Below are 103,228 nucleotides of genomic sequence, written 5' to 3'. Positions count from 1 at the left end.
CCACATAGGCGGAGCTATCGCCACATCAAGGTTAGTAAGTCCTTCCCAGTTTTCCTAATTTGGGACATTGGGCAGGAGGTTTTGACCTGGACAGCCCTTGTGAATACTGGACAGGTGGCAACCCTATTTTACTTGCAGCTGGCTAAACATGGAAATCACTGATTGTTGCCATGAGTTACTGCCCAGGTGCATATTTGCCTAAAGAGTTGAAGGTGGTTGGATGAGAGAATTTCTCACATATTCTTATGGCAATCAGAGAGTGGCACTTGCTCATATAGGAAGAGTGTTGATATAAAGAGAGACATTTTGCAGCCCTGCCCCAGCCTGAAACAAAAGGGCTCAGGTCAGTTAACTCCTGCATTCCAATAAGATGGAGCAAACACACTAAACGCTGAACAGAGCCAACCTACGGAACCCAGGATAAAAAGTCTGTTTGTAAAAAGCCTGGCTCTTTCACTAGCATGTTACAGACTGTGGCTGCAGCAAGCTGCAAGGGCAGGCAGGGATTTAAGCTGTGTTAAAAGGGGTATACCTACATTAAAATAGAGTCCAAAAAAGCGCAACCAAGTTTAGTAGTACATGACGCAGTAAGAATCAGCAGTGAAGGAAATAGCAGGGGCAGACAGATACTGCTTTTAATATGCTGAATGTTCTTCCCAATTTCATATGTTGACTGATGCTAAAATGCTGGATACTGTGATGTGCACTAACCACAGCATATTTGGCCAGAGCCTCAAACATATGAATATAAAATATGTAAGAAGCCCCCAAATGACAAAAGTATTCCTCCATTCTTTTGAGAAGGCGTGTTGTGCAAAGATCTAGCTTCCCAGAAGGGAATAAAGTAGGAAAATAAGCAGCCGATAACACAAGTCTTGCATCATGGAGGTGTAAAAAAGGTAGTGGAGTGTTGCTTCCAGATCAGTGCAGGTTCATTTAAGGTTCCAGCAGCACCTGACAAAGATTTGTACACAACCTATAGGTAATCCTCTATTAATGCTGCTGTTAAACATTATCAAAAAAAATTCAGTAAGTCAAGCTACATTTGAGCAGAAAGTTGTGAAAGCAGCATTAATTCCACAAAAATGCAGTTGATACCATTTCACTTTTTAATCAATCAGCAGGTAGAATTTACTGGTCACCTGTTTTAAAGGAAACATCTTATTGGTTTTTATGGGTTACAGCTCCTGGGTAAACTTAATTCCTTTTATTACATAAAGGGGTTAGTCTACCTACTAGAGAGGAAAACAGAATCTTCCTAGTTTTGGGAATGCTCCGCTGGTTACTACTGCAAGGAGATGGCACAGGTGCAGTGGCTGAGAATTCCCTACCCTACATATTCTGGCTTGTCCATTGGGGTAAGGAAGACTTTTTGTGCAGGAATTATCCTAGTGGTGACCACTGCCTACCATTGCGATTGCCTGCCCCCCTCACCCTCTACAAGCACCTTAGGATTGTGAAGAGAAGTCAGGGAAATACATGTAATTATGCAAAAAGGGTACCAGAGCAAGTAGCATTCAAATAAAATGCAAGGACAGCACAGGACATGTCAGTCTCCTTTCAAGAAAAAGGGTAAGGTATTCATATAGGGACAGCCAATCAAAATCTCATCAAAGGAAGTAATTCCCCCACAGTCACATCTTCCAATACCTAAACAGTGTCTACAAATTAAGCATTGTAAAATATAAACATATGCAAGACACAGCTTTAGATTTTTTGGTCATATGCATTTCTGCTCATCATAACAACATCATAAACCAGTTTTACTGGATTTCTTATATCGTGACGAGTCTCTCCACTGAATAGCAGCACAATTTAAGAGTTACTGTTTACCATGCAACAGTTGTCTAATGGTGGATAAAGGGGTCTTGCCAGATGCTTTCATCTGAAAAAAGCTATAGATTAGAAGCCTTTATATGTGTAATAAGGCAGTGTACACAGCAACATTTTGCCACGTAATTATTATAACATTTGTATGACATTTGTATGCCTTTTCCAATTAAACATGAAACCCAAATTCTTTTTTTATTAACAGATCCATACACATTATAAAGGCATTTAAAATCCTAGCTGTCAGTCATATATTGCCTGCCCTGCCTTTGCCTAAGACATAGAGGTGGGGCAGACGATTACTTTCGGTTTCCATTCAGCATTTTCACTGCATTTCTCACTTTCCCCCTCCCTCCTCACCATCTAGTTGTATATCCTGTGCATGAGCATCAGGTCCCCCGTTCCCCAGTTCTGGCAAATAAACAAAATTTTGAGTGAAGCAAAGCTTGCCTTAATAACAGTGCCACAAAATGGCTCCTGCCTGCTTGCTGTGATTGTGATTTCAAAGACTGAAGGAAACAAGATATAAATAATGTAAGTGAAGTTTATTACACATACACAGTAGAAATACATTTTGAATTATTTCTTAGGGTGACAGGTCCCCTTTAAACACATACTGTATAAACAGAAAAGTGTTCCTGAGGCAATAAACTGACCATGTTACATACACTGTGCTTACAGTAGCAGTGCTTCTCTTATTGGGTGGTGTATCTGGAACTGTGGTCACGGTATACATAATAGGTATAATATATCATCTACTCTACAGTACAGGTACAGACCAGGATTCAAAATACAGAGGCCCAAACAGTCCACTAAACAGTGACTGTCTATGGCAACTAACTACTAGTAGCAGCCCCTCTGGCATTTGCCAGAATCTACAGATTTCTAGTCCCAGCAGTTGCAGTATAATAAAGACATCATGGGGCAATCAGCATCCCATAGATTTTTCCTCTTTCCTCTATAGGGCGTCTCTCATAATGGCTCCGAAATTCCTCATACACATGATGCTCCTAGATGTTTGTACTCACATACACAGGCACTTATACGTGAAGCAAGTAGACACTCAGAAAATTACATATTTGCACTTAAAGGCACATAATGGGAGATATTTATTAAAGGGTGAAAACAGTGCACCATATTCCCCTCTGAACATGACATTCAGCTGCTCTCTCTTAATTTTTAAAAGCATATTTTCTTAAAAGGGTGAACTTTCACTTGATAAATATGTCCCTAAAATTCCATAAAATGAATAGAGAGAAGTGGAATTTAACCATTATGGGACTTTGGCAAGTTTGATTGATAAATATATCCCTTTGTTTTGTAGAACACAAGTATTTTTGGCAGTAAGTACCAATGTACAGGTTTGTATCCTATTAGGTGATCAATAGACAGTTGTACAGTTCAAACTGTATTATAATCAGCAAGTGTCCCTCCATACTAGCAACTCATGTATTGAAACTCACTGAATCTGGTCAAAGAATCAAAACAGAAAACACACTTTTATTAGTAGCAGTTCTACAGTCTCTAACAGATAGCATTTTGAGATTTCCAGGTCCCTTTCTTGACACAGCCTGATTCAGCTACATTATTTTACCTTGTAAATTGCATGGTGGGCAGTTGATTAAGTTTTTATGTAAGGAGTGTCTGCCCCTATGCGCCTGTCAGCTTGCCATAGAGCTGTATGAAAAATGCCCTGCCTAAGGTAGACTTGGCAGTGGCATGCTGTCCACAGCTCAGAAACTGTGTGTTATAGGCAATATCTAATCTCCAGTTTAGGCATAAAAGCCCAGCAGGTATGAGTCAGTTCCACTTGACCTCTGTAGAAACAAATGTATCACCAATAACTGACAAAATGTAAATTTTGAAACGTGTTAATTTATTTTTAAAAACATATACATCATTGTTTTGTACAATAATATTCTAAATTAAAAAATATATATATTGTTATCCGTTGGACAAGATGGGATGTCTCATCTTTGTCAGTGAGCACTGGTTTTATTGGCTAGTGGCTAGTAACAGAAGTACAATAACATCACTTTTGCTTTAGTAACAGTCCCCATCTATTGATTTTCTGTACCATCAAACAGAGATGCTGGAAGTGTTTTATTGTTAAAAGAAGCATAATATATTATGGCACATCCCATACTGAAACCATTTTGTTAAGGGGATTCTCTTCAACAAATGCTTCTCAATGTAATGCTGGGTTAAAGAGCTCTTGCTTTCATTTTCACTTATTCCAGTTTTTCAAGATTACCTCTGCAGCATCCAATGTGCTATCTTGCTGTAAATGTAAAAATGGTAACAGTTAGGAGCACAATCAGAGCTTATGAAAAAAAAGCTAATTTTTAATTGAATTGCCATAGATGAGAGAAAACAAGCAGAAAACAAACCTGCTGTAGGTAGGGCTGATTACAGGAGAGATACACATAGGATAGCAGAGAGGCAGTGCCACCCACTATACAAATGGGATGGCATCGGGCAGTATTTGCTTTTTCTCTGCCAGTGGAAAAATGTCTATTGACTTTATCTTAAGGTAATAGGGTTACTTTACTGGAAAAATGTCTATTGACTTTATCTTAAGGTAATAGGGTTACTTTACTGGGTATTAAAACCTGCTGCGACTTCTAAAGTCCCCTTTAGCAGGGTTTTTATGTTGTACCACTTTTTCTTGAATATAGTGCAGGGTATCTCACTAAGGCTCTAATTGTTGGGAAGTAGGGACGAAACATCCAGTTTGCAAACTGGCACTTCAGCCAGACTGTACAGATGAAGTTTTCAGGGGGGAAAACAACAATGATTTTGCTCCAGTTAACATAATGTATACGTGCTAGGAAGAAAATGACTATGCTTTGGATGGGCTCTCCCCTAAAATCACTTATGAGCTTGCTTGCACTATTTAACTTTGTTCTCACTCACTCATCCGCTTAGAGTAAGGAACATAAGTATTTGAACACCCTGCAATTTTGCAAGTTCTCCCACTTAGAAATCATGGAGGGGTCTGAAATTCACATTGTAGGTGCAGTCCCACTGTGAGAGACAGCATTTAAAAAAAAATTCAGGTAATCACATTGTATAATTTTTAAAGAATTTATTTCTATTGCACTGCTGCACATAAGTATTTGAACACCTGGCAATCAGCAAGAATTCTGGCTCTCAAAGACCAATGTTACTCTGCCTTTAAAAAGTCCACCTCTACTCCACTCATTAATCTAAATTAGTAGCACCTGTCTGAGCTCTTTAAAGACACCTGTCCATCCCACAGTCAGTCAGACTCCAACTACTACTAAGAGCTGTCAAAAGACACCAGAGACAAAATTGGGCTGGAAAGGGCTAAGGGGCAATTGCCAAGCAGCTTGGTGAAAATAGATCAACTGTTGGAGCAATTGTTGGAAAATGGAAGAGGCTAAAGACGACTGTCAGTCTCCCTAGGACTGCGGCTCCATGCAAGATCTCACCTCGTGGGGTATCACTGATGATAAGAAAGGTGAGGAACTACAAGGGAGGAGCTGGTCAATGACATGAAGAGAGCTGGGACCACAATTTCAAAGGTCACTGTCAGTAGAACACAACGTCGTCATGGTTCCAAATCATGCATTGCACGGAAGGTTCCCCTGCTCTAGTCATCACGTGTCCAGGCCCGTCTGAAGTTTGCCAATGACTATCTGGATGATCCAGAGGAGGCATGGGAGAAATTCATGTGGTCAGATGAGACCAAAGTAGAACTTTTTGGTCTAAACTTCACTCGCCTTGTTTGGAGGAAAAATAAGGATGAGTTGCATCCCAAGAACACCATCCCTACTGTGAAGCATGGGGGTGGTAACATCATGCTCTGGGGGTGCTTTTCTGCGAAGGGGACAGGACGACTGCACTGTATTAAGGAGAGGATGAATGGGGCCATATATTTTGAGATTTTGAGCAACAACCTCCTTCCCTCAGTCAGAGCATTGAAGATGGGTCGTGGCTGGGTCTTCCAACATGACAATGACCCGAAGCACACAGCCAGGATAACCAAGGAGTGGCTCCGTAAGAGGCATATCAAGGTTCTGGAGTGGCCTAGCCAGTCTCCAGACCTAAATCCAATAGAAAATCTTTGGAGGGAGCTGAAACTCCATGTTGCTCAGCAATAGCCCCAAAACCTGACCGATCTAGAGGAGATCTGTGTGGAGGAGTGGGCCAAAATCCCTGTTGCAGTGTGTCAAGAATAACAGGAAACGTTTGACCACTGACATCGCCAAGCGAGCAGATCTGAAAGTGTATGGGCACCTTTACTCATAAGAAGTCCATCATACATTTTGAGGGAGATACTGTTCTTACCTTGATAAAACAAAACCGTATGTACTTCTCAAAAAGCTTTGTAGTTTCTGGTCCACAAAATGCTGTTATTGGAATAGCTGCTAGTTTCTATAATAAACAAAGAATAAAGGAGATTAAATTAATTACAGGTGGTGGAAATGGCAATGCAAGTCTACAACATATACAGTGTTACATTAGATTAACTAGTGTCAGAGCAATACTGTACATTAGCCATATTCTTAGGACATTACCAAACCCAAATACATCACCTAAGCCCTGCAGCAGCCCTTCAGCACTAGCATCACTGCTCTATAAGGCCCTGCCATGTGCTGCCCTCATCAGAGAAATAAACACCAAACCTGGATAAAGAGAAGACAAGGAAATGTATAATGCCTATTGCTACTTAAAGGAGAAGGAAAGGTTATATCACTGGGGATGTTCACTCTCATACACCCCTGGCCGGAGCAGTTTTCTCTTAAGGGCTCTGGCGGGCGACTAATCTCCCCGAAATGCCATCACACCGGCGAAAATGTAAATCCCTGAAATCGCGGAAGTTGCCTTGAGAGGACTAATCTCCCCGTGAGCCAGAGCCCTAACAGGAGCACCAGCCAGGGATATCAGGTAAGTGATTACAATCTCCAGTGATTTAGCCTTTCCTTCTCCTTTAATCTCAAACAGGGACTGCCTCAAAAAGTCTGCATCGACTCCAGTTAAATTTGTGCAGACTGGGAAAAGATAGCCTATGAAATGTGATAGATGCCTACAACCAGATGCTCCTTTTTCACTTAGGGGCTTTTTTAATCAAAATGTGACATCAGGACTCCCAACAGAAAAATTCACCCACTTTTTATTCATTCCTATGGGATATATCAAATGGCAAACTCTAACTTTCACCCATTTATAAACATGCTTCTAAAAACCACATAGAAATGAATAGAAAGTGGTTGTATTTTTCTGCTGGGAGTGCTGATGTCACATTTTAATAAATCTGCCTCTTAGTATTGAAGTGTCCATGAATTGCTAGACTTACGGAGGGATTGATAGCACCTCTGGCTACAAAGCTGTACTACCCTGCTGAAATCACTAACGAATTATGCTTGTTGGGAATAATGGAGGGACTACGGTCAACCTAACATGAGATGTATGGGTTCTGTTCTAGAACCAATCCTCTGATAAGACTTCCTTTCAGACAGACAGAATACAAAGGGTTTTGTAGGCTGTAGTGGTGGCTTGGGATGGATAATGGAAAGGTTAAAGTTGGCCATACACTACAAGATCTGCTCATTTGGCAAAGTCGCTAAATGAATGTCTCTTTCCTCTGACATGCCTACCTAAGGTGGGCAATATTCAACTAATCTGATCATTTGGCCATAGGGCGAAACAATCTGATTACAACGATGGGAATGCTAGCTGTCAGAGCGGGAACCACATCAATAAGCTGATGCAGTCATAGATCCTACAAAAAAAATCAAACCTGCCTGATCGACATCTTGCCAGATTTTCTGGCTGGAAAAGCTAATCATGTGTTACAGCAAATTTGCACGGTGTTGATAAATGAACCTGACTAAACCCCCCCCCCCCCCCCCCCGAAAAACTCTCAATGAAATAAAACTAAATTAACAAATATTTTTCAATTTGCAAAGGACAGTTCTCATTGACTTCTACATGACCAGCACACCAGCTTTTTGCTGGTGTGATTTTGTATTAGAGTTTTTCCTGGATTTTCACTTATTCAGTTCTGAAAATGTGGTCTTATTAAAATACACGATTTTTTGCGCTACAAAGTTTCATTTGAGGAAACGAACAAAATACAAGTGTTAATAAATCTGCCCCTTAAAATGTGGTTGTCAGGCCTGAAAACTGTTTCTGTACCTTATCTGACTTATTTTTCAAGTGACTGTAGTCTGCTATTGACCAGGTTATGGATGAAATCATTAAAAAATTAAATATACAAATACATATCAGTAAAGCTACCCCACAAAAAATACCTTCATTTTAATCATCCATTTCACAAACTTGTAATCGTAAGGTTCATCTTCCTTCATATCAAAAAGATCCACATCTAATAAACACAAAAAGTTCCCAGTCAGAGTACAAGCAAAACAGTGAAGTACCGAGAAGAGGGGGAGCAGGACAGCTGAATATTGTGCACTTTATGAATTATTTACATGGTTATACCTGAATCAATGAAACAATGCTATGTTAGGATTAACCATACACATGCTGATTTGTGGCTCATGTATCTTTTCTAATACTGCCAATAGCACTGTTACAGTAGAACTATAAAAGTCTAATGTTATGAGAATGTCTATGTTAATGTTATGTGTTTCTCATTTCCAACAGATCATGAAATATTACTCAATCAAAGACCACCAAACCTGTGCAGTTAGTGTGGCACATTTCTTAGCTTTCTGCTGTGGTTACGGCTGCCCTGAATGTATTACTAAACCACTTGGTTACCTAAAACTGAAATATCAGCAACCATAAAATAGCCTCCTTCTGGAATGATTGGCTTTATTCCGGCTTCCTGGAGCAAGCGAGCCATCCGATCTCTCTTAGCTTCCAGCTCCCGGGGAAGTGAGTTGAAATAACAGTCTGGTTCATCCATCCTTTTAAAATCCTTGAAAAGAGCATGAGCCAGGGCTTCCTGTAAAGAACATCAAAATAATAATTATGTATATAGTGTATAATGACTGGGGGAAATTCTGTACATTTCAACCAACTTCTAAGGTTCAGTGTATAAAGTTAATCCCCGTACTGGGACAAGATTTTACATGCTTGTACAAGCAGGATACTATTGAAGAAATTATAGGAAGTAATTGCCAAGTTTTTTTTCTTGTACTTTTAACTTGCTTTTTGTATTTTAGCAGAAACTTTAAACCATCAGCTGAATATTTTATAAACACAATACTGGGCAAACATAATCTTATTTATGAATAAACCATCAGAAACTTTTAAAAAATAGCTGTGTATTATTTATTGGCATTAAAAGGTCAATATGCTTGTGCTTTTTCAGGAACACAATCTGCAGGAAACTATTTACTAACAAACTGACATATATGATGCTGGTTACATAAAGTAATAGCTGCAGATGCAAATACTGTTGATACTTGGACAAATAACTTTTACAGGATTGTTTTGCCACCGATATGGAATCATGCAGCTTATTTACCATCAAGTACAAGGTACTATTTTATTATTATTGAGAAATTGTTTTTAAAAATTAGATTTGCTTAAAACGGAGTCTGTGGGAGATGGCCTTCCCGTATTTCTCAGCTTTCTGAATAATTAGTTTTTAGATGAGGAATCCCATACCTTTAGCATTAATTCATGTTTTAACTGTTGTTTCAGGCATTGGTCCGAATGTTATTTTGGACTGGATCTGGATTTTAACCTCTGAGGCATACTTCAATCCACACTCTAAATAGGATTAATGTATGAAAGCAGAGGTTTGAAAAGGATGTGTATTTTAGTTTACCAAAAAAAAGGTGCTGAAATGCACCAGTGCAGTTGTCTATCACAGCCAATCTTTGCTTTTATTTTTCAAACTGTAGTTGACCAATCAAAACTTACTGCTAAAGAGTAGCTATAGGCAACTGAAATTGTGCAATTTAGTACCTTTTTAAGTAAATGAGCTTTAATGCACTATATCTAGTTCAGAGCATTGGCACACAGTACTTTCTGTTGAACATATTTAATCTCTTCCACTGTAAGGGCGACAAAAAAATCAGAAAGTACAACTGCAGTAGTGTCATTGTTAATCAGCAGTGGTAAAATATTTGAATTGTGTACAGTATATGCTGTAAAATGCAGAAGGCAATTGTTAATTTATTTTGCCATTGCACCAAAAAAAGTAAGCGCAGGGTGACAAAACATACCATGTGACATGCCCCCCCCCCCCCACAGTCTCAATAAATAGTTTAGTTGGCATCTAACATCTGCCTCTCTGCCATTTGCCTGAACCTACAGATTGCCAGTACAGGCCTGTATGAAGGGCCCTTCACATGAAAAGTCCACTTTCGGGGTTATGCACCAGTACAGGAAAATTTCACCCTAGCCCTCTGGGTTAACTGGGTCATGACAATACTGTCCAACTTTTTTTCCATAAAATGTATTATAATCACCATACCACAGTTTATTATTTGTATTATAATACTTTATAAAATGATGATGCTTAAAGTAATCAATTTTTATGCAGGTCAATAAAAATCAACTAGGTCCACTTCTGGCATGTGGGCTTTCAGGTGGACAGTCCTGGCCTTTACAAACTGATAAGATGCTTGCATACATTAGCATCATTAGAATCACCTGACTGCTGTTTCTGCCCCACACAACAATAAGGAAATGATACAAAGCTTTTAGATTTTTTCTTTTAACCTACTTGCAATGGAGTTGGACAGGTGTATATACAATTCTGTTGGACTGTCTGCAAATGTCTAATAAGATGTGCCGGACCAATGGACCAACCAAGCTGAAAGCAAAAGGAAGGGTATGAAACATTAAGTACACCACAATTTTAATTCTATTCTTTATGAGAAAATATAATTGTTGTTATTTCCTTTTCTCCCTGTGTTTAAAATTTCAGCTCAGTGACACCACAGCTAAAGAGGAAATCTCCCTTTATGTAGACATCATATTATACTTTGGGGATCAGGGCCCCTTGCTGTGGAAAGTGATTACCATAAAAGACAAATTTGTACTGTGATTTGAAAATAAACTAGAAAAAGTGCTTGCTCTTCTTCTTGACCCTTTGTTCGAAACTCTGGTCAATATTTCTAAATACCAGGAAATTAAAATTTACCCTCATATGTTTCAAGCTCGCAGACTCTAAATAACTAGAGAAGCCTATGACTGATATTATGGAAAAAAACATTCTTTAAAATAAAATCACTTCACAGATTCCTATATGCCTTCCTTCCTGTGAAATGACAACTCCTAGGGGTTTCTTTACCAAATGGCCAAGGCACTTTCCCCCTCCTTGTAGCAAAACTAAACCCCCAAATATTGCTTTCATGAGCCTTAATATGGCCATAAACTTTAAGATGTCTGCATGATCTGGCCAAATTGGGCTGACCCAATCGTTGGCCACGATCATACTGTTGGCCTACAGAGAACCATTATAGAGGCCATATCTGCACTAGCAGTGATGCATAACCACAGAAAACCAAAAGAGCTGTTTGCTTTTCCCTCTGAATGCCCACCCAGACCATAGAGAAGGTTGTGATGTGGTGCTCCTTCAGTAGTTACACCAACTCATATATGTCTTTTGGCAAAAGTTCAGCTCCCTGCCTCTTGTGGAGCAACTCAGCAACATGAAGGATTTTTTTTTTTTTACTGACTAGCTAGCAACATATACAACAGATAATTTACCTCCAAATTCTACTCAAAGTGCCCACAAGAAATGGCAAATCTGTGTTGGGACTGTCCTACAATTATGAACTACTGGTAATAAATGACCAACCACTCAATAAATCTTTCTGGGACTTTTAATCAAGCAGGTCCGTGTACTATGAAATGAATACAATATGAATGAAAAACAGATTTGATACAACTTTTTTTTTCCAGAAAGATATTCAGACTTTAGAACACATAGGGTTATGTTAGATGTGCGAGCTAGCAGTGGTTCTTACCTTCCATCCTGTTACACTAAACGCCTTCCCTGCACTGCCAATTGTGATGGTCCTCTCCCACATACCAGGCAGCGTAGCTACATTATACATAAGGCACAATTTAGTGTGGGGTACATTATATGGTTTTACAGCTTTGATAGCTACTGTTCTTTAAATAACATTATGTGACATGAAAAACACACACTGTTAGGAAGCAAGGCCATGTCAGCCCCAAACAGGTAAAGGGGCAAGGGCATTTACAATAGTGGGTGCAGAAACATAAACTGCCTCATTAACTGACTTACAATAAAGCGGGAACTATGCTATAAATATAGCAACTGTGGGAAGAAATTTCTGACACTTGTGAATATCTAGTGAATGTGCTGGAAGACATTACTTGCAGCATACACAGTTTATGGGTTACTGTGGGTGCAGATTGCCTTATTTCCTGTCCAGCAATGTTAAGAGAATCAAAGATGGCATTTGTATGTAATTCTTAAGGTGCAAATCAGTTGTATATGAAGGTGCAAGGCACAAAAGTATCACAAAACAACACATGCACAAGGCAGGGATTAATTCCAGACCTCCCTTGCATTCAGTGACACTGTGCTTTCCACCTTGTAAAGCCAATGCAAAGGTCATTTTGTCAATTTGGTGCAAGTATGGACAAATGTATATTGTTAAATGTACCTTTCTGAGTAGCATTTATATGGATGTAAATCTGCACTTTGCACTGGGTTAGTAAATGAGCCCTATTAGGTACCAGCAACAATATCAGCAATCATTTAAACACATATGATATATCCATGGGCTCCAATCAGTTTTTCAAGAGCCCAATACATTGATTTTAAATGGAATCTTGATTATAAACTATTTTCTCCATTATATGTAGAGGAAAGGGATACTAGTACCTATCTTTACATGCTTATTTCCATTGTATAGAAGCCATTCATAAACCTCATCACTGATGCACAGTGCGTCATGTTTTATACAGAGATCAGCAATTACTTGCAGTTCTTCTTTAGTATATACCTAGTAGAGACAGAAATTAAATGTTTACAACTAATCACACAAATCCCATCACTCCCCAGGTGCAAATGGTATGTATATTTTGACGTGGCCCTCATTGTCATATACAGATTACTAAGTGTTCTCAGCCTACCAAAGGCATTTTCTTTCAATGTCAGCATCTGTCCTATTCAAGGATTTAAAAACGCTTGCTTACCATCACCGTTTAAAAAAATAGACACAGGAAATTATTTCCTTCGTCCCTTGTGTTTTATTTAAATCTGATCATTATTTGTTTTTCCTTACTGTGCCACCTTGTGGACAATTTAGAATTTCTGTGCAAAAATTACCCTGGGCGACATGCTCTATGTTTTCACCTTATACGTGTGCTGAGAGCCGTCTTTATCACTGGCTAAGCAATAAAACCACTTAATACTTAATCAGGTATCTGCCAAGCAAAGTGTGACCTATAATCTTACAGAACCTTGTATGTAAGTTTCTGCTGCTGCAGTGTAGCCTATTTATATAAATTATATTTGAGTACAGGATGACAGTATTAATTTCCCTTTTTACCATTACTGGTCTGTTAGGCTGAGGCCACATGGAAACAAAGTCAGGCAGGGTGAACCTACCTGATGTAATTAGCTCTAGTAAGGTGCTAGACATCATAGCTATCAGCTGCTGCACTAGGTAGATAGTGAATAAGCCTTAGCAACTATTTAACATGTTTTGTTATATGTATTTATTTCTTTTTGGGATGACTAGTGCCTTATTGTACAAAAGTCAGATGCTACTACAGTGGCATAGAAACTGCCAAAATAATTGACAATAATCAAGATGGCATCCAATATATATAGTGAAAAGTGAAAGTAATGTATAGGAAGAATAATGAAATAGGTGTGGGAAGCATGCATTAATTACCATCCTCAGTTTTGTGCCAAGGTAGAACAGGTTAATAGTGTGAATAAAAAAAAAAGTTTGCAAAGATTTGAAATAAAACCTCACTTTGGTGGATGCACAACCGGTGCAATTTTGTTCGACAGGTTCACAGACTTAAACTGACAGGCATAGTCTGACCTTATTGCAACAGATCATATAATAAAGGAAGAGAAGCACTCAGACAGCAGTTAATTTTCAAATTCTTTATTCATCCAACAAGTTTTTAGCCACATAGGGACTTTTATCAAATATGAGACCTGTGTGGCTCAAAACATGTCACAAGTATAAAGAACAATTTGCAGTTTAACTTAAATCTGAGTGCTCCTTTCTGATCCTTTATTATATTTTATGCATTTGGTGGTGTTGGCAGAGCCACTAGGAGAGTAGTAGCACTGGCATACTAAGGAAATGCTCTGTTTGCAATGCCTGACTAAGTTTAGGACTGCAAAAAAAAATCACTCAGCCATTTTGTCAGGTCATACTTCCTGTCAGGAGAGCTCCCGAAGCAGATCCACTAAGTACAATCTTTAGCACATTTCAGAGCAGGTCGGAGCTGTTCAGCGCCTGAGTGGGCGCAATTTGTCTTAGACACGTGTCAACATTGGCACTGACTTGCGTCCAAACTGCCACTTTACACATATGCAATGTGATTAAAAGAGTTCTCCGGCCTACTCACTTTGTGAAGCGTGCCAAGAAGCATGTATGTCTATGGGCAGTACTCAGGACATGCTGCCTGCCGTGCACCCCAATAAACTCTGCTAATCACTGGTAACTACATCATTGCAACCAATGAGGAATGCAGCAAATCTTTGCATGCATGCAAAAGTCTTTTGTCTGACTCTGGTCTTTAAAAAAAAAGATACTGTACATGTAACAGATACATAGAAAAAACAGGTAGGAACAAAATAACTGAGAAAAGTCCTCACCTTGCCCATAGGGTTATTTGGAGTATTTAATATAATTGCCTTAGTCCTGGGACTAAATTTACTAGCCAGTTCTTCTGGATCCAAAGTCCAGTCAGCACTAGACATAACGCCATTGCCTCTGGATTTCTGTGAATTTCAAAATGATGCAGACAAAATGTTATGAAAAAAAGTGTTCCAACTTAAAAATGTAAAAGTCGACAATTTTTTTTTAAATTATTTGTGGCATCTGGACCACAAATCACAGAGCACTCAAAGTAACTGCTGTACCTTGATAATAAGCTGTGCCGGTAACTTAAAGTGGGATACACGGGTGCAAAGTAAAATGGTACCATCACAGTATACATGCAGTATGCCATGATTGGGCTCCCACACCACAACCAAGGTCAAGTAATAACATGACTAATGGTATTTCAGTATCAGTTATTATGACCCAAGTGTGGCTCACCTTCACTAATTTAGTTATACTACAACACATTTACATGTAATGATGTTGTTTTGGGCTTGCCTTAGGGCGAAGGACCTGGAAATCTGGTCGAGGACAGGAGACAGTAGAAATATGAATACAAACCCTATGTGTGCAATAAGTTTCAAAGCTTATGATGTCTAAGGGGCACATTCATCAAAGTACGAGTTCGAATCCCGAAATAGGAAAAATTCAGATTAGATACGATCATTTCTGATGATTGCAAATATCATGAAAATGCTTACGAAAAAATCAGAATAGTCATGCTAATATCGTATTGGTGATCCTTAAGTCACAAAATTTTCATATTGAAAGATTGTAAACAGCGGGAAAACCTTTCCAAATTTGATCCTTCTGTGCATGATTTTGGAAGCCTCCCATAGGACTCAATAGCACTCTGCAGCTCCAACCCGGCCCAAGGAAAGTCTCCCATAGGGCTCAATGGCACTCTGCAGCTCCAACCCGGCCCAAGGAAAGTCTCCCATAGGGCTCAATGGCACTCTGCAGCTCCAACCTGGCCCAAGGAAAGTCTCCCATAGGGCTCAATGGCACTCTGCAGCTCCAACCCGGCCCAAGGAAAGTCTCCCATAGGGCTCAATGGCACTCTGCAGCTCCAACCTGGCCCAAGGAAAGTCTCCCATAGGGCTCAATGGCACTCTGCAGCTCCAACCCGGCCCAAGGAAAGTCTCCCATAGGGCTCAATGGCACTCTGCAGCTCCAACCCGGCCCAAGGAAAGTCTCCCATAGGAATTAATAGCACTCTGCAGCTCCAACCTGGCCCAAGGAAAGTCTCGGATAGGAATCAATAGCACTCTGCAGCTCCAACCTAGCCCAAGGAAAGTCACGATACCGAAGCTTGAATGAATCCGAAACTTTCGTACTCGGAGCGACAATACGATTTTGTCGCAAAATACGACAAAGTTGCGCAAATGTATGAAAAAGTTGCGCAAACTACAAAAAAGTCGCAGAAAATACGCACAGTATGACCAAATACAAAATTTTTGTATTTCGGGCATGTCATACTTTAATAAATGTGCCCCTAAGAGATAACTATGGTAAACATGAGGTCTCGGTGAAAAATTAACAAGCCACTATATAATGAACATAAGCTAATTATATTAAGTAAAAAATGAATTCTTAGTAAGATGTACCCAATTGCTACCATGTACTTACATATCTCAGTGGGATGCTGACAGGTGTGGCTCCAGCCATTTTAACCATGGGGTCATAGCAGTCATAAAATGGCTCAATTATAATCACCTAGTAAATAAATGGCAATAATTAAAAATAACATTACTATAAAAGCATTTTGCTCATACAGTACATTGAATATTAAGTCTGAGTACAGGAAGTCACTATGTTTCATTATTTGGTCTGGCCTGTAATCATCTAAAACCTACAGCAATGTTACCATTGCATATTTTCTCTTTTTAATAAAAAAAAGCCAATAAATCAGATAGCTTAAACAAAAAGCTCATGTAAGAATGAACTATAGAGCATAGATATTGATGATTTTTTTGAGCTGTGGTTTTTCATTTCCATTAGCAAAGGGGATCCTGCTTTAATTACCATGGTTTTAAAGTTATTTGTTATTATCTTGTGCTATTTTCTGAACTACTGATTCTGACTCTTAAAACAAATAAGCAGAAGAAGGCTGATTGAAAAACCAGTAAAGTAGCATGCAAGCAGTGTTAGGCTGGGCCACTAGGGCACACCAGAGGACCTGACATCTGGGGCCTACTGTCACAAAAGTAACCCATGCTAAGCGCTGTGGCTCTCTGGTGTACGTAATGAAAAACTGAGTAGGGCCCCTGGGAGGCCAGTCCAAACCTGCATGCCATTTTGGAAAATGTACTCTTTGCCAGAGGACAGCAACACTGTTTCAGAACCGTTTCTTGTGGGAGGGGGAAATATTACTTTCAACAAATAACTCATTCGATGTGTTTCATCATTGTATATGGTCAAGAGGGTTAGAATGAAATTTTCTTTCATAATGCAGACATTATTTGGCTGCTGTACTCCTTTAAGCACTACCAGGTAATATGAATACTCACCTCATCTCCTTCTTCGATAAGTCCTTGGACTGCACTAAAGAGGGATCCATAAGCACCCACTGTCACAAGGATTTCACTGTTAGGGTTTATCTTCCTTCCACACACTTTCCCATAAACCAGAGACAAAGCTTCGACAAGCAGGGGATGACCCTACAGTTATAAGTCAACCAAGATTCTATGTTTGATTTATAGATCTGGAATGTATGACAGCCATACACAGGAAAATTGCAATAAGTAGCATTTATTAAATAATTCAAGCCATGTGGGGCCACACACAGACCTTTCATGCAATCTAGTCAGTACAGAAGCCAGCTGAATGATCATCTGTGCATGTGTGGTCTCTTATGTCAACTTATTTGGGACAGTTATCTCTAATGTAATCACACCAAGGTTTGAACAAAACAGAAGACTAATCTACTGAAATGAAAAAAACACTATCACTAACTCTTGTTCAAGCTTTATTTTATTTGTTAAAAAATGTTCTAATATCCTGATCATCTGAAAAAGAACTCTATGCAGATTTGTGTATAGCTTTACCATTAAGTCAATCTTTGCTAATTAGCCTCTCTCCCATCCCATCTGCTTGATGGCTCAACAAAGTTAAAAAATGTTCACGCTTGTATGTGTGCATACAGGATAAAATATCCTAAGGGCCATACCACAGCAAGCATTTGCATGAAGAGATGCATGTCACTGCTCAGGCTGCCTGCCTCTGAAATAAATTGCACTCACCTCATGTTTTGCCCATAAAACACCCATTTGAGCTACTTAGCTGCTACTTTAGTCTATGGCAGGCAGCCCATGAAGTAGCAGGCATTTCCTTACAGATAGGAACACACCGGAAGAGAAAACCTCTGGTGTGCCACAGGTCTGACATGGATCTAAAGAGGGCACAAATATTAAAAATAGATCAAGGGGGTTATTTTTCCCCTGTCAGCAGATATCTCCCATTGTCTATGGTCCTGCCCTGCGATCAAACAATTTTGGGAAACGGTCATCCTCTATTGTAGATCTACATGACATATTCAGATAGATCTTACTCCTTTGTGGGCAATTTTTGGAGATACAGCGAAAATCCCAAAGGCAGATAAAAAATCAGCAGTTAGTAGAAAGGCCATACTGCATTGCTGGGTCTCACCTCAACCCCCACCATTTGGAATGATGCTTATCAAACTCGATTTTGCCTATCGTATGGATTGGTTGGAAGCTAGTCTTAATAGAGAACGTCAAGTTGAAAACTTTTTTTGTTACCTGGGTAAAATATGTCCAAACATTAACTCCTATACGACAACCAGAAATACTTTATACATTGAGGTTCACCACTTGGTATATGTCTGAGGAGCTAGCAGGGAGAAACCCTTTAATAAATGTAACTTAAACACATGAAGATACTGACCAAAGCTCTGTAATCATTGAGGAGGGTCAAAGAAAAGTGTGCAGACCCTACTCATTTTATCTATATACCCTATTTATCAGTGCAATGGAATGTTATATTTTATGTACAGTATATTTTATCGGAGTTGCAAATAAAAAATAAATAAATAAAATAGATCAAGAATCTATATTTCTGCTTACAGTGTTTTGAAATATTGCTAATCTTTACTTACAAAGCCCCGAGTGTACTGATTCAACTTGTCAATGGCTGCAGCTTGAGCTAGGCCTTCTTTTACATAGGAAGGAGGAGATATATCTGGGAAACCTTGACCAAGATTTACAACAGTGGGGTCTGCTGCTAGAGCTGTAAATTGAACCCTGAAAGAAATGAACATAAACATTACCATTTAGAGATTCTTTTAGAATCCCTGAAATGCTGCTATTTTACATTTATTGTACCCTTTCCTGACTGTGCCATTATTAGTTCATTGGCAAAATCTTAGTATGTTTATTTTAATCCTACTGTTTAGGAATTATAGCCGCTGGTGCATTTTGTTTGCATCACCCAGTCCCAGCTCCTATGCAGCAGAAACAAAAGGGGTCACAGGTTGTGCAGTTTGCATAGAGCAGTGGAGGCAATTCAGAAGCAAGTATACATGGTGCATAAGTATTACACTTTTCATCCCCTTGAATGAGAGTGTAAGCACCTTTTTCAAGTCCCGCATGCTACCAATAGAGGGCACAAAGCTGGTTTATATCTGAATGAATGCAGTCTTTCCTGTTATGCTAAAGATTTAGGGGGCCATTTACTAATGGACGGATGGGTTTTTTTTCTGATTCGGATCTTTTTATCACTAAAAGTCGCAAACAGCTAAAAATCATAATCTGACAATTCACCAGCTACAACTTATCGACATCATGTAGAAGTCAATGACAGGTGCCCCTTCCCTGAAGTATGTTTCTTTGCTTCAAAACTTTAAAGGTTTTTGGATTTTTTACACTGTTTTTTTGTGAGACAATTATAAAAAGTAGAGGTTTTGGAGAGACAATGTGAAAAAGTTGCAGTTTTTAGTAAATGTCACACATTCGTGGAAACGAGTTTATTTGAATTTTAAAATTAAAAAAAGTTTTTTTTTTAAATCTGCCCTTTAATTTTAGAAGTGAGGTCAACACCCAGCTTTGATCCAATATACAGGATTACAATCTTGACATGTCTATTAACCTGAATTAAAGCCCAGTAACATGCCTGCTGAAAATCAATTTATTCCCAATTTATGTCTGCTATTACTTACCAGACATTGCCATCAAGTCCCTGGATTCGTTTAGCATTTTTGTGCTTTGAAGACATTGCCTAAAGATAAATTGAGATCAATTAGGCATTTATTACAAACTCTGTATTTATGGAAATAAACACTGACACACATATATGCTAAAAGTATTAGTTAATTGGCAAAATAATAAAGTCATGCTGCAGCTTAGAATAGCATAAGGTCAGCATGAGAAGCACTTCTGGTAAATAGGTTGAATAGTAGGAGTATATGGGGGGGGGTCATATAGGTGCCCCCCACACACCTTAATAGGGCCCTGTCCTAACTGCCTACTCTATGGCAGGTAGTAACTTATATGTTGTTTACATGCAAAAGAGTGTCCTTTTGTGCTCATTTAGACAAACTGCTTCCCCAGGTCTGGCATCCCCTTGTTGCTTATTTTTTTCATGTGGTATGCGGTGCAGAGCCAGACCAGGGAAGCAGTTTGCCAAAATGAGCGCTAAGGGACACGCTTCTGCATGTAAATGACCCCTTAGTTAGCAGGGTTTTGCCTTATGGGGCTGTTTCAGTTGCTTTAAGCTTTTTAAACTGGCTCACAATGTTAAAGCATCTAAAAATGCCCCCTATAAACGAAATTGCTTGACATATGCTTCTAACAACACTTATATAATCTGTATGTTTTATAGGAAATAATGTACTCCATACTTTAAAATCTATTAATAGTCACACATTGGAAGTTCCATTACCTGCACATAAGCACTATGTCTGGCGACTTCTAATATCCTTATGTTTATAATAGTAGGTACATTATTCCATGTATAACTTAAACTAGATGTATATGCATGCATGATATGGAATGCCACAGCGGATACAGACTGCACTAACAAGAAAAATGAATGTATTGTCTAAAGACAGGCTATTTTAAAATGGATCTTGAGCTAAGCTGGATATAAGGTTGTTTCACTAGTGTTGCCACTGGTGTGGAAAATTAACCCTAGGTTCTCTTAAATATAAATTATTACATTTCTAGCAGCAAGTCTCTCTTCTCTCTATCATGTTAGCAGCAGGTCTTGTCAGGTCTGCTCTGATAGGCAAGTTATTTCTGCCAGTCATAACTCTGCCCCACCCACGGTCAGTACTGAAAAGAAGCCAGCCATTCACACAGTCCAATTCTAAAGGTGGCCATACACGGCCGATAGAAGCAACCGATGGTTTGAGACAGCAGCTTACCAGCCCATGTATGGGGCCCTCAGACGGGTCTGCCTGACCAATATCTGCCCGAAAATTGGCCAGATATCGATCGGGCAGGTTTAAAAATTCCTTTGGGGCAAGGAGCGCATTGGCGCTTTGGTGTGGTCCTCGTCCTAATGGCCTGCATCCTGTCAATGTGATCCAAGGTGAGAATATTGGTAAAAGATCCACTCATTTGGTGAACTCAACAAAAGAACAAATCTTAAAGTGTATAACCACCTTAAGTCCAATTAATAACATGGTCACATCAATTGCCAATCTTTAAGGTACTTTAATAATGCACAGATGATTATGTTTGAGTAGTGACTTGAACAGGCTGTAGTTAAAATAAATCAAAACTGCCCTTGTGTGGCCAGCATGAGGCTCTGAATGCAACATCAATCATTATCTGATCATCATGCATTTACCACAAAAAAAGGGGGGGTGCTTACTTCACAGGCTTGCATTAAGCAACAGTACATACAAATAACAATACATTAATTCCTGTAGGAAACCACATTCAGTATAAACCACCTGCACTATATTTATATATTAGAATCCGATGCATAAACATGCACATCTGTTTTTATGGTTTCAATTATGGTCTTTAAAAAGGCAACAGTCTTTTTTAGTCCAATATGAAAATAAATACAATGCATATTTGAATTAGACCGCATTTTCATGTTTCCAAAGAGCCAAAAATAGATCCATGGAACACATTTTTTCACCAAAATTTTCAAAATGCATTAAAAGTCTATGGTTGCTTTTTTTGCAGCGGAAACTGAAAAAACTTTAGCTTATCACTAGTGATAATTATCTAATCTGATGAACAGAACACCCGGAATCACTTTTTTTTTTTAAACCATTGCATCATTATAAATTGCGGCCTGCACAATATAATAATGCTTACAACTGCCCCACTGCTGACCCTTTTAAAAATTATATAATGTATATAACTTCAGAATTTAAGAAGTTAATAGGAAAGAAGAGGAAAACATTAACAAAAAACCCTACAAGTCATAGGGGACAATAGTAGTTGGAAGGAAACTGGTTGGATATCTCTCCCTGAATCAGTTGTACTGGCAGATACATTAGATTGCTTCAAGAAGGGGTTGGATGGATTATAACAAGGGAGAAAATAACAATATCAAGTTGATCCCTAGACTGGTCTGATCAGCAATTTTTTTTTTGCCCTTTGAGGCAAATTTGAGAGGCTTCAGAAGGGTTTTTTTTTCCCCCTAGATCAACTAACAGTTAGGCAGGATTTATATAGACAGGAAATGCTCAACTCAATGGATGGACGTGTGTCTTTTTTTTACCTAAGTTCCAGTGTTACTATGTATTGCTCTGCTTTTTAGTATGTTCTTGTAAATATATGTATGCATGAATTACTTGTTACAGCTTACCGTTAAGGGTTTGGATGCGAAGATGGGGCAAGTTTTTAAGCAGAACCCATGTAGGAGTGTGGGATTATCTCCATGAAAGACAACAGAACTGATTTTCTGCTATACTTAGGTGTTATGTACATAGCCGAGGTTGGTGGCCTAGCACTTGTGAATTCTGACAGCCATTTGCAAGTATGCATAGATAAAACAAATTTTTGTGGTAATTGTCATATCAGCAGTTTTATTTTCCTTAATACCAAATATTATCAAAATCCTCATGCTAACAAAAGTAGAACAAATCAATGTATTCCAGCAATCATTTTGAAGCAAGGACTTGTTTTCATTGCGGATCTAAGATTCCAACAATAAATTGCCACTGTTATTTAGGAATACTGTGCCAAAATCAATTCTGTAACACATATAGGGATACATACTGCTGAGGATGAAAACCTGAAGCAAGAAGCAGCATTTACAGACTTCAGCGTGTGCGTGCGACTCCCAAGGCAGCATATACTACGAAACGCACCCAACAAACCTGCAGAACAGGTGTTAAAAAAGACAGACAAATCAAATGTATGCTCTCTCTACATCAGTGATTAACACCAAACAACCAATGTACATAAGCAGGGTTGGACTGGGCCACCAGGAAAAACCCTGGTGGGCTCCAGTGGTTCAGACCCAATGCCTGTTGCTGCTCCCCCGGGGTCCTCTGCTGACGAGTTTCACTTATGCGTGTTCAGGGGAGGATGTCGGGGGGGGGTTATAGGGGTGCGGTGGGGGCACCTTGTGGGGTGTGGGGCCCCTGGGGTGGCAGCCCTGGTGGGCCCTGCACCCCCCAACCCTGTACAGTTGAGACACAAACAATGACAGACAATGGTTTGTGTGGTTGCATCCGGGCCTCTTACATATGGGAGCTTTACTGTGCATTTGAGACACAGCTATGGTGCACATAAGCTGAATTAATTTTCTTTTGCCTGGTTGTTAACAGCCATGAGCGTTCAAATCCTGCATTTTATTTATGCTTCATTGAGTTGTTGTAAATGTAACATGCTGCATTTCTATGCATCTGTGAGTTCAAAATTTGTGAAATATATAAAAAGTAATGCATGCTGAACTTACAGAAAACAGCATTCCATAGATATAAAGTCAAATATCCATGTGTAAGAGGCCCTATGGCAGGGGTGCCCAGACTTTGTCACCCTGTGATCTACTCTTGCCCCCTGGCCTCTGTCATAAGATCTACCTTAATAAAAATAGTGCAGCATCTATCACTTGGCACAAGCCAAGAAGGATCACTCATTTAATGCCCACATAACATTATACAAATGCAGTGCCAACTTCAAGATTTATATGAAAATGATTGTAGTACTTCCTACTAACCTTCTTCACAGCCCACAGAAACATATATAAAGTGGGAACAAATGTATACAGAGGCCAGGCTGGGACAATCTTCTATTCTGGGGTGGAAGTACAAGGATGGATGGCAAGAGCGGCCACACTCAAAAGCTCCGGTATGTTGGGGGGGGAATGGTGGGATGGCATCCCGCCTCACAATCTACCAGAAACTTTAAAGTGATCTACTGGAGATTGTGATCTACCTCTTGGGCACCCAGCCTTATGGTAATGGGAGTGAACAGTGAACAGGAGTGCGACTCATGAGTCCCAACAATTAGTGATGAGCAAATTTTTTTGCCAGGCATGGATTTACAGTGAATTTCCACATTTTGCCATTGGAGAATTGTTTTGAAATTTGCGTGACAATTTTTTTCCCTCCGTTTTGAGAAACGAAAAGGGACAGATTGGCTCATCACTACCAACAATTTATCATGTCCTCAGTCAGTTTTACTCTTACTCCGTCTAAACACCTATATGACTAAAGCTGGCCATACATGTACTACAGGTATGGGATCCCTTATCCAGAAACCTGCTATCCAGAAAGTTCCGAATTACAGAAAAGGCCATCTCCCATAGACTCCATTATAAGCAAAAAAATCCTAATTTTTAAAAATGATTTCCTTTTTCTCTGTAATAATAAAACAGTACCTTGTACCCAGAACTAAGATATAATTAATCCTTATTGGAAGCAAAACAAGCCGATTGGGTTTATTCAATATTTAAATGATTTTTAGCAGACTTAAGTTATGGAGATCCAAATTACAGAAAGATCCCTTATCCGGAAAACCCCAGGTCCCGAGCATTCTGGATAATAGGTCCCATACCTGTACTATCATACATGTATTGGTACAGTGTAGGGGATGCAGCGAATCCAGAATTTGGCCATTTTCAACAGGATCCGGGCAAATCCACGTGCCTGGCCAAACCAAACCTGAATCCTTAGTGACTTTTTATCAAATAAACAAGGAAGTTAAAAAATTTTGCCTTCCGTGCCCTAATTTGCACATTCAAATTATAATTCAGATTTGTTTTTTTCTGAATCCCAAATGGTGGATTCAGTGTAGCCCTAGGCAGTGGCCCCCAAATCCCAACCAATATCCATGCACTATGAATAATGTTTAGCTTGCGAATCAGGCAGGTTTGAAAATGTAATCTGCCACTACACCATGCACTGGCCAATTTGGTGCATCGGCAGATCCTTACAGTTCCTTATAACTTCCTGCTGTTCTCATCATCTGTGCTCTTTGCACGAACAACTGGAACAGCAGAAATTCATGTGTGTGGCCCCTGTGAATGGCCAATGTATATTTGCTTTTCATTAAGAAAACACTCACTAGATTGTTCTCCAGTTGGAACAAAAAAATATTATTGTTCATTTGGGTTGAAAGATTAGTGACTTCGGGAAAAATGAACCTCAGCTTAAGGTGACCTCACTCGTAATATCAATAATATGGTTTCCGTACATTTTACTCAGTTACACTCCCTGGCATGTGAGATTTTATCCTGTGAAACATCTCTGAAATATAACGCAAGACCAATCAAACCACAATTGTATGTTTCAAGGCAAAATCACGTATGATAAGAGGAAATTTCCCTAAAGTTTCCCTAAATTGTATAGGATGAGGTAAAGAATGCCTCTGGCCAACGATATCATTGGGCTATCCATGTGGTTTAGGCCAACAGAATTTTATTGGTTGCAAATGATCCTATTATTTGTATGAGGACTACAACTATAGACAGACCAATATTTATAGGTATTAAACTATAGACAGAATGGATACCTGACAAGACAAATCATATACAACATGGCCACCTTTCATGGTTCTGTTCTGAACCTTTGGAATTTTTCAAGTGACAACTGATCCACATCCTTTCTTTCCAATATTTTCAGGCTAACACAGAACCAGACCATCACAATAAATATGATCCAGTTAAATAAAGGTTTATTTAACGAATAATCACTTTAAAAACAGTCATATTAATGCATTTTAAATGCAATAGCCATTCCCAGTAAATAATGTAAGCATAGATATGAAGAACGCTATTTTTAACGTCAGAAAGTAACATTAAAAGAGAAGTTATTTGACACTAATTTTCCTGAAACTGCGGTCTCTCCCAGTTATGACAGCAAATTTTTCTTGGATTATTCCATCCCTTCCACCAGTGTAGTGCAGCCAACATACTTCTGGACAGTTATCATACCTCCCAACTGTCCCGATTTCGTGGGACAGTCCCAGATTCTTACTGAAAAATCCCTCATTTCCCTTTGATCTCCTGCACTGCAGCTAAAAAACATGCAAATTTAATTAAGAGTAGCTTTTGGCAGAGAGCCCAGAAGTCTTAACGAGTGTCGCCTGCACTTAGAATCATTGTTTCTCACATTTAATTAGCTGAAAACTGCTTGCTGAAAATACCGCATATGCCTCCTACTTGTGCCTGCAACCGTACGAATGGAATATGCTCGGGTGCAGGCACACAAAGCTGATTTCTGCATAAAAACGCGAGAGAATGCAAAGTCTCGCGTTTTTATGCATATTTCAGCTTGCCAAAAATATATGGCATACACCTGATCTGACATTAGTCAAAAATAAGTGGGCTTTTGGCAGAGAGGCCAGAATGGTAAAAAGCCCCCCTTACAATTGTAACTAATAAGCTAAACTGGTCTCTTATGTGAACTGAGGGTCAGGGGAAATGGGAGTGGTCAGGAGAAATGGGCGTGGCCAGACATTTTGCGCGGCATTTATTTTTGTCCCTCTTTCCTTTTTCAAAATGTTGGGAGGTATGACTTATTATTATAACTTATTTTATTGCTGTTCACTTTCACATGTGAACTTCCTGGTTTCCCTCCATCCCCTCCTTTCTTGGTTCTCTCTCTCCCGCTGCCTTTACCATGGAGGTTTCTCCATTACTCTAAGACAACGTTGCGTCATTGCCCCCTCACGCACACGCACGGGTTTCAGTTCTCCCACGGCGACGCGCGTCTGTCAAACACGTGGCAGATTCCGAGAAACTGATTGGTGGATAAGGGGGAGGGGCTGCAGGGTTTAGGTACCGAGGGGAAAGTAAAATCTAACTAGAAGGGCGAATAAAGTTTACACGGTTGCTAATAAAGACAAATTGACCGCATATACTACCTCACCGTTTCTATTTAAGAAGCTATTCTCTTTACTGCAGCACAAAACTCACGCTAGTGCGGCTCATACATGTGCCCTACAAGCCTGCCCACTGTGATTCTCCGCAGACACCTAAATATTACCTTTAACTTTGCCATTAGCCATTGAGTAACCTTTGTAGCCGACTGGGATACACTACCTGCTGTGTATGTGGTATCGGAGGCGTAAGGCGCTCCTGTAATTACACGGAGTTCACTGCATGCACCGAAGGGGGAGGTTATAACCTTGTTACTTACTCATTACGTTTCTTACAGGGCTCGGAGCAGGTTACGGTACCTTCAGACTCACAGTGCTTTCTGTTAAGAGGGATGAGTGGAAACGCGCCCCTGCTGGTACTACAGCAAAAATAATGCACATCAACCTTTACTACTAGTCAGGCTCTTAAAGAACTACAACTCCCAGAATCCCAAGAGCAGTGGTTATATTACTTTTGAAGCTCACAAGTTTAGCCGGCTAGGTAATAAAGAGGCTGCTGGATTGGTGACAAAGGGACAAGCCAACCCCTTGTTCAATTTGTAACTGGGAGCCCTGACAGCATTGGCCGTGTATTTCACTATAGGCGCTCCCGGCTAACAGACAGAACTGCCGACCAATGAGAAGAGACAATGAGGCTAGCGACTGCAGGTATTGGTTGTAGCATTGCTGGGCTTCTGGGCTTCTGTAGCGCTCTCTGACAAGGAACCAGCTGCTGTCTGAAGCAAACAACGAACAAATAGAATATCTGTAAGCAGGGTCAGGTAAGCACAATACCCCGGGGCGAAGAAGGGCAATTATTATCTTACGATAATAATAACAATAATAATAATAATAAGCTGCCTGTTTAGCAAGTATATATTTCTAAGCTACCTGTGCTTTTTCTGATGCCAGAGTACAGTTACAACCAACCTTATTGGATCTGAGAGTTGCAGTGTATAGGAGATTCCATTGTTAGACAATCAGAATGCCTGTCTTCAATAATATGTTGTTTCTTCTTCCTGATTGTACTATTGAACTATTCCCTATCATCTATCTATCTATCTATCTATCTATCTATCATCATCTATCTATTTAATCTTATTTGTAGGTAAGTGCCCCCACCTATTGTTCTTAAGAGGTTAATCTGGATATAATGTCTTTGTGTGGCTTTTGAATATTGTTTGACTGCTCATCTGATGATTACAAGGTTCTGTATTGCACTGTATAACTGAGTGCAGTTAGTGGGGCTGCACTGATTGCATTGCATTGTTAGTTTTTATTGCGTGCCTCCTGTTGGAAGTGTTGGTTGGTAGTGCCATAGCTGGTATAAAAAAATATGGTGACTTTTAATTTGAAACATCAATTGTGTTTTCATTTTCTCTGTTATAAAGGTTTAATGCTTTTGGTTATATTATCAGCCTTGTTACCTCTACCTATAATGAGCAGTGTTAGTAAACAGAGAAGGAATATGCGAGTGTAATGGCATTTTCTCTGCCAGCAAATTTCATCCTGTAAAGAACACAGCCTCTACCACCTTATGCCTCCCTTTGACTTCATTGGGAACCGCCTAACAATGTTGGTACAGATTGAAGTCAATGGGAGCTGGCGCAGTATATGGCACTTATTCACCCCTTTGTGCCATTGCCTTATTCCTGTGACAGAATTTTTTGTGCGATTAAGAGATTTAGTTGTTGTCATTGCTGGAAGGAAGAGTCAAGCCAGTGTGAGTTTTAACTACAGCTAATGCCATGTTTCATCCTCACTCCTTCGCAGAGTATTAATCCTATTGGGGAATTTATACAATTAATACTATGTAAATGAGTAAGGAATTGACTAGGCATGAGCAGCTTTTAAAGATCATATTAAAGTCAGACTGCTGGCTTGGGGTTGTCATATATCCGGGGTTGTCATATATCCCGGGATTCTGTTCTATCTGCCTAGTTGTGTCCATTTTGGAAAGACTTCACAAGACATTCTGACATCTCCTGCAGAGAGCAAGTAAGAGGGGTGATTGCAGTTGACTCGCACTGTCCCACTTTGCCCTCTTCCTAGTTTTATGTACTAAGGTTGTTTACACCCAGAAGTTAGGCCATCACTGAATATCTATACACACTGTTCTCTGTGAATTATGGGGCATCTTCCTCAAGATGTATCCTGTGTGTACCTAAACATAAGAGAACATAATAGGTGTAGTGAGTCATGCAGACACTGTTTGCTTCCCACCACCCAATGAATACATTAGCATACATTGGGGCATAGGTAGCACCCACAGACACTCCTTGTATTTGCAATTATAATTTGGTATTTAAAAGAAAGAATTTTGGGAGGCAGAAATGTAATTCCTTTATTGCTCTTCCCAGTCATTTTCTATATCAATAAGATTGTGTGGCAGAAAGTCCAATCCTGTGCGAGACTTATAAAAAAGCATTGATGTTACAAGTCAACAAGTAAGTCCCTTTGGGGGTATGAATACCATAAACTTCAAAATTTCCCTGCCAAAAAGCAACGTCAAGAGCATTTATAATTAAATTATGGTATCCCCATCTATAGATCACGCAAAACCTCTGGATAACACTATTTCTTTCTTTTTAATTTAGCTTTGTATGATTGTACTTTGTTTATGGTGTCTGGATAAGGGTTCATTGCTCAACTCTGTCCCACAAGAGCTGGAAACCAATCTAAAGGAATCATTTAGATAGCTCTAAAGGTGACCATACACTATTTGGCGAGGTTGCCAATGAGCAGATCTTTCCACAGATATACCCACCTAAAGTGCCTGATTGACTGATATTCAGGCAGATATCGGTTGGGGAGGCCCGTCTGGGGTCACCATACACGGCAGATAAACTGCCAAATCGGTCAGAAGGACCCAAATCAGCAAATTAAATCTGCCTGTATATGGCCATAAGACTCTTCTTCCTCATTTGCTGATTTCTTCTGTTTCATAATCAGTACATTCTATTCAAAGTGAATTGTTATGCTCATGGTAGATGCGGCACATCCTGTTGATGTTGCTACAGATATGTGGCTCCTTGGTTACAGGTGACCAGATTTATTTATTGCTGACCTGGAAATACTGCTGTAAAATCATAAATTGCAGTCTAGTGTGTGCTGTAACCCAGCTCTCAGATCTGTACTTTATATCAACCTGTTGCTGCAGCTCAGTTTGCCCTTCTTGTTGCTTTATTGGGTTGCTAATAGGCTTTATGTAGAATTGGCAGAACGAGGAGAACCAGAATCGGCAGTGTTCTGTCAGTACCATGGTGTGTGCCCATTATGTCCATTGTTTAGCTGCCATTGTTAACCCATCTGAATGTTATACTGGGCTGGAATTATGGCTGACTTTATTTCCTGGTGTTAGTGAAAAATACCAGTATCGCTGGATTTTACATTCACATTTTACCAGAAAACTAAGAGTAACATATGAAAATGTTAACATTTGGTCTTTAGGGTAATTTTCTACCAAAGCCACCACTAGTGAGTTCTAATAAAAAGAAAAACACCTTTAAATTTCAGCTTTTGATTGCTTGATAATATGACTGCAAACCATTTGATGTTTTAAATTCATAAAACCAAAATGTTATTGCAAAGTCACTTAAAGGACATGTTTACAATATAACAAAGGTCAGTCTCCTCCAGCAAGGCAGGTCTGTCAGTCTGCTGGCATTTGTTACATTGTTTCAAAAGCCATAGCCACCAGGGCAGAGAATAGAAAAGGACAGACAAACACTTCTTTTAATAGTAGTTATATATATATAAATATAACTCAAAAACCATTACAAATATGTAATGAATGTATATTGCAAAGTTGCTTAGAATTATGTTTCCTTTTATCAGGCAAAATATTTTTGGGGTTGAAGAACTTAAATGCTATAAATGAAAGCAAGTAACTGCCTGTTTCTGTTCCCACTCAAATGCTGTATATGGAACAGGTAATATAAAGAGGTGTTTTCCCTGGAAAATGCCCTTATTGGCCAGTCATCCGCACCGCACACCATTTTAAGTTTTATTTTAACTTAAGTCATATGTAGAGACCGGAGAAGTTGAGTAATCATATAGACCTGTCAAACTTCCAACATTCCCAGACAGCAACTCCCAGATTCCCACCAATAGGCAAAGGGTAATGAAGTTGTGGTTTCACAATATCTAGAGGGCTGCTGAAAATATAAGGATGATTAATATTAGTAAAGCAGTATCAATACAGCACCCCGAATGCCTTACAAGTGAAATTTTTGACTATTCATTATATAGTTAATATGTGACTAAATTAGTTGCCATCAATGTTTATGGGAGTATCACCATGGTCCTAAGGTATAATTTATTATCTAATAATAACAACTTATTTTGGTTATCATTCATTATATAACAAAGGAATTTGGTTTTTCTTTTGTTGAAATAGTTTATTCAGAAAAATTATTTTTACACAGCTTGATGCATAAGTGGATCACATAATATTATTGTAGTGTTTGTACATTTACTATAAGGTTTCTGTACCTTTTGCTCACTTTTTACATATTCATTAACTGTACTTTTGTTCTTAGGCTTTCTTAAGATAAAACCAATGATAATCTGTCAAAAATTATCAGAAGCAAAGAAATGACATCCCATGCTAATGGGAGTTAAAGCCTTTAGGGTTCATTTACGTCTGCAGACACAGTGGGCCACGTGTGCTTTTCCCCACTGTGAGTGGCACCTAAAACCACTTTTCCTAAAGGTACTTGCTCCAAATGTGCTCTGTGCACTTCGAAATAGTTACGCTAAGCGGCAAACATTCTTTCCTGCCTTCTGCTTTGAATTCAGTGCTGCTGTGTCTATTGATGCACAGTGCTGTCTAAACCCTGGAGCTACTGTCACCTTCTGACGAGGCAGTCAGGGTTCCCTCAGTGTCATGCATCAATAGACACAGCAAATTTGTGGCTAAGAATTGTGTATAGGCATCATTCCCACACATGAGAACTGACATGAGTGAAAACCAATACTGACACCAGACAGATCTGATTTACGCTGCAAGCTCAATTGCGCCCATATTTAAGAATCGGACGGAGTTGCCTGTACTGCGCGCAAAAGTCAGCTGCAGCACAGTTGCGTCCAATTTAGTGCCCATATTGCACCATGTTCTGGGGTCCAACTTAGGTACACTTGCAGTAAATGCCACATATAGGGGCTGATTTACTAAGACACGAATTCCGACCGAATTGGAAAAATTCCGATTGGAAAACGAACTTTTTGCAATTTTTTCGGCGCCTTTACGACTTTTCAGAAATTATCGCGACTTTTTCGTTACCAATACGATTTGCGCGAAAAAAGCGAGTTTTTCGTAGCCATTCCGAAAGTTGCGATTTTTTCGTAGCGTTAAAACTTGCGCGAAAAGTTGCGCTTCCAAAATCATGCACAGAAGGATCAAAGTCAGAAAGGTTTTCCTGCATTTTACGATCGTTCGGATACAAAAAATTTGTGTCTTTCGGACCGCCAATACGATATTATCGATGACTAATACGATTTTTTCGTAAGCATATTCATGATCATCAGAAATTATCGTATCCAATCCGAATTTTTCCCATTCGGGATTCGAACTCGCGTTTTGATAAATCTGCCCCTATGTATTAGTATCGAAGCAAAGTAGCACCATTACAGGGAGACACAGGATACCTGGGAGAAGACTAAACATGGCAATGCAACACTTTGCACTAGCCAGGCTGGTGGGGTTTTTTTCTTCAGAAAGAAGTGTGCTGGTATGGGGGCTAGAAGAGGTCAGCAATTTAGTCACTTTAGACACACATGTGTACTTGTACTTGATGGCCATAATAAATGATGTAATTTGTAGTATTTTAGTGGTATAGTGGTGGAGTTTTTTACTTAAATTTAGTTTCACGTGGGAGTAGGGTTGCTGCTTTCTCTGAAAAGGCAGGTCTGTCAGTCTGCTGCCTTGTGTTGCATTGTTTCAAATGTCAGAGCCACCAGGGCAGAGAATAGAAGAGGACAGGCAAAACCATTACAAATTTGTATATTGCAAAGTTGCATAGAACTATGTTTTATTTTATAAGGAAAAACATTTTTTGGGTTGACATGTCTATTAAAATCATTTAAACATTTAATAAGCCCAATAAGATTGTTTTGCCTCCAATAAGGATTAATTTTATCTTTTTGTGACCAAGGCTAAGGTACTGTTTTATGATTACAGAAGAAAATTTAAAAAAATGTGATTTATTTAATTAAAATGGAGTATGTGGGAGATGGCCTTCCCATAATTTGGAGCTTTCTGGATAATGGTCCCATACCTGTACCAACGCTTGTATATATGTATGTTTTTCCTATTATTAACATTGCCATCAACGAAGTAGTCTTTCCTTTACAAAATGTACTATCTCCCTCCCTGTTAATGGGAATATTTTGTACCTTTCACTAATTGCTGCTTTTTGCTGTAAAAGGGCCCATCCGATTATAATGAACTCATTATCGTTGTTTATACCACAGCCAGTGAAAGCAGCTTTTTAGCTCATCAAACAATTTTTATATAATTATTCTCTTGTGAATGTGCTCATGCCCGGAACTCAAACATTTGCTAACAATGGCAAAGCCTTGCATTTCTAAGATCTGCTGCCACGAGTGTATTAATTCATGTTGCACCAAATATATCCATTTTCATGGAAATGCCTTATGTTAATGCCAAGCCCTAAAGGCCTGTGAAACAGGCAGAGAATGTGCTGTTCAGCGCCCCTTGCAGTTGGGTTTCTACTTCCACTTTATTCATGCATTTTGGATGTTGTTAGTACATATGATATTTGCTCACCATAAGCAATCCATTTGGTTCTCGAGGGCCTAACATGCAGAAATATAAAGCATATTCACCCAAGGTCCAGTTGTTTCTTTTGCTCAGTTCCAGATACAAATTGTGTCTTTCCCACATTCAGCTTTTCTGCAACTTTGAATTTTTTTTCATGCTACTTACTAAAGCTTTTTGCAAATGGTACCATTGGCTTTCTTATAAAACGTTATATTAATAGTGGAAAGTAGAGGTAATGGCTTGTCATTTTGTTTTATTTTGTCAGATTATTTTAGTTTATTTCACATTTTGATTATGGACAAATTCAAATGTTCTTATTGGCTTTTTATTTTTGGGTGCTTTACTGCTCGTCTGTGGTTTATTGCTGTGAAAATATAAAAGCATCATTTGAAATTGTATTGTTATGGAAATAAATTTCCTTTGTCATTTATTTATGAGTTTCAGTTTGCAATTAGCACTTAAGTGTTTCTGATTTGATACAAGGTTTATATGCACAGGGTCTGGTTGTTATTTTCTAGCTTACATTAGTCAAAATGCTATCATTTCCTATTTTTACCCTATATCACTCTTTTCTTATACATCTCAGATGCCTACATGCAACACAATTTTCCGCATTTTCTGAAGGGTTTACAAGCCCTCAACTATGATTCTGCATAACCAAACATTTTAAATTCAAAGACCACCTAAGAGCCTCCAGAAGGGCCTAACTTTAAGTCTACAAGTAGTAGATGGGATGCCAAGCAATTTCATAGTGGTCCCACTAAAGCCTTTTTTGTGACCTGATTACTGCTGTAAAGCTCCCACTGGACACTAGTGTGAATGTGATAGAGCTGCATCAATATGTCAATGCTATATTACAGGTGTAGAATCTGTTATCCAAAAAGCTTTTATCCGGAAAACTCAGAATTATGGGAAGGCCATCTCCTACATACTCCATTTGAATAAAACAATTCACATATTTAAAAATTTTATTTTTCTCTGTATTAATAAAACAGTGCATTGTACATGATCCCAACTAAGATATAATTAATCCTTATGTCATTTTGGGTTTGATTAATTTTTAAATGATTTTTAAGTAGACTTATAGCATGATTTACAGAAAGATCCCTTATTCTGGAAACTTAGGTCCCTAGCATTCTGGATAACAGGCTGCATACCTGTATAATAATAGATATTGAGGGATTTCCCTTTTATCGTCTAGAGCAGTCACAGTATTATTAGTTCTCTCTCTGTGTCAAAAAATTGAGAAAGTCCGATCTATATGTATTGTGGCTATATTCCAGTCCAGAGTTGTGTCAAGGCATATTCTGTTGCTATTTGGAAAAAATCTTAATTCCAAAGTGGTGTAGAAAAACAGAATGGATATGGGACATCCACAGTCAAACAAACTGATGCTATTCTATGCTATCTGTTAAGCCTTTAGACATGAAAGTTACACACAGGGAGAATGCACAAAGTCCATCCAAATAGTGTGTTGATCAAAATCAAACTTAGTACCGGTATGGGACCTATTAACCTGAATGCTCGGGACCTGGGGTTTTCCGGATAAGGGAGCTTTCCATAATTAAGATCTCCATAACTTATGTCTGCTAAAAAGTCATTTAAATATTGAATAAACCCAATAGGATTGTTTTGCCTCCAATAAGGATTGATTATATCTTAGTGGGGATCAAGTACAATCAAGCACTGTTTTATAATTACAGAGAAAAAGGAAATCATTTAAAAAAAATTAGAATTATTTGCTTATAATGAAGTCTATGGGAGATGGCGTTTCCGCAATTCAGAACTTTCTGGATAATGGGTTTACCTATACCTTAACATTCCAGATGTGTATCATCTCTAAACATGTATCAACCTTCTGACAACCCCACACATTTTCAGTTTTACGATTATGTCATTTATGGTACTCACTGTCAAAATGACATATGCTCAGGATACTTTAGGTGCAGGTTTGTTGCATCTATTTACACAGGCCCTGGAACTACCTTTAAAGCAGTAGCTTGAGGAGGGTCTGCATCTATAGGCACACTGAAAACAGTTAACAAAAGTGGACTTAATGGGTCAATTGGCGTGAAGCACAACTTTGCCGAAGTGCAATGACTGTTGTTTGAGGCAAGTACCATTTAATGAATGGGATTTTTAGCACAACTGACTACAACAAACTTGTATAACCACAACTGCACTTAGCGTCTTGTTCAGTGCTTTAAATGGTTGATTCTGCGTAGTTATTTTACAGTTGCACCTAGTTATGAGACTGACGCAGCAGACATGAGAAAAAACAGAGGACAGAAAGCCCTCGATCTGTACCTAGAGTACAGCGCAGCACATCCTGTTATTATTGGGTTACAGCACTATTATTGCTTTATGCACATTTGTTTTTCACAGACAAATAGTTCTGTCGTCTTTCCCGTGGGATCATTCCAATTGTTTTCTCCCAGAGGAGAAGAATAGACATAAATCTGGGTTGAATCAGTTATATTATCCAGGAAGACACAGTGCCAGTATTGTTTCTCTAAGTTGTTTAATACTTTAGTTGCCAGCCAGTAGCTTCTCATGGAAGAAAAATGTTTGTTTAAATAGGTGCCACATATACTATCCATTATGTGGAATTTCAGTTTGTTCCAAACATTCCTTTTGCAGAAAGTGCAGTAATACAACTAGATACATTCAAATAATATAGTAATAGGGGACCAGTTTCCAGGAAAAACTGTGAGCTCTTTGAAGCATTTTGTAGGTTCAACCAAACTGATTAATTGTAACAGCTATGTAGAGGGAACCTGGGCAAGGGACAACCAAAATGAGCATAGCAACAGGGCACAAGGTTTTTCTCACCAAAATGTTTGCGGCTAATTGTTCCAGATGTACTGGTCAATGTCTTTCTCAGAAGAACTAAACAACTGGCAACATTGAGGACAGAAATACAGTGGTTGGCCATAGAAACTGAGTATAACTAACTTAGTCTTATCTAACTGAGATAAGAATTAACAAGCTTACTTCCCTTCCAAATTGGAAAATATCCACCATTGTTATCAGCTCAGACCTGGCAGAAACCACTGGGTTCCTGGTTGGCCCAACTACAGTGTGGATAAATCAGGAATGGTCTTTATGGACAAATTGTGACCAAGAATCCATTCCTCCAAGGTGGAAACCAAGCCAAAAGACTGAGCTACACATGAAAACAAAAGAACGTTCATTTACAACCAGGCGTCCAGATGGAGACCCCTGCTCCTGGGATGGATTGACTGAGTGATTGATAGATATGGATTATGTTAATGTGAATGACGTCTGTATACAAAATAATCTTTCAGGCGTCCTCAGGTCCGGAGGATACAGTTAGCAAGCTCTTTGTTACAGTCATGCATGAGCTAACTGAATGAATGGCACTGCAAGTTGTTTCCTGTTTGTAATGATTGCTGGAGGCTGTTTTTTTTTAATTTAATTTTTAACCAAAATACAGTTTTTTTTTTTAATCCTAGAATTTAAAATAACATGAGGATGATGCCTAAACAATGCCACGTTTTACTTAACAACCCAGTTGTGCATGTATAATACAGTTTTCTTACACACTGTACATGCTAGAGATGTGTCCCTCCAGGTGATTCCTTGCATAACTGTTAGTATTTTCTTGTTTATTCTTTCCAAAGCTATATTAACTATGTTTACATTTCCATTCAGTTTTTTTAAGAGTGAATATCTTCTAAAATTATGTTTATAGCTCATTTGAAAACAATTTCCTGGGACCCTTGATTAGCTTACTAAAATAGTACATTGCTTTTTGTCCAGTTCTGTGTAGCTGTTTAATTTTAAAACCTGAGATGTTTTCTTGGACTAGAACTTCCTGGGACAGAGATTTATGGTTGGCACTGATCTCATGCCTGTCACAGCTGAGGGACGAGCTCCAGCTATTTTGTGCAAAGAATCCCAGATTGTTCCTGCAGGCTGCTGTGCCATGTTCACAAATATGTTTGTTGACATTGCAGAAGATACAACTGTAGGGGGAGAAGGCATCATCTCCTTACTTAAATATGCTCTGTAAATTCTGTCAAAACTCATTGATATGTACAGTATATAGGCTACAGTTTTTAAAATTTATAAAAAAATACGGGCTAAAAGTTCCTTGTGAGCATCCACTGTTCTGACAATTGTGCATGAAGGGTCAATTAAAGGGGGCATATATTGTATTGAAGAGTGGTATTTTAGCCAAGGGAACTGTAATTACAGGGGCAATTTAAAGCCAGCTGACTTAGTAATACACTGCAGGGAAGGCCACCAGCAAGAATTAAAGGACCCAGGGGGTCCTCCACCCCCAGGGTGGGTCCAGTTATTAACCCATTGGGCACCTTAGCTATCAAGTATAATGGGGCCCAATGGCTCATGACAACTCCCATAATCCACCGCAAGCACCCCCAGTCATGCTGAAAGCCCTCCCACAATCCACCCTCTCACATCTCTTGGCCCCCCGTGCTACATGGCCCTATGTTTCAGCAGTACCCTCTGTATCCCCTGCAGAGACATATCCCTGTTAGAGATGATTTTTATTCACGGAATCTCTTGCAGCTGTAACAATCTAAGATGTCTTTGAAAATCTAGGGGGTGCGGTCTTCCCAATTTTTGACATGGACCATGTTTCTTTAAAGCAAAGAGTACTTCTATTCCAGATTAGTCATTATTGCCCAAGGTACTTCATGACGCTGTCCCTTTCATTTTGTGTTTCTTTGTTCTGCCGATTCTAAAAACTGCTTAGTTTAGATTTCTTTGTGTTTTCCTCATGAGTTCCTCTTTTATGTTAACTGTAGGAGAACCAACTTAACTTTTTCTTCTGCAACGGAATGAAAGTCAATGTAGATATGAAGCGATCTATGCATATTAAAAGGACGAGACCTCCTGACTGATCAGAGTTTTCCATACTGTCATTGCTGAAGCTGTGGGGTAAGTCCATCAAATTTAGGATATCTAACAGGATCAAAATAGGTGTTGCATTTTAGATAAGCATTGCACTAAAGTTTTGGGCTAGTCAAACTTGAACTAAGTTTGAATCCTAATTTGTTTATATAAATTTGAAAAATATCCCCAAATCAAAGTATTCACCTTCTGTTGTTCATTATAAGCAATATTAAAACATTTTAGGTTGTTCTTTCTCGTCTAAAGGTGCAGATTCGGGTCCCTCAGATCGGTTTGGCAGCTTATCTGCCCATGTATGCGGACCCCCAACAGGCCCACCCAACTGATGTCTGTCCTAAAATTGGCCAGATATTGATTTTCCCATCGGATTGGGAACCACATTGGCTCATTGATGCAGTCCTCACTCCAACGGCTTCTATTCTTAACTTACATTTCCCACTATGGAGAACTTTATGGGAAAACTCGCCTTTTGACACATTTCTTGGTACATTTACCACAATATATATATATATATATATATACACATACACTATGTAAGGTATCAGATTCCAGCTTATCTAATGATGTGTATACATGCACCGAGGAGCAGTTTGAATCAAGTTAAAAGCCAATTACAAAAATACAATGAATGATGGTAGAGGGAAGGGTATGCAGAAGCCATTATGGTGGAGACAAAGACTTATGTGAATATTTGGGTTATTTTTGCTCTAGGATATGGCTTGCTAGTATTTTAGTATCAGTGTCCTTTTAAGGGAACCGTCGTTAATGTTCCATCTGCTTAGCTTTAAACAGACTGTATTCTTGACAGAAGCTGTTTTTGCATTCAGTGTTTTCTTTCTTAAGTTTGCAGTCTTGCAAAATACATTCATCCATTTTTTAGTCCATCTGTCTGTGCTCACAATACAGTGGTTACATTTCCAGACAGACTTCCTTGCTGATCAGTTATATAAAGAGATTGTGATATTCTACAAGATTTGAATGTATTGCCACAAAAATGTACATATTACCCCTTTCCTACATATTTTGCATACACCATCAAGACATAATTAAAGGGGTAGTTCACCTTTAAGTTAACTTTAGTATATTATAGAATGGTTAATTTTAAGCAAATTTTTAATCTCACAGTCCAAATTTTTTAACACCAGGGCAAATTTCTTTAGTCATAATTGCATTCCCCTGCAAAGCTATAGCTTGTACTTGTACTGTTATTTATTGATGGCATGGCATGTTTGTAGAAATTATATTAAGCAAACATTGGCTATCAATGGCTTAGGATATAGACTATACATATTTACGTATTTCTATTGGTTACATTTTGTATATTGTACAATTTGGATAAAATACATTTATCTTATCATGTGCTATTGATTTCCAAGTAACAAGTTCTTATTTCTTTCACACAGTCAGCAACCACCGAAGCCATGATCACTGTGACCGAGCTCAGATTTCTGGCAGACGCTCAAACATCTTATCACATTTTAAAGCCATGGTGGGATGTATTTTGGTATTACATTACTATGGTTATGTTAATGATTGCAGTGTTAGCAGGCGCACTGCAACTCACCCAAAGCAGAATGCTGTGCCTTCCCTGTAAAGCTGAAGTGGACAATCAGTGTGTACATCCTTTGGAACCAGTGCTTAGACATATTAACTTATCATCTGCTTCTGCAGTTCAGGCAATTCCATCGTTAGGCATTCAGAATGACCTTCACCGCCAACAGTATGCTTACATTGATGCAGTATGTTATGAGAAACAGCTTCACTGGTTCGCCAAATTCTTCCCCTACCTTGTGTTTCTGCACTCAATAGTCTTTGCAGTTTGCAGCAACTTCTGGCTTCACTATCCAAGTACAAGTTCTAGACTGGAGCATTTTGTAGCAATTCTTTATAAATGTTTTGATTCCCCATGGACAACACGGGCTTTGTCAGAGGCAGTTGCTCAACAATCAATAAAACCACAGCATCGGAGAAGATCCCAGCTTATGACTTCTACTGGTACTGAAGACGCAGAGACTCGCAGGCAATCACTGCAGCCTGGAATTGAGTCTTCAGCAGTAGATGATGATGCCTCAGGTGTCCTAGACAAAAAAGAAGGTGAACAAGCCAAGGCTTTGTTTGAGAGAGTTCGTAGGTTCAGGTTCCATGTTGAACAAAAGGATATTATATACAGATTGTATATGAAGCAAATTGTAGTTAAAGTAGTTGCACTCATTGTGATAATTGCATACGTGTCTTATTACTTGATGAATATAACATTTGAAATTGACTGCATTATTGATATTCAAGCATTTACAGGGTACAGGAGATACCAATGTGTTTACTCTCTTGCAGTAATTTTCAAAGTGCTGGCTACATTTTATGTTTTTCTTGTGCTTCTGTACGGTTATGCCTGCTTTCATAGTCTGTGGTGGATGCTTAGAAGTTCTCTCAAGCGATATTCATTTGAAGCAGTGAGAGAAAAAAGCAATTACAGTGACATTCCAGATGTACAAAATGACTTTGCCTTCATCCTTCACTTAGCAGATCAATACGATCCCTTGTACGCCAAGCGGTTTTCGATATTTTTGTCAGAGGTGAGTGAGAACAAATTGAAACAAATTAATCTCAACAATGAATGGACAGTGGAAATGCTGAGAAATAAGTTACGGCGCAGTTCTAAAGACAAAGTGGAGCTTCATATGTTCATGTTGAGTGGGTTGCCAGACAATGTCTTTGAACTTAACGAGATTGATGTACTGATCTTGGAACTTATACCAGATGCCAAACTGACGCCTATGATAACCCAACTTGTAAATCTTAAGGAACTTCATATTTACCATTCCACACTTACTGTAGACTTGCAGGCACTTAGCTTCCTTGCAGAGAACCTGGAAACGCTGCATTTAAAATTCACTACAATGGAGAAGATTCCATCCTGGCTTTTTCTTTTGAAAAATTTGAAGGAATTGTACTTAGCAGGATCACTTGACAATTACAGTTATTTTTACATTGAAGGCCTTCAGGACTTGAAGAACCTGAAATCTCTTTATTTGAAGAGCAGCCTTCCCAGGATCCCTCCTGTAGTCACAGAATCATTGCCATCACTGGAGAAACTGTCTATTAATAATGAAGGGAACAGACTGATGGTCTTAATCAGTTTGAAAAAAATGACCAACCTCGCTTGCCTGGAACTGATCAACTGTGACTTAGAACGAATTCCACACTCCATTTTCAGTCTCCGAGAACTGCAGGAGATTGATTTTAGAGGAAATAATTTTAAGACGATTGAGGAAATAATTAGCTTTCAGCATCTGCAGAAATTGACCTGTTTGAAGCTGTGGCACAATTCTATTGCTTACATTCCAATTCAGATCGGAGTTCTAGCAAACCTAGAACAGCTCTACCTAAATCACAATAACATTGAAATGGTGCCTCTTCAACTGTTCTTATGTAACAAGCTCCGGGTTCTGGACTTAAGCTATAACAATTTATCCTTTATCCCAGAGGAAATACAGCTATTAAAGAACCTTCAGTATTTTGCTGTGACCAAAAACAGTGTAAGTACTTTGATGTATGTACGTATGTATATCTTTATTTATAAAGCGCTACTTACGTACGCAGCGCTGTACAGTAGAATACATTAATATAAACAGGGGGTATTATAATAGATAAATACAAAGTATTACAATAAGCACAAATAAATAAAAGATACAATTGTAATAAGATAAGAGTCAAAGACACAAGAGGATGGAGGTCCCTGCCCCGTAGAGCTTACAATCTATATGATACTTTGATAGAACCAGCACATATTTTTTTTTGTTCATGACTCTGCTGTAAATAAATGGTAGTCAACCACGTTTTGCATTCATACCAAACATTATAAATTCACTTTAAGTATGATGTAGACGGTGATATTCTGAGACAATTTGCTAATGGTCTTCATCTTTTATTTAGCTTTCTGTTTAGCAGCTCTCAGTTTGGCATTTCTTCAGCAATCTGGTTGCTAGATTAATATTTACCCTAGCAACCAGGCAGTGGTTTGAAAGAGAAACTGGAATATGAATAGGAGAGTCCTGAACAGAAAGATAACAATAACAATTAAATTGTAACCTCACAGACCAGTAGTTATTGGCTGCCAGGCTGCCAGGGTCAGTGACTCCATTGGAAAGCTGGCAAGGAAAGAAGGAAGTTCAACAATTTAAAAACTATAAAAATATATAGATATATAATGAAGACCAATTGTAAAGTTGATAGGAATAGGGCATTCTATAACAAACTAATGTTAACTTGAACCTTCTCTTTAAGTATTAAAGATCATTGAAAACTTTACAGTGGTTGTTACATATGGTTGAAAAAAGACCATCAAGTTCAACCCTTCTATCCTATCTATATATTCACATACATAAACCATATATACTTACATCAATACCAACTGTAGATTTTAGTATCACAATAGCCTTGGATACTATACTTGTTCAACAACTCATCCAAGCCCCTTTTAATGGCATTAACAGAATCTGCCATTACAACATCACTAGGAAGGGCATTCCCCAACCTCACTGCCCTCACCGTGAAAAACCACCTACGCTGCTTCAGATGAAAATTCCGGTCCTCTGATCTAAAAGGGTGGCCTCTGGTGTGCTGATCGCTTTAATGGGAAAAAAGAACATCCCCCATCTGCCTATAATCCCCCCTAATGTACTTGTAAAGAGTAATCATGTCCCCTCACAAGCACCTTTTTTCCAGAGAAAACAACCCCAACCTCGACAGTCTAACCTCATAGTTTAAATCTTCCATCCCCTTTACCAGTTTAGTTGCAGTCTCTGCACTTTCTCCAGCTCATTAATATCCTTCTTAAGGATTGGAGCCCAAAACTGCACCGCATACTCAAGGTGAGGCCTTACCAGAGACCTATAACGAGGCAAAATTATGTTTTCATCCCTTGAGTCAATGTCCTTTTTAATGCAAGACAGCACTTTATTTGCTTTAGTAGCCACTGAATGACACTGCCTGGAAGTATATAACTTGTTATCTACAAAAATCCCCAGATCCTTCTCAATTAGGGAAGGGGTACACGGGGAGACAAATCTCCGTTGTCGCGGGCGACTAATCTCCCTGCAATGCCATCCCACTGGCTAGAATGTAAATCGACGGTGGGAAGGCATACGAGGCGCAGCACCGCCGCGACTAATCTCCCTGTGTGTCACTGCCCTTATGGATCCCCCCAACACACTACCATTTAGTGTATAACTCACATTTATATTATTTCTACCAAAGTGCTTAACTTTGCATTTGTCTACATCAGGGGTCTCAAACTCGTGGCCCGCGGGCCATTTACGGCCCTCGGTACAGTATTTTGTGGCCCGCACCAACGCCTTCTCAAAAGCAATGAATGGATCGCGATTTTTATTGCGATTCAAGGGATAATGCAAGGCACAGCGGGCGGGAGCTGCTGATTGCGGAAATGACGTTATGCCATCATAACAGTTATTATGGGAAGACGCTCTGTGTGCACAATTAGCTGCTAAGGAGCTAATTGTGCACATAGAACTTCTTCCCATAATAACTGTTATGATGGCATAACGTCATTTCCGCAATCAGCAGCGCCCGCCGTGCCTTGCATTATCCCTTGAAAGACAATTTTTTGTGAAATCCCTTATGCGGCCCAGCCTCATCCTGACTTTGCCTCCTGCGGCCCCCAGGTAAATTGAGTTTGAGCCCCCTGCTCTACATTGAACCTCATTTTCCATTTTGCTGCCAGGTTTTGAATAATACCATATTATTAAGCCAGCTAATAGTTTGGAAAGAATAATGGTAGCAGTTTAAATAATTGTCCTGTGTTTGTTCTCCCCTTCTCAGCATAAATGTAGTATTAAATATGTACTGCTTATGTTGAAGGTTGCGTAGCTACAGCACATCCTCTGCTGATGGAGAAATTGCATATTTTTCATGCCATTTTGGGTTAGGTCATTTAAATGAATAATCTTTTGTTTGCCAGGGTTTCCTAGACAAGACTTTTTTGGAATAATTACCCATGCCTGCCTGATCGTTACTGATGAAATGCAGATCTTTCCAAGTGTGCCTATGTTTATCTGTGCCTATGTAGCATAGAGCTTTATAACATGCTAATGTTTCTTTGCATATTTAGTGCTGGTGCTATAAAAGGGACACTTATACTCCCGTATTCACTGTGCTGCAGCCCTGTGTGTGATTTTGTGCATACAGATTCTGCTCTCTGAATAAAGCCCCGCACCTTAGTAAAGGCCATATGCATTTTACATTTTTAGAATTTCAAGTTTTACGTGACTCTAGTCAATTCCAGTTCAGCTAGCTTATATGAGTATAGCTTTTAGTAATATTCTATGACATTTGGACCAAGGTTGCAGTGTACTGTGTCCTTTTAGAACTAACTTCAATATGTAAAACTTGTAGAGATATATTAGGCTTTATAGAGCTGAAACACATACCCAGACTTATCTGGATTTGAAAGTGTAAAAAAGTACCAGAACTGTTGCACATATCTTTATCCTCTGGATTTCTTTCAAAGACTCCAGTTATAATAAATAAATGTGTGTCTCCAGGAAAATTAGGCCACCTGGAACCACTGAAACCCTTCCATCCTTCAACTGGCCACCTATTCACTGAATATGTAGTATATTTAATTAGGCCTTGTCCTATCCGTGTAGTAGGCATTTTACCCATCTAATGATAGTTTAGGTGAATATACGCATATATTAATGCTTCTATGCATACTTAAAGGGGTGGATCACCTTTTAGTATGTTGTTGCCTTTTCTTAGCAAGGTTTCAATTGGTCCTTATTTTTTTATAGATTTTGAGATTCAAGCTCTCAAATGGGGATCACTGACCCCAGCAGCCAAAAAACTATTGCTCTGTGAGGCCACACTTTTATTGTTACTTTTTATTATTTATCTTTCTTTTTGGGCCCTTTAAAAGTACATATGGTCAGCAGACTCCTCCTGAATATTTTACAATAAGGGGGTCCAACAAAATAGCAGCAGGCACAGGAAAGTTTCTTTTTGACTCTTTCACCACCTACTGTACCTACAGTACACAAATTCTTGATACTTTTTTGGAAAGGGGAGAAAGCAGCATCCAAGCATTCCTAATTATGTCTTTGGCTTTCATTTTTTACAGATTGAAACGCTGCCTGATGGACTATTTAAATGCAGCAAACTTCAGTATTTATTACTTGGAAAAAACAGCTTGATGAGCATCTCCCCACAAGTTGGCGACCTTATGAACCTCATTAAGATTGAGCTTATTGGTAACCAAGTTGAATCTCTTCCTCCTGAAATAGAATCTTGCCAGTCTCTAAAACCAAATTGCATTATTGTGGAAACACATGTGTTACGTACCCTTCCATCACTTGCAAAGGAAAATCTCAAACCGTTACAGAGAGAGAAGATGTCATGAAGAATATTGTTGTTAAATTGTATTGCTCTTGTTATTTAACGGTACAAAGTGGTGGTAGTTCTTTCTTCTTGGATTTGGAGATACAACCCTTGTAGATATATCCATATATAATGGATCAACGCAGCAAATGTGCATATTTCCAACATATTGGAGCACTGTTCTCAGGACTTCCTGCCCTGGAGTGTGTATATTTGTTTGTTTGAAGAAAAAAAATAATTGGGTACAGTTGTAGGAAATTTTTTGCTTTGGCAGGTTCAATTGATATGTCATGATTACATATTAACCAAGCCCATTATGTTTTAAGTATTTCTTTTTGCAAATGTTTCTACCTGATGTGCTACAACAATAAGCCTGATTGCCTCATAATAAGAACAGGGTCTTAGGTGCGAATCTGTTTACAGCTATCCCAAAACAAATTTTAATAATGATGGCTAACAGTATATGAAGAAGAAAACCTGTACAGACGTATTTAATTTATAACAACAAAAGCGTTGAAAATGTATGTAACATATACTGTATTTATTATATATCTATAAATACATACTAACCTCACTTAGTTACTAAGTGTTCACACTGCAGTATAGACATGCAAAGAGTGTACAGGGAGTTGCAACAGCACCAATGCTAAGATGGAAAATAGAGTAGAATACGACCAATTTAGATAAGGGGCTGTCTAACTGGTGGCCTGCAGGCCGGATGTGGGCCTCCGATGGATTTTTATGGCACCCAGGCTGCTGACGTGCTTTTACAGACTACTTTCTGTGACATCATCATTTAAAAATAAAATAAAAATGTGCACAGCTCTGGTTTAGAAACAAGAAATTTGTTGAAGTCATTGAATGCATTGCACATGTCTTTGCCTTGGTAGATGAGGTGTGGAATTTAAAACTTTACTTTGTAGACAAAGTATTGCAGTTCTTTGGACTTTCGGCTGTTACTGAACTTGTGGATCCAGCAGCTATAGAGCCACATACTGGAGATGACTATGTAGTAAGCAGTCTAATGCCTTGCACAGTGTGAAGTAACAAGAGGAATTCTCTAGCCACTGAAACTTAGCTTGGATTGCTGCAGAATGAGAGTTTTTACTAAGTCTCTGCTGATTTGAAAGGCACTGGGTGATTTATCATCTACATTATGGCTATATGGGATATGATTGTCTCGCTAAGCCACTAGCCTCAGTTAGTACAAAATTAACAAATGACCCTCCACCTAGTGACTTCATTTGCTATATTCCAGACTCCTGCTTCCTGATATCATGATCAGTGATGCGAGGAAACCAGTTAGATCCGGTATAAAATGAATGTGTTTAGTACTGCCCAGAAACTGATGGCTAATATGTTGCTACTGACTGGGAATGACAAACCATACTAAATTAATGATTTGCACTGCAAGTTTTTAGGATCACTGCCTCTGCCAGTTCCACTGCCCTTGGCCACAGAAGAATCTTTTTAGATGCAGGACATGAATGCCTTTAAGCAGCTGGAGGTAGTCAAATGATGTTGATGGTTATAATTAAACACTTACTGAATGACAGAAATTGGGTGTTTCTGGTTTAGGGAATCTTATTCATATAACTTTTATTTGTTTAGCCATACAGACACTGTGTAAACCTGATATAGGTATCAATCATTGCTCTATGCACCATAGTCCAGCTAGAGTGTATAAAGTGGCAATTTGGGGTTATTCCTAAAGAAGTGTTAGTAATCCAGTGCCCAGCTTCTTGCTTTTATATGCTCACTTTCTTTATTATTTGGGGGTTTTGTATCTTACCTTAACATAGTGATGTGTGTGTTTGTATTACTACTGAGTTTTATATTATGATTGCTCTTACAATAATATTTTATATATATATATATATATATATATATATATATATATATATATACACATACTAATGTAGTACAGAATCTTGATGTACCTTTCCCAGTGAAAACAATAAACTAAAAATTAATGTATGATTTTATACCAGCCTGTTAAACTAAATTTCATTCATTTATGATATAGTTATATTGCTGCATATGCAACTGTCTTCAAATATGCAGTCTAATATACTATACTTCCTATCTGGACTTTAAAGGGAGCATACATGCCTTTAATTTGGTTAATTTATATGAAATCCTCAGCAACATATTTTAGTGCACTGTTCTGTTACTTTTTTCAGAAGAGGTAAGCTTGAAAGTACTTAGCAGAACTACAGCTCTAGCACCCTCCAATGGTTAAGCTATAAAGGCAACCATACAGTAAGATCTCTGTTATTATGACTGTGCATGCGCTCTCATTTACTTTGCAGTCTGTGAAGTTACAGGGTGCATGCTAAAGGTGGCAGTGTGGATAACCAAAATGGAACAGCCAGTAGTTGTGGGGATAATTTTATCTCCATTTGAGGTTTCCTGTAGCTGATTATTGGCACTGGTTGTGGTAATTGTTTTTTAGCTCTTGTGTTTTAAGTGGGATGCCTTATTCTGCGTCCAGTAAGGATTGTGGGGCCCTTTTAACCTTTATTGTATCTGTATCACTTGCATTATGTAAACATTTGTAGCCTTAAAAAACAAAGCTGACATCCTGCCTTCTTCCTGGGCTTCCCTTTTGCCTCATTCACCAACGATATTGTAGGATAGAGTTGACGTGACATTGCATAAGGTACATGGGTCTGCAATTTGTTGTTTCATTTTTGTTTATTTGTTTTTTTTCTATTACCTTTCAACAGAAGATAAAGTAGCATGACCACATCACTTGAAAATTCAGAGACACGTCTAAAAATCCAGCTAGCAGAGCTTAACTGATTGCATTTTATTTTCAATGCAATCAGTGCTGCCCTGTAGCATGTATTTATTAGCCATGTCCCTGAATTTTCAAGTGATCTGGTCACCCTAAGATAAAGCCACAGCTCTAAAAAGTGCATTTCTGGTGCTTTACTGAGCTGTCCAATACTCTTCTTAGCTTCAGCAACTGCTCTGCAAGACCCAGAATGGTCACCTCAGAGACCATGCACAGAGCACTAAATCACAACAGAAAAACACAATGCACATTGCTGTCAGGCGCAAGGGAGCCTTGTATTAATGCCATTTGGCACACAGTAAGTACAGGGCTCCTTACTACTTTGTGACCCCTGGTGCTTTAGTCTAATGTCCCAAAGGGAGATTTAGTTGCTGCAATTTTTAAAAAGCGAGTCACTCCTCTTTTCCTAACAAGCGATTACTAGAGATTTCAACAAGGGAATGATTCTATTTCCCACAAATCCAGGGGTCATATTCCCCACCCACAATTAGAAATTACATTCAGTGCAATGGGGAAATCACAGCAACTTCCTTCTCGGTGGGTTTCACTTTCAGCGATTCCAATAGTTTTGAGTGACAATGCTTTCTTTGTAAAATCACTCTAAAAAGGGTCTCGTCGGTTTAGATACTGGCGATTTATATTCTTCTCTATGTAGAGATGGAACAAGCGACTTGTCGCTGGAACTCGCTTTTTAAAAATTGCAGCGACTAATCTCTCCTTGGGACATTAGCCTTAGCATGTACATCTAAATGACACGCAAGCTAACAGTATTCCTGGGGTTGCCCATATACTAACCACCCTCTGCTACCCCTGTATACAGTCCTGCTAAACGCATCCAATGCTGCATGCAGAGTGAGGTAAAGGTACATCAACCAAATAAAAATGTAGCATTGGCTTTAAAAAAAACAAAACAAAACAATGAAAAACAACAGTGCTAAGATAAAGATGTCAGCACTGGAATCAGGGAGGAAAACAATGGAATCATAGAGATGGCGAAACTGGGCTAAATTGGATTTCACCATTTCCAGTAGCACAGTATGGCAGACACTATGGCACACTCCGACAGAGACAGGCAGATACTGTAAAGAAAAACTGTGAATATAAACTAATTCAGCTTTCTTTCTATTTAAATATTCCATAAATTATAAAATAGCTGAAAGCTCCAAGCAAGAAGCACCACACATTTATTGGTTAGTAGTGGCTAATTACCATTGTATGGCCTCTTCATTTTATCTGCTGTTTGCGAGAATTTTATGTCATACAGCTATCTCTATCTCACAACCATCAAAACATTGCTACATAAATGATAACTCTATTTTTATGGTAGACAATAGGGGTCATTTTCAACCGCAAATGTTGTTGTGGGCGTATATATTTCCCTGCAGTTGATATGTAAAAAAAAAAAAATCATATTCATTAAAGGGTACTTTAATCAAAAGGAGCTACTTGCACTTCTGTTTAGTTGGGCTTGGCGCTCCTCAATCCGTCTTGCATCAAATGAGCAAAATACAGCTATTAACAAAGGTGAAACCAGGAGCTACCACCACCTCTGGAGGAAGCACTAGCTCCATGGTTCCCATAGCAGCCTGCATCAATTGGTACAGTGCACTTGTGTCTAAAGAATCATATGCAGATGTAATTTTGATGGAAACCAGAAGTGACGCCATCTGAACATTTAATCGTAATTGTATTGCTGAAAATGAGTCAGGCACCTGCCCCCTCTGTTACTGCAATTGCACCAGAATTAGTTGGGATCAAGTACAAGGTACTGTTTTGTTATTACAGAGAAAAAGGAAATCAATTTTAAACATAAGAATTATTTGATTAAAATGTAATCTGTGGGAGATGGCCTTCTTGTAATTCTGAGAATGGGTTTCTGAATACTAGATCCCATACTTGTATATAATAATTTTAGTGCTTTAGCCTTACTTGCTAAGCATCATTCTACTGCTTTAAGTTTATTTTGTATGCCTGTTAGTTTTCATAATTAATTTATTTGTAAATTATTTGTGACAAGATTGTATTGAACTTTTTTTGTTTTATTTTAAACTATATTTCATCTTGTATTGGGGAACTATTTTATTTGCTAGGGATTTGTTATCCAAGCTTGTAATTTTAAAATGTTCTGTGGTCAGACTCGGCTCCTTCTTACCCTAAGGGCAATGGCCCACGGGGAGATTAGTCACCTAAGGGCAATGGCCCACAGGGAGATTGGTCACCTAAGGGCAATGGCCCACGGGGAGATTAGTCACCTAAGGGCAACGGCCCACGGGGAGATTAGTCACCTAAGGGCAATGGCACACGGGGAGATTAGTCACTTAAGGGCAATGGCCCACGGGGAGATTAGTCACCTAAGGGCAACGGCCCACGGGGAGATTAGTCACCTAAGGGCAACGGCCCACGGGGAGATTGGTCACCTAAGGGCAATGGCCCACGGGGAGATTGGTCACCTAAGGGCAACGGCCCACGGGGAGATTGGTCACCTAAGGGCAACGGCCCACGGGGAGATTGGTCACCTATATTTTTCATACATATACAACACCACTGCTCACAGTGACTTTCCCCCATATGTAATAAAATGCACTAAGTTTGCCCAGGAACAGTAACCCATAACAACCAATAAGATGTTTGCTTTTAAACAGGAGACCATTAAATTCTACCTGCTGATTGGTTGCTATGGGTAATTGCTCCTGGGCAAACTTAATGACTTTTAATACATAACCCCCTTAGAGCAGTAATTTTCCTTGCTTTGCTGAGTCTTTCGTTGGTTGCACATTTAAGTGGCCCTTCGCTATTGCATCCTTGCCTTATACTTTAATGTGACCAGATGTTTCTAAATAGGACCTTATTTTCCTAAAACAACAGAGGATTAGTTTAATCAGAGAGACATCTCTGGAGCTCTGCCTTACTTAATACTATTACAAACTTTTTGTTGATTCCAAAAGCATTGATTACAAATTCTTTGGCTGTTTTAAACATGCTCTCGCTTAAGGAAACATCGGCAATGAAATATAAACAAGGCAGGGGTGGAGCACAAATGGCATTCGGGATAAATCTGCTGCACCAGCACTTTTGTACTACAAGAGTTCATGCTAAACTGCCATTATTCTGTTTAAAGATACAATGTGATTATTTAAAAAAATGCATATATTTGTACAGTATGTACTTTTTGATCCTTTAAGAAGTTTAATTATCTTGTTTACTTATGAAACATATTTCCTGTAATTTCAGTATTGCCTAATAAATAAACAGTATTCATTTCGATGTGCTGATTTAATTCCGTAATTATCTTTAAAAACAAAATGGATCATAAAAGGTATTTCATACCAATTTATAATATTATTTGTTTAATGCTGGTTACATGCTCTATAAAGGGAAACTTCTTTTGTAAGTGAACAATTCCATGGCCCGACTAAAAATGCCCATACACACACCGATATCAAATGAAACTAATTTTGAAGGTGCCTGATCATCAGCTGTACAATAATGCAGAATAGTCAGGTAGGGGTAGAATTCATATTGTTTCTACCTGCATATCTGACAAGTCACCTCTTATGGCAAAGACACACTGAGCTACTAGTAGCAGCTACTTTTCCATGGCTACTAAACTCCAGAAAATACCCTGCCATAGACAATAATGAGAATTGCCTCAGCTAAAACACACATAGAGACAGTTACCAGTAAATGATCAGCATTGTCTATTTTAGCAGCTATGACAAGTAGCTGCTACTAGTATCTCTGTGTGTCTTCACCCTTAACGTTAGTGGAGTGGCCGAACAATCTTTCCTGTGAAAGATCATTATTATAACGTGTATGGCCACCTTAAAGGAGAAAAACAAAGTAAGCTTTATCAGAAAGGTCTATGTAAATACAGCCATAAGCACTCACAGAAATGCTGCACAGACTTCTCTGTCAAAAGATTTGTTGTGTCTGTAATTCATGTGCCAGAGACACGCAGCTCTCTGCTGTCTCCCCTCTCCTGCTCCCCCCTCCCTCAAGAATGCTAAGAACTCACCCCCCCCCCCCCTTAGGAATGTGGATCTGAGCCAATCAGCAGGAAGCTGACTCATAGGGGGGAATTCACAAAAGTGGAGATGGCCCTTTTTTGGAGTAACTCAACCGCCACTTTTCTGTTTTTGGTGAAAGAAAGACAGTTTACAGACACTTTTGTGAATTTGTCATTTAAACGACATTTATACAACGTTTTAACAACATGTTTTGACAACAGTTTTTCCCAACATTTTTTCCCGACATTTTCAAAATGGAGTTAAGCTCAGTGTAAGACCAATTCTAAGCACTTCTGAATTGTTTGGTTTCCCCCAGTCTCCAATTCACACCTAAGGTAGGGGCTCCATTGGGGGGTCATTAACATATTAATGGGGATTAGCAGCCTATTGTTAGGGGACAAGTTTCTGTCTAACCCTAGAACAATAGGTGCAAAAAGCTTCATTAACATTTTATAAACAAGTAAAACACTGATTAAAAAAGTTTAATTTATATCTTATGTATAAAAGTTTTTACCTCACATTTGCATGATTATCCTAGTTTTAGCTTAATCAATGAGGCAATAATAACATTTTGTGTGAATATATTGTAAACATTTTTATTAAAAGGAAAAATAAAGCCTCCCAGGCAAATTTTTAGTTTTAGCAGCAGTGCCCCCTCTTTAACCACTTCACTGACATTTGCCCCAACTTATCTGTGCCCCCATAGCATATCCTGAACTACAGAGCTGCCTGACAGCATTGTTCCCCACCTGTTCCCAGCAGCCATCTTGGTGGCACATACACACTGGCACCCAAACTGGGATATTGGGGTACAGGGTTGGACTGACCTCAACATGGCATTGGATAAAAACCCAGTGGGCCCTAGTCCTGTTGGACCTTTATTCACCTGGCATGTTGGTGTGTGGGTCGGATTGCTGCTGACCAGTAATGAGTAGGGGCTAGAGAAGAAGGTATTTAGACCCTTAAATCTTGTTACAGAAGGGGAATTACACAGAAACATAAAAAACATTAGAAAGCCCAGCTTGGCCTGAAAAAAATGATGTATAGTTTCCCTGGGCAAACTAAAATTACCCCTCAGGAAATGTCCCAAAGGGAAATGGCAAATGGCATATGAAATGCAAAATCCTGCTGGTAAAATCCTTACCCCAAGGCTCCTGTAGCTGTGGGACTGGGTTTGGGGGCACCAACAGATTTACTAAAAGCTAAAGGCAAATTCATAAAAAAAATGTCGGGAAAATGACAAAATCTGAAAACTGTCTGTTTAAAAGACAAATTCACAAAAGTGGAGATAGATGTTTGTGAATTAGGTGGAAAATCCGACAAATCTATCTCCACTTTTATTTTGTCGGAATATCACCACTTTTGTGAATTCCCCCCAATGTGTTTAATTTGCTCTCAGTTTAACCCTGCAATACCCAGGGCTGCCCTGCACTATTAGGAATGCATGGGAATAAATGTATTTAACATTTGCCCAGTTTGTGTTGCGACCCCTGACTGGACAGTGTTTTGGCAAATGGAACCTGACCACTTTATTATTCATTTTGTATAAAGATGCAAAGGCAATTTGCTGCTCAGAGTTCATTAGTAATCCATTTAGATACATGAGCCGTGGCTGCTTGGGAATCAGTGTAGCCTGCAACATACTCAATACTGGGGCAGTTGTCTAGACAAAACAGCTAAATGGTTAGCGTACCCCCTGCTGAACTATATTCTGGCTGAAGAGTAACTGATAATGCATAGAAGTAGGGTGAATCTCCTGTACCATATACCAGCAGGGGATAACGGATATCGCCTGTATTACATACCATCTGGGCACTATTATACGGCTCAGGGAATATCTCTATTACTCTCCTATCAGCTCCCCAGTGTAGATTCTGTTCTATGATTATTTCCATATATCCTAATCAAATTCCCAAAAATAACCCTAAAATGCACTTGCACATTGTCCCTGTGCTGCAGCTCAGCTCACCTATCAATTGGCTTCTTATTGCCAGTGATAAGAAACGGATTTTTCCTGTGACAGTTGCTTTCAGCTGCCATAGACAGCACAATTCCCTTAAAAATGCAAAGAGAGGATTTGTGGAAAATGTAAATGCAGCCACTGAAAAAAAATCTGGACATCGCTCCACCAGCCCATTTCTAAAGGCTGATATCTTCACGTTGGGAGGTTATGTGACCGTGCCCAGGGCAGTCACGAGGCGGACCCCGGAGGAGGGAATTGAACCTGCAACCCCGTCGTCACAGGGCGGTCTCCCTACCACTAGGCTATCCTTCCTCCTCCCACTTATAGGATGTTTTTTATTTGCTACAAAGTGGCAGTTGGTGTATCCTAACTGAGAAGCCTGCTGTTTGCTCAAGACCTACTGTATATAACTAGGGGGGCTGTTTAATAAGTAGGGAGAATGAATCCTCCATTTATCAACATTCTCTGAGAAAGTTGATAAGTGAGCCCCGGGGGGGGGGGCAAAAAGCCTCGTTGACATTTTATAAGCAAGTAAAACACTGATTAAACAAAAAGTTGAATTGATATGTATTATATAAAAAAGTTTTTTACTTCACATTTGCATTGTTATGCTAGTTTTAGCTTAATGAATGGGGCAATAATAACATTTTGAGTGAATATATTCATTTTTATTTAAAAGAAAATTAAAGCCTCCCAGGCAAAATTTTAGTTTTAGCAGCAGTGCCCTCTGTTAAAAAGGACAAGGCAACTCAAAATATAATTTTTTGCCTAATAAAAGAAACCAAAATTCTAAGCAGCTTTGCAATATACATTTATTACAAGTTTGTAATGGTTTTTAAGTTATTTGTATATATAACTGCTATTAAAAGCAGTGTCTGCCTGTCCTTTTCTATTCCCTGCCCTGGTGGCTCTGACTGTTGAAACAATGTAACACAAGCAGCAGACTGACAGACCTGACTTGCTGGAGGAGACTGGCATTTGCAACATTGTTTAAAAAGTAACAACCAGGAGTTCAGCAAATGCTGCTTTCAATAGCAAATAAATTTACAAATAACGTTTAAAGCACTACAAATTTTTAATTATTTCATATTGGAAAGTTGCTTAGAATTATGTTTTCTTTCATTATGCAAAAAATTATTTTTGGGGTTGACATGCCCTTTAAAGGGGACATATACCATAAATTTTAACAATGCACTAAACCAGGGGTGGGCAAACTACGGCCCGCGGGCCACATCCGGCCCTTTGGCCTTTTTAATCCGGCCCGCCGACGACGCCAAGTCTCATCACGCGAGACTTGGGGGCTGATTTACTAACCCACGAATTCGAATCCGAATTGGAAAAATTCCGATTGGAAAACGAACATTTTGCGACTTTTTCGTATTTTTTGCGATTTTTTCGGCGCCTTTACGACTTTTCGGAAATTATCGTGACTTTTTCGTTACCAATACGATTTGCACGAAAAAACGCGAGTTTTTCGTAGCCATTCCGAAAGTTGCGATTTTTTCGTAGCGTTAAAACTTGCGCGAAAAGTTGCGCTTTTTTCGTAGCGTTAAAACTTAAAAGGCACAACGTTTTGCGCAAGTTTTAACACTACAAAAAAAATCGCAACTTTTTGTGCAAGTTTTAACGCTACAAAAAAAATCGCAACTTTCGGAATGGCTACGAAAAACTCGCGTTTTTCCGCAAAAATCGTATTGGTAACAAAAAAGTTGCTATAATTTTCCGAAAAAATCACAAAATACCGATCATTATGAAAAAAACGCAATCGGACGCATTCGGCCCGTTCGTGAGTAAGTAAATGGGCCCCTTGGTGTCATTGGCGGGCCGGAATTAAAGAGACGAAGGGGGCGTAACGCTGGCCTGGCCCTGGCCCGGTCCAGCCCGGGGGTAAGTAAATGTGGCCCGTGAGCCAAAAAGTTTGCCCACCCCTGCACTAAACCATGTAAAATAGAAGTAAGTGCTTTTATTTTAATACCTTTGGGTTCAATTATGTCCATAACTGCTTGAAAACTGTGCTCTACCCAGACCTTATGCCAGCTTCTGGTTTAGACTCTTCACTCTTCAGTATGTGGCTGGGGCCCTGGCCCTGATAGACTTCAGCAGAGCTACTTAAAGTGCAGTGAATATGCATAGGGTGGGCGGGGCTTAGCGATGTCACAGGCAGTCAGTTCCTGCTCTACTCGCTCCTCTCCCCCGGGCTGGATTGCTGCTGCCCAGTAATGAGTAGGGGCTAGAGAATAAGGTATTTAGACCCTTAAATCTTGTTACAGAAGTGGAATTACACAGAAATATAGAAAAAAATGATGTATAGTTTCCCTGTGCAAACTAAAATTACCCCTCAGGAAATGCCCCCAAAGTGAAATGGCATATGAATTAGGTGGAAAATCCCACAAATCTATCTTCAAAATTTTTCTCAAATTTTGTGAATTCCCCCCATAGTCTTACACACTGAGCATGTTCACATTGTCTCTGTGTCTGTGCAGGAGTGAGGCATTATGGGAACTTTCTTTACACAGCTCAGCGTTTTTTCTACCTGTTTGGCTCCTATTAATCTGAACGGGAGAAATATGGGGAGACTTAAGGGCACTATTGAGAGAACTGAAGGTATGCCTGCAGCTTGAGATTAACTCTCTATTAGCCTTTTCTTCTCCTTTAAGCAAAGTTGGTAATGTCCATTGCTGGCCCATTAGATGAGGTATCACTGCCCTTGGTAATACTGCTGTAGCCTTCTCTCTGTAAGGCTTCCCTCAAGCAGTTCGCTAGATTCTTACCAAGCCTGGGTCCATCAAAAATCTTAACCTTGGGTAGTAACAGTAAGTTGTTAGGGACAAACTATGGTCCTACCACAAGAAGAGCAGAAAAGGTAGAAAAAAATGTAAATTAAATATGTAGTCTTGTATTTCTGCTGTTTATTACTAGTTTCTGCTATCATATATATCTATATAAATGTAAATACAGCCATAAGCACTCACAGAAACACTGCACTGTGTTCTCTGTCAAAAGATACAGGATTTGTTGTCTCTTTGTGTTCCTGTGTCAGAGGCATGCAGCTCTCTTCTCTCTCCCCTCTCTTGCTCCCCCTCCCTCAAGAATGCTAAGAACTCACTCCCCCCCTTAAGAATGTGGATCTGAGCCAATCAGCAGGAAGCTTCCTCATAGTCTTACAAACTGAGCATGTACAAGGGTCTGGCCCTCGTTGCAGGAGCGAGGGATTATGGGAACTTTCTTTTCACAGCTCAGCGTTTTTTCTTCCTGTTTGGCTTCTGATCATCTGAACAAGTGAAATATGGGGAGACTTAAGGGCGCTATTGAGAGAACTGAAGGTATGCCTGCAGCTTTTCCTTCTCTTTTAAAGTCACCTAATAAGTTGTCACCCCACCAGTGACTCTACATTTCCTTCAAATTGAAGGTTTAAAGGGAAAGTATCTTAAAACCATGAAGCATGAAGGCTAGTTTGGAGGAGAGTTAGGGAGAAAGCCCATGGGATCTTTTAGATAGACCTGAAAGCTTAATTTCTATGTAAAGTAGCCTAATAGGAATAACTATTTATAAAACACATTAAATACAACGATAATCCGACAATCACAGATTTATACATGCTTCTTTTTTTATTTCTGCTGATAACATTTTGAATCCCATTACCTACAAATTCCTTGTCTGCTCCAGAATTTCTTCTACTTGTCAGTCTTTACAATTCTGCTTTTCTTCCCTTTTACTTTGTATAGAGAAGTGACATTCCAAAATTCAGTTTGTATCCTTTGTTTAAACTTCAACATTTGGAGACCTTGGCACAATCTATTTCTGTAAGAAAATAAAACATATATATGAATGAGTCAAAGAACAGTTACAGTGCATTAGGCTAAAAGTCATTTAGGGACATACATTATGCTATTTTTGTTATTATTAAAGGGGTGGTTCACCTACGTATTTTATACAATGACCAATTCTAAGCAACTTTTCAATTATATATTTTATTGTATTTTTCTGTATTGTAAAAAAACACAAATAAAAAATGCAGGCCATTTGCAAATTGTCTTAGAATATTATTCTCTATATCATACTAAAACTTAACTCAAAGGTGAACAGCCCCTTTAAATGCTTTGGATATCGTTATCACATTTGAAGTTTTATATGTAAAAAAGTACTTCCATGCTGGGAAAGGAATATACTAACATACCATGACTAAAAAAACGCATGTAGCTAGTTAAATGTGTGCCTCTTAATATGCCCCCAGTAGCTCCCCATATTCTTTTCTGCTGATTCATTGCACATACTGCATCATTTATGTGAGTGTAGAGACCAACACAATTTACTGTATATATACAATATAAAAGTCACAATCCATTTTATATAGATTCTCATTACATGGCAGCTCAGAAACCAGTGCAACTAGCATCAGAATTTAATAATCAGCCCTGTATCATCTGCTTCTATGACAGATAAACCTAATTTTCTTCTTGATGATTTGTGACATCTCCTAATCTTAGCTTTGCTGTTCATAGCATACTGAGCATGTGCAGTGTCACTGATACTTAAAAGATCCCCTAACAGGATCCAAGCTCTTGTGCAGAACTTTGAAGGCCAGGATCATTACTGTTTTAGGGCTCCCAACCCCCTGTGCTGGTATAGTAACATCAATACTGCATTTCTATCCATATTTGTTTTTAGGGATTAGTTCTCCTTTAAGGCTACAGCATACAATAACATTCCTAACAATTCTGGGTTTCTTACTTTGTGGCAACATTTTGGGAAAGGCCCTGTTTCTGTTTTGTGTCAAGCCATAGACTGTGGCTTTTATATGTTTTACATCATGTTATAATAAAGATTTTTGTAAGTTTTCTCTCCTGTACCACCATTTCAGAATATACAGGTAATCTGTGTCATAGGCTACAGGCGAATAAACATAAAATAAAATCAATATATATATATAAACACCCAAAAGCACCACAAATAATGTGATCAGTGTCTATAAAGCAAAACTGTCTGTACACTTGTGGATGATCCATTCTCGAGAGAAGGGAGCTAAGAAGTGGATATGAAAAATATCCACACTGATAAGCTACAAGCTGACAAGCTACAATAGCACCACAACATGCTGCGTCCCACCTGCGTTCAATGCTTGCATTGCCTGTATTAGTACAGCCCCATAAGAAAGAATGGGATGCGTTTCCTCCTGCACTTTCCTGTGGTGAAATGCAAGAGAAAGCCACTGCAGGGGAGCCCTATGGAGTACATTATACCCTATGTATATATTATAAGATCCCAGTAAATGTGGCCACACACAGGACTATTCTTGATCTAATCTTTCTGTATGAGAGAGTTATGCAGAAGTGTAGCACCTTTTCTGGATTTTTAAGCCAATAAAAAAGAAGCAGCAGAGACTGAATGTGCAAAATGGTCGTCAGTGTCAACAGTAACAGATTGATTGTTGCTCATGCAATACGCATAACTGAATATGAAAATATAAGCAGCTTTAAATTAAAATCTTGGCCGCCTATAATGTCATCATAAATACAGAAGTAACATCCAATCATTGCAGAAGGCTAGAAGGGAGGTGAAAAAGCTTATTAGATTTAAAAGCAAAATGTTCTACCAACCATTTATTCTGTGTTTAGTTTGCATTTCTGGCAACCCTAAAATCCACCAAGGTAAAGAAAACATGTATGCATACAACTTGCAGAAGGCTGCTGTATGAGGTCTAAACTTTGTATCAGTCCCTAAGGCCCTCCAGCTATTGACCAGTTTACAAATTACAGGGTTGCTGTCAGAAACACAGTTCTTCATTTTATGTCTTATACATACAAGTCCAAGACTAGGGGGGTGATTTATCAACGTTAAATCATGATTTGAGTCTTTTGCACTAAAATCTGAGGTACGGTTCAAAAACTCATACCTATACTGTATAACCATTCCATATATGTATTTCTAGTTTTCACAAAGGTTGTTCATATTGTATTCTATGAGCATAGCAAATTTTATATACCTATAAACAGACATAAAACTAATATCCACCATTCATTTGTGAATAACCCATTGCTACAGAAGAACATGAATATACCCCCTTCAGTACATTATGTTGTGATCCAAAACAGCCATCATGTTGATTTGTAGAGGCATGTCTGCTGGTTATAAATACACACTCTAATTGCTAACAGATTACATATTTTTATGGAACATATTTATCTATGATCTTTATACATGATATTCTAGGTAATTTGCTTTTATTCTGACACTGCAATTAACATGACATGAATACAAATCACAATAAAAATATTTTTCATTGTGCAATGTTTGCTTCGCTTGTAGCTAATGTACAAAATATGTATTTGTGTGTTTATTTCTCAGCATTAGTTGTCCTGTTAATAATTTCATTTTGCTAGGCAAGCAATTTGCACAAAGAACAGAAAAAAATAATGAAAATGCATTCTGGGAAAAAAATAAGGAAAAACAAGTTCAAAATGCACTACATTTAAACAACCTCCACCATAACTTTCCTGTCTGCTGTGTGTTAGAGCAGTGCTTACCATATACCTGTACATTATATTACAGTGCTCTGATCTGCTTATAGCCAGCACCCCAACTGGGCACTCTAGGCAACCTGGCTGGCCAGTACCCAGACCCCCTCCCCCTATGCACGTTCTTGCACGAAAGAGAGCACATGGTTGTGTTAAACCTTCCCCTGTGGTAATTCAAGGAGGTGAGGGGAACATGGGGCAGTGGGGGGACAAGGGCCGAGACTAGGGGTAGGCGACAGAAGTACATGTCTAGCGTTCTCCCAACCATTGCACCCTAGCTATGTGCCTCTTCCGCCTACCCCTAGTTCTGGCCCTGCTTACAGCCATGCAATTACTTCCCTCAGCATAAAAGTGATAGCCGTGCTTAGACCAACTCTATGTGGCCTTATTTAACCTCGTTGTAGATTCAGCCATCTTTCTGCCAGGCCATTCCAGACCTTTTGGTACAAATGTATGAAAATTCAAATTCTTGCTGCGATTCAAGGAAATCACGGGACAAAAAAATGGAATTTCAAACAATTTTGAATGCAATTTTTTAAAGGAACAGTTCAGTGTAAAAACATTTTAAACTGGGTAAAATGGATAGACAGCACAAAATTCTTACTGAAAAGTTTCTCATTTCGCTTTGATCTCCTGCACTGAATGCTAAAAAAGATACAAATTTAATTAAAAAGTAGCTTTTGGCAGAGAACCCAGAAATCTTAACGAGTGTCACCTGCACTTAGATACATTGTTTCTCACTTTTAATTAAATAAGTAGCTTTTGGCAGAGAGCCCAGAAATTTAAAAACCACACCTGCACTGAGATACAATTGTAAATAATAAGCTAAACAGGTCACTGAAACTTGCAGCTTAAAGGGCAATTTCACCTTTTTCAGCAAAACTGTGTTCAAATATTAAATAATCTGCCAAATTTAGTCAAATAGGAGTTTGGGGTGGTCCAAAAATTTGCTGCACTGCGCGCGCCATTTATTTTTGTCCCTCTTTCCATTTTCAAAATGTTGGGAGGTATGATATAGTTAGCCAAAAATGTAATCTGGAGGCTGGAGTGGGCAGATGTCTAAAATAATAACCAGAACACTACTTCCTGCTTTCAGCTCTCTAACCTCTTAGTTAATCAGTGAGTTTAGGGGGGGCCACATGGGACATAACTGTTCAGTTAGTTTATGAGCACACAGGTCAGATTCAAATGAAAACTAACTGAACAGTTATGTCCAATATGCCCGCCACTCAAGTCATTTATTGGTTACTGACAGCTACAACTTAGAGAGATGCACAAAAGGGCATTTATCTTACCTCTCAGAACAAGGTACAGATTAATAGGAAAGGTAGCTAAAAAACATCTGAAATATGCTTCCATTTATGCATACATATATTGTGCTATTTATATAAATCTATATATATATATATATAGAACTTCGTCAGAACAGGCCGCTCCACACAGGACAAAATAATTTATTTGCAGACTATAACAAGGACTGATGTTTCAGCTGGTATCCAGCCTTTCTAAAAAAAAATATATATATATATATATATATATATATATATATATATATATATATAAAAGAATAATAATAGTTAAACCTATTTTGACCTTTGGTGCTGTTGCTTAGCTGTAACAGTGTATGGACAATGGGCGAGGATGACACATCATGTAAGAGTTTACTTGGAAGTGACCTCACCCCTATGAGTAATAAGAATTTGTTATTCAAGGATGTATTTTTCAAAAAAACTTTCAAAAACAGATTGAGGAAAGTATTAATTTATAATATTTTAGAAGAATTGTTCATAGTATAGTGTTTAAAGGCAAAACCACTTGGGTAATTTCCACAGTTTAAAATCAAAGGAACTTAAATTCAAACTGTAGAATTTCTGTATTCATGGTTTCACTGCAATTTTACAGCTGAATGACTGGACAGATTTGTTGTTGTTTTTTTCAGGAGATGACTGCACCCTAGAAAATGCAGTTTTTTTTATATAAAACGATATTGTCAAAAATGATGAAATTACAGGTTTTAATATTAAAATGACTTATATACTGGGTTTCCTGTAGGCATGAAAACTCCTACACTCACTTTAACCACTTCCTGTGATTCCACCGCAGCCAGATCTTGTTGTGCGCACGGAAGCGGGAGTTCATTGAGCACTCAGCAATAACAGATTGCACTACACTACTACTATTACTTTCATACCTGTTTTTGTAATTTATATGGCATCGCAGCCTATCCAGACATTTTTTTTGGAGACTTAAGGTGCCCATACATTTTGTGCAAAATTTGGTACATGTATGGTGAGTTGAGGAGGCGACTGTGTCTCTCTGCTGTTGTCAACAGTAGCAAACCCACCTGGCCCTCTCACCCTGATGTGTCTTCCCTCAGGTCTGATGCATTCCCCACCCACTGGCCTGTAATTTCCTGCTCCCTGCCCACTCTCCTACCTTGGAGCTGTTGTGGACCAGAGATTTACCTGCTAAATGCAGGAAGCAGACCCCGTGGTCTGGCATCCTGACACTGCTATGTCTGCTTCCTCTATTGTTACGCCACTGGATGTCATAATAACTGCAGTTGTTCCATGACATGTCCATTCCTGGCAATGGTAATCCTGACTATGCACCAGGACTGGTAATTTTGATGCGATTTGTACCTGACAATGTACATGTTTAGGTAAGAACTGTGTCAAAATTGCCTATTCTGGAGTTTTGGCTGTATTCCCATTGTAGGGAGCTGAAGGTGGGTTTGGGAGTTTTGGCACCCTGACAAATGCTGTGCCATTGTACTGCTATGTGCATAAAAGGCAGCTGCTTTTAATGTTGATATTACACCTGACAACAGCTAAAATTATAAATGGTGATTGATTAAAGAAGGTTCTTAAACCTATCAGTAAGTTTGGCCAGATTGTCCCTTTTGTTGTTGGGTTTCTGTGCAATGAATATTCTGTCATGTGTAAACTGAAACTGAATTTATTTTGAGAACAAGAAATGTCAGACAAAGATATATTCAATTTGGCTTATCTTGAAATTACATTTCCTTGCTGCGGATTGTACTGTCTGGTTCTTGCTAACATGGTAAGATTTAATCTCTCCTGGCATTTTGTCTTCATTTGTTCATTTTATCTTATTTTTTTTTAATAACCAGGAAACTCTTTCTTAAGTCTGTATTTGTGCTGATGTGGTTTCTGGATGAAATCTGGAGTAAAGTGCCCCAAACACCACTGATAGAAAACAGCTGCACAAAGCAATATTAATGAAAAGGCAGAGGACAGGGAATTAAAATATTTCTCTCCAGTTACTTATTCACTCATCGCCAAAAAATGCCTAGAAACTAACAAATTACTTAGGTTTTGGTTTACTATAATGACCAACAATACATAGACAGTGATCCATAGCAACCAATAACTAATTATTTTTTTTCCAGCCAGCTGCAGGTATAGCAATGAAAGCAGATTTCTGATTGGTTGCCATCTGTTACTGCCCAGATGCAAATCTGATGATTCAGCCCTGAATGTCAGTGGAGGGTTGGACGATCTTTCGTTCGACCGATGGCAGCTACGACAAGTAGCTGCTATTAGTAGCTCTATGTGTCTTCACCCTTAAGGGCAGTGGCACAAGGGGAGATTAGTTGCCCACAATAAATATTCGCTATTGCGGGCAACTAATATAGCAATATAGCAAAGATTAAACTAATCTCCCCATGTGCCACTGCCCTAAAGGGACTGTATATCACCTTGAGACATGAATTCAATAAATAGGACTTGTGCTGACCAAGCACAAAAGAAAACTCTAGTTTTTGTTATATCTTGAGCTGATTGTTTTTTTTTTCAAGGTAGATGATTACAGTACCAGAGCACAGATTATCCCACTTTATAATGGCCTCTGATAACTAAACAGTGTGGTGAAAGAGGTGAAAGGGGGGGGGGGGGTTATACTGATCGTTTATCTACATGTTTATCTAATGAAATAACAAAAAACATTTTTTTTTGTGATTAAAACAATAGGTAAAACATATATTCATCACATGCCCTAGTTATTTCATTCATGTTAAAAAGGGAGTACACTGCACCTTTATGAAAAAAAGTGTTTTGTTTTTATTTACTAGAGTGCTAACTAAAGCTAAAATTTTAGTCACCCCCTGCCCCCAGCATTAAATGCTCAGTGACTTTTTAGACACAGAGCTCTTCAGGGATAAGGCCTCTCCTCCTGTGCCCGCTGCCTAACCTTTGCTAAGCCTGTGCACTCTCACTGCCATTGGATAAAGCAAAGTGTGTGATCAAAAATCAAATTTCCCACTGTGATTGTACTCTCTTATCTATCCAGTTACTGAGAGACCACACACAGAAGTTCTAGGATGAAAAAAATTCTGGCATGCAAAATTGCTGCATTCTGCCCAGCAGTGTGCAAAAATTTTCCTTGAAGGGGGTTGAGCATTAAACCCCATTATTTAAAGATACAAAATGTGCTCATTGCACCTCATTGTAGTTGAGCTCCGAGCTGCTAAGTCCTCCCTGCCTTCTGCTCAGAATTAAGCCCATTATCAATAGGAGCAATGCACTTGTGCCTAAAGAATCAGGTGCAAATGTCACTTGTATGGCGAACACCGGTAATCATGTCAGGCAGACTCAAATGTATACAATTTGCAAAGAAATGCATGCACAGTTGCACTAATTTTGGCAAATCAAACGCAAATGCCCCATTGTGACTGCAACTACGCTGTGATTCTGGGAGAAAATGAAAACATGCCCATTGTGCTCAAAATGATTCCCTTGGTGTCTATCATATACTGATTTCGTCTTTTTGCCACTGACTCGTTGGTATTATGTTCCCTATATGGCCTAACTATCATGTGGTGATGACCTCTCTACAATGTACACACCTGAGGGTCTTGAAATATTGTCCATGTCTACTCTTATGTTTGTCCTAACCAATAAATGTAATTACAATTGTGAAAAAACAGCAGTATAGTTCGTTCCTATCAGTTACATGTATTACACTGAATCAAACTGTATCAATATTAACTACAGCATATACTTGTACGGTAATGCTCAGTATTTAGCTGGATTTATAAAGAAAAGACATTTTATGTATAATGTATTTTCCCATTTTAGAGTACTTTATAGTCATATTTAACAGAGGTTTTGCAAATAAATGAAAAAAGTGAAATTCATTCTAATGTATTAAACCTGTCACCTTAAGAAATAATTTCAAATTGTTTTCTATTGTGTTTGGCAAGCAAAATAAACTTTACTTACACTATATAAATTATTTTAATCTTATTTTCTTCAGCCTTGGAATTCACAATTGCAGCAAGCAGGCAGGGGCCATTTTGTGGACACTGTTATCAAAACAGGCATTGCATCCTGCCAAAATCTTGTTTCTGTGCCAGTATGGAGGGACCTGATACCCATGTCTATGCACTGGTTACACAATTAGATGGTGAGGAGGGAGGGGGAATGTGAGGAGCAGCAACATCTAAAGGTGGCCATACACGCACCGATATTATCGTACGAAACCTCGTTTCGTACAATAATCGGTGCGTGTATGGCATGTCGGCGAGTCGACCGATATCGCAGGAAGCTGCTGATATCGGACGACTCGCCGATCGGACCAGTTTGAAAATTTTGATCGGGCGCCATAGAAGGCGCCTGACCAAAATTCTCCATTCAGAGCTGAATCGGCAGAAGGAGGTAGAAATCCTATTGTTTCTACCTCCTTACCTGCCGATTCAGCCCTGAATGGTGTGTGGCGGATCTTACGATGTTTCGTGCGACCGATGGTCGTACGAAACATCGTCAGATCGCCACGTGTATGGCCACCTTAAGAAGTTCTGAATTGAAAGTGAAAGTAACTGTCTGCCCCACCTCTATGCCTAAGGCATAGAGGCGGGGCAGGCATTATATGATTGACAGCTGGGATTTTAAAATGCTTTTATAATGGGTTTGGATGTGGTAATAAAAAAATTATTTTGGGTTTCATGTTTAATTTGAAAAGGGCTTTTATTATACAGCTTTTTATGTCTGAGTGACAGGTCCACTTTAAGTATGTAAAAAAATAATAGTAGTAAAATATAACTAAGTTTTTTCTTGGGAGTGTGAGACATATAGTGAATACAAGGTACAAGGCCAAAGGCCGAGTGCTTTTATACAGGTCATGGAACTCCAAGATGTCTTCTAATTTCCTCTTATTTTACAACAGGGGAACATTATTTATTATAATACACAAGTTTCAATGAGTCATGTGAAACAAATTACAACACTAGGCACCCTCTATGAGGATATAATTTACAGGATATGCATGGCTTTCATGTATTTTAATGCCAAAATCAGTTTGCAGGACAAAAACCTGTACCTATTATGACTGCAGCAACTGGGGAACTGAAATTCACTCAGTGATGTAGGTGCTAGTCACACTGAAATTGGCTGCTTATAAACGGAATTCTAACCATAATTCTGAATCAGTAGTAACGTTTCAGCCAATATTTTTGATCACATTTCTGGAGTCAGGAACTTTTTTCCTGCATTGAGGCACATTTAGCAATGGTTAATGTAATAGTAGTGTATCTGTTGATAGGGTTGTCAAAGTTTCCAAATAGTAACTAAGCTCATTCTTACCAGCCAGGCCTGTATAATAGTGGCCAAATACAAACCTTACAAGTAACAAAAGTTACTTGTACCGAACCCATTGCCTGGCACATGTTCATATACCAGCTTGAAAAAGTAACTAAAATGTTCTGAAAGCTTGCTATGGTTATCTTAGTTGCCAATAAAGGTCACCTTTATACCACTTTTGTTATTTTTTATTTCAAAAGGGTTACCCTGTAAACATTTTGACTGGCTAACACAGTACATCTCCTTTTCCTGGACATACACAGAGAGAGACATCAACTTTGGGCCTTTCAGTTGCTCTTGGTGAGATTCTGACTGACTTGTATATGAACATGTACCAGGCAATGGGTTCTGTACAAGTAACTTTTGCTCAGTTTCAATGACCAAGAAGCTCAACTCCAAGTCAGAGCCCTCAGAACTGTAAATGTAGCGTCAGAGGGCAAGTTTGGCTAGTGCCATGGGCTCCTCATGGGGCTCACACTGCTGCTGGAACAATACAGCTCAGGGCTGCAGATAAAAGTGATGTTGTATAAATAGACTCGACTCTTCCCTTTTCCTCGCATTGTTATCTATTTTTACCAGATCCCCTCCCGCCCTTTCATACTGTCCGTGGAGCATGAGTGTTTTTTCGGACGAAGGCAAAGAGCAGCTCCTCAAGTCGAGAGCACAGACCCCCCCCCCCCACCTTTATGTTTGGTGGCGGGAGTTGGGAGAGGGTGGGGAGAGCTGTGTGCGTCACTCCTGGGCTGTGAAAACATCTGCGCCGGCGTCCAGCAGCAGGACAGGGAGGACAAGCCGGAGTGTGGGAAGAGGAAGGCAACTGCGCAGCCACAGCATCATCCCGCTATTCCCCTGGCACAGGAAAGCCGGGCATGACTGCACTGACACTGCTGCTCGGAGCACGACCAGCCTGGATCAGGGTAAGTATGGGGTATGTAAGCAGCGGGCTGGGCTAATCTTCCCCATGCTGATATCAGCCGGACACAAAGTCCTGGATGTTGCTGCGCTTGGTACTCTCAGCACCGCCCTGCCTTACGTCTGTGGTGCGGGGGTATCTGAGCAAGGAGCTAAGTGGGGATTTTCCAGTAGAGTGATAGCTGGGGCATTCCAGTGGGGGGGGGTCACCTTGCCTGCACTGGCCAAGCATGTTTGCCTAACTCAAATGTCTTCATATTACCGTATTAATTCTATAGAACTGAGTTCCCTAGCTCTGAGAACGGAGACTAACTCATACAGTATGTTGGTTGTACAGTGTTGAATAATGTTCTTATTGCTAGCAATATTTCTAGTTATGTCTAGAACTATCAGCAGGCAAGGATTGGGCACACTGGGTGCATCTCATGCCACACACTTTTTTAAAGACCATATGCTGTAGAGCAGGACCCCCAACCTTTCTTACTCCTGAGCCACAGTCAGATGTGAAAAGACTTGGAGAGCAACACAAGCACCATAAAAGTTCATGGAGGTGCCAAATAAGGGCTAAGATTGGCTATTAGGCAGCCTCTATGCACACTATCAGCTTACAGGGGGCTTTATTTGGTAGGAAATCTTGTTTGTATTCAGCCAAAACTTGCCCCCAAGTCAGGAATTCAAAAATAACTACCTGGTTTGGGGGCACTGAGTCCAACATCCAAGGGGTTGGTGAGCACCATGTTACCCCCGAGCCACTGGTTGGGGATCACTGCTGTAGAGTGAAAGCAGACACCAAGAACTAACCTAACGTCTTAAGAGAACTGAAGTACAGATATGGGATCCATTATCCGGAAACCAGTTATCCAGAAAGTTCTGAATTATGGAAAGGCCATCTCCCATAGACTCCATTATAAGCAAATCATTTTAATTTTTTTAAATGATTTTCTTTTTCTCTCTACTTTGTGTTTGATCCCAACTAAGATACAATTAATTCTTATTGGAGGCAAAACAATCCTATTGGGTTTATTCAATATTTAAATGATTTTTAGTCCCAAGGTCCCCGGCATTCTGGATAACAGGTCCCATACCTTTTACTTCAGAAAAATACTTCACTGAAAAAACTAGGGACATTTCCAGAGATAAACATTTCTAGGGCCAGTCCATGGGACCTATGGCTGTCTGGAAAATGTGAATTCTTACAGTGCTGCAAAGTATCATTAAAGTGTCACAAAATGAAAGAGCTAAATAAGGTGCTTGTCCAGGTTGGGGGGGATGCTAGAAACAGCCACAGATAAAATGTTTGCAAACATTTTTGTATTTAGTTTGCCCTTATTTTTTATATGAAATGAACAAGAAATGGGAGTGCAAAAGACAAATGAAATTCTCTGTTTAAGTTCATATTCACCCCAATTATTTCCCCTTTTGCAATATTGCTAATTATTACCTCCTGTCTACAACAGAGTTTTGCATCCCTTTACCTCTTTGTGCTTCCCACATTTTGTATATGTACGATCTAAATTTGCAGCATAAAGAGCCCATGGATTTTCCTATTAGCATTTACACTGATCCCCCGATTAGCAATTCTGCAGCTTAGGAATTGAACTATTTTTATGCGGAGCTGGCTTGCACACATTATACATAGAAAAAAGGTTTGGGGAATAACATAGCAGTTATGATACTTGATATGTTACAGTTAAAGGACAAGGAGAGGCTAAGTCACTTGGGGGTGCCAAAATCTTAGGCAACCCCAAGTGACTTTAATCGCATACCTTGTACCCCGGGCTGGTGCCCCTGTTAGGAGAAAACAGCACCAGCCCGGGGTACCTGTAGCGCTTCCTCCTTCCTGCTTCGTTTTGGCGGCAAATTCCTGGGACCGGCGCATTAGAGTAAAAAGCCGACTTCTCTGTTAAAGTTCGGCTTTTTCACTCTACTGCGCACGCAGAGTAATGTGCGCGCACCCGAAGCAGGAAGGAGGAAGCGCTGCAGGTACCCCGGGCTGGTGCTGTTCTCTCTCCGAACAGGGGCACCAGCCCGGGGTAAAAGGTAGGCGATTTAAGTCACTTGGGGGTGCCTAACATTTTGGCACCCCCAAGTGACTTTGCCTTTCCTTCTACTTTAAATAAAATTAATGGCCCAGCTACATTAAAAGGTGGTGTACACCTTTAAATTATCCTTTAGTATGATGCAGTGATATTCTGAGACAGTTTGCAGTTGGTCTCCATTTTTTAATTATTTAGGTTTTTGTTCAGCAGCTCTTCAGTTTGGAATTAAAGCAGTTATCTGGTTGCTAGGGTCCAAATTAACCTGGAAACCAGGCAGTGGTTTGAATTTGAGACTGGAATATGAATAGAAGAGGGTCTGAATACAAAGAGAAGCAATACAAAGTAACATTAACAAAAAAAATTATCCTATCCCTCATTTGTAAAGCTGGGAAGAGGCAGAAGTGGAAGACAAATAATTAAAAAAACTATAAAAATTAAGAAATTAAAAACATGCTAAGAAATGGCCATTCTATAACAAGTTAATTAAGAGGTGAACCACCCCTTTAACACATATATGTAAAGCAATCTTGCACTTAGAGAAATAAAATAAGGGTGCTTTACAACAGTGCCTGTTGATTTTGAGTGTGCTAGAGACACTGGCAGCAATACAGCATTATAGGCCTTGAGCCTAAAGGGCATTTTATTAACATTTCAACTTTCTTCAGCTTAGTTGGAGCACAATATATTTGTCTTTACTTGTCTATGTCCAACTCTGATTTCTTGCAAAACACAAAAGGACACCAATATTTCCTGTGGTTGTGTTTGATTGCATAAAGTAAAATTAACTGGTTTGTTTTTTATGTTGGCTCTAGTTGCGCTCTAGCCCTTATTACAGTTTAATATCTATTTACAGTGGTAAGAGAGATAAAGTGATTAAGTGCTATTCCAGCTTTCTTCTGAAACCACAATTCCTGGCACTTATAATGTAGACTACAGTCTACAGACTGCAGTCTTTAGAGAGGTTGAGTACAGGTAAATACAATCTTATGGGATAGATTTATTTATCAGAGCCTTGGCCTACTTTCCATAGCCCTTTAGGTATACTGTAGAATGGGGCTACACATTTTTATGGTATACTTTTCATTTCTAAATTAAGCTGTTTAGATAATTCACTCTACCAATGTTATTCTTAAACCGATTAATGATTTTTTTTTTAGTTGTACAGGTATGGGATCTGTTATCCGGAATGCTTGGGACCTGGGGTTCTCCAGATAAGGGATCTTTCTGTAGTTTGGATCTCCATGCTTTAAGTTTATTAAAACATCATTTAAACATTAAATAAACTTAATAGGCTTGTTTGGCATCCAATAAGGATTAATTACATCTTAGTTGGGCTCAAGTACAAGGTAGTGTTTTAATATTACAGAGAAAAAAAATCATTTGTTTAAAGTGGAGTCTATGGGAGATGGCCTTTCTGTAATTCGGAACTTTCTGGATAACGGGTTTACAGATAATGGATCCTATACCTGTAATATTAGGGTGTAGGCAGCCATCTCTGTACATTGTGTTTGATTTTGACCTTTCAGATAGAGCCATCGATACACATTAGCACTGCTTTCAGGTGGAGGAGTCCCAAGCCAGACTTATTATTAACATTTATTTATAAAGCGCCAACATATTCTGCAGCGCTGTACAATAAGTTCTTACTATTGAGTGCTATTCTGATATTTATTGGGAGCTGCTATCTTGCTCCCTTCCCATTGTTCTGCTGATCGGCTGCTGGGAGGGGGGTGATATCTATCCAACATGTAGCTCAGCAGTAAAGTGTCACTAAAGTTCATCAGAGCACAGGTCACATGGCTGTGGCACCCTGGGAAATGAAGAATATGGCTAACCCCATGTGAAATTACAAATAAAAATATAAGAAACTTTAGAGTTTTAGTAACTCTGCCCCTTAATGTTTGAAAGGGCTTTCAAGGTTACCTTTAGATATGGTCAACATCAGAATAAACCTGGCAAAAGATTTTCACATTGACCAGAGCAGTGCAGTTTAGAAAAGAGTAAATGACAGTAGCTAAAGGCACATGGGGAGATTAGTCGCCTGCAATAAATCTTCACTATAGCAGGCGACTAATCGGTCGGCAGAAGTTGCCACGCAAAGGAATTTTGAGCGACTTCGGAAAACCAAAGCAACGCGTGTGCCACTGTCCTAACAGGCCATGGTAGGAGATGTATTTTTCATGATCATTTATTTGTATAGTAGAAGCAAGTTATATAGTGCTTAACAATAATATAACAAAGCAGGAAGTACTTACAGTAAATTAAAGGTTGCAGAATTTATAAGTAAAACTGTAGGGCTTACAATTTAAAGGCATGGGGAACACATGACACAGAAGGTTGGCAAAAAGGATGGGTGATAATTCTTTATGGTGTGGCGATTTTAAATAATTTAGGGTTTCATCAAACAGCCTTTTTTAAACAGGTGGACATTTAGGGTGGTAAGATTCTAGTACATTGTGGCAATTAAACCTAGAAACAGACAGAAGTTCAAAAGAAGGGACGTAAACCACCTAGTGCATTGATTACTTGTATCACAATAAATTTATATGTTGACTACAAAAGGGTGGTTAATATTATATTGACCACCCAATTCCAAACAGCTTTAAAAACTACTAATAATAAAACACACTTTTAACGTTCACATTTTTATTGTGTCTTGATTCAAAATCTGCCCCTATGTGTGACTGCCTCCAAATATTGCAGTGCTGGTGCATTTAATGTTCACATGTATATGCAGTTTTCTTGTGGGTGAGCCCACTTTTGTAAAATAGAACAAGGGCAAGATGCGGAGGAAGTGAAACCAGGGTTAGGGGCAACACCTTCAGCAGCAGGAAGCGACAACCAGTGTACATGACATTGTTATGTGGGGTGAAAGGGTAAGTTAATACAACATAGAATGCTTTAACTGAAATATGGTGAAGAAATTATTGGATGCCTTGCCAATAAGTTATTTCATTAGATGTCTAACATGTAAGTAAAGTGATTGTAATGCAAAAATATCTAGCAGCAACAGCAATTCAGTTGTAAAGTGATAGTCCACACAAATGCACAAAAGGGGACTACTGAGTGAATAAAAATAGTATGTCCTCTGTTTTAATACTTACTGCTCTATTCCAGACTGTCTCTGAAAGAATTGGGGTTAGATTAATTTCACCAAACTCAATAACCACATTGGATGGAGTGATTATCGCCACTGAAGCAGTAGATATGTCCTCTGATTCCTTAGATATGTCCTGAGATTTCTGTTGGCAAATCCAAATATGCATGTTTGCTTCAAATCTAGAACTCCTGCTATCAATGTAATGGGAAAATTAACTAAGATAAAATGCCTCATTTGACATACATTTTTGGATTATTTTGTTAATTCCCATAACACCTTAGTATCTTGTGTAAAATGATGATTAGTCATATTGATTACCCTCCCCTCTCCTTCATAATCTTTTTTTACTACTTTCTACTTTACTAATTTATATATCAGGGTGCTTCATGTTAATATTAGTAATATTAGATCCAGAAATATGACACACAGCTATTGGTTCCAAAACCTCTACATACAAAGTGAGTAAGAGTGAATCATCTTATAATAAAGTGCTTGCTCCCTTGGCCTTTGGCAGGTTTCAAAAAGCATGTGGTGCAAGTTTGCAGGCAAGTACCATAGTAGATTATGTTGTACTTCCTCTAAGTTGGCCACCTATGACATTTGACTTGTGAGGGCCTTTTAGTTTTCACAATCTCCTTTTCAATACTGTGAGGTCACATTTGTTTTGTCAACCTAGGACAATTAAGGCTTTCTTTACTGGTGGTATGGCCCCAAGCAAAACATACTTTGTGGTCCCTTAGTTGTTGAATTGTTGAATACAAATCTCAAACTGGGAGCAGCTAATAGTTAATTGTTGGGCAACATAAAATGCTTTTCAACCATATTGCCCTACAGTGGTCATGTTTAGCTACTGCACCTACTCATTTCCCAGTTTCATTATTTCTGTTGTGTCCCACTGTCTGTGTTCTAGCACACATTCTTCTACAGCTCCCTTTATATGCAGCAATGCAAAAAGGAGGCAGTGGTGCATATAGAATGAGGCACAACTTTTTGCTCTTCATTCCTGGGGCAAAGGGACAAAATAGGCTGCTTTGCCCCTGTTTTTTGCACTTTGAACCTTACCCCATACTTCTTTTCTTAGGCTGACCACCCCTTGTTTGTCGCAGTAATGCTTAACCAAACATGGCCCAACAGATGCAAAATGTCACTTGTGGAAAGAATGATATCATGTCTGTAGCCGACTAAAAATACCATCTGTATACCTTATAATTATGGTAAACACACATTTTATCATGTATTTTTTTTCATTAGAAAAAAAAGTAAAGTAGTGCCTTAAGCAGAAGGATTGTGTTACTGGGTGAGGGAAGAGAGGTCCCATTCACACAAACAGGAAATGGCCATAAGAGCTGCACAACAGAATTCATTCACACTCACAGTACTGTGCCCATGTTTACCAGCTAAGGGAAAAACTGCCTGTCTCTCATGGACTATTAGCAAAGATTACTGCCATGACTTTTAACTCTGTTGTCGCCATGCCACACTAATGTTTGACTGCTATATTTATGGATATATCATTTGTCCATTATGGAATAGAGCAGCAATTCTTATTTCACAGAACTTCAAAAATTAACTTCTACAAAATGTACCCTTTTGATTCTGATACATTTTTGAAGAGCCTAGTTACTGGGTGGGTCTATCATGGCTTAAATGAGTTTCTTTTTTTTTTTTTTACAAGTGATTCTTTGGAAATATCTAAGCATCTGTTATTTTCATGGGGTCTATGGAAGATATTTCATTTTAACACTGCTGAATAAGGAGTATGGTAGCATTCCACGTAAATGTGGATAATTTTTCATATCTCAGTAAAACTTGGTCTTTGAATTTTAAGGAACAGTAACATAAAAAAATTCAAGTGTATAAAAGAAATTCCAATATAATGTACTGTTGCTCTGCACTGGTACAACTGGTGTGTTTGCCTCAGAAACACTACTATAGTTTATATAAAGAAAAATGCTGTGGGGGCAGCCATTCAAAGGAGAAAAGGCACAGGTTACATAGCCTTTTCTCCTTTTTTCCAGCTTGAATGGCTGCCCCCATGTCTACACAGTAGGGTATTTAAATAATCTATAGTAGTGTTACTGTAGCAAACACACCAGTTTTACCAGTGCAGGGCAACAGTACATTATATTTCATTTACTTTAAAAAGTTTAAATTTTTTGGTGTTACTGTTCCTTTAAGTCCTGATTCAGGCACTGAGCTCCTAGTGTTTCTGGCATCATCCTTTCTGTATGTCCCTCTTTTCTCATTGCACAGTCCCAATATTTAGAACCCAAAAAGGATAGGGCTTATGAGAAAGTAGGCTGGGCTATTAATATCATGATTTTAAAATTGGTAATGTTTAGAAGAAGAATGACTGACTGTATCTGCACTTTAGTCACTGAAAGCTGCTGGACCTCACACTAGAGCTAGCAATGTAACAATGCACTGGGTTTAGTAGTGATAAAACCTTTTCTTTTGTTGGTTTTAAATTATTTTAATTTTTTTCATTTCTTTTAATAAATTCTGATTTTCTCCCGTCTAAGGGATTTATTTTTTATTAGCAGCTGTAAAAGCAGTTTACGTTAATAGTCATATTATTAAACTGGAATGAAGTTATTGTTTTTCTTGAGCTATCTTCTAAAAACATCTTAGGACATTGCACAAAGGAGGACTGAGCCACCAGCCTGTTGCTTTCAATTACATGGTGTTACTGTTTAGGAATAATATAAACATGTGCTTACTTAAGTACAGTCCCCTCAAGGAGAGAGTATGTGTTGTTTCCTTTATGAACTGTTTATAGTCGTGGACAGTTAGATTTGCTTTATGCTTGACATCTGTGTTGGAAAATTAGATTTGGATGGCATGAATAGAAATGCAAAGTTGGCAAGCAGCTGTAGCTGGTTATTGGCAAAGAAGACACACTGGCGACTAGTAGCAGCTACTTTTTCACGGCTACTAAACTTTAGAAAATACCCTGCCATAGACAATACTGAGAATTGTCTCTGCTAAAACACTCCTAGAGACAATTATCAATAAATGATCAGCATTGTCTATTTCAGTAACCACAACAAGCTGCTGCTATTGGTGCTCTGTGTGTCTTAACCCTAAATGTTGTTGTCAGGGAGGTGCTTGGGGTTCACACCATTAGTTTGGAGCCCCCCAGGTATCAAGCAGGATACCAGGAGACAGGAGCAAGGAATCTTGAGCACAAAACAGAAGTAGAAACTCAAGGTACAGGAACACAGATTACCAAGAACTCAGGAACAGCACTTTGCATAACAAGGTCAGGAATAATAATAATAATAATAATAACACAGGATACAGATTCAGGAACCATCCACAACTGAATAAAATTAGCAAAATGATCCAGCTTGGACCAAACGGGGGAGGGACTTTTTAAAGGGAACAAACTGCCAACACCTAGCAAAAGTTGGGAGAACATGGCTAAAAGGACTCCCAGAAATAATAATACCACAACAAACTCAGTCTCCTGTAGCTGGGAGGTACCTGCACCACCACTGAACAAGCCTTGCAGGGTTCAAGTTCCTATAGTTGCTCCACGCTTTAATTTAAAACCTTAAATGTCAGATTACCTAAACCCCTCAGCATTCACCTCAGTCCTGCCCCAGTTGAGCTTATAAGAAAATGTCCCTGTCACATTCACGCACACCTGCCTGTGTTTTTTGGGTGTAGGAGAAAACCCACACAGACACAGGGAGAACCTCCAGACTCAAGGTGTAAACAAACTCAGGACAATCTTTGAAAGGCAGATATGCCACCCAATGAGCCACCATGCACACTGGGTAGTATATTTTCTGTATGGTTTAGATGATTCACTGTATATAGTTCTAAAAATGTAAACAATACACTTTTGGATATAAATGTGGATTGTTGGTTATCATGGTTATTATTTGCTACCAACATACTGTAACTTCTATGGTTAATTAGGAACTACTTGTGGGAACAGGAGCTGCCTTACTATTTAGGTCCTGTGAGAATCACTAAGAAGTACATGTTATCTCTGTACCATATGCATCTTTTATTAGTAGATATGAAGATATTTTTAGACCCTCTGCATCTGTCAGAATGAGTTTAAAACGACTCTTTAGCCTACACACAAAAGATTTAGATAGTGTTTTTTTTTTTATGGGAACCAGGGTAAAACATGATGCAATGACTTTTCCAGGAGAGATTAATAAGATATCACTTCCATTGCATGTTTTTTTAAAGCAGGGATGATTTAAACATGTGGCAAGTTGCTAAATATATTTTGTTTTTCCTTGTTAACTGTAGTCTGGCACCAATACATTAAATGCTGTTTATGGTATATACTATTTGGGACCAATTTGTATTCTGCCCTTATTGGTTGATATCGGTTGCCTCATCAACCCACCATATATGCAGTGAAGATTATACCAAACCTTGTTATTAAATCATGTACCCCCTGTAAAGTATGAGGATATTAGAAGTCACCAAGGAGTTCCATGACCTGTATAAAAGCACTCGCCCATTGGCCTCATGATTCCTAGATTATTCCATATCCAACAATCAACATTTTGTTTTCTTTTTGTTGTAGCTGAGGTTTGCCTAATTTCTGCATTGATTTGTGTAACAGCAGTACTGTACTGCCTTGGTATATACTCTAATTACCAAACACTGAAAAAATCATAGGCATAAATTACCATAATACACAGGAATGTGGCCTGTGTTCCTGCACAGACATCTAGGCCTTTGATACTGTATAACTGTGTGTTTATGTTACTTAGCCTGTATGTGTATGTAATTTACAAAAAATTACATATTACATCTGAGCATGGTAATTGTCAGTAAACCGAACACGAGACACATGCCTCTTAGTGCATATCATTATAGTTTCTTGATAATGCTATGTAAGTTGTTATAAATCAGCACCCCTCACCCATTAATGTCAGGCAACAGATATACAAGGTTGTTTCCTGAAAAAGAATCATGAATGCTGGAAGTGCTATAACTTAGCAGCTCCCATAATAAATAATAATGTGCTGTTTAGAGAAAGAAAAAACAAATGGCATGTTTCAGGATGATTAGGCTCTTTGCCATCTCTATCCTTGGGAAGCTTTTATAAGCTTTTCCTGTACAGCTTCAATGGGCAATAAGAAGCTGGCTTAGATCAGTTTTGTGTGTGTTTGACATGGTTTGAGGAAAGGTGTCTGTTTGGCAGTGCTTATAATGGAATCTTTTTGAATTTGTATTTTGCAGAAACATGATTCCAGTGACGGAGTTCCGACAGTTTTCCGAGCAGCAGCCAGCATTCCGTGTTCTCAAGCCATGGTGGGACGTGTTCACGGACTATCTGTCTGTGGCAATGCTGATGATCGGAGTCTTTGGTTGCACATTACAGGTAGATGGATAGCCTATGTGAATACCTTCTGCACAAGCTATTTTGATTTGGTGCAGTACTCAATTTTTTTCATTTTTTATTTGTCAAAATTGTGGGGACACTACACCCCAAAATACTACTAAACTAAAGTACTACTAAACTGGCAATCACAGGAAATATTCTTGTAAAAAAAAAATTGCAGATACATAATGCTACATTGTTTCCATTTAACCAGCTGATCACTGGACAGTCCACAAGATTGAGTAACACTGCCAACTAGTATGGTGTTGGCAAGTGGGTCATTCTCAAACAAATCTTTAAGTGAACACTTCAACATAGCCATTCATAAGTGTAATCCCTGGCTACAAGCAGTCACAGGGGGATGTGACTCTTTATGGCCAGCTTTATTTTTCAAGCCAGAAATAATGTAATCTTACATTGGGAAATAGTTGTTTATGTATTTATTTAATCTAATTAATTAATTGGGCTTTTCACTTCCTAATTTTGTAAACTCCCTAGTGAGTGTGCCTTGGCAACAGAGTCAAATATATCTTTGTTTTTTTATTTTGATGAACGGTGGATAATGTATTACCAGAAAAAGAAATTAAAGCAGAAAAATTAGTTCTAGTACTTTATGTAGTAGAAAAATAAAAGGAGTTAACATGCTGTAGGCAGCAGTTTGTTTTGGCAAAAGAAGTGTAAAAGCATTATCAAAACCACTGAACTGGTAATGAGACCAGTGACAGTTTAGTACTTTTTATTCAGATATCAACAGCTACTTTATTTTCCTTTAATTTCAGTGGAAAGCTTTTCAGTGCTTTAAAAACAGGCATTTCTGGTATTTCAGATTCATGAAAAGTGAATTCAGTCTATTTAGACACTTTGTATATAGGACCCTTATACTTTTGAACTATTTTTTCGCAAATAGTAATTAATAAGGCAACGTAAAGACTGATAGTTTTTGTTTTCTAAAATCGAAACTATCCTCTTACCTTTCATCTCATCTGACACAATTCAAATGGACAGCCCATTCCCAGTGGTAAGAAAATACAGTTGTAGTAGCTACAGCAGCAGCATTTCTGTGTCTTGAGTAGACACAGCTGTAGCTGTATAATGATCATTTTAATACAATATTGCCTGCATTTGGCAGTGCTGTATTCATGAGGGGTGGACAGGGAGGCACATAAGCCACCTACCTCTTCTCCTCCAGACTCTCCGCTCTCTTGGCCTTTGTGACACTGCCTTATCCTGGTTTTCATCTTATCTCTCAGATCGATCCTTCAGTGTCTCTTACAATGGGGAATCATCTTCTCCCTTGCCTCTTTCTGTCGGGGTTCCTCAAGGCTCTGTCCTGGGCCCCTTACTATTTTCTCTCTATACCTCCTCACTTGGCAAATTAATCAGTTCTTTCGGCTTTCAGTACCACCTCTATGCTGACGATACTCAGATCTATCTTTCCTCTCCTGATCTCAACCCAGAGCTTCTAACTCGCGTCTCTTCCTGCCTGTCCGCTATCTCCACTTGGATGTCCCAACGTTACATCAAATTAAACCTCTCTAAAACTGAACTGGTTCTCTTTCCCCCATCCAACGCCCACATTGTTCCCGAGGTATCTATAACGGTTAACAATTCTACCATCACCCCATCTTCCCAGGCCCGGTGCCTTGGGGTTATCCTTGATTCTGCCCTGTCCTTCACCCCTCATATCCAATCACTTATCAAATCATGTCACTTTCACCTAAGAAATATCTCCAAAATCCGATCATTTATCACCCAAGATGCTGCCAAAATTCTTATTCACTCTCTTATAATATCTCGCCTGGACTACTGTAACTCCCTATTAATTGGCCTTCCCCTCCAAAGACTGTCCCCTCTCCAGTCCATAATGAATACTGCTGCCAGGCTCATACACCTCTCCAACCGCTCCTCCTCTGCCATGCCACTCTGCCAATCCCTGCACTGGCTTCCCCTACCATCCAGGATAAAATTCAAACTATTGACCCTCACATTTAAAGCAGTCCATAACTCTGCCCCACCCTACATCTCTGAACTCATCTCTAGGTACCATCCAACCCGCTTGTTACGCTCCTCTACTGACCTGCTCCTCAACTCCTCTCTCATTCCCTCCTCACACGCTCGCATTCAAGACTTTGCAAGGGCTGCCCCCCTTCTCTGGAATTCGCTTCCACAAACTGTCAGACTTTCTCCCAATCTCTCTGCCTTCAAGAGATCTCTAAAAACACATTTATTTAGAGAGGCTTACCCTAATCTAGTTTAGCAATACCCTGTGCCCCACCTCTCACAACTCTGGTCATGCCCATTCCCACACCTTGTGTCTCAACCCTTTCTCCTTGTAGATTGTAAGCTCTTTTGGGCAGGGCCCTCTTCACCTCTTGTATCGGTTACTGATTGCTTTATATGTTACTCTGTATGTCCAATGTATGTAACCCACTTATTGTACAGTGCTGCGGAATATGTTGGCGCTTTATAAATAAATGTTAATGTAATGTAATGTAATGTACCTGTCCTGCTTTTTACATTAACCATAGCTACACCAACTGCCTACCCATCCACTGCCCTATTGTTTTGTATAGAGATTTTTGCCACTTATGAAAAGGTAGAAGCTTTTCAGCAGTCTAGTTCAATCTTATACATTTAAGTCAAAAGTAACCTGGCTTGAGTTACAAAAACATGCTCTGCTAAGTTGGTCTGAGGAAGATACCCAAAAATCAGAGAGAACTTTATTAATCATTGTAATATTAAAAACTTTTTTCATATTTTATTTATACATAATGTCAAATCATATTTCTCTTTTTATTTATTTTTTTTATCCAGGTCATGCAAGGCAAGATAATATGCCTGCCAAGAGTGCAGCCCATTCACAACATTTCAGTCTACAATGTTTCAAATTCTAATCTGCCACTTAATACACCAAAGCCAATAACACCTGGGACAGTGGAGATGAAGGGGCTGAAAACAGACTTGGACCTTCAGCAGTACAGTTTTATTAACCAGATGTGTTACGAGCGTGCTCTGCATTGGTACGCCAAGTACTTTCCCTACCTTGTTCTGATTCATACTTTAATTTTCATGTTGTGTAGCAACTTTTGGTTTAAATTTCCTGGCTCAAGTTCGAAAATTGAGCATTTTATATCAATCTTGGGGAAATGTTTTGATTCTCCTTGGACAACCAGAGCCTTGTGCAAAGTATCTGGAGAGGAGCCAGAAGAGAAGGATAACAGAAAGAATAATCTGAATAAGTCTAACATGAACCTGTCACCACTGGAGAGTCCCTTGGTGAAGACCCAGTCTCTGAAGTCAATACCTGAGAAGTTTATTGTGGATAAAGCTGCTGCAGGTGCTCTGGATAAAAAGGAAGGAGAGCAAGCAAAAGCCTTGTTTGAGAAGGTGAAAAAGTTTCGCATTCATGTTGAAGAAGGAGATCTCCTTTATGTCATGTATGTCCGCCAAACCATTCTTAAAGTTCTGAAATTTCTATTTATCATTGGATACAATAGTGCTCTTGTGTCAGAAGTACGGTTTACTGTAGAGTGTAATGTTGACATACAGGACATGACAGGATATAATCATTTCTCTTGCAATCATACAATGGCTCATCTGTTCTCTAAGCTTTCCTTTTGTTACCTCTGCTTTGTGGGTGTTTATGGCCTCACTTGCCTTTATACTCTGTATTGGCTATTCTATCGCTCTTTAAAGGAATATTCATTTGAATATGTTCGTTTGGAGACTGGCATCAATGATATCCCAGATGTGAAAAATGATTTTGCCTTCATGTTCCACATGATAGATCAGTATGACCCTTTGTATTCTAAACGCTTTGCTGTGTTCCTCTCTGAAGCTAGCGAAAACAAGCTGAAGCAACTCAACTTAAACAATGAGTGGACAGCAGAAAAGCTGAGGCAAAGACTTCAGACCAATGCATCCAACCGGCTGGAGTTACAGTTGTTTATGCTCTCTGGCCTTCCAGACACTATATTTGAGATAACAGAGCTACAGTCCTTAAAGCTGGAAATTATAAATAATGTTATGATTCCAGCAACTATTGCTCAGCTGGACAATCTGCAAGAGCTATCATTGTGTCAGTGTTCTGTAAAGATTCACAGTGCAGCACTGGCATTCCTAAAGGAGAATCTAAAGATTCTGAGAGTTAAGTTTGATGATGTTCGAGAGCTTCCACCTTGGATGTATGGGTTACGAAACCTGGAGGAATTATATCTGATTGGATCTTTAAGCCCTGATGTATCAAAAAACATCACACTTGACTCATTCCGTGAACTGAAGAGCCTTAAACACTTATTTATAAAGAGTAATTTATCCAAAATCCCTCAAGGTGCTGTTGATGTTTCTGGCCATCTTCAGAAACTCTGCATTCATAATGATGGAACCAAGCTGGTCATGCTGAACAACTTGAAAAAGATGGTCAACCTGACAGAGTTGGACCTCATACACTGTGACTTGGATCACATACATCACTCGATTTTCAGTTTGTTAGCACTGGAAGAACTGAATTTAAAGGAAAATAATCTCAAGTCTATTCAAGAAATAGTTAGTTTTCAATACCTGCGCAAACTTACAATCTTAAAATTGTGGTACAACAGCATTACACATATTCCAGTTGAAATCAAAAAACTCACCAGCTTGGAGAGGCTTTACTTTAGCCACAATAAAATAGAGGTTCTCCCATCTCAGCTCTTCCTATGCCACAAACTCAGATACTTAGATTTGTCATACAACGACATAAGATTTATTCCACCAGAAATTGGAGTAATGCAGTCTTTACAGTATTTTTCAATTTCTTGCAACAAAGTGGAGAGCGTTCCTGATGAACTGTACTTCTGCAAGAAGCTGATAACATTAAAAATTGGGAAAAATAACTTATGCTCTCTCTCACCAAAAATTGGCAATTTGGTATTATTGTCTTATTTGGATATAAAAGGCAATCACTTTGAAACCCTACCACCAGAACTTGGCGACTGCAGAGCCCTGAAAAAGAATGGCCTTATTGTAGAGGACACCCTGTTTGAAACATTGCCATTTGATATAAGGGAACAAATGAAATCTGAGTAATTGAGCAATTTCTAGTCATTACTGGGCATTATTTAAATGTATGTAAATGCTATTGTAAATATTGTTGGTACATAGGTGGGCAGCATTTGGTATTTGAAGGGTTAAAATTCAAGGAAAGGATTTAGTCTTATAAATTATTCAGTTCAAAGGCCAGTAACACTAGTAATATATAATTTACATATAATCACTTATGGAGTTCAGGTAAAGGTGTTGTACTGTGATATGAAATATAACAATAGTGCAGCATTCTTTCCCAGAATTCTAATGTAAGTGTACCCACCACAACCAGTGGAAAATTCTGTGCCACTTTCTTGAGGAGCAAAAAGTAGTGACGGTAAGTAACACATGCTGGTGCAACTTTTACAGCAGAGGTGGTACATGGCATATACATACATGCTCTTCCCACTTATAGGCACAACATGCAGTGGGAGCCTGGTACTTGTAATCAGGGCCCAAACTAGGGGCAAACAGAAGAGGCCTAGGGCATAAGGGTGAGGTGGGCACTAGGCAAGTACCTCTTCTTTCTGCCTTCCCTTGGTCTGGGCCCTCGTGCCCTACCACCTGCTCCTTACCTATCCCCCCAACCCACACAGCTTTACCGCACATGGGGGGGGCATGGTGACTGACCAGGTAGCCTAGGGTGCCTAAACTGCAGGACTTTCTTGTGCCTTATGCAACAAAGTAGACAAAATTGGAACATGGTGCTTGTATAAATGACCACAGTAGGCACCAGCACATTGGTACAAGTTTTGTGACTATCGATCATAAATGATCTCTGTAGTCTGCAATCTGAAATGTACTGCATTATTTCAATGCATTTTTAAACATTCAAGCTCAATTAATAATGTGTATTGGCTAAAGCTCTTGACAGTTTTAGTTATGTCATTAACATAACATTAGTTACTGAAATGGGGTTTAGGATTGTTGAGTGAAAACTTTTAAAATCACTATACAAATTGATCCAGACAAATCTAATCAATCCCTCAGAAGGCCAGTTTGAGGGTTGGGGTGGGGTATTTATTACTAACCCCAAAATGGTAATCAGATTGACCCCTTTACCAGATATATATACTTTTTTAAATAAAAAGTACATAACAGACAGGATTGTAACAGACAAATGCCTGCAATGAGGGAGAAAATATCATGGTGCAATACAAATTAGATTTCAAAAACTACATTTTATAAGTATTGCAAATAAAACAACATTAATTTTGCCGATGCTCTACCTAGGGTTGTCTTCTGGCCAATATGTACCAATAAAACTGATGCTGCAAAGTTGATAAAATGTAAACCATTGTTTTGCATTTTGGTTCTCTGGTCCTGAATTTCTGCAGGTCCCTGTTCTCTGTTTTAAAGCGCAGTGACCTGCGGCTGCCCCATGCTAGGGGGTGGTAGAGGACATAGGCTACAGAACAGGGTAGCACCCCTTTTTGCTGAACCTGTGTTCACCACCTTGTGCTCGATTGTGCCACATGGCTTGGAATATCTAATAAACATTTACAGTACATTACAAATATATTATTCAGTAACTTGGAAAAGCTTATTTAGAACAGCACTATTGAGTTTGTTGAGTTGTGGTGTAAGACAAAATGTAATATTGTTGTGTTCTCCTGGTTGCAAGGACCCACATGGCTGCTGAACTTCTATAAACAATTTATAATATTCATTATTTGATATCTGCGAAGAACTAATTTAGAACTGCACTGTATAAGAACTGAATAGTATGCTTCTTATTACTAATCCTGTGCCTTTTCTCTTTTACATCAATAAAATTTGAGGACTAGTTTTATATAAGTTTAGTCTCGCTTGCTACCTCTAACCCGTTCCTCATCTCCTGCTACTATAAAGCCATAGGTTACAGTGACATGCTAATGGCAAAACATTTGTCTGAAAACTGTACAAACCTTTTAATCTGAACTGTGCTAATAACCTACTCTCAGGACTCATATTTAATTACATTAACGTTTCGGTCCTGGTCTGGAACCTCAAGATGTCAAACCCCAAACAATACATAAAAAGTTCCACTATTTAAAGAAAACATATTCCCACCCCCCCTGACACCGATCAATACCCTGACCTATCTACCCCCAGGTAGGCTTTGGACCCGGGGGTAGATAGGTCAGGGCATTGATAATTATCGGGGAGGGACTATGTTTTCTTAAAATAGTAGAACTCTTAATATATGAAACTCAAAGGTGACATAATATCCTAATATTTTACAATGGGTAAAACATTATAAAATGCATAATACCCTTATAAGGACAGTACAAGTTGTGACAAATGACATAATCAACCAGCAATTATAACTGATGCCATCACTAAGGTGCACAGTAAAATGAAAAGGCAAACAACCAAAAAAATCGGCTTTACTGTTAGAGGGCTGCTAAACTTTTTTCTGGATTAAGTTCTTCTTTAAAATAAGATGCATATATAAACACCTATTTTAAGGTATTATAGTTCTTAATAGAACAGATATTTGTTTAAGACACTTATGACCCAGCACCAGAAATATGTTTGTAATGTTTAAAATCAGCAGCGTTGCTGGAAGTTAAATGGCAACACAATATTATGTCATGTAAGTTCCTGTGTTGATTTTGGCTTTTTCAATTCAATAGCTATTATCATTCAACTGTATCCTGCCTTATGCTTCATATCTCCCTTGTTGGTAACTGTTTTCTCCTGATTGGGGAAAAATGGCACAAATAGCAATGAAGGCAGCCAGCTTTAGACAAAGAAAGTGCATGTGTTCTTGATCTGCTCATTAGACGCCAGTGAAAGCCAAAATAGCTCAGATGTTGCTACTGTAGATGCTAGAACTCTATGTAATCATAAACCCATCAAATTAGACAAACATCCACCTCCAAAGTACATTTGGCACACACTGTACTCTTTGTTCTTGTACCTAAAGAAGAATCTTGCATTGAAAAAGAGAGCAAAATATCAGCCACTGCACAACATGCAAATGAAAATGCAGTGGATGAGGAGTCTCCCACCAATGGGTTGTGACTTGCAGGGCCAGCTTAATTAGTTGCTGACATCATTAACGTACCCCCTACTTTGCTCTTTGGTGACAGCATTAACATTTGTCTCTATCTAATTTTAAATTCTGTCAATTCTTTAAAGGAACAGTAACACCAAAAAATTCAAGTGTATGAAAGAAATTCCAATATAATATACTGCTGCCCTGCACTGGTACAACTGGTGTTTTGCTTCAGAAACACTACTATGGTTTATATAAATAAGCTGCTGTGTAGCCATGGGGGCAGCTATTCAAAGGAGAAAAGGCACAGGCACTTAGCAGATAACAGATAAAACACTATTGTATTCTACAGAGCTTATCAGTTATCTGCTATGTAACCTGTGCCTTTTTTCCAGCTTGAATGGCTGCCCCCGGGGCTACACAGCAGCTTATTATATATAAACTATAGTAGAGTAAAGGCCGATAGAAGCTGCCGATATCGGTCCCTTGGACCTTTTCAATGGTAAAAAAATTGCCAAACTTCATTTCAGGTATTTCCCCAATGGGTTGTGGACATCTATGACCTGTAAGTATTTTCCTGGTAGTCCAGTAACTGGCTAAAGGGTGTCATGGTTCCCTATTTTAAAAAAGGGGAAGGTACCACTTGTTATTTCTCTTTTGGTCCCAACGTGGGGTGCTGAAGGGCCTGGTGCAGGAAGGCCATGTATGTATGTTTGTAATAGCTCACTCAAGGAGTGAGAGGCAGGATCAGGGTAAGGGTAGTAGAGCAGCTTGAGCCAATGAGGATTAGTATCCTGCTGTAACAAGGCCAACAGCATAGGTACTCAAGCAGATAGGCTCAGAGATAAGGTTGTCACCTGGCTGATATTTTACTGGCCTGACCTGTAAAAATTATGCTTTATGATGATGTTAGTAATAAGCAACAAAAGATAATATAAAAGGAAGGCTGGTATATTTATCCAGAAAGGCGGCAACCCTACTCAGGGGTAGAAGATTCCTGATGTTAGGGACCACTTTGAACTTTGTCTAAGGCTGAGGATTTTACCAAGGCAAAAGGGCTAGTGATAGATGCCTGTACCATCATGTCATCACAAGATTGTGACTCTGTTCCATCAATAAAGAGTTTCAGTAGTTTATAAGAACCACTTGTGCTCAAGTTATTTGTGAGGTTAAGTTCTATGTGTGACTTGGTGTGGTTAACCCTTTTTCCAACAGTGTCACTAGATCCCACCTGAGAGAAAAGATTCCATATAACTCATGCTCTGCCTGAAGTTGAAGGTAGTTGTAACTGGCCGCGTTCCATTTTGATGAGATCAAGTCAAGTTTTTGGGAGCAAGAGGTAACCAATTCTCTATGTAATGTTACATTTGCAAATCTTAAAACAAAGGAACATAATCTGGTAAATTTCTACTGTGGTGTGCTTTCTCAATCCAAAAACTCTCAAGAACCTTCTGATAAATGAATGCTGGCCCAAACAAGTTTCTGCTGCTTTATTATCTACAAGATCTGATGCTGAGCACCTAACATGAAGGCACAATGTGCAGCTTCGTATGAGTGAAGGACTTACACAAGATCCAATGTATTGCTCATTTTCTGGGCAGACTAGATGGAACAGCTGGATCCTTTCTCTGACAAATTTAGCTTGTGATAATGATGGCACAAGGGTTTAAGGTTTGAAATCTTGTGGGTCTTGTAAAAGAAGGTTAAAATAAATCATTATAAAAGGTTTAGAGCTACACTGTGTACTTTCCTTTTGTTTTCAGAGATACTGACTTTAGCCCATCCTTCATCACCCTTCCTTTCCACTTTCCCCTGAAAGATTCAGAGAAAAGGTGAAGGCCAAGCAGACTGGCCCAAAGCATTTCCTGTGTATACAATACAGAAGAAGAGTTCTGCTTATCAGCTGCCATAGTCTGTCTTCTTGCAATTTCCTTGACTGGATAAAAAGAGTCCATTTGAGGAAATTTGCAAACATCTCGATTCAAATCTCTATTTGTCAAGCTCTATTTGGGATCCCTGCTTTCCAGGATATTCACAAAATTTTACAACATTGGTTTGGATCTGTCGAGAAAGTTTGAGAACTATCAGTAGCAAAGCTTATTTCACTTCAGTTTTGAACATACTGTTAAATCTTATTTTACAGAGATATGTAATTGTTTGGCTGTCTGTCTGTGACCATGTGCCATCTATGCAGTCAATGCAGCTGCTATTTGGTTTGTATACAGCCCTCATGGACCCTGCGGTCCTTGCAGACCCAGGTGTGCTTCCCATCTGCAAGTAACTGCAGGCATTGGTGCTCCCGTCCAATCACGCCTGCAAGGAGGAAGTGCGGTACATAGTTGGGGGGTGGGGGAGCCCAGGCGGCAGCCCCAGTAGGCCCCGGGCACCCCAGTCTGACACTGCTTGCACAACTTTTAAGGTGGCAATAGCTCCAGGGTACCCCTTTGTCAATGGGCATACCTGTGCTAGATTAGCAATAGGAGGCAGGAAGGACCAAGAGCCACTGGGCAAAATTATAAAGTCCAAGAACTGCCTTTTGACACAATATATGAATGAAAATTAATAAATACATACTAATTAATTTTATAATTAACTTGCGGATCACCTTTAATTTGGCATCAGGGCCAAATTTATTTGAATACAGAGTGTTTGGCATATCCTATTCAATGTAATTAATACAGCCAAACATGTAAGACTGGACTCCCCTTTAGTTCACAAATGTGTGCCTCCTCCTGTACAGCAGATAAAGTAATTTTCATACAAGAAATCTGAGATGGGGCTGAGTGCAGAACAACTACAGTCCATAGGCACATCAGAAAAGTGTAGTAGATGACCAGGGGTATCGTTAGTGGTAATTCTGCAAAACAGAATTGAAGAGGCCAGACAGCCAGTACAAAGGATATCAGAGGGCTGAAGTTATCAGATTTAGAATGTTTAGAAGACATTTATTTGACTAAAGGTGGCCATACACGCACCGATAATATCGTACGAAACCTCATTTCGTACAATATTCGGTGCGTGTATGGCAAGTCGGTGAGTCGACCGATATCGCAGGAGGCTGCTGATATCGGTCGACTCACCGATCAAGCCGGTTAAAAGATTTTGTTTGGGCGCCATAGAAGGCGCCTGAGCAAAATCTGCCGTCAGGGCTGAATCGGCAGAAGGAGGTAGAAATCCTATTGGTTCTACCTCCATATCTGCCGTTTCAGTCCTGAACGGTTAGTGGCAGATTTTACGATCTTTCGTGCGACCGATGGTGTGTGTGTGTGGCCACCTTAATATGGATTCAGTGTGTTTCCCTGTTACCAAGGACTAAAGGTGGCCATGCATGGACCAATTTCAGCTGCTGATATCGGTCCTTTAGACTGATTCAGAAACTTATCTGCATATGTATGGCCACCAACTATGGGCCACCCCAACTGACATCTGGCCTGAAATTGTCCAGATCTTGATTGGGAAGGTTTGATTGGGGACTGCCATTTTAATTCAATCGTTTGGCCTGTAGGTGGACATATAGGGAGAAGATTTGTCCATGGCGAATATTCCAATAATGGCGAACCGCGAATAAATGCCTGCCAAAAATTTCACTAGTGATCATTAGTGATCTTGCCAAACGAGTGGATCTTACAGTGTAACACCTTAACTGAACAAACCTAAAAATTACCATAGGTATAGAAGCTTTGCTTGTAACAGGTTATAGATTAATTCATACATATGTCTCTGATAAATTATCACTTCAATTTAATATTTAGAACAGAAAAAACAATAATATACTTTTATAGTGTAAATATTTTTGTATTTAAGAATTTGGCTCCCCCTAGTGTCAGCATGCATTATTAGTTTTCCAAACATTTTAACTACACCAAACTAAAATTATATCTTTGTTGTCATCATCATTTATCTAATTCAGTATGAAGATTACACTAAGATATATATTCAGTAATAAAATGATTGCTACCTGAAATATATTGAATTATTCTTATATATGTATCTTTACGATACCGCCTTGTGCTTTTAAAGTTTTTTTTTTTATCTGTGTTTCTATTGTTAGTTGCTTGTATAAATAGTCAATTTCTGTATCATATGTAATGAAATACACGTGGTAAAGTTGTGGTAATTTTGGCAAATTGGGAGCAATTGCGGTAGGAGTGGCTAGCCCATAATTTCCTCACTAGGAAAACCTGCCTTGTGCTAAAGATCTAACAAGTAGCTAGTTAAGACAAGGCACAGGCTACACAAGATCCTCTTCCAAGTAAGCACCCTTTGCTGGTTTGGAATAATGTGGTAAATGACGTGGCACAGTAATGGTTTTAGCTTTAACATTAGCTTTACTGAAAGTAGCACCTGGAACAATCTTGGATACCCTAGTATTGAGATCCCCTACACAAGGAAAAGGCAAGCCACTGTCATTCATTATGTATTTGAGAAAAAAAAAATACACGTGCCAACAGGAGCATTACATTTCGGGGCTACCACCAGGTATCATAGAGCACTATACTAGTAAGTTAGCAGGGCCCTCCCGCACTGGGGGCTGCAATTAGTAACCCCTTGGGCATCTGAGCCCCTGGGTGGAGGCCCTGCCAACAACTACAAGAGCCTCAATGAAAACAAAAGGCCCAAATATGCACCACCAGCCTAGCAACACCCCAATCCAAGCCACAATCCACCCATGCCCTACTTACCTCCTAAAGCCCTGCCCCCTTGCAATCCACAAATCTCCCATACAAACTTGTAGGATGCAATCTGTCAGTCTGACACCATCCTACAAGTTCTCCCATGTAGTTTAGCTCTTTAGGTAAATTCCACTGACCACCAATGAACTGATTGACTTATTAGCACATTACTAATTTTAACTATTTAACATTTTTCATAAACATATATTACAGCTGCTTTTCAATAAAAGTCCTACTAGGACCCCTTTTGTTCCTGAGCCCCACAGCAGTTGCAGGGTCTGTTTTCTCTTCACTTACACCCCTGCCTTTCAGTAAAATTATTTGTGGGTTTGTTTCTTGGTTGTTCAAACTTTTGACCTAGCAAAACCCTCCTAATTGCTATTTGATCCTTTGTGTAGCACATTAAGGGGTGCAGCCAAAAATGTGTGCACTACGTGATTGTGTTCATGGGGCCCCCTAGACAAATAACTTGTGTGGGGCCCCAAGATTTCTGATGGTAGCCCTGCATATGGTACATTCATTTGGCACTGAACGTACTCCAATTTAACCAATAGGGGGCAATGCAATAAAAGTTTTTCCAACTCTAGTAACTCTGTAACTCATCAGCAATTAGCATTTTTTAAAGCAAATCTATGATTGGTTACTGTTGAATACTAGGCCAGAAGCAAACCAGGAATAATATCAATAAGGACTGACAGTAGGGATGATTTACAAACATAGATGCTAAATTGCACCAGTGCAGTTGCCAGCAACCTATAGCAAATAGTTTTGAAAAGTCTGCTTAAAGTTGTAAAACGAAATCAAAGACCTGATCAGGGCCATTTTAGGCATTTTGCACCAAATGGGCACTTGAGAGGCTGTGTCTAGGGAAGCAGCTTTAGGGTGGTAGCCCTCAGTTGCCTATATAGTAAATAACTTTTTTTCACAAACCCCCACCCCCCTCTGTTGCCAGATTTAGACTTGCTGACTAAATCCATTGGCCGAGAAATGGGGCACCTAGCAAGCTGCAGTGTGAACTATATCCCATGCACAGACGGAAGAGATATAATGCACATGCACAGTATGTCACTGCAATCAGCCATTTTGGCACTTTGCACTAGGGATGCACTGAATCCAGGATCCACACTCCTGGCCGAACCGAATCTGAATCCTAAAAATCACGTGACATTTTGTCACATAAACACAGGTGCTAAAAAATGTTGACATTTAACCCTTCCGAAACCAGTTCAGAATTCAGTTTGGTATTTGGCCGAATCCTTTACGAAGGATTCGGGGGCTCGCCCGAATCCAAAAAAGTGGATTTGGTGCATCCCTACTTTGCACACTTCCTTCTAGGGGTCCTGAATCGGCACAGGTCTCAGATACCTGTGGCTGCATCACTGAATACAGCCTTTCCTGTATTTGGCAGCTCTGTATTTAAGAGGAGCAGGATGAGGGTGTCACTTAGTTGTCAGGGAGTGACAGAGAACACAGGCTGCAATGAGCCCTATCCTTACTAACAGTAAGTACAAGGCTGAGTTGTGCCCTCTGATGTTACTATAAGCAGTTCTCTGCAGATCTTTATTCGGTGCAAGGGGTACAGTGTATTTAGTCCAGATGAGCACTAAGGAATATGCCGTTGCACTTCCCATGCTGCACAATAATTTGTAAATCATTCCCTAGGTCAAATATCCTTATAAAAATGTGCGATATTAGTAGCAAATTGGCTGTACTTGCACATAGAGCTTGGCTCCAGAAGAGTACTGTATATAAAAGCTTTACAGCACTGTCACCAAATAAATTAAGAAAATATTTGGGCCAATAGTTCCACTAGCACCGGGCATGTTGCTAACTAATAGTCTGAACTATTAGTTTGAAGTTTTAGTTTGAACTAAACTATTGAAAATATTTACTCACATTCCCCTTCATGTTTCCAACCTGTTCTATAAGTGTATAGAAGCGGAAAGTAGAAGCACTCTGTAGCCTAGAGTGATGTTTGTTTGCATGTGAAATACACTGTAAACCTTGCTAGTTGGGTTGCTATGCAGGCCAAGCAATTCATTTATGGAATCTGACATGTCTGCTCTTTCCTACCCAACAATAGGGTTGATTCACTAAAGGTCGATAAGTGGTATTGCGTGGTTTTTTGCGTTCAAATTGGCGCAAAAAAAGCGCCATTCTCTAAAGTATTATCGCATGCGTTAAGTCGCACATCGCGTGCCTTAAATAGCGCGCAACGCATAGCGTTAATTCTCGCGCAGAAATAATACTAATGCATGATTCACAAACACTTAGACGCGCTAAATATCGCATTAGTCTGTGTGAAAATTAACACTTACTTGGGGCAGGCAGTAATTATAGAAAAGTACAGTTCATGAGCTTTTGGCAACACAATATGGACTTTGCAGTGTGATTTATTCAAGTATGTGTTGGCCCTAGAGTGATGCAGCCTCCAGTTTGCAGGGAAATGGTCATTTTCAGAACAGTAGTTTTCCAAAAGTAATGGTGTGTATGGCTAATATGGCGTGCAACAATTTGTGTGCACTGCGTTAATTAACGCGCGTTGCGTCAAATACCGCAAGTCTTCGCGACTTAAATAACGCAAACAGCATCGCGAAAAATAAGACACAATAAAATTTTTAACGCATGCTATAAATATAGCTCATTTTATCGCACTTCAGTGAATCAACCCTAATGTCTCTTCATGCCTGTATACTAATTACAATTACTAGATATTACACTTGGATTGTACTTAAATAGTATTTTTATGCTTGTTCTGCTCAATTATATTATTTGCTTGTTACCTCATAATTTTCTTGAGTTGTCTTATGTCTATTGCCCCCACTGCATAGTACTGTATATTTCTCAGTAGCACACCTCCCTCCATCCCTCCAACACTAGTATTCAGTATTAGCTGCAGCTATCTTTGTTTGTCACATCAAATGACGTGAGCACTCCATTAACCCAGGACATGCCAGTAAGATCAGAATGAATAATGAGCATATTAACCCAAGGCATGCCAGTAACATCATTGGAGAAATGGGCCGTGAGCACTCCATTAAGCCCAGAGATGCCAATAAGATCACTGCAGCACTCCATTGTCTTTAGACATGCCAGTAAGATCACTGCAGAAAATAAATGTAACCCCTAATATCAAAATAGATAATTATATTACTAACCTAAGACATGCCACTATAAAAATTGGCAATGAGCACTTGATTAACCCCAGGCATTCCAGTAAGATCATTGCAGAAAATGGACAATACAATAACAATTGATCTGCACAAGATCACTGCACAAACTGGATAATGAGTACTTTAACTCCAGACATGCCAGTAAAATCACTGCTGACATGAATTATGAGCACAATAACCTCAGATCTGTCAGATCACTACAGACAATGGATAATGAGCACTACATCATAGCCCAAATAGGCCAGAAAGATCACTTCAGGAAACAAATACATTGAAAGTATTACCTCATCCACACTTGCACAGGCAGAATACCACAAACCTGGTGGTCTAGTGTGACCCTGCTTTAAAGGGGACCTATCACCTAGACAGAAAAACTGTGTAATAAAAGCCTCCCCAAACCAGCGTGGCACATTAAACAAAAACCTCACTCCGTTTCTGCACTGTCCTGAAAATCTTCCATTCCTGCAAGCCCGTTCTGCTGTGCTCTGATTGGATCTTTCTTCTTGTGGATTCTCCAATCAGAGCACAGCTTTCTTGACAGACAGTAAAATTGACCAGTCAAAGCACAGATGCAGACAGGGCTCGGGAGATATTACAAACTGAAGGCAGTGCAGAAAGGAAGACTGAAAAGAAGAATCTGCAGACTGTAAACTTTACTTGAGAACCAACTCTGAACTTTTGCTGCAGATTTTATCCCACTCCCACAGGAACTATACAGTTCTAAAGGCTGAATCACTAGCTGACATTAAATTGTTTTTTGCCTGACCTGACATCAATAATAAATTATAATCTATCAGCTGTCCTAACAGATGGATGGTAAGTTAACTCTTTCCCCCTGAAAAAGCTCATTGTGCTTTTATATATTTGTTGTTGTTTTTTGCACTTACTATTTTTTTTTTGTCATTGTTTTGTTCATTTCTAGTTAGTTACAGTGGGGCCAATGTTGTGTATCCGTGCCCGTGTTATAGTGCCAGTGCCTGAATATCTGCCATCAGTACCCACTGCTTCTCACTGCATATAATGTGCTGGTTTTATAAATACAGACTTTGTCTCACTGTATATAATGTGCCTGGGGTGTCAGTACCCACTGCCTTTCTTGCTATAAAACTAACGTAAACACATCTAAAGGGGTGGTTCACTTTTAAGTTAACTTTTAGTTTGTTATAAAATGGCCTATTCCTAGCAACTTTGCAATTGGTCTTCCTAATTATTTTTTTTTAATAATTTGCCTTTCTCTTCTGCCTCTTTCCAGATTTCAAATGGGGGCCAAAAATGATTGCTCTGCGAGGCTACAATTTTATTATTATTATAATTTTTTATTACTTATGCAGGCCCCTTAACTATTAATATTCCCATCTCTTGATTAAACCACTACCTGGTTGCTAGGGTAAATAAGACCCTAGCAACCAGATAGCTGCTAAATTACCAAATGGAGAGCTACTGAACAAAAAGCTAAATAACTGGAAAACCATTAAAAATAAAAGAGGACCAATTGTAAATTGTCTCAGAATATCAGTCTACATTATATTAAAAGTAAATTTAAAGGTGAACTACCCCTTTAAGCTAACTGATCACAAACACAAATGTTTGCAGACCCCCTCACAGAAGTGCACGTATGAATACTTTTACATCCTAAGCATTTTAGGGTAAAAAAAAGCACCCCCACCCGCACTTTTGTACAGAATCCTTGGAAGTCAGTGGGAACGGCAAGAGGTAGTTGGGGGGTTAATTTTTTACACCAGCAGCGAATCCACTAAGTCTCACATTAGCTTTAGGTCAGTCTATATATGGCCCATCTTTAGCCTCCCCAAACAAAAAAGTCACCCTCCGCCTATGAGTTCCTCTAAAGAAATGAAGACTTACTATTAAAAATTAATTGAACGCACCATTGCACTATAAAACCTTGTTTCATGAGTCATTTCAGTGCAGCTGCAATAGAACACATGGTAGTGTGTAGCTAGATTTTTCCATATAACATCCTCAAATCATGATCTTTAGGCTTATGTCCTCGCAAACAAAACTTTAGGCGACTTAGCGATGCATTTGCCTTCCCACCGGCGATTCACATCATTGCTGATGCAAAGGCATTTCGGGGAGCAGAGATTTATTGCGGGCGACTAATCTCCCTGTTGGACATAAGCCTAAGAAGATCTAAACTTAAAAAAATGAATTTGCTTCTCTGAGCATGTTTGCAGTATGTGTTAATTTGCTATTTTTGGTTTAAAAACAGCAAATTAAAATATACTGCAAACATCCCTCCCTTTCCCTCCTCCCCTCTCTGCTGTAATCTGAGCCCATAGCGCAGAGATGCAGGCAGGAAGTGAAGTCAGACCAAGCTAAAATGGAAGCTGATTTCTTAAACGTAAACATAACACAGGGAGCTACTAGGGCTGTTTACTCAGGTATGGTGAAGCATTCTACAGAATGAGTATTGCATTCTAGCTTGCCCTATTGTGGCTAATCTGTTGGCAAGAAACTGCATCAGTAGCTTTATAATGTTAGGCAGACTTTCAGTTCAGCAGATCTCCTTGAAGGCCAAGAGCTGTGTAAAGAAAGTTCCCATAATGCCTCACTCCTGCACGAGACCCAGACCAGTGTACATGCTCAGTTAGTAAGACTATGAGTCAGCTTCCTGCTGATTGGCTCAGATCCACATTCCTAAGGGGGGGGGTGAGTTCTTAGCATTCTTGAGGGAGGGGGGAGCAGGAGAGGGGAGAGAGGAGAGAATTGCGTGTCTCTGGCACAGGAAAACAGACACAACATATTTACATAGACCTTTCTGTTAAAGCTTACTTAGTTTTAACCTTTCTTTCTCCTTTAATACATAAAAACTCACCCACATTCTATTGATTTTTAGAAGCATATTTATGGGTGAAAAGTCAACTGACAAACTCTTAAAATGCCATAGGAATGTATAGAATGTGGATGAGTTTATATGTATTAAGCTCTAAAATCACATTTTGATAAATCTGACCCTTTGTGTCACAACATGGCCACCTGCACTGTAAACTCCCTCCGGGTGGCTTAGCAAGGGGGGGATTTTTAAAAATGAAAACAAATGTTTCCCCACCTGGAGTGCAGGCTCTGTTAGCCAGCACCTCCAGTGGGGGAAACATTTTTTATGTTTATGTATAATGACCAGTGACCCAAGGTCCTGCTGGCTGCTAAAGTACTGTGTGCCGTTTAAATGGAAGGGCAGGTCTGGAACCAGCTGTATGATTTTTAGCATCACTCACTATGCAATTGTTAATAGGCAATCTCTAGGGGTTCCTAATGCTCACCACATAAGCCATATTATATTTTTGTTGACCAAAATAAAGCCCAGTAGGTGGGTATTACAGGATACCGTACATTTAAAAATCGCATTTGATAGTTGATATATTTCTCAGGTATTTTATATATGCACAAAGTAGAGCATGCAACATTGCCTTAGAAATCTACTAGTGTTGATCTTTTTTAGAAAATGAAGTACTATGGATTTACAATGCAGAATTTGAAAGAAGCACAAAACATTAACGTTATATTTCTCATATAGAATCCATTCTTATAAATTGATTTAACTCTCTGCACTGATGTTTCAGTATAACCTGGCTTTAAAGGCATTGTTATCTGAAAGAGCACACTATACGTTTAACATACATCACACACTTTTCTCCTTTGTGACATTCAAACTGTTCCGCTGCATTTATACATTCACTGCCTGCATATGGTTTCAGGAGTAGCAGCAATTTGTTTCCTATGGCTTTATAAGTGTGTAAGGAACTGACTGATTTCTGGCATCATTTATTCTTAGATTAAAACACTTTAGTGAGGAAACTATGGGTTTCTGTGCTGGAACTGGGCACAGTAATGCAAGGCTTCATTTCATGAGATGAAACAATAAGCACTATAGAAATGAACTACAATGGCCTGCAGCACTATAGACCTAAACAGCCTGTTTGGCTCCCGTAATGTTATAACTGACATAATTAATGTAGTCTTAATTCTGTATACATGTGAAAGCTTGGGCTGAAAGATAATATGCTGCAACTTGGTTGGTGGCAATGAGGATTCAGAGCTAATACTGCACTATACTATGCCTGTATGGGCACATAAATGTCTCTTCGGTGAATTCAGCAGCCACCTCAAATGTACGATAGCTCCTGGGTTCTCACAGTAACCTACGTAAATATATGCAATGTACTTGCACCTAAAAATCAGACACAGATGTCAATTTGATGAAGATTGACAGCACAAAAGATTCTCAGCACAGTTCGGTCCAATTTGTGCAATTTAGCTTTCCTTCCAGTGCATGTATTCAATTGTATCAAGCGCAGCTCCATTTTGTGGCTGCCTTGCCTTGACATTAAAAATGTAGATTGGAACATGGCCTCAATCTAGGGACAGATTGTGAGTTTAGATGTGAGTTTAGAGCTTAATACATAAAAACTCATCCACGTTCTATTTATTCCAAGGTGATTTTTAGAAGTGTATTAATCAATAGGTGACAGAATTCACTATTTTACAGTATAATTAAGCTAAAAACATTTTAATAAATCTGCCCCCTAGCTATTTAGGTATGTTTGTAGGTATGATATATGAACAAACAGCAGAGGTAAGGTTTTTACAATGGTAAATAAATATTGGTACATATAGTAAATGGTAACATTATAGGTATAGCACAGTGCTTTGTGCTTTGTAATGAATGTGCACCTCAGAGGTTTAATGAATTGCTCTACATGGAGGAGAAGAGAAGCAGGTCAAAGAGCAGACAGGCAAGTGAAGATGATAAAGGTAAGCATCTGGGAAAGAGAATAGAAACTACCGAGGCCACATATTTTTAGTTGTTACTGGAGCAGTGGCTGTAAGATATTTTTAATTGGATCCCCAATTGGATTTGTTGGCAGGGCTGCCCTTGTCGATCTGATCCAAGCTACTTCCATTAGTGTATGCATGAATTTAAATGCTGCCTTCCACACATCCAAACCATCATTTACTCTGTGCTTAAATGGGCCCATGTCCACCTTAAACAAAGCAAAAATGGATGGTACAATTAATATAGATGAGCACAAGATAGTGTATGTATGTATGTATGTATCTATATTATCTATTAGGAAAGGTAACCAAACAGAAACAAAAAGGGGTGGGGTAAACATGCATAGGTCAAGGGTGTTTTGCTGCAAAGATAGTAATAACAGTGCACATTTATTTTGACTGGTTCTATGACATTATAAAGGAATAAGGGTGCAGGCTGAGTTGTGCATGTCAGGGACCTCTGGGTCAGTGGAGTACCTACCATGCAGCAGACGCCCCCAGGGAGCCTGGGAGACTTAGGCTATAAGGTCTACTGCATGGTAGTCCTTTTTTCCATCCTATCCTTTTTTTCTGACTGTTTAATTTTGCCCCGCTGCAAATGGGTAGCAGGTGGCAGTGAGCATACAAGCAGGCAGCTGGGAGTAGTGGTGAGGGAGGTGGTAGAGACTGTTCAGGGCTGGTCTTATAAATTTATAAATTGGGACCATTTTTGGGGCTCCCTACACAAGGGGGCTGATTTACTTACCCACGAACGGGTTCGAATGGAGTCCGATTGCGTTTTTTTCGTAATGATCGGTATTTTGCGATTTTTTCGTATGTTTTGCGATTTTTTCGGATTCCTTACGAATTTTTCGTTACCAATACGATTTTTGCGTAAAAACGCGAGTTTTCGTATCCATTACGAAAGTTGCGTAAAAAGTTGCGCATTTTTCGTAGCGTTAAAACTTACGCGAAAAGTTGCGCATTTTTCGTAGCGTTAAGTTTTAACGCTACGAAAAATGCGCAACTTTTCGCGTAAGTTTTACGCAACTTTCGTAATGGATACGAAAAACTCACGTTTTTACGCAAAAATCGTATTGGTAACGAAAAATTCGTAAAGAATCCGAAAAAATCGCAAAACATACGAAAAAGTCGCAAAATGTTCGTTTTCAAGTCGGAACTTTTCCAATTCAGGTCGGATTCGTGGGTTAGTAAATCAGCCCCAAGGTGTTGCCAGCTGGCAGAGGGTTTCATGGCTTGGTGGGCAAATAGTCCCGTCCTCTTGCTCTCTCCATGTGAATGAAGTTGTAACCCTGACTTTTCACCTTTCTTTCTCTCGTTCCAATATTTCATGCCACAATGTGGCCCCCCCAGCACTGGGCACTGACACACCAAGCATACTATATACAGTTTAAGACAGTGATTATTGGCCTCTCAAGTACACTATACAGTAGTGAAACACAGTGCATACTCTGGAGTAACAGGATGAATGCAGTGCCCACTTTGTTTTAATGTCCCAGAACACAAAGCAACATTGATGGGGGTGGGCTGGACTGCTTTATGTGCTTATTACTGCTGGTGCGGAGCACTATTGGGTCCAATAGGTCAAATTGGCCTAAGGCCCTACCCTGAGACTTTGTGCCCAGGCTCCCAGAAGATGTAATTGTGGGGTGGGCCTGGCACTAACAATTTACGCCATACCTATCATTATGTTTATCTTACCCCCTACTGTAAATAAGGGATCTATAAGTAACTGAGGGGTTCTGTGACCATATAAAGACATAGGGCTGCAGGCTGAGATATACAGGTCAGGGAACTCTGAGTTTCACACATTTAATATATGAATAATGATTGACAACAGGCATGTATCACTTAAAAATAAATCTAATACCTTCAGCAGTAACAATTTACGCCATACCTATCATTATGTTTATCTTACCCCCTACTGTAAATAAGGGATCTATAAGTAACTGAGGGGTTCTGTGACCATATAAAGACATAGGGCTGCAGGCTGAGATATACAGGTCAGGGAACTCTGAGTTTCACACATTTAATATATGAATAATGATTGACAACAGGCATGTATCACTTAAAAATAAATCTAATACCTTCAATACACAATTATAATAATTTTAGATTGTGATCATAAAAGATATACATGATTTTTATTTGGTTTTTATTCGATTATAGTTATAGTATTTTGTGATTGTATGATACCATGTAATAACAAATAATAACATTATGTCTTTGGCTATTTTAAAACATATAGAGAAAGAGTGAAGAGACAGTATGGAAATATATTGGGACTGAATTATGTTAAATTTGTATGCATAATAATGTATTTTGTGGGGTCTCTACAGGTTCTCTACTAAGGGAGGTTTTGCCCCTCCAAAACCTTGACTCACCTTGTCACATGGGTGGGTGGCTGTGAATTAAAGTCTAGGAGCCAATGAATGAGCAGCCCAAGTGTTTGCGTGTTTGGATCACTAGGTCAGCGTTTTTCAACCGCTGTTCCGCGGTACACTAGTGTGCCGCGAGATGTTGCCTGGTGTGCCGTAGGCAGGGCCGCAATTTTTACTTTCAAAGGGGGCCCGGCGATGCTACAGTTTTTCTTAGTAGCTTGGGCCCCCTTTAATAAAATCCGGGCCCTGTCATTGGTTCTAAAAGGGCCTGTGTGCGGTCGCGTGTAGGCAGAAGTGCAGAGGCGGCGCGCATGAGGGGAAGATGCTGCTGAAGCCGCCGAAGAGCAGAAGTAAAATGCTGCTGGGCACCAATGTATTAGGGGGGGCCACAGGGCACACTGATGGGGGCACTGCTGCTGGGCACCAATGTACTAGGGGGGCTGGCTCATGGCACCAATGTACTGGGGGGCACTGCTGTTGGGCACCAATGTACTAGGGGGGCACTGCTCTTGGCACCAATGTACTAGGGGGGCACTGCTGCTGGGCACCAATGTACTAGGGGGGCACTGCTCTTGGCACCAATGTACTAGGGGGGCACTGCTGCTGGGCACCAATGTACTAGGGGGGCACTGCTGCTGGGCACCAGTGTACTAGGGGGGCACTGCTGCTGGGCACCAATGTACTAGGGGGGCACTGTTCTTGGCACCAATGTACTAGGGGGGCACTGCTGCTGGGCACCAGTGTACTAGGGGGGGCACTGCTGCTGGGCACAGAGTTAAATTTTTTAACATTTTCTAATGGTGGTGTGCCTCGTGATTTTTTTCATGAAACAAGTGTGCCTTTGCCCAAAAAAGGTTGAAAAACACTGCACTAGGTGTCACATATA

At 39.2% G+C, this 103,228-nt stretch overlaps 3 protein-coding genes and 1 long non-coding RNA gene across 4 annotated transcripts; 3 read left to right on the top strand and 1 right to left on the bottom strand.

The window, feature by feature from the left end:
- Nucleotides 1-3,685: 3,685 nt before the first annotated feature.
- Nucleotides 3,686-27,246, bottom strand: kyat3 (kynurenine aminotransferase 3). Its single transcript, NM_001102788.1, is given in 12 exon segments — nucleotides 3,686-4,111; nucleotides 6,145-6,231; nucleotides 8,112-8,770; nucleotides 10,505-10,594; nucleotides 11,754-11,830; nucleotides 12,644-12,764; nucleotides 14,606-14,731; nucleotides 16,242-17,272; nucleotides 18,730-18,874; nucleotides 19,789-19,847; nucleotides 22,814-22,914; nucleotides 27,184-27,246. Coding segments are annotated over 5 exon segments (483 nt in total). The 5' UTR covers nucleotides 27,188-27,246; the 3' UTR covers nucleotides 3,686-4,111; nucleotides 6,145-6,231; nucleotides 8,112-8,770; nucleotides 10,505-10,594; nucleotides 11,754-11,830; nucleotides 12,644-12,764; nucleotides 14,606-14,731; nucleotides 16,242-17,098.
- On the top strand, nucleotides 8,770-10,852 carry LOC116410435. The gene is made up of 2 exons (XR_004222407.1): nucleotides 8,770-9,308; nucleotides 10,322-10,852. It is a non-coding gene; the product is annotated as an uncharacterized LOC116410435 (long non-coding RNA).
- A 197-nt stretch (nucleotides 27,247-27,443) lies between the features above and the next one.
- On the top strand, nucleotides 27,444-46,200 carry lrrc8b (leucine rich repeat containing 8 VRAC subunit B). The gene is made up of 4 exons (XM_002941126.5): nucleotides 27,444-27,684; nucleotides 38,483-38,615; nucleotides 39,992-42,124; nucleotides 45,724-46,200. Exons 3-4 carry the CDS (start codon nucleotides 40,010-40,012, stop codon nucleotides 46,000-46,002), a joined length of 2,394 nt encoding a protein of 797 aa, XP_002941172.2. The 5' UTR covers nucleotides 27,444-27,684; nucleotides 38,483-38,615; nucleotides 39,992-40,009; the 3' UTR covers nucleotides 46,003-46,200.
- A 22,352-nt stretch (nucleotides 46,201-68,552) lies between these two features.
- Nucleotides 68,553-86,132, top strand: lrrc8c (leucine rich repeat containing 8 VRAC subunit C). Its single transcript, XM_004913727.4, has 3 exons — nucleotides 68,553-68,781; nucleotides 79,133-79,274; nucleotides 82,089-86,132. The coding sequence occupies exons 2-3, from the start codon at nucleotides 79,137-79,139 to the stop codon at nucleotides 84,339-84,341; spliced, it is 2,391 nt and encodes a 796-aa protein (XP_004913784.1). The 5' UTR covers nucleotides 68,553-68,781; nucleotides 79,133-79,136; the 3' UTR covers nucleotides 84,342-86,132.
- The last annotated feature ends 17,096 nt before the right edge of the window (nucleotides 86,133-103,228 follow it).

Source organism: Xenopus tropicalis, chromosome 4 (genome assembly GCF_000004195.4).
Source record: "Xenopus tropicalis strain Nigerian chromosome 4, UCB_Xtro_10.0, whole genome shotgun sequence".
Lineage (NCBI taxonomy): Eukaryota > Metazoa > Chordata > Amphibia > Anura > Pipidae > Xenopus > Xenopus tropicalis.
This window is presented reverse-complemented; position numbering and strand designations above follow the sequence as displayed.

Coding starts and splice junctions, on each gene's coding strand:
- lrrc8c (XM_004913727.4), top strand. CDS start 79,137: ATGATTCCAGTGACGGAGTTCCGACAGTTTTCCGAGCAGCAGCCAGCA. Junction 79,275..82,088: donor TCTTTGGTTGCACATTACAG/GTAGATGGATAG, acceptor TTTTTTATCCAG/GTCATGCAAGGCAAGATAAT.
- lrrc8b (XM_002941126.5), top strand. CDS start 40,010: ATGATCACTGTGACCGAGCTCAGATTTCTGGCAGACGCTCAAACATCT. Junction 42,125..45,723: donor TTGCTGTGACCAAAAACAGT/GTAAGTACTTTG, acceptor CATTTTTTACAG/ATTGAAACGCTGCCTGATGG.